The sequence below is a fragment of the Haliotis asinina genome, chromosome 1 (genome assembly GCF_037392515.1).
Source record: "Haliotis asinina isolate JCU_RB_2024 chromosome 1, JCU_Hal_asi_v2, whole genome shotgun sequence".
Taxonomy (NCBI): Eukaryota; Metazoa; Mollusca; class Gastropoda; order Lepetellida; family Haliotidae; genus Haliotis; species Haliotis asinina.
In genome coordinates, this window is record NC_090280.1 from 1,656,235 (window position 1) to 1,800,413 (window position 144,179).

General features: G+C 40.2%; 2 protein-coding genes across 2 annotated transcripts; both read left to right on the plus strand.

The window, feature by feature from the left end:
• Positions 1–6,936: 6,936 nt before the first annotated feature.
• Positions 6,937–102,864, plus strand: LOC137273062 (putative ankyrin repeat protein RF_0381). Its single transcript, XM_067805917.1, has 3 exons — positions 6,937–6,958; positions 7,119–8,995; positions 102,820–102,864. Exons 1-3 carry the CDS (start codon positions 6,937–6,939, stop codon positions 102,862–102,864), a joined length of 1,944 nt encoding a protein of 647 aa, XP_067662018.1.
• A 282-nt stretch (positions 102,865–103,146) lies between these two features.
• Positions 103,147–103,854, plus strand: LOC137273849 (putative ankyrin repeat protein RF_0381). The gene has a single exon (XM_067807115.1). It carries the CDS (start codon positions 103,147–103,149, stop codon positions 103,852–103,854), a length of 708 nt encoding a protein of 235 aa, XP_067663216.1.
• Positions 103,855–144,179: the final 40,325 nt, after the last annotated feature.

Here is a 144,179-nt window from a genome sequence, read left to right on the forward strand (position 1 = left end):
GAATATAATTTAGTAATGTATTGTGATGACGTTGTGTAAGAGATGGTTCATCGGCCTCAACGTATAGACTATCAACAGGGGAGGTTCTAAAAGACCCAAGACAAGCTCTTAGACCTTGGTGGTGGATAGAACCAAGAAGGTTAAGGTTGCTTTTGCAGGCTCCGCCATATACGATGGAGCCATAATCAAGTTTTGAACGGACGAGTGATCGATATAAGTGTAAGAGGGTAGTTTGATCCCCTCCCCACTTTGAGTTGGAAACAACTTTCAACAAATCAAGTGCCTTCAGGCATTTAGCTTTAAGGGATTTAATGTGCGGTAAGAAGGTTAAATGAGAATTGAAAGTAAGTCCCAAGAACTTGGCCTCATGTACAACTTTGATGGGAGTGCCATTTAGAGATAGTTCAGGGTCCTTATGTGGCTTATACTTTCTACAAAAGTGTATACAATTAGTTTTAGACTGAGAAAATTTAAAGCCGTTTACAATAGTCTTTCAATAGCATGCATACTTTTACCACGACAAGAAATATTAAAATCACGCACAAAAAGCGATCCATCAATTGAATCGTTTAAAACCTTGGATAAACTATTTATCTTAATACTAAATAATGTGACAGAAAATATACTGCCTTGTGGAACACCCTGATCCTGATTATAATGGTCAGACAGGGTTGAATCCACTCGGACTTGAAACTGTCTGTCTTTCAAAAACTGTGATATAAAATGAGGTAAACGACCTCTCAACCCAAAATCATGTAAATCCTTTAAACTGCCATGCTTCCAGGTGGTATCATACGCTTTCTCGAGATCAAAGAATATCGATACAGCATGGTGTTTGTTTACTATAGCATTTTTGACAAAGGATTCTAAACGTACCAAATGATTAATGGTACTTCTATTCTTCCGAAAACCACACTGAATATTTGTAATAAGGTTATTGGTTTCAAGATACCAATTTAATCTGTTATTTACCATTCGTTCCATGGTTTTGTAGACACAGCTGGTTAAAGAAATCGGTCTGTAATTGGAAGGATCAGTATGATCCTTACCAGGTTTGGGTATAGGGATTACAATGGCATTACGCCAAGAAGGAGGAAAGTTTCCAGATGTCCATATTTTGTCAAATATATCTAAAAGTGTGACCAGACATGGTTCAGGCAAATGTTTCAGCAGCTGATAGTGAATATTGTCATCACCCGCTGCTGTGTCATGAGCTTGTTCAAGAGCAGTATATAGCTCATGTAATGAAAACATTTCATTATAGTCTTCACCGTTATCCGATTCAAAATGAATGCTTGTCTTCTCCTGTTGTTTCTGATATCTCTGAAACTCAGGGACATAATTTGCTCATGAAGAATTTTTGGCAAGAGTTTTGCCAATTTTATTTGCAATTTGACATTTGTCAGTAATTAAATTATCACCATCTTTGAGATGGCGTACGGCAGATTTTGAACCTTTACCTTTTATTCTTTGAACCATGTTCCATACTTTGGACACTGGCGTGCGTGAATTAAGTTTGGAGACATAATTTCTCCACGATTGTCGTTTGTTTTGTTTAAAGGTACGATGCGCCTTTGCATTCAGTATTTTGAATTTGTCTAGGTTATGGACAGTTGGATGATGGCGAAAATAATGTTCTGCCCTTTTCCTCGCTTTTCTGGCCTGTCTACAATCTGCATTGAACAACGGTTTTCGTACATGTTGAGTCGTAGAGGACTTAGGTATACACTCGTCAGCTATTTTATTTAGAATGTCAGCAAAAGTTTGAATCGGATCAGTTATATCACTGAAACATTCAGGTCGCAGGTTTGATTGACACATAGTTTGATATAAAGACCAGTTAGCCTTCGAAAAGTTCCATCTTGTAAACGATGGAGAATCGGATGGAGTAATTTCTGAGAGGATAGTTGGGAAGTGGTCACTTCCACAAAGGTCATTATGAACTGACCAATCAAATTCATTGAGGAGGTTAGAATCGGCAAGAGATAAATCCAGAGAAGAATAAGTGCCAGTTGCAGCATGCAGATAGGTGCTTGAACCATCGTGAAATATGCACAGGTCATTATTTGAAATGAAATCTTCAATTATTTTGCCTTTAGTGTTAGTGTTAGTACTGCCCTAGAGTGGGTTGTGACCGTTTAGGTCACCCATAATAACACATGGTTTTGGGAGTTGGTCATAGAGTGATTGAAGGTCAGTATGTTGAAGTGTTGAAGAAGGCGGAATATACAGAGAACATAGTGTAAATGCTACACCCAGAGTCAGTCGCACTGCAACAGCTTGGAGATTAGTGTTTAGTATAACAGGGCTATGAATAACATCTTGCCGTATAAGAATAGTAGAACCTCCAGTGGCCCTATCACCCGGAGGGGAACGAGAATGATAAGGCGTTAAACTGACGAAAGTTAAAATTATCTGTCTGTTTCAGATGTGTTTCATTCAAACAGAATGCGGATGGCGTGAGATCCTGGACTAAAAGCTGTAGTTCATTGAAATTAGTTCTTACACCTCTACAATTCCACTGTACGATATTAGTTAAATGACCTATCTTTTAGGTGGATGGATAGGGGATCTACCCCTTGCTTTATTGGGGGGCGACAAGCTATGTGCCCTGGGATGGATGTTTTCTGACACATCCCTGTCCTCCAATGAACCATATTTGTTAAAGAATTGAAGATGGTTCTCCGAACCCTTTGAAGCTCTGACACCTTTTTTCACTGTTTCTGCCGTAGTCTTGACTGTATTTTTAACTGTTTTCTTTGAACTTGTTTCTGGACGAGTCTTCTGAGAGGACTGAGGCAATGACTGTGATTCATCCTGAACTTGGATCTGACTGTTTATACATGTTTCCGAAGTCTGAGTAGACTGTTCTTCAGGTATAAGAAGGTGAGGGGTGTCAGCTGTTACCCAAGTCAAATCTGTTTGACACTCTATGGAAAAACTAGTGACTGCCGAATTTACTCTTGACAAACTTTCAGACGGTGTCTTCATGACTGATGCATATGAAACATTGGGTACTGTTGATTCAACAATCTTTTTAGCATCAGCGAAGCTAATATTTTGAGTAAATTTAACTTTGTTGATTTCCATTTGTTTTTTTTTTCCATACTGTACAGTCTTTGGAAAAGGATGAATGATTACCGGAACAGTTTGTGCATTTTTTAACGTACTTTCACAATCTTCAGTTACGCGTGAAGTCTCGCTACAGTGAGCACATGTTATTGGCTTTGTGCACGTGTTGACACCATGACCATATTTTTGGCATCTGAAACATCGCAAAGGATTTGGAATGTAAACATCAACTGACATAGTGCAGTAACCAACCTTGACACACTTAGAAGGATTTGGTGAAGAGAAGGAAAAGAGGTACTTATTCGATGGAATGACATCATTATTTTTGCGGGTGGTGAATCGCTTGACATTTGTGACTCCCTGAACTTTCATTTCAGAGACGATGTCCAGTTCTGACATTTCGGCCAACAAACGATCCCTGTCTCTAATGATACCTTTGCTGCTGTTCAGTGTTCTGTGTTCAGTAACTGAAACCTAGATTCCAGCAAACGTTTCTGTATTCATCAAGTTAGTGGCTTGTTGTTTCCTGCGGCATTCAATCAGAAAAGATCCTGAACGAAAACGTTTTATATTCTTCACCTCACCTGCAATGCCATATATGCCTTTAGAGATTACAAAAGGGTTTACTTTCAGTGGTGTCTTGTCTACAGTATTGAGAACCAGGAAACGTGGCCAATTGTCTTTTGAGTTGGATGACCTCTGTTCTTTATCATTGTCGAGCTGACGTTTGTTTTTTTTATGTAGGGGTTTGGTAGTCCATGGTAAGATTATTTTGATTCATCATCCGGGCTCCCCACCCACCACGGAGTATCACAAGGACAATGCTAATTGCAAGTGGGTTTCCTACTTGCAGCACCAAGGATACCCGGATGATATACTCCAGCAGAAAAATTATTAATTAATAATTCTACCAGATTGGCCCATGAGCCACCGCCTTCTGACACTGGCATCTAGGCAAATTTTCTCAATTCAAAAAAACAAAAAAACACATGTATCATAGCATATGTATATATGTATATTTAAATATTGTGTTGAAATTAATACCAAGCCAAACAATGATGGAGCAATGAAATTTAGTGCTCAGGGCTCGGCATGACCAGCCGATTGGTTGAACCGGGCCCATTCAACCACCCGTCTAGGCGAAGTCAGAGCCAAAGTGGTGTATTGAGCAACAGGAACACGGTTACAGGCCCCTATTGAACTCAACCACCAGGATCCCTTTCTCCGCCGACACAGGGCCGCAACCCACGGCAAACGGGTTGGTGGACCAAATATCCCCCCGGGTCCACTACCGGGGCGTCGGCGAGCTCTTAGCGTTACCCAGCACCCACCATGAGGAGGTGGCTCGCTACGGGTGTCGTTTAATTTTTGACTCCCACTTAACTTTTTTACTGCATATCAAATACCTAAAAACTAAATGCCAGAAGGCACTCGATTTACTGAAAGTCGCTTCTAACTCAAAGTGGGGAGGGGATCAAGCTACTCTCCTCTATACAGATCACTTATCTGCTCGAAGCTTGATTATGGCTCCATCGTATATGGTGGAGCCTGCATAAGCATCCTAAAACTACTTGAATCTGTCCACCACCAAGGCCTCAGACTTTGTCTTGGGTCGTTTAGAACTTCTCCTATTGACAGTCTGTATGTTGAGGCAGATGAGCCTTCTCTTACTCAACACCGCATAAAACTAACTTTACAGTATATTACGAAACTCTATTCTAACGAGTCTAATCCTGCATTTCATTGTGTTTTTATACCTCTTCATGAAGATTTGTACGTCAAGAAACCTTCTCTTGTTCCCCCTCTCATTACTGCTGCCGGCATTGAGCTGGATAACATGGCACCTTCTCTTCTTCTTTCTTCTCCTCCTTGGCAATTGGTTAGGCCACAAGTTGACCTAACATTGACTACATATAAAAAATCAGAAACATATGACTTGCAATATATACAAGAATATAATCAATTAAAAATTAAATATAGCAATTATAAACCCTTATTTACAGATGGTTCCAAGGACGGTGGTGCAGTAGCTTGTGCCACTGTCATTGGATCCAGAACAATATCTCCTAGATTGCCAAATAACACTTCTATTTTTACAGCTGAAGCAAACGCCATACTAACGCCTCTTAAATATATTGAAAGACACCCTAAACATAAACAGTATATAATCTATTCCGACTCACTTTCTTGCCTTCAGGTGATTAAAGATATTTCTTGTAAACATCCACTTTTAATTGACATTATTGAATTGTACAATGATCTTGCTACTGGCCAGTGCGACATCGTCCTTTGTTGGTTACCTAGTCACGTTGGCATTTCTGGTAACACAATGGCCGATCTTGCAGCTAATGCAGCACTCAACAAATCTGTGACACCACTTCTTATTCCATACTCAGGTTATAAAGCTACAATAAGATCTTATATCCGTGATCTGATGCAGAAGAAGTGGGACACCCAGGTAGGTGTGATTACACGATGCCATTTAGAAAGTGGTCAAATGCAACATATGTCATATGTCCCGGATGGGACTCAACCGAAAAAAAGTACTAGAATTTGTACTTTACTAAGAAAGTGAAATCCCAAATATGACATATGTTGCACCCAGGTAGGTATAAATAAATTACATGAAATAAAACCTTACATTGGTTATAATTACTTGGGTTGTCAGTCCAGATTTGAGGAGGTCATTATGCGACGATGTCGTATTGGCCATACGAGGTATACTCACGATTATCTATTAAAAGGTGAAGATCCTCCGTTTTGTATCCCTTGTCATGAAAGAATCACAGTCAAGCATGTCCTGCTTGACTGTGTTGAATATTCCATCACAAGGCATAAATATTTTACTTCTCGAACTTTGAAAGATCTTTTTATTAATGTTAGCTCTCATTTAATTATTGCATTTTTAAAAGATTAGATTTGCTGAATGAATTGTAAATTAGTAACTTAGTGTTAGTGTTAGTGTTAGTGTTAGTGGCTGTATCCTCGAGGGGGGTTAAAGCACTGTAAAATTATTGTCCTCCTGAGACGGTACGTAAGTCCCAAAACATTTGAAGTCAAATTTGATCTTCCATCTTTTTAGTCGTAGTATTTCTGTCATTTTAATTTGTGGCTAATCTTGCATACAATCACCAGCGGCTGAGGGGATGGTGTAAATCCATCTAGGGACCATGCAGGTAGCAGAAGTACTGTAAGTCCCGACGGCCTTGGGCCCGAGTATGGTGATCTACCTTCAGTTGTTGGTGATCTATATAGCCTGTTTTTATACTGTATTGTCTGAATAGGGATATTAGTTTTAACTTTTCATGCTAGTTTTATTTCTTATTGTGATGTTCTAGTTGCTTTACTGTCCTTTGTCGACAGTTTTTTATCATATACATAGATTCCTTTTTTAAGAATGCTCTCGTCACGATATGGCTGCAATACAGCCGATGTGAAGTTAAATATTAACTCACTCACTCACTCATTTCTATACCTACTATTAAGTTACGCAGATGCGTCGCTCTGATTGGTTGAAATTTCGTTTGCGGCTGAGAATTGTGCACGCTTGTCAAAAAGGTCGATTCAAGGTAATTACAGATGGAAATGAGCAGTTTTAATGGCGGGGTTTCATTTATAACGATGTGAGCAACTGATTTTGCATTTGTACCCTACTAGAGTATATGTGACCTTTAAATATGTTATTTTGATCAGGGACCAAAATAAGTAATTACCCTACGATTTATTGATCAAGGAATATAAACAATTTTGTCGCCTTATTCCACCCGTGCTTGGACAACATGACCCATTATCTATTAACAAGTTCATGAATGCTAGCAAACAGAACCTCACGGGTATAAACTGACAGTTTAATGATACACGCGAATGCACAAATGTCAACGCAGAGGTATGCAGACATTGTTTGCTGCGCTGGTCAATCTCACATCATTTCTAGTTTGTTATTTTGTACACAGGGTAAAACATAGCTATTCTCCAACAACTGAATATGTCAAAGATAAATACATGAAAACACTGGCATTTATTTCTCATGCTATTGTGCCTTTCAGAAAAAGAAAAAAGACAGCAACTACTGACCCCCAACACGATTTTAGTTAAAGCCTGTACAGAAGGAGACCAGTTCGGGATTAAACTACTCTTATCAGGGGGCCTGGCCGACATCAACACTAAAGATCGAAACGGGAAGCCACCAGTGATGATTGCAGCAATGAGTGGGTATGAAAATATATTCCACTTACTTGTAAAGGAAGGCGCCGATCTGACTCTAACCGATGAAAACCATAGCACGATTTTACATATCGCCTGTGAAACGGAAAACCTCAACATAGTAAAGTATATCCTCAACGAGAATATTGTGGATATCAACAGCAGAGACGATGACGACATGACGCCATTAATGACAGCAGCTCTTTGGGGGCATGCAGACGTGTTTTATGTTCTTGTCGGGAAAGGAGCTGACCTCTTACTTGTGACTGACGATAAACGCACTATGTTACATTTTGCTTGTTCAGGAGGCAGTACTACGATAGTTGATCATGTCCTCAGTGAAACTCGTCTGGATATAAACAGCAGAGACCATAAAGGCCTCACGCCGGTGATAAATGCAGCCTCCTACGGACATAAAGAAGTCTTTGATTTACTGTTAAGGAAAGGAGCCGATCTCACCCTGAAGAATGACAGTGGCACTATTCTGTGTGCTGCCAGTAGAGGTGGCAATGCTGAAATTGTTAAGTATATGCTTAGACAGGATGCTTCCTCCATCAACAGCAGACATTCTGACGGGCTGACACCAGTGCTACTGGCAGCATATGAAGGGCACTGGGAAGTCTTTAGTTTGCTTGTTTCCAACGAAGCCAATATTTCTCTGTTATGGCCCGAAAGAGGTGAAAATATCCTTCATGTGGCTTGTAGAGGAGGGAATATGAAGATAGTAAAGTATGTTCTCAAACAGAACATTCTGGATATCAATTGGAAGACAACGGATGGATACACTCCAGCAGTGTTAGCCGCAAGTGGGGAACACAACGATGTTTTTGACCTTCTGGTGGAGAAAGGAGCTGATCTGACACTGGTGGATAATGATGGCAACAACATTCTACACCTTGCCTGTTTATGGGGTAATATAGAGGTTGTTAAGTACGTCCTCACAAAGGACATTGTGGACATCAATGGCAGGTCAAAGTGTAGGTCCACACCTGTAACGGAAGCTGCCAGATATGGACACAAAGAAGTGTTATATATGCTAAGCATTAACGGAGCAGATATGACCACAACGGATGAAAGCGGATCCAACATTCTACATTTGGCTATTTCTGATGATCGTACAGAGTGTGCAAGATACATCATTGCAGAGGATTTTGTGAACATCAACGCTTCAGATGATGAAGGCATGACGCCATTAATACTCGCTGCACAAGAGGGATCTGGAGATGTGTTTGCTTTACTAGTGAGAAAAGGAGGTGATCTGACAAGTGTAGATGCCGATGGGTATAACATTCTTCTGAATGCCTGTGTTGGAGGAAATGCGGACATTGTGAAGTATCTTCTAACACTGAAGGACATTGTCAATGACATTAACAAGAGAGGAAAAAATAGCTTGACACCAGCGATGGTTGCAGCACGTAGGGGACACAAAACAGTGGTTGACTTACTTGTGAAGAATGGTGCCGATTTGACGCAAGTAGATGATAACAACGACACTATCCTCCATTTGGCCTGTGATGGCAATGTCCAGACATTGAAACGTCTCCTGTCCTATAACGCTGTGGATATCAACACAAGGGGGGCAAATGGCAGGACACCACTCCTGGCGGCAGCAGCCTGTGGGAATATACTTGTATTTGATGAACTGTTGAAGAAAGGAGCTAACGTGTCCATGACAGATAATGAAGATAACAACATCCTTCATTTGGCAGCTGACGGGGATGTGAATATGGGGAACCATGTCCTTTCAAAATCGATTGTAAATGAGAGCGTTAAAAACAAACATGGATTAAGTGGGGCGCACATCTTAAGGAGGCGCAAGCTTAGCCAAGTTATACGTTTAGTGGGAATATGATAGCCTTAAAAAATAGAATTTCAAAAATGAATGTGTTAATATACCTATAAGCTTCAGATATGAACAGATGTCACACCCGTCCGATTCTTACTCAGCAATAGTTATCTTTAATATTGATTGTTATATTGATCAGCTGGAGGGTGCAACCGCACTCCTAGTTACAATGAAATTTTGCAGAATACAGCCGCCAGAATGGCCACTCAGCCTCGCCAGACTCACCAGATCACATGTGTATTACACTACCTGCACTGGCATCACATGAACACACAGAAACCTTCAAGCTTTTCTGCTACGGCCTAAGGGAAAAAAAAAACATTTCATATTTTCTTTCACACCGTCAAAAAACACTTACGTGTTTTCTCAGGAACACGGGACACATCCACCCATTTCATACCCAGCATTCACAACTAATATTTTACTCAGCTTATTACAATGTGGAAGTTTTTTTATTGACTTCTCAGTTGCAATAAACAGTTAGAGAACGTAGCCGCCAGAATGGTGAGGTACTCTCGGACTACGCATCCAACCACAATCTCCATACATGTAAAAGAGTTGCAATAAAAAAGGTGACAATCAATTACGTCTGTTATTCTACATCTTACCAACTATTTGCCACCGTAAATTTGAACGTCAAGAAACCACAGCATTCAAGCGCCAGATATGCAGGGTGAATGTTAGCGAAAAAGACTAAACACTAAAGTCATAAGACACAGCGATAAATTACATGTGTGCTGGCAGCATAACATAAGGTACTGTGCATATTTAATCTGTATGGAGAATCTCAACCAAGTGTCTATTGATATCAAATAAATCACCACAAGTTGACAAAGTAACAAAGACTTGACGAGAATCTTTTACCTTTATCAACGAGTGTTGATGTAATTAATATCACTGGACACGGGGGTCAGATTCTATTTATCACGCCAAATCATTCTTCCTCAGTTTTCAATGAAACATGTACATCTCTTAACACAGCACTGCCATTAGATTTGCTTTGCACCGATGTCGTTGCATTGTGATGTGATCAAGTTCTTGACATCACCAAGGAGATATCGTCTGATCTTACACAAGTGATATCTCCTCTAGAACACATTTCTCGATTTAAAAATCTGTTTTTTGCCTATGTCATCTTGTGTTGTTCCTTATCAATCACACAATTCACCCATGTACGTAAAATGTCCTAGTTTAATCTTTAGTTTTAATTTTAGTTTGGAAACAACGCTTATGGCGTACAGGGTGACATCAATATTCGAAGCCCCATACTATGTTGCTGTAGCTCATTTTATAGTAGACTTTATAGTTCCTGCAGTGATATTTCATGAAAACCTATTTGTTGCAAATCAGGATGTACCACATGTTTGTCCTGATTGTGTTTTCCTGATTCTACATTGTTGTTCACCTGTTCCTGTGATCTCATCTTACTGCTAAGATATCTATGCCCCGATGCCTGGTGTAAAGCACACACGAGATTACTCAGTACATTCACAACGCCTTTTCCCGTTACTTCGAATCTGTACTCCTTGTCCCGCGATCCCATTTCCTGTCACTATGTTTTATTTTTCATATTGCTCCAGTAACATTATCCTCTTTTCCTACGATCTTCAGTATGCAGGAGATCAATCACAACGCTCCATAACAATTTACATGCAGATCATTCTTGCATATTACTATCAAGTAAGTAGTGGTGTGGAAGATATTGTTTGTGCGTGTTGTTTTGATATAATCTGGTCTCTTCCACAACGAGTATTGTGTACTAGGGTGAAACAGACTATTTTACGATTAGACTAGCAGCTGCTTGCCAGCCCTTTCACCCCTTACAGCAAGATTCATTGTTACTGAATTGTATGACAAAACGTACAAAACAAATATTCATTCTCACGCTATTTAGGCCAGATTAGGATTACGTTATATCCCAAATGACAAGACTATTAAGAGCCAACCAAAATAATCTCTGTTGGATCAAAACGAGTTGTCGTTGTTGAACAATCAACTTTAGACACCGCGGTACTTGGCAGCTTCACTGGTGAGTGATGTTTGTTTGGGGAATACATAAATACTTTTCGTTACACTCCACTACTGAGTCTAACAAAACGTTATGGGAGGTCGCGTAAGGTAACCTTTCAGACTGACCAATCAGAACACAGCTTACCATATCACGAAAGTGGACATTCCCACATACCTTCTTAACCTTTTATCTCGAAAAGATTTCGTACCCGAACGATTCTGAAAGCGATTCAGCGTACGCTCGCTTCCGGGTGTTGCACACGGCTTACGTACAACCATGACAACGGTGAGTAACCAGTCGCTGAAAATGGTGTTTTTGGCAATATTCAAGGATGTCATCTTGCGGAAATATTAGCTAATGGTAACCGTGTCAACACAAACCCGCTAATGGTAACCGTGTCAACACAAACCCGCAGGTCAAATAATTGTGTTACTTGCGGATTTTTGTTTGTGGAGAGATGTGTGTCAGGGACGTGACTATTTTGAAAGTCCCTCCGATCCCTAAATAGTAGCCGTTGTCTGATTGGTTATATCTGTTTAACTGTCTCGCGTTTGATTGGACGCTCAAATGTTACCTGACGCGACCTTCTGCTAGGTTTTGTTAGACTCAGTGGTGGAGTGTAACGAAATACACTGAGATTAAGTTTGCTTAGACTGGTCACCTTGATAAGAAGAGCTGCGTTCGTGTTAGCTCAGGATCAGCAACTGGGAAGTGTACAGTATCACTCGGAACCAAGATGACCTCTGCTTTGAAGGAATCATAACCCAGACAAACATTCCGTCGATGTAAGTACAGTGGCAGTTAACACCAGTAAAAGCCATGGTTGTTCAGTGACAATAAAAGTATGAAACAACATACTGATGGTAAGAGCAACCTAACCAGTCACTTTCAAAATAGACCAATGCGAGATAACCACAATCTGAATGACGAAAATAATGACACAGGAAAGATCGGTAGATACTTAGCATAGAATTGTTAAAATCTTCCAGGTATAATCTGTACAATGATAAATTAAACAATGCTATTGGAGAAGATTCCCAACCGAAGACAGGAACAAACCGAAGACAGGACGAAAATAATGACACAGAAAAAATTGGTAGATACTTAGTATAGAATTGTTAAAATCTTCCAGGTATAATCTATACAATGATAAATTAAACAATGATGTTGGAGAAGATTCCCAACCGAAGACAGGAACAAGTTTAAAGGCACTACACTGTGCCGAATCTTAACATAAACAATATATACACCACTGTTTTAACATACATTGCATTGAAACTGTATAATCAACTGGGTATGAGAAGCCTGGAAGAAGAATATTCATCACTAAGATATTTTAAAGCAGTATCATTAGAGGTGGCCAAGGACTCGTAACACTGCTGACAATTCCTTGTTAAGTGTCTGGAAGTGAAAGTGAAATATCCTTTGTTTTGTTTAACGAATTTGTTTTACCTGGTGCCCACAAATTGTGATATTTAATCTATTGACTCTTGCATACTTGAAGAATTCCATCAAACTATTCAGGGGTGTACATACATATATAATATGGATCTTTTTATTGTCTCCTCAGTGCTATTAATAAACAATGCTTTGTTTAATTGCAACCGTCCATGTTTGTTTCGGTTAAGATCTTTCAAAACAAATATATATATATATGTAATTTCATTCTGGTCTTGCAAATGTGAATAACAATGCCAAATGAAGAAGAAATAATTTATGAATGCATATTTTAATGTAACCATACCCGAACAACGGATCCGTCTGGAAATCATCCAAGTAGTGTCCACTTTTCAGCAGTTGTCAAATACTCAAATGTAAACGGTTTTGTGGTAAGTAAAGACAACCAGTCCTTAGCACTACAGATGCTAGAATTGTGGCAAATGAAATAATAATAATAACAATCAAACGACCAAAGACAATTCAGTTTCTTGTAACACTTACTGTAACGAGAAGAAACATTTCCTGGGTGGAGCTGTACTGTAAAATAAGATCGTCAGGGAATACCATTTCTGAAAGACAAACGTCAATTTTGAGGAAATTACAAATACAAAACAAAACAACAAAAAAAAGGCACGTCTTGTCGATTCCAATTAGCCAAACGTAAAGGTTTGCTCTGAAAGAAAGAAATTGTGGGAAAAGAAGAACAAATGTATTAAAGAAAATAAACATGAAAAACGGCCTCCTGGATATGCGAATTTGTTTTGGAAACAGTTGTGGTGTGTACCCGGCTACCGTAACCTTGAGGCACCATGCGTCCATGAATATAAAAAAAAAGCAGATGTGACTGTTATTGAGCATCCTGTCGAAGATCAGACGTGCACCTATTTCACAATGCAAGTTCGAGACAAGCTCCAGAATGTTCAGATTCAAGAAAAAACTTCGGGCAGGTAAAAATCTTGCTTGAGGAAAATCTGGAGGTCCTGAGCTAAATCCTTGAAACAAGATCAAAGCTACCAATACTATTTTCTCTTCCAGTCCTTTCCTATCCTTTTGGAGTTGTTGATTAGACAAAATAAGATATCATGTCTGATAACAGCGTTTTCAGTAGCTGTCACAGGCGCAAAATGTAAACGTTTTTGTGGTGAACAAAGGCATTCAATCCTTTTACATTACATATGTTGGAATCATGGCAAATGAAATGTCAGACGTCTGACGATACCAAACACCTCTCCCCATACAAGATAATCCTTAGAAATGAGTAACATCATATTATCGGGTTCAGAAGTAAGGCCACTGTCTTGCATGATGTACATCTTCCATGGACCAAAATGGGTTGGGATAGGATGGAAAGACACACCGTTACATGCCTGGGTTCAGTCTTGATGAAACGTTTGCGCATCGTGATGGGAAAAGGTTCTATTTCCCCAAAACATACAGAATTATTGAGGCTTTGTAAACATCACTATTGAAAGTAGGTTGCTGATTGTACAACTAAATGTGATTCCAACCAATCACGAATCCAGAACACCCGCATAATGAAAGAACCGTACTAGAACAGAGGTCTGACAAGAATAGCCACAGTGGGAACAGATACATTAAAAAGTAACAGAGATCAAATCCACTGACCTTGAATTTTAACAGAAACGTTGTGATATCATTCACTGTAACATGTTCCTCGCAGGCGTTTCTTGCGCTGCTGACCTTGCATTTTACGGCTTATTCTTACAGAGAAAGCTGCAACAAGAAATCATACAGACTGGATTACTTTTTTCCAGACATATATATTCTTGCACAGGGTATGTCTCGTCGATAGGTGTCTTGGTTTTAATTACATTTGGCAATAACTTTGCTTACTATGATCCCAAACAAGTGTATTTCAATCCGGTAATATGCCTCTCTTTTAAACAGACTTAGCCATGTTCCTGAACAAATAAGATGACTCTTATGACTAATTAATTTTTCAAACAATCGAAGTACGTCACATATTTTTTAATCGTTCAGTAGAATATTCGCGCCTGATTACATATGCACCTTCATTGACACCTCACGCCACGAAGTAGTAATGTAAAATATATTATGTGTCTCTTAAAGGAGAATATGAACATAAGCTACAGGAGAACACGATCATTTAGCATTAAAAGTGAGAACTGTCTTGGTAGAAGAGACACTGTACAAGTGTTCTATGTTTTAAGGTTCTGGTAGATTGTAGAAAGACAACAAAGTAGGTATATGAGACAAGCCATGTGCCTCGTAATATTGTGTCTCCCGTGGTGCCTCACGACCAAGGTTGGACACAATCAACCCTCGGACATACCTGCTGAAATATTAGAAATGCATGCACTAGACATATATGCACCAATTGGTGTCAAAATGTGCAATCAAAAGTGCACTGACAGACCACTTTGCAAAAGCTTTGGTTATGATTCTGAGAGTCTTCTATGTTACTTGTTAAGACTGCAAGTGGACAAAAGAGAAGAATATGGAACATATGTTATCGTACCAAAAACAATGAAAAGGTAAGTTGTCCAATTTACTTACGTCTTTAATTCCACTTGCTTCAAATGTGTGTTTGTCACAGGAAGATATCAACAGGTAACAAGTAACGTTATGTTACAACAATATGTTGTGTGTGTCTTTTTTATGAACGTGTCTGGGTGATGAACGTGCCTGGGTCCGTTGGTACAACGGGGTATTTTAATGTTTGGTTCATATATCGTCAGGGTCATTCTATGCCATTAACTTTGTTTAAATTGTGATGTTCATTTAGACAGCTAAGTATGCAATTCCGGAGCAGATTACAAATGGCAGGTTATTTAAGAACACTAAGTACTGTTTTCGATGGTAAGTAATAGTTTGGACATCCTGGAATAATATTGCTTTTATCCTATTGCATAATTTCTATTTACAAATTTACTATTTGAATAATATCTCATCTGAAGAGGTTTTGTTGTCTAAACCCAGCCTTTCGTCTCTAGATTACGCTAAATGGTTACAATACATATTGAATGATTCAGGCCAAACTAATGGTAACATGGTACGACCTTATAGGTTACTTGGAGATTATTTATCTGTTGAAACGTATGTTTATATGTTGTTCAACAGATCCCATCGCAGTGTATTAGGTAAATGTCATTATGGTTCATCACCCCTGGAAGTAGATTTAGGTAGATTCAGTCACTCCAAAACCCCACTTGAAAAACGGATCTGTGAGCTATGCAAAAGCAATGTTGAAGATGAGGTACATTTTTCAGCTTGTCTATACTCTGAATAAAGAGAGGAGTTTATCATCTCTGTTTGAGTTCAACGTAGTGTCGATGATTTGGGAACAGCCGATTTCATTTCGATGACTTCGAATTGTTTCTTGTCCACGAGTCTAATAACTTTGTTGTTGATGACCGAAACTGCAGAGTCGTGATGCAGACGTGCAACCCATTCCTTTGATTGACTTTCGAGACACATCGGATCTTATGCATGTTGGTGTTGGAACAAACGTTCAGCTAAAGTGTGATTGAATCTCTCCATTATGGCTTGGCTTCGACACATTCTCGCTATGTGTCTTCTTATCTGGACTTGGCCAGAAGCTGAAACATTGCTCTCATGAACTCACGTCCAGGATCCATTGGCAAGGTGACATGTCATCTGAAGCGACTGCATTAACAGATCCGTTCGAGTGCTTTGGCGACTTCATTCGAATGTTTCTTGGTCAACCATTCAGCTTCTTTGACATCTACGACCATTAAGGCATTCTTATGCAGTTTAAGTCTCATCTTGTCATGCGATAGAAACAAGAGCTCCGCGTGGCGCTGTCGATTTGGTACTGATATGTTAGATGTTCTTCCCGAGATATACTGGGGTGCTGACAAGTGAATTTTCAGAGAAACTCTTTTAAGCCAAGATTTACTAATTTTCTGACACCCAGGTGACTTTGGTGAGTGTGGTGAGTCCACACCCTTTCAGTATCCATGTGGGCTGTCGTATATTATGCATATTATATTTTTGTTTTTTTTATTAAATACGTGTGTGTATATATATTCATAACGCCATCATCGGCAATCCATCTTTTCATATCCCTGGGTAAGTCCCACAGCATTCGATGTAAATTTAAGTCTAATAGTAATATTCTCCCAGTCTAATAGTAATATTAGTAATAGTAATAGTAATAGTCTTGTGATTTTAATTTTGGTTTTCTTAATTTAACTGGACAGCGACTGAAGGGATGATGTAAATCCAGCTAGGGTCCATGGCGGTAGCAAAGGTACTGTAAGTCCCCATGGCCCTTAGTATGGTGATCTACCTTCAGTTGTTGTGATCTGTAGCTCGTGTTTTTTTTTATTGTATTGTCTGCTTTAATTACTAGAATGTTTTACTTTTCCATGCTAGTTTTATACCCATATCTGTGATACCCTGGTGTTTTTACTATCCATTGTGAAAGGTTAAAGTTTCAAAAATGTTTCCATTTTTTTTCATATAAATTGTTTTTGTCATGATATGAAATTCTTCGAAGGCATTTAGAAGTTGATGAGGTAATACAAGACATGATATGGCTGAGATATTGCCGACGTGACGTTAAATATTAACTCACTCACTCTCTTATGTCGCTGGGAGACAACGGCGACTGTATATCATGTGATTGTCGCTTCTCAGCATGCTCAATTGGTGTTTGAAAGTCTTGATCTTGAATCGATTGTGCTTGAGGTCTCTTTCTCGACTTTCATGCCTCTCATCTGTCTCATCATTGATTTGGTCAGGTGCATTCTTGGTCTCAGGCCGACATATTCTCCAATTGGCGTGTCTGCACATTCGTCCTTCATCTTTCAGAGCACCTTTCTGTTTACCTGGTTATTTTGATAATCTTTCATGTTGTACAGGTATTTTGACATGTTGGCGGACATGGCCTCGATTTCTATCATCAGGGAATCTCTTTTCCGCGTAAAATACTTTGCATCAATCCCGTACTTATCTTCAGGTCATTGTAATAAAAGTCGTACACGAGAAGTTGGATAACTGCATCCCCACGTAAATGGACTGGTTGGATTTCATGTGGCATTTGGTCATGTGCAGCGCTGCCAGGTGGCCATCAAATATCTTCATTGAATGTCAGACTGGCTATCAATTTATTCGTTGTGAGTTCAGGCTGCCGTCATGCCAACTCACTCTTGCAGATTGTCCATCCTTTACTGAACACCGAGTTGTTCCTCAGTTCGTACAGATGTTTTAGAAATCAGGGTGCATTCAGACGTACGGCTCCATCCACAGCTGTTGGATCACAGTGTAGTGCACAGTGTACTGTTTCTTGTCCACCCAGTTCGACATGATGTTGGCGAGTTTACATTGTTGCCCAGCATCTTTCGCTGGTAGCCAGTCAGTCTTGATTCACCACCAACCTCATAGGAGCCAGTGGGTAGCTGTTGTGCGATCAATGCAACTTATTGGGATAGTTCACTCTGAGTATATAACCAATGTTAGAATCCGGACCAATGCTTATGACATCGATAACGTCTCTGTCAGTCCACTCAAATACAGGTTGTTAGCTTGGAGGTAGAGTATGTGTTTAATTGGTTTCCTAGAGTCGTGGCTGTCAATGTGATTGTTGGCTTTGGATAATGCCTGGCGGACATGAAAATCACGCTTTTCAAACCGTTCATGATGAATGGTTGCATGTGAATATCATGTCATGTTTTTTTTCAAACCTGGACAAGTCGTCCATATACGTATACAGATTACCGCCTTTTCTGAGCCACAGAAAGTGAGTTGACTGGTCGGTGTATTGAACAGTTATGTAAAAGGTTTCAAGGTCGTTGGCTTGCCATCCACTGTATGTGATTTTAGGCATACTCGGAGATAAATCAAGACGATTTTGTTCCAGAAAACGACAGGGTGTTGACAAACACCCCGTGGACGAGAATCGCGATCGTGGCTATATTCTCTCTATATAAGGTACAATTATTTTAATATGATATTGCTTGCCTTTGTCATCGACCATGTGTGTCGCTTAGACGTTTTTGCTAAATTTCTGCTAGTAGATTTCTAAATTTGTGTTGGTAGTAGTAGTAGTAGTAGTAGTTTTTCAAAGCTTTGCTAGTAGTTTGCTGTGTGTGTGTGTGTATGGGGGGGGGGGGCATGTTTTGTCACAGCCAGCAGTTGTTTTCACACAGTCACGATCCTGTTTGGTTTGGATCACTTCGGTTTCCGGCAGGCATTCCCTGAGACAAATCCTGTACATGAAGTAAGAAAGGCAATCCATCGATTAGATTGTTTGTGTTATAATCCACACTCAATGTTTACAATACAAAACAATATATACAGACAATACAATATAAAAACAGGCTATAGACCACCAACAACTAAAGGGAGATAACCATACTAGAGGCCATGGGTACTCCTGCATGGTCCCTAGTTGGATTTACACCATTCCCGTAGCTGCTGGTGATTGTATGCAAAATTAGCCACAAATTAAAATGAGAGAAATACTACGGTTAAACAAAATGGAAGATGTAATTTGACTTCAAATGTTTTGGGACTTACGTACCCTTTCAGGAGGACAATAATTCTAAGGTACTTGAGCGCCCCTCGAGGGTACAGCCACTAACAATCTCAGCTACTAATTCTGACTAATTCGAATTCCAATCATAAAATGCCTATGTATTTACAAGCCAGACAACAAATCTAATTCTTTTAAAAATGCAATAATTAAATGAGAACTTACGTTACTAAAAAGGTCATTCATAGTTCTTGATATGAAATCATTGTCCCTTGTGATGGAATATTCAACACAGTAAAGCAAGACATGCTTGACTGTGATTATTTCATGACAAGGGATGCAGAACGGAGGGTCCTCGCCTTTCAAAATATATTCATGCGCATACCTGCTGGGGCCAATACGACACCGACGTATAATGACCTCTTCATATCTGGACCGACAACCCGAGTAGGTGTAACCGCCATATGTTTTTATTGCATGTAATTTATTGATACCTACTTGGGTGTCCCACTTCTGCATCAGATCACGGATGTAAGATCTAATGCTAGCTTTATAATCAGTGTAGGGAATAAGACATGGTGTCACAGATTTGTTGAGAGCTGCTTTAGCAAGCAAGGTAAGCCCAAATGTTACCAGAGGTACCAACAGGGCTTGGTAACTAACAAAAGACGATGTCGTATTGGCCAGTAGCATGATCATTATATAGTTCAATAATTTCTATTAAAATTGGATGTTTACACGATAAGTTTTCAATAGCCTGAAGGCAAGAGAGTCTGAATAAATTATATATTGTTTATGTTTAGAGTGTCTTTCAATATGTTTAAGAGCCGTTAATATGGCATTTGCTTCAGCTGTGAAAATACAGAGCTGTTGTCCGGTATTCTAGTAGATATTGTTCTAAACCAATCAAAGGGGCACAGGCTACATCCCCACCGTCCTTTGAATAATGGTTTGTAATTGCTATATTACGTTTTAACTGAGTATATTGTTGTTGGTATTGTAATTCATTTGTTTCTGATTTCTTAAACATTGTCATTGTGAGGAGGTCAACCTCTGGCCTAACCATTTGCCAAGGAGGAGAAGACAGAAGGCTGGAAGGAGCTATATTTTGCAGCTTAATGGAAGAAGCAGAAAGGAACGATTCAATTCGTATTCCACGAGGCGGAGTAAGCGAAGGTTTTTTTCCCATACACATCCTCGTACAGAGGTTTAAAAAGGCAGTTGGCAGGGTTGGAGTCAAAACAGTTTTGTAACATTCTGTAAAGAGAGCTTAATACGCTGATGGTTCAAAGAAGGCTCATTCTTCAACATAAAGACTGTCAACGGTTGAAGTTCGAAAGGATCCAAGACAAAATCTTAGACCTTGGTGATGGATAGAATCTAAAAGTTTAAGATTGCTTTTGCAGGCTCCACCATATACAACGGAACCGTAATCAAGTTTGCATCGTATAAGAGCTCGGTATAGTTGGGGGAGGGTTTTCTCATCCCCTCCCCACTTTGTATTAGAGACAACCTTCAGCAAATTGAGGGTCTTCAGGCATTTATTCTTTAAATATTTAGTGTGTGGTGGAAATGTTAATAGCTCATCAAAACTTATACCCAAGAATTTTGCTTTAACAACTGTAATAGGTGTGTGTTATCTAGATATAGTTCTGGATCTTTATGAGGTTTATACTTTCTGCAAAAGTGGATGCAATTAGTTTTGGATTTTGAAAATTTAAACCCATTTTCCATACACCATCTCTCAATCTTATTTAAGCAAAGCTGTAGTTGATTTTCAATTGTGTGCATGTCTTTCAGGACAAGAAATATTTTCAGGACAAGAAATATTAAAATCATCCACGAAAAGTGAAACAGGAGCTTCAAAAAGTGCGCAGGCCATGACTTGAATGAACGATTTCTGACAATGTGTTGTGTCAAATAATATCAGCACAAGTGCCGTGATGCTCGTATCTGACTGCTAAGTATATATAGCCTGGGTCATTGATAAGTGTTTGTACTGAGCTCTGCATTGAACTCACAGGATCAATCGTTCATGGATTAAGACCTGTTGTTAGTTTAAGCCTGACATGACTCACTCATCTCGTTCAGTTATGGGATAAAACAACGAATCAATGATTGGTGCTTTCAGTCGTAATTGCCGCCACTGTGGTTGGCTTCCATGTCTGACTCAGAAACTCACGGATTAGGCATTACTATCAAAGCATCAGAGCCAAGCTTGTGTGTCCCACCCCGACAAGTGCTTCTGCAAACATGACACCAATTACGGCACAATTCCAGACAATGTAGTGATGTGATTGTGTTTGTCTTGTGTGAGGGTGACCTTTAGTAACACTAAGAATCACAAAGGCAGTGTCTTCGCTTTCTCTCCAGCTGGAATTAAAGTCAATACCAAGGCTACATTTCCATGCAACATCAAACAACTTCCATACAACATTAAACTATCGGCAAACATGGAAACACGGAGTGGAATTAAAGACAATACCAAGGCTACATTTCCATGCAACATCAAACTATCGGCAAACATGGAAACCCGGTATTAAGGATCACACCAGCTGGAATTACAGACAATTCTTCCGGGTCAGTTTGTAGGCATTGAAAATATGTCACCTTCACCTGGTAACATATTATCAACGCCTCGGCCGACCGACTGACTTTGTAGACCTTGATGCAAGTATAGCATTTCACTTGGGTCAAGGGTTACATCACCTACCCTTTTCCACCTACTTCGTTTATTTCGCGCTTTTAGTTTTTATTAGTGGTGTTAGGTGTTTTTGTTTTGAGTTGGTAATGTTTGAGTTTCGTAGTCACCTTCTCTCTGTTGGTAATTTTTTCACGTGAATTTAATGTTTTTGGTTTGGGGTTAGTGTTTTAGGCGGTGTTACTTTTGTACTTTTAGTTTGGCATTTATCTCCAGTTTTACGTTCTGTCATTGTCACTGTTTATTATTCAATTATACGCACCGCGGTATTCATGGGTTTAGATTTAAATTTATGTCATTCAGGTTTGGGTTAGCGGTTTAGTTTCAACATTGTCGGTATTGATGATTTTAGCTTTACGGTCATGTCATTTAGGTTAATTCGGAATGGGTTAGTGATTTAGTGTAGAGAGAAGGACGTTTTCCGTTTTAATTTTATGTTACTTTGATTGGAGGTTAATGGTTTGGATTAGAAGGGAACAGCGTTAGGTTGTTCTTTTAATTTAGCATGCACCATGATAACCATAGCTCACGGATTATTGAATACCCATACAATTGCCGTACATAATGGACAGATACCTGAAATATGTTAACACAAATGTATCATACAAATCATGAAACCTGGAAGGATACAACTTTCATTCCAAAGTCTGATTGCTGTGAAGGCACACTTGAGTCGACGTAGGAAGGAGGTCGTGGTTCTTCAAGTACTGTTGGCAGTTGAGCTACTACACGTGAACAACACATACTACACTTTACATCAACATGCATAAAAAAGGTCACAAAACGTCAATGTCCGTCCGTCTGGCATGTCATGCCGTCGCATCTATCCATCAAGTAGATATGATTACACGATGCCATTTAGAAAGTGGTCAAATGCAACATATGTCATATTTGGGATTTCACTTTCTTAGTAAAGTACAAATTCTAGTACTTTTTTCGGTTGAGTCCCATCCGAGATTCGAACCCGCACCCTCAGAGTCAGGCACCTAATCGCCAGCACACAAAGTCAGCCGCCTAGCCTGCTCAGCCACCGCGACTTCCACAAAAATGAAAGTCGGACAACTGGTAGTCTAGATTGCGTACTTTGTGTACCCCTCTGATAAGTGTAGTAGTATAGGGAATGACAGTTCTAAAACACTTTCAAGAAATGTCTCTACAAAGCCTTATTTAGTAAATAAGGCTTTGGTTGGGGCCTTAGATCTTGCTACTATTACCCCTACTACAAAAAGGTTGGGTGTCTATGAAACAGTTTACCGTGTATTGGTTGGAGGTAACACTGTGCCGTACGGTACGATCAATAATTCTTCTCTTACAAAACCCCTACCCGGCCCATCCCTCAAGTAGTATAAGTTAGGTTCGTCGGCTTTCATATCCACTTTATCTATGTTGTAAGTTTTGACTGACCATATAGGATCGGTGGCCCGCTTACGGCTATCACCCTCGTGTTCCCCCGGCTGGTATAGATACCTCACTAGGGCCCTATCTGGTATCTGTTTCTCCTTCCCACGCAATGGAGCGGCCGACTCTGCAACTATTGATTTTAGTTTGATAGCGTCTGCCGGTTTCTTACCGGTGAGACGGGTGACTTCATGGTTGATTGCCGACACCACCTTGGGTAACCTCGTGACCCATTCAGTCGATCGTTTTCCAGGGGTGGCCATCTCCCTAGCATACTGATAGCCGAACAAGCGCTCAGCCAAAGTCCTATTAAATCTCTCAACTATGGCTTGGCTGCGATGGGCTCCGGCCGTGCCACGTCTGACCTTTGTATCGTGTTTGGCTAGCAGTTGTGACACGGCACCCATGAACTCCCGTCCGGGGTCAACTTGCAGCTCTGTTGGCCACGTCAGCGGACTGCGTTTGTATATGCGTTCGAATCCTCTGGCTACCTGGGCTGAATCTTTCGTGGTCAAGGGTTCGGCTTCCTTGTAACGACTGGCTACATCCACTACGGTTAAGGCATACTTGTACCTCTTGTCGTGGGGCAGGAACAGTAGGTCTGCCTGGTGAATGCTATTAGGTATGTTAATACCGAACCTCCTTCTAGGCACGTAGCGTGGTGCCGGCAAATAGATCTGCCACAGGGCTTGTTTTTCAAGCCACGCTTTGGCTTCCTCCGGGGGTACTCGCGTTATTTTAGCTAGCTTATCTACTGCGCTAGCTCCTTTCCAGTACCCACGTGGGCTGTAGTAAATAGCCTCAAATTTTTTCATGTCCATACGCGTATGTGTTTAACCCATCAATAGCTATCCAACGTTTAGTGTCCATAGGCGACAGGGACGTCTTGTTTATAGTCAGTCCGTATATCTTATGTCCATCACTTCTAAGTGTGTTCATTTTATGCCTAAAGGTACGGGTCTTGAACAGGGCTTCCTTGAATCTGGCGTGTTTGATGTGTTGTTTCACCACATACTTCTTAACCCCCTTAGCCTTCCGGATCTCACTATTGTCGGCTTTCAGTATGGAGTACATCTTAGGTCTCAAACCTATGTACTCGGCTATGGGCGTGCCAGCACACTCGTCCTTCATCTTACCTAGGACCTTTTTATTTACCGTACTGTGTATGGCATGGGTCTTAGGGTAGTCGCTGGTGTCGTATAAATCGAGGTGTTTTTTTCATGTCCTCGTACACGTCCTCGGTTCGAATCTCCATCAGCAGGGAATCCGTGTCAGTGTACAGCACTTCACACCTGTCACCGTACTGTTTCTTGAGCTCGTTGTAGTAAAAGTCGTACATCAGGTGTTTGGATAAATCGAGGATGCTCATCCCCACGTAAACAGGCCGGTTGAATTTTATGTGGCTTTTCTTCATGTGTAAGGCAACTAGGTTGTCTGTGAATATCTTACTACGGTTGAATGCCGGACTGGCTATCAATCTCCTGAGCTTGTCTTCCTCACTCGACCGAACCAGCTTCACGGTCACGCGTTTCCTCAGGTTCTCCATAGTCTTACCAAACACCGAGTTGTTCATGAGCTTGTAGAGATTTTTCTCAAAATCACTGGTGTCTTTTTTTCGTAGGTCTGTGTTCATTCTGATGTAGGGTTCCATCCATGGGCTCTGGTCGAACATGAGCACCCTGTGTATTTTGGTCAGCCTCATACCCAACGACAGGTACAGCTGTAGGTTGCGATAGTGAACGATGTACTTGGTCTTATTCATTAAGTTAGGCACGAGTTTTTCAACGTCTGTCACACGCCCACCTAACAAGTTATGTTGGTACTCAGACATCCAGTCTGGGTTAACCCTCATACGTTCGGGGGCCAGGGGGTAGCTGTTGTGTGATGTGTGTAATTCCTTGGTATACTCTAAGTCAACCTCGAGGATATAACCTTTGTTCGAATCTGGTGCAACCCCCATAACATCAATGTGGGGTACCCATTCGAATCCCCCTGTAGGTAGATACTGGCTCATGGCCCAGCCGTACAGGTTGTTTGCGTCGACGTAGAGAATGTGATTGGTTGGCTTGTTAGGATCGTAACCTTTCACGTATTGATTATTTGCTTTCGCGTATCGTTTGGATGCCATGGAAATCCCACCTCGCAAGCCTTTCTCAATGAATAGGTGCATGTTGTAATCTGTGAGCAATTCCAAATTAACTCCGGTCTTTTTAAGCAAGGCGTCCCACGACAGACCTGGGCTGGTGTAATACCATGCGGGGTCGAGTTTATACTGCTTGAAACACGTCCGCCTAAACGTTTCAAACACGTCGGCTAACAGCAGTACATCTGTCCTGAAGTACAGGTCGTGATAATCACCCAGGTTCTTACAACCCAGTTTATTCCATACGTTGGTTGCGTGCGAGTAATCATCTCGTGAGACGGACGCCTCATTCAGCTTGCTATAAAAGCAGTCAATAGGGGGTAGTCTGGTCTCGGTGAACTTGGCCCAACTATCCATGTACTCATAGGGGTACACACCCTTCCTCATAAGCAGGTGTCTAGTCTCGGCGTCTGTGTATCGATCGGTGATAGGGAAGGTATTGTTGGCCTTGACCAGACTGTCGAGTGACGACAGGAGGAACTGAAACGAGTCAATGAACCTAAGTCCGTTTAAGCTGAAGGAGATGTATCTCTCCATGTTGTTGGGGATGCACGTTATATTACCATCGATTTTCGCGATGGCCTGCATGATCAAGTGTGAGTCGTACCCTCTCAAGTTGTGAAAGACAACGGGGATGTTTATTGTCTTAGGGTTGATTTTAAGCTTGAGGTTGCACGCGTTGTGAGCGGCGCCTCTATACTTACCAGTTATGTGACAGTGATCTCTCACCGAATCACCGTTAAGTGGTGATTCACACACGTGACAGTTAGTGCTACTAGCGTGGGCTAGCCTGTCGACTCGGGTCAGACGCATGGGAGCGATTTTATACAATGCATTCCTAATAATTTTTTCTTCCTCCTGCAAACACTTTAGAAACCTTTCAGCCGCGTCAGGCCCCCTATATACTACCGGAGCTTTCGTTTCCCCGTCACAACGGACGACAATGTATCCAAACGAACAGGCTTTATGCTCTTGTGTCTTGTGGGTGAAGCTACCACTGGGGGGTGTGGGGGATTCCCCCACAACTAAGGCTTCGAAGTCGGCGTATATGATATAAGGCACAGACATTTGGTTCTTGTGGTTACTGAATTTTAGGATATTATCACCTTCCTTAGGCATGTCGACTCGTATGGCCGTCTGCCCCACACCTTGACAATCATCCCGGTGGGATTCTAATAAATCAGCTCGACTGAAACCGTGTAGGCATCGTACACAAAAGTGTTTTTCCCCATCGTGTTTCGACTGGTCGTGCAACAACCGGCTGAGATGTTTTATCCACGTGTAGTGATACTTTTCACCTCGTTGGATCATGAATATATTGATAACTTGGCGATCCTTCACCGGGCTGACCCTGTGTACTATTGTTTTGTTACCTTCGTGCCCAAAGACATTTATAGCCAGATTATTCTGTTTTTCTACTTTAGTGATCTGGGATATGGGGGTGGGTTCATCTATACCATCCCAGTTGAGCCCATCATCCTGAGGATAATTAGAAGGCCTGTTCGGATTAGTGTCAGCTGGAAATAAGGCTGACCTGATAGCTAACCTCAGGCAATCGTTTCCTCTATTCTTAACGTTTACTATGGCATGTTTGTTCCTATAGTAGGGAGGCAAGGCTAGGTATGACCCGCCTCTGAACGGCACGTAGTTAGCTATGTCTAGATAGACATTATCGATTTTATCTACAGCCCACCCGGACCCTAAGTGTGTGTAGCGTTCTAGGTATTCTCGTATCTGCTGAAAACTGGTATCGATTGATGTGTCAATGGTCTCTGTATGTGTGGCGACCTCTTGTTGACCTCGGAAGTAAGGCTGAACATACTCAGTGAGGTCCCCAACCTGCTTATTGAGCGACATTTTCACTGTGATCTGAAACTTGATACTTCCTAGGTTATTTAGTTCCTGGTTGACCTTATCAGCTATCAGAGGCTTGATATCTATAATGTCTATATTTCTATCAACGTGCATGCGCCAACCTCTCAAATAGTTGCCTACAGCGCGCTCAGTGCGCACGAACTGTAGGTCAATAGCTCTATTCTGTCGTAATAATTCTACAAGCTGTGGTTTTCTCATACGGGAATACCCGCCTAAACCCAAATCCTGTGCCTCGGCTTTCAGTTGTTTTACAGTGGGAGGTTTTGCTACGGGGGCATGTGATAACAATGCGGTTAACCCGGCTCTCCCCAGGTTTGAATAACCCGTGTATCCAAGCTGTTTTGCTTGAGCTTTTAATTGTGTTACCGTAGGAGGGGCTTCTAAACCTAGTAATCTCAACAATGCTGACTTCCGCATTCGAGAATACCCGATCACACCTCTCTGTTTTGCGACCCTCTTCAGCTCGCGCACAGTAGACATCGTGTTTACACCTAAGAGAACCAATGTCTAATTGCTTCACAGTAAAGGGAGGTAACCCTTTCACGCACTGGAGTCTATCTTGAGCAGTCGCCTACGTTCTTTTATGTAGCCTTTTTTATTCTCGTAGATGAGTTGATGTCTGACTACGTTCGCTCCGTGAGCTTTACATAGACAGTAATGTCCTTTAACCCCGATACCACACACAGAACACGTGTAGTTAGGACTTCCCATATGGAAACAGCAGAACCCCTGATTCCTGCATTTCCTACCACAGGCCTCGGTCTTCCCCATAAGTATGTATTCGCATCGGTATGGAGCGGGTCTCATGTTTACTTATATAGGTATTTTAATTTAATTGCTTCGCAACCAACGCAGTAGCTGCTATACCCAACACTATGAAGCCCAGTTCACGATTCATTTGTCCCTTGGATGGTGTATAGTACTGAGCGAGTGTGGGTTTATTGAGCGGTTCCAATTGTTTACCAGTTAGTAGATAGTATTCTTTCATTGCTTCATCGACATCGTAGAATGTTTTAATGGCATGGTTTTCACGCTTGAGTTGTTCGTTAATAAAATCGATCCTCTGGAGGCGTTTTTTAACGTACTCGTCCTGTGCTCTTTGTAATTTCTCAGTAGCGAGATCGTGTCGCTTCCTTTCTTCCTGTATTTCAGCCGCGTGATCATCTCGTAGTTTCGAGAAGAGGAAATTACTCCCGGAAAATGCCAGGGCATTCACTAACGCCCCACCGACCATCATAGCTATCGTGGCCATCCCTATATTTATTTCATTATATTATCAGGTATTATTCCTTGTTTTACTAGGATGTCTTTTGTGGCCATCGCCATACCAAGGTTCATTATGAGCATACCCATATCCTGCAGGTTGAAATCTAGCTTGATAGTTGGTTGTTTAAGCACCATTTTAGTCAACCGAGCGTACCCTACGGCTAGACTGGCTACCACTGTGGCGTGGTATGCGTCGTTGACGAACGTTTTCCCCTCAGACATTATGTATATGATATAAAATATTAAAATTATAACATGATATGCGGGTCGACAGTGGGGCCTGCCGGCGGCGTAGGGGGTACCCCCACACCCCCAGGGTTTCCCTCAGTTCCCTCACGTGTATATAACCATGTTATAACCACGGCAGCAGTTACACCTACAGCCAACAACAGTCGGGGGTTTGTCACTTTATGTTGGTTACACCACCGTTTTTTACCGGCAGCTACTCTCTTAGGATTCTTCTGTCTGGTTACTGTTGAAGTGGTCTCCACCGTCACCTCGGGACTCACTGTTGGGGGTGGGGTCTCCTCCATCACTGTGTCCACTGGGGTTTCCTGTGCAGCATCCATCTATACTATTATTATTATTCTTTCTCTCAAATTGACAATGTTTTGCCGTGATAATCGCCGCCGTCACTGGAGCCAACAACATACCATATTTGTGGTACAGCCCGCAGCTGATAGAGCTCACGGCGTGTTCGATAAAAGGGTCTTTCTCGAGGTCTTCCCACAGGTAAAGTCGGTGCTCTGGTGGAATGGGAAAGAAGTATGATACAATACCGGTGTATATCTGGGTCATAGCCGATCCTATTGTCTTTGTCATTTCTGCTCCGAGCCGGGACTCGTATCTAGCGTACAGCTTATCGATTTCTTCGGCTGACATTTTGTGAATTTTATCCGGAGTGTAGTCTCCAAAGTAATGTTTGGCTTTGCCGCCAACAGCCAACGCCACCAGTTTCTCTCGCTTGGGGGAATCCCCCACACCCCCAGTGGGGCCTGCCGGCGGCGTGGGGGAACCCTCCACAGACAATTGTTCGAGCAATTCCTCACACTCCATCTTATAATATAACAAGTAAGATTTAGTTTTAACTATATAATACCCGATACAGACAAAACACAGAGAAATGAAGGTTAAGTTGCACACGACAAATATACACCTGGAAATTAATCAAGCAACACCCCAATTTTTTCTATTGGAGCAACTTTGAAGTGTTCTGACAATCAAAATATGCCGGGTTGATATAGTTTGACACTTTTTTATTCAACAGACGATCTCTGACAAACAACTTAAAGGGAAAAAGTATCAAGACTTTGCTTTATTGCAACGAAATCCAAATTCTTAAAACTGTCTTAAATTCATGAAAAAATGGACACAATTTACTATTCATCCACAGACGTTGTTGTCAGGTGTATTAACACAAATGTCACATGGAAAGAAAGAACAGTCATCTGAGAGTCTGCACACCGACTTTCATCAATATCTAGTGTGTCCTCCCTGCGCACGCACCACCGATTCCAGACGCCTCCTCATTCCTTGGATGAGTCTCCGGATCTGATTCTGGGGGATCCTGTTCCACTCCTCATGCAGGGCAGCCGTCAATTCGTTGAGATTATGGACTGGTGGGTCTCTCTGCCTCACACGACGGCCAATAAAGTCCCACAAATGTTCAATGGGGTTGAGGTCAGGGCTCATGGCAGGCCATGGAATTCTGTCAATTGCATTTTGCCGCAAAAAATCATTTACAGCATGCGCCCTGTGAGGTCTAGCATTGTCGTCCATAAATATGGGTCTCGTTGCCAGAGGATGGTTCTCAAAATGAGGTACCACAGCCCTGTCAAGAACCTCCTGTTGGTAACGAACACCGTTAAGGTTGCCACGGATGGTAATGATATCCAACTTGCAGTTCATGGAAATGCACCCCCATACCATAACGGAACCTCCCCCAAAGGCCACAGTCTCCTGGATGTTCCGTGGAGCCATTGCTGTGTTCCTCTGCCTCCAGACCCGAGTACGACCGTCCACCATGTGCAGCAAGAACCGGCTCTCATCTGAGAAATGGACCTTCCTCCAAGAGGCAATGTTCCAGTGCAAACGGTCATTACACCAGGCCAGTCGGGCTGCCTTATGGGCTGGAGACAGTCTGGGTCGCTTGATTGGCCTCCTTGCCCGGTATCCTGCAGCTTTCAGACGATTCCGAACAGTCCTGTTCGAGATGGGTCTCCCTGGAAGCCACTCCTGTCTCAACCGAGAGCTCGAGTCGAAGGACCTGCGCCGTACAAGTCTCAGTAAAGCTCTGTCCTCCCGGACTGTGGTCTTCCTGGGTCTTCCTGGTCTAGGCAGGTCTTTAACTTCATTAGTGGCCCGGTATTTTTTCAAAAGTTTTGAAATTATGGAATGATGTCGTCCGATTTGAGTCCCGATTTGTCTTAGAGACATACCAGCATTCCTCATGCCGATTATTTGCCAACGAGTGGCCTCTGATAATTTCCTACGTGCCATGACATTGAAATGAATGAAAAACCGAATGCAATCGACAACCTGCGCTTGTAAACACCCCAGGGAAAAAGTGCATTTTTCGAAAGTTGAGGTTAAAGCAATGCACGTGCGCTGTGCAAGCTTCACGCGCGTCATATCAACCCATGAAAAGCTCATGCTGTATGTCAATACATCAAAATTGAATAATCAATCATCAAAATTACTTCGTTAAACTTTGTTAAGTTTTTATGTGTCTTTGAATTTGGTGTTGCTTAATTAATTTCCATATGTATACTTCAAATATCATAGCTATATGCTTAGCTTTGCTTAGCTTTGCTTAGCTTTGCTTAGCTTTGCTTAGCTTTGCTTAGCATACTCTATATGCTACTGGTTGGTCGGTCTTTAGCACGAGCTTAGCGTGTTTAGTTTCAGCGAGCTGTTTCTTCACCCGCTCCCGTTCTAATTTGCTCATGACATCGTTCTCTCTCAAACACTCCTCGAACGAATCCCTGTCCTTGCAGTGAAATAAGGCCACCCATCGCGTCTGCTCCCTGAGGTCTTTCAACACCGAGTTGAACTTCTGCGTTAGCACCCAGACGCTGTGATTTGCATGCCGGCCGGAGAAGGCCAGGTACGATAGCATGTCTCTCTTTTTTGTTATCTCGCGATTAGCGCTGCAGTCGTCCAGTATAAACAGCGTCGGTTCCCTTTTAAATTTCTCGTGAAGAGCTTTCAACCAGTCCTGCAGGCGTGTTCCAGGGTCGATTTTGTGTACGTCCGGGTCCGTCATCACCCAAGGTCGCGCGTACGTTTTATTCATGCTCAGAGTAGGGCACATGATAACGAGGCACCCGTGGCGAGCCACCTCCTCGTGGTGGGTGCTGGGTAACGCCAAGAGCTCGCCAACACCCCCGTAGTGGACCCGGGGGGATATTTGGTCCACCAACCCGTTTGCCGTGGGTTGCGGCCCTGTGTCGGCGGAGGAGGGGATCCTGGTGGTTGAGGGCAATAGGGGCCTGCAATCGTGCTCCTGTTGCTCAATACACCACTTTGGCCCTGACTTCGCCTAGACGGGTGGTCGAATGGGCCCGGTTCGACCAATCGGCTGGTCATGCCAAGCCCTGTGCATGGAGTATTGTTATATTTTTCAATGCACACTTTAGAATTGTTATAACTTTGGACTTGGCTATATTATCTAAAACATTTTTGATTTTGACATATGTTGTTCTGAAATTTGCCTAGAGTCCTATGCCAGAAGGCGGTGGCTCATGGGCCAATCTGGTGGAACTATTAATCTTTTAATTTTTCTGCTGGAGTATATCATCCGGGTATCCTTGGTGCTGCAAGCTGGAGATCCGCTTGTTTTTAGCATTGTCCTTGTGATACTCGGTGGTGGGTGGGGAGCTCGGATGATGAAATCTCAACACTAAATATGGCTTATGAAATCCCCACAAAAAAAACCAAACGTCCTCTTGAAAATGATGTTGATGATAATGACCTTCGACCGTCCAGATCAATTGAGTTTTGGCCACGCTTTCTTGTTATTGAATCTGCTGATAAAACGCCTCTAAAATTGAACCCGTTCGCAGTTGCCAAAGGTATTCAAGGTATTGCCGGGGAAGTTAAGAGCATTAAACGGTTACGTTCAGGTGCACTGCAGGTTGAGTGTGGGAAACGGCAGCAGTCAGTCAATTTGATGAGCATAGAATCGTTTGTTGGAATTCCGGTTACTGTATCTGCTCATAAGACGTTAAACACGAGCAAAGGGATCATCAGAGACCGTGATCGGTTGTTTTCTGACATGACAGAACTTGACATCATGACTGAAATGAAAGATCAAGGTGTGCTCGACGTCAAACGCTTTTCAGTCCGTAAGAACAATGAAAGTGTTCCAACCAATACGTATCTGTTCTCCTTTTCATCTCCGACAGCTCCAAAATCATTGAAGGCTGGTTACTGCAACATCAAGGTTGACGTGTACATTCCGAACCCACTGAGATGTTTTAAATGTCAGAAGTACGGCCATGGTGTAAATACTTGTACATTGTCCGTTGTGTGTGCCCACTGTGGTGAGAAGACACACACAACAGAAGATTGTACCAGTGACTTCAAAAAATGCACCAACTGCTCAGGCGACCATTCCTCATTTTCTAAACAATGTCCTGTTTGGAAAGAACAAATGGAAATAAATAAAATCAAATTCACTCAAAATATCTCTTTTTCTGAGGCCAAAAATATAGTAAAAAGAACTGATCTTCCAGAAAGTTATGCTGCGGTGGCAAAAACAACATTGGAGTCACGCTCCAAAATAACAAAATCATCCACAGGCTGCCAAACTACTTTGACTTGGGTCAACTGCGATTCTCCACAGCTTTTGTACCCTGCTATATCATCACAGACTGAGGAACCACTCCCTAGTACCTCAAAGCCGTCTTCTGATCACAAATCATCATCATCTCAGTCACATTCAAGGTCTCAATCAACATCTGATAGTCAGCAAACGGTGAAAAGTAAACCAAAGCCAAAGCCTGATGCTTTAAAACAACACAGTAGCAGAGCTCCTAAGGGGTCACAAAATAAAATTCAATTGTACAATAAATATGGGTCTCTTGAAGATATGGACGTTTCTGAAAACGTCCATTCTAGGGCACATAGCTTGTCGCCCTCCAAAAGAGTGCGGGGTAGATCCCCAATAAATCCCCCCAAAAGATAGTTTATACCAATAATATTGTACAGTGGAACTGCAGAGGATTGAGGACTAATTTACATGAACTACAGCTATTAGTCCAAGATTTTATACCTTCAGCGATATGTCTCCAAGAGACATATTTAAAACAAACAGATACATTTAATTTTCGTCAGTTTAATGCATATCATTGTTTTGCACCTCCGGGTGATAGAGCCACTGGCGGATCATCCATTCTTGTCAGACAAAATGTTATTCAAAGCCCTGTTTCTCTTGTTACTAATATGCAGGCTGTTGCAGTAAGAATTACTTTACATGTAGCGTTTACACTTTGCTCTCTTTATATTTCGCCGTCTTCGGCGTTTGCCAAAACCGATCTTCAAGCTCTATATGATCAACTCCCGAAGCCCTGTATTATAATGGGAGATTTAAATGGGCACAACCCACTCTGGGGTAGTGTAAATACAAACACTAAAGGTAAATTGTTGGAGGACTTTTGTTCTGACAATGATTTATGTATTTATAATGATGGTTCCAACACATATTTACACCCTGGTACAGGGACTTATTCTGCTCTCGACTTGTCACTCACAAATTCAGAACTACTTAATGAATTCGAATGGTCAGTCCACGATGATCTCTGTGGAAGTGACCATTTTCCTACTATATTAAAAGCTGTTACTCCATCTGATGTTCCTCCATCATCAAGGCGGAATTTTAAAAAGGCTAACTGGGCTTTATATGAAACACTGTGTTCTGAAAAACTTAAACCCGAACGTTTTATTGACGTTCCCGATGCTATTAAATGTTTTTCTGATGAATTGAACTCCATAGCTGATGAGTGTATACCAAAGTCCTCTGCAGTTCCACATATTCGAAAACCATGGTTCAACGATGACTGCAAACAAGCTAGGAAGGCAAGGAAAAAAGCAGAACATTATTTCCGTCGCCATCCAATGGTGCATAATTTAAATAAATTTAAAATTTTAAATGCTAAAGCGCGGCGTACGTTTAAACAGAACAAACGCCAATCTTGGCAAAATTATGTATCTAAAATAAATTCTCGGACACCCATGTCCAAGGTATGGAACATGGTCCAGAAAATTAAAGGTAAAGGTACTAAATCTACTGTCCATCATCTTAAACATGGAGATCAGTTACTTACGGATAAATCAGATATTGCAAATAGACTGGGCGAAACCCTCGCTAAACACTCTTCCTCCTCTAATTATTTACCTAAATTCCAGCAGTATCAAAAACAACAAGAAAAGAAAACTATTAATTTCAATTCTGATAACGGGGAAGATTATAATGAAACTTTTTCTATTCATGAACTCCATACCGCTCTTGATCAGGCTCATGACACTGCTACAGGAGCTGATAACATACATTATCAACTCCTGAAGCACTTACCAGAATCCTGTTTAGAGACGCTGTTATCAATATTTGATGATATTTGGACTTCCGGGAAATTTCCTTCTTCATGGCGTGATGCCATAGTAGTACCAATACCTAAACCTGGACGTGATCATACCGATCCATCTAATTATCGTCCGATTTCATTAACTAGCTGTGTTTGCAAGACCATGGAACGCATGATAAATAATCGACTTGTTTGGTACTTGGAAACAAATAACCTTATAACAGATATACAATGTGGTTTCCGTAAAAACAGAAGTACTGTCGATCACTTAGTGCGTTTAGAATCATTTGTGAAAAATGCACTAGTCAATAAACAACATGCTGTGTCTATCTTTTTTGATCTTGAGAAGGCATATGACACAACCTGGAAGTATGGCATTCTGAGAGATTTACATGATTTCGGTTTGCGAGGTCGTTTGCCTGAATTCATAGGCAAATTTTCAAATAATAGACAATTTCAAGTCCGAGTGGGTTCTACCCTGTCTGATCATTACAATCAGGATCAGGGAGTTCCACAAGGCAGTATTTTGTCAGTCACACTTTTTAGTATAAAGATAAACAGTTTATCAAAAGTTTTAAACGATTCAATTGATGGATCGTTATTTGTGGATGATTTTAATATTTCTTGTCGTGGTACAAATATGCATACCATTGAACGACAACTACAGTTGTGTTTAAACAAAATTAATAAATGGTGTCTTGAAAACGGCTTCAAATTTTCAAAATCGAAAACTAACTGTATACACTTTTGTCGTAAATATAAACCACATAAAGACCCTGAACTATCTCTAGATGGCACACCAATTAAAGTTGTGAAGGAAGCTAAGTTCTTGGGTCTCATTTTTGACTCACACTTAACGTTTTTACCGCATATTAAATCACTTAAGACTAAATGCCTGAAAGCACTTGACTTGTTGAAAGTGGTTTCTAATTCAAAATGGGGAGGGGATCAAGCTACCCTTCTACATCTATATCGATCTCTCGTGCGTTCGAAACTCGATTATGGCTCCATCGTCTATGGTGGAGCCTGCAAAAGCAACTTAAAACTATTAGATTCAGTCCATCATCAAGGTCTAAGACTTTGTCTTGGCTCCTTTCGAACTTCCCCTGTTGACAGCCTGTATGTCGAGGCTGACGAACCATCTCTTGAGCAGCGACGTATAAAATTAGCTTTACAGTATGTAACAAAATTATATTCCAGTGAGTCAAACCCTGCATATAACTGTGTTTTCAGTCCTCTGTGTGAGGATTTATACAATATGAAATCTTCACTTGTACCGCCTCTTGGTTTAAGAATTAAACCATTCCTTGCTGCTGCGGGCATTGAGCTGGAAAATATAGCTCCTTCCCGTCTTCTTTCTTCTCCTCCTTGGCAGTTGGTTAGGCCCCAAGTGGACCTAACATTGACCACATTTAAAAAATCAGAAACTAATGAATTACAGTATAAACAAGAATATAATGAATTGAAACATAAATATAGCAGTTATAAATCCTTATTTACAGATGGGTCCAAGGACGGTGGTGCAGTAGCTTGTGCCACTGTCATTGGATCCAGAACAATATCTTCTAGATTACCAGATAACAGTTCTATTTTTACAGCAGAAGCTAACGCCATATTAACAGCTCTTAAATATATTCAAAGACGCCATAAACATAAACAATATATTATCTATTCCGACTCTCTTTCTTGCCTTCAGGCGATTAAAAATCTTTCTTGTAAACATCCACTTTTAATTGAAATATTTGAATTATATAATGATCTTGCTACTGGCCAGTACGACATCGTCTTCTGTTGGTTACCCAGCCACGTAGGCATTTCCGGTAACGCAATGGCCGATCTTGCTGCTAAGGCAGCACTCAACAAATCTGTGACACCACTTCTTATTCCTTATTCTGACTACAAAGCTAGCATTAGAGCTTACACTCGTAATCTGATGCAGAAGAAGTGGGACACCCAAGTAGGTATAAATAAACTACATGAAGTAAAACCCTACATTGGTTATACATACTTGGGTTGTCAGTCCAGATTTGAGGAAGTCATTTTGCGACGATGTCGTATTGGCCATACACGATACACTCATGCATACCTTTTAAAAGGTGAGGATCCTCCATTTTGTATCCCTTGTGATGAGAGAGTCACGGTCAAACATATTCTGCTTGACTGTGTTGAATTCTCCATCACAAGGGATAAGTATTTTACAGTAAAAACAATGAAGGATCTTTTTACAAACATTAATTCTCATTTAATTATTGGTTTTTTAAAAGAACTTGATTTTTTGGTTGAATTTTGAATAACATGTTCTGTAAATAGATGTATTTTAATTATTGGTTGTTTAGATTTGTAACTAGAATTGTTAGTGGCTGTACCCTCAAAGGGGGTTGAAGTATTGTAAAATTATTGTCCTCCTGAGAGGGTACGTAAGTCCACAAACAGTGAAAGTAAATTCTAAATTTCCAGGTTTTTAATCGTAGAATAAATGTCTTTTTATTGTATGGCTAGATTTCACAAATTGCTGATGGCTGAGGGAATGATGTAAATCCAGCTAGGGTCCATGCAGGTAGCAAAAGTACTGTAGGTCCCCATGGTCCCTAGTATGGTGATCTACCTTCAGCTGTTAGCAATATATAGCCCATTTTTACATTGTATTGTCCTGTATAGATAAATTGTTTTAGGTATAGTTACTAGTTTTATATTCTACTCTGTGATATCCTAGTTGTTTTACTGTCCTTCGCTGACAGATTTTGTATAGATATATATTTCATTTTAGTATTAAATGTTCTCGTCACGATATGGCTGAGATATTGCCGATGTGACGTTAAATATTAACTCACTCACTCACTCACATGATAACGATGTTATCGAACACATCCTTGTAGTAACCCTCCAACATATCCAACACGAAAACGGTCTTCCCACAGCCAGTCTGCCCGCACACTATGGCGCAGTGTGGGTCAGTGGGTAGTTGTGGGTACCCCTGGGGGGTGTGGGGGGACTGTTTATTGTTGGGGGGTGTGGGGGGGTACCCCCCATCAGTAGATGGCTTGCACGAATCTCCCATTGTCTATATTAAGTTGCGCGTCCATAATAACGTACAGATATAATTTCAACTTACCAGCAGTTTGAGCCTTCTTAGTAATCTGGATGGTTATCCCTTTGCTGCCGTTATCTATACGGCGCCCGCTACCGTGCAGTTTATCATCATCCGTGGATCGCATGTCCAACCATAGGGCGTACTTGGTGGTCAGGTATTCACCGATCTGCACGGAGCCTAGGTCCAGGTCCTTTGTTATATAATCCCCAACTGGTAGCTTTTTTATCTCATCCCACTGCTGGTGTGGTCTCATACCATGACTGAACAGCTGGTTGGGCACGCCCTCGATGGTCACTTCCACCTTTTCAATCTCGGGGTTGAAAAACTTCTCGCTGTCCCTCCGGAATGGATCGTAATCCTCCACGGGGACGACCAGGATACCTTTCATCGATCGCGCCGGCACGTTCAGGTTGATATTCCACACAGTGTCGCTCTTATCTCGCACGACTGATCTATGCCTCAGTACGCGATCGTACAGGATAGCCATCTTCCCAGAGTACTGGCTTCGAACCTGCCTGGCCAGCTCAGGGCTAGTGACCATGTCGAACTCCAGAGAGATGTTGTCTATGGCATAACTGGCCTCGTCACCGTTCGGCGTACGCACTACTTTGCTATAGTCGTTAAACGTGAGCTCGTATTCGAGCCTATCACCCAGCGCGGCCTGGTAAAACGGCGCGTGTCCCGTGAGCAACTCGAAGTCGAGCGGCACGCAGAATCGATTCCCGTATGCTCGAGCGATGGCCTTTTCACCGTCCGATAGCTTGTCTTGCTGGTCTGGCGTGAAGGCATACCCTATACGCGCCCGGGTTGATTTGCTGATACCGTGGTACACATCATTGACTCGTTCTCCCTCGCTTTTCCAGAGATCCCTGTAGCAGTGAAACACGTCGCTGTCGTCGATGCTCAGCACCTCGTTACCGCTGATCTTGACGGTCATTTTCTTGATGATAGCTCGACCCACGTTACGCACTAGCTCGCGTTTGTCGTTGTCGGAGGTCAACGTGATATTGAACGCCAGTCGAACAGTGCCTGGTACAATGAGGTCATTCTCACCAAGGTTTGGAAATCTAACCAGCAGAGTTTGATTCTGGTCTATCTTGCTGGGATTGTTGGTGATGGTCACCGACTGTCGCACGGCTCTGGCTCCTAATGGCTCTCTCAATCTTCTGAAAGGATCTAATTTTCTGCCGTACATTGTTATATAAAAGAAATATATTTTTAATACTAATGGATGAAGACATAGATATGACGGAGATGCCGGGCGCTAGTGCCCAGGCATTCGATGATGAGCAGGAGACCTCATTTACTAGTTCACCATTGAACCAAGAACTCTTGGAAACAACGGTAAATGATTATTACGAAAATTTAAGAAGAGATAAAAACTACGTTGAACCACAGGGTCGATACCATAAGAATTTTTTTATTGATGCAAAGGGTGTTCTACGCCTTAAGTCTGACCCAGGGGTTGACCTCTTTAACAAGAGCAATAAAAAACCACTGGCCTTGTCAACTCTAGCCAGCCGCCATGGTGTCGAATTTATCCGTAAAAATCTAAACATGAATGATTACGGTGGTGCAATACCTAAGGCCGTTAAAGAAGATCTGCAAGCTATCGGATCCCACCTCACCATTAGAGATGAAATGACACCACAGCGTGCTACAGAAGCCTCGGACAGCATAGAAAAACTGTTGAGCACCTACTGGGACAAACCGTTACCGGGGTTTGACTTTCCGGTAAGGGAACTGCACGGCTTAGACGAAGCCGTGAAACGCGTGCGTGGAGAACTCGTGAACAACATGGGGAAACTGAACGAAATCGACGAGCACATCGCTAAGGAAAAAACCAAACTCAACGAAACTGAAAACGATGATATGAAGCGTCGTATCAATGAACGACTACGTGATTTAGAAGACGAGAGACGTACACGATTGGAAGCCGCTTCCTCGAATCGTGAACAGCTTCGATCCCAGATCAGTCGCATTCGGGAAACAATCGAACGAGGATACAACTTTAGCCAACAGGATTCGGATATTGTTCCAGGAGCAAGGGATCACCATCGCCAGCATTCTGACTGCATTGGGTTTCATCATATCAACCCTGGTGGTGTCACTGACAGGGGGAACCCCCACACCTGCCGGCGGGGGAACTCCCACTCCCACAGGCGGTGGTGTTAAAGACTGGATAAAAAAACTCGGGGAAGGCCTAGCTAAACTGGCTGGTAAAGCCGCCGAAGCCCTTCCCGGCATCCTGGGTAGCATCGTCTCGTGGTTGTTGAGCGCTCTGTCTAAAACTGCCATGTGGCTCAGTCAAAACCTGTGGGCAGCCATCGTCGCCGTGGCGGGTCTGGTGTACGTAGCGGCTAAGAAATCTTTAACCAAATAAGTCCCAAAGTTACCCCACCAACCACTAGGGCTGTTTTATTATCAATATGCTGCTGATAGGGGGGTACCCCCACATGAATATGGGGGTGTGGTGTTGGTTGAACTTTAGGCTCCGGGGGTGGCGTCACTATACCCTTTTCACGTGGTGGGATGTGTGGGATATAGGGGGTGTTAATATCGGGGTTGATACCCAACTTTTGGTCCGCCGTGGCTATGACTATTTTGTTGTTATAACCCACCACTTTTTTTACTCTCAGTTGCATATCACTCGGAGCCATGTACAACCCCACGCCGAACACGTAATTGACTTTCGATCTGGCGTATTCTAACACGTTTTGGTAACGGTCGATGGCCCTCGGGAGATCAACTGGAGAATTGATAGCATCCTCAACGTTGGAAACGAACTGTTTCTGAGCGTCGTAAGCAGTTCCCTTACCGAGGATGTTGGAACGCGTCATAGACTGCGCACCCAACAGCGCCCACACATACGTTCGAATCGAGTCGTTCAACCTGACTACCCCGGCACGAGTGAATCCTTTCGACGTGTCCAGCATGAACATTTTCCACCCGTCTGCGGTTGACTGCTCCACTTTCTGGACTGTGAAAGCAACACCACCTTTAAAGTTCATACGATCATCCCTCCATTCATTACTCGACAAAGCAAAGTCCTGGCGTAGTATATCTCGTTTCAGTAAATCATCACTGACTTCTTTCACTGATCGCGCGCCATCATAAGGAATACCCAACCCGTGGTTCGGCCCCGGCAAACGCCAATCCGTCTTCGGGTTTATTTCGAATTCATTGCAAATACGTTCGTAGGCCCGTCTATCGTACGGGTTGTTTGTTGCGTCCAACGCTTTGTCCTGTGGGAGGGGGGCGCTGATCTCTTTAAGGATACGTCTGACCTGGTAGCACACGTGGAACTTGAACACAGACTGACTCAGCGGTCCACGCCGAGTGTCGGCCAATGTCACACCACACCCCGTTGTAGCGCACCACACGGCAAAGTTGAATTGATTCTGCCAGAACTGCATAGGGTTGTTGAACCAAGCGTGGACTGCCTTGATGTTAGTCACCGAAAGCTTATACTTATCGAACACATCTAAAAGCTGGGCATTGAAATACAACTCAGGAGCAACCACGATCTTCATGGGGGAGAAATCTACGTCCAGTTTAGGGTAAAACACACCAGGGGAATACATTTTAAAACTATTATATAATGAGCATATATACTCTAACATGTACATAACACTCCCAGGAATAACGAGCGGTGAGGCCGTTCAGCTGACGCACGCGATCGATAACACGTCAGGTCAACTCGAAGTCGCACTCTGCGATATCACCTACCTACCTCAATGGACTAACATCAACGCCAGCAACAATAAGCTGTTCGTCAGCGGAACTCGCAGTCAGATAACTGACGGCTACTACAGCGTGTGCTCTCTAAACGACGAGGTCTTCAAACCCCTGGGAGACGAACTCAAGATGAACGACTCAAACGGTACAGTGGTGTTAATCAACAACGGAAGAAACCCCTTGAGGCTCGGCCGACCATTAGCGAGGATACTCGGTATGTCTCCTGACGAGATAAAACCAACAACAACCGTCACAGGCACGAAGTTACCCGACCTAGTACCGTACCGAGAGCTGTACATTCATCTCGGTCAGGTGAGCACAACGTACAACATTCAAGGAGGTCACCCTTCCACTATACTGAGAGCAGTGCCGGTGAAAACTGAGAAATACAACGACGGAAGAACCGAGTCGTTTTCACCACGGCAGTATAAGAGATTAACCCAGGGCAACATACCTGAGCTGACAATATCGGTGTTAGATATAAATCATAATCCTGTAAATATAGGATACCTCAGCTTAACGCTTCATGTAAAATGACCAGCGCACAAGGGCCCGGAGTGAAAAAATGCGTCAATATCGGGATCTCCGACCTCGGAGACACGCGCGGTTTCGACGCTCCCGGAGTAGATGGTAAATCGTACGCCTTGCAACTGAAAAACAACATTATAAACGCGTTGAAATCCCCTCCGGTGGAACCCTAAGTGTTATAGTAGATACCACAAGAGCAACAGTCAACACTAAGTACGCCCTTGTCAACACCGGTGATAATAATTGGATAATATACCCATCTTTCGGGGGTAAACTGTTCGACTTAGACGATGTTGAGAGCACTACCGTCGCCCGAAACAAGCCATATATGCTCGTCTTCACCGAAGATGACAAGTGGGTGTTGTTACCCGATAACGACTGGTTTCTCAATATTAGACTCGTCTCCCCTTACGTGTTTACTGATAACAAAGACAACCACCTAAACAAAGTCGTGAACAATGGAACCCTGCTCGTGGCTTACGTCCCAACTCAGAGACGTAGCGTAGTCGTCAGCCCACTCAACACTATGGCAGCCCACATGCTATCGAGTAAACCAGCCATACAAAACGTGAAATTGCAGTTGGTGTCTGAATTCGAAGGTGTGGTCACTATACTAGAGAGTCTACCGGCAAACTCAACACTGATCATCAAAGTCTACTTAGGGGAACCATCGGGGAATGATATCGAGATCGTGAAGGGGATCAAACTCGGGTGGGTGAAACGACACCAGTATCAAGTTTGCAACGTTTACGTGCGGGTGGGTGTCGGCTCCAAGACCAGTCTGCAGGGGGTCAACGTGATCGTGGAAAACAAGATATCACTAATCAATATCTTCCTGCCTGACAACATACACTTCATGGGTATGAAGTTCACCCCTGAATTATTATCAGAAAACCAGTTGGAAATTATATCGTAATAGTATAATAATGACCAATCATCATCCCAACACTACACTTAACGACCTGGGAGATACGGAGGGATTCGATCAGCCTGGTGAGGAAGATGAATTATATATCCTGCACTTCAAAGACAACGTGTACAGACGGGTGCCGTTATCAGATTTTAAAGAGCCAAAATGGCTGCTCAACTTAACACTCGCCTCACCTTATATCACAATGGATACATATACAAAATATGTCACTAAGATTAGGAACAACGGTATCTGGACCGGGGATTTCATTCCGGATAGGGTATTCATAGCAACTTCTGAGACCGAAAAAAATAGGTTAATGCCTGGAGAAGACAATAAATTAGCATTTATCAATTATAATCCTAACGTAAGTCTTAATACATCCTCCCCTTTCACACTCATCATAGAAGTCTTCTTTGTATTTTTAGGTAATGAAAACACCTCAAAAGTACACCAAATTTTACCCGGGGTGTCAAAACACTGGTTTGACGAACACACAAGAAAATATTGTCGTATTGTTATACAACGGGATACCTACGGGGGTCCTATAAACCGCTTAATAAATCTCAGTGGGGTTTTTATTACAACAGAAAATTCTATTAGACTCTCACCTATTACCCTGAATACTAGTATACAACTTGTAGACTTCAAATACATTGAAGGACTATTAAATGAAACCCAATTAAAATATCTTTCAAAATATATATTATAGGATGGGTCTGTACCCAGTCGTAGAGGAAGTAGCGAAGACGTTGGAAACCGTAGATGGGTTCCGCTTGAGGCAGTTATGTGATGTGAAACGTCAACTAGAACAAGACCGTGACACGCGGAAAGCACTATGTAAAAAGTACAATAGAGCTTTCAATATCGTGGACGGGGCTGACACTACCCTTATGGCAACCAGCATGGGACTAGGGGCGGCAGGTGTTGGGTTGTTGGCTACCATCGTGGCCGCACCTATAGTGCTAGGTATTGAAATAACGGCAGGGGTGGCAGGGTTAGCAGGATTGGCGCTTAAGTTAGTATCACGCAGACTTCATCGTAAGGCATTGAAACACGACGAGATCAGGGTTCTGGCCGAAGCAAAGCTGAACACAGTGAGTGAGCGTATTTCCACGGCACTCTCTGATAGTAAGATCTCAGAAGAGGAGTTTCGTTCAATCCTCTCTGAACTCAAAAAATATAACGGAATGAAACAAGATATTCGATCCAAGTCTCGTAAGTCTGCTATCAGCGAGGACGAGAAAAAAAAGTACATAGAACAGGGGATACAAAAAGCCCAGCAAGCCTTTATTATGAACACCAAAGAGATCGTAGGCGGTTCACGTTAAACTGTTTCATCGACATAAACATGACATAGGCCGCCAAAGTGAGGTATCTATACCAGCCGGGGGAACACGAGGGTGATAGCCGTAAGCGGGCCACCGATCCTATATGGTCGGTCAAAACTTACAACATAGATAAAGTGGATATGAAAGCCGACGAACCTAACTTGTACTACTTGAGGGATGGGCCGGGTAGGGGTTTTGTAAGAGAAGAATTATTAATCGTACCGTACGGCACAGTGTTACCTCCAACCAATACACGGTAAACTGTTTCATAGACACCCAACCTTTTTGTAGTAGGGGTAATAGTAGCAAGATCTAAGGCCCCAACCAAAGCCTTATTTACTAAATAAGGCTTTGTAGAGACATTTCTTGAAAGTGTTTTAGAACTGTCATTCCCTATACTACTAGTGTACATTGGCACGGCTCCCACGGCCGAAAGCTATGATTACACGATGCCATTTAGAAAGTGGTCAAATGCAACATATGTCATATTTGGGATTTCACTTTCTTAGTAAAGTACAAATTCTAGTACTTTTTTCGGTTGAGTCCCATTCGGGATTCGAACCCGCACCCTCAGAGTCAGGCACCTAATCGCCAGCACACAAAATCAGCCGCCTAGCCTGCTCAGCCACCGCGACTTCCACAAAAATGAAAGTCGGACAACTGGTAGTCTAGATTGCGTACTTTGTGTACCCCTCTGATAAGTGTACATTGGCACGGCTCCCACGGCCGAAAGCTATGATTACACGATGCCATTTAGAAAGTGGTCAAATGCAACATATGTCATATTTGGGATTTCACTTTCTTAGTAAAGTACAAATTCTAGTACTTTTTTCGGTTGAGTCCCATTCGGGATTCGAACCCGCACCCTCAGAGTCAGGCACCTAATCGCCAGCACACAAAATCAGCCGCCTAGCCTGCTCAGCCACCGCGACTTCCACAAAAATGAAAGTCGGACAACTGGTAGTCTAGATTGCGTACTTTGTGTACCCCTCTGATAAGTGTACATTGGCACGGCTCCCACGGCCGAAAGCTATGATTACACGATGCCATTTAGAAAGTGGTCAAATGCAACATATGTCATATTTGGGATTTCACTTTCTTAGTAAAGTACAAATTCTAGTACTTTTTTCGGTTGAGTCCCATTCGGGATTCGAACCCGCACCCTCAGAGTCAGGCACCTAATCGCCAGCACACAAAATCAGCCGCCTAGCCTGCTCAGCCACCGCGACTTCCACAAAAATGAAAGTCGGACAACTGGTAGTCTAGATTGCGTACTTTGTGTACCCCTCTGATAAGTGTACATTGGCACGGCTCCCACGGCCGAAAGCTATGATTACACGATGCCATTTAGAAAGTGGTCAAATGCAACATATGTCATATTTGGGATTTCACTTTCTTAGTAAAGTACAAATTCTAGTACTTTTTTCGGTTGAGTCCCATCCGGGATTCGAACCCGCACCCTCAGAGTCAGGCACCTAATCGCCAGCACACAAAGTCAGCCGCCTAGCCTGCTCAGCCACCGCGACTTCCACAAAAATGAAAGTCGGACAACTGGTAGTCTAGATTGCGTACTTTGTGTACCCCTCTGATAAGTGTACATTGGCACGGCTCCCACGGCCGAAAGCTATGATTACACGATGCCATTTAGAAAGTGGTCAAATGCAACATATGTCATATTTGGGATTTCACTTTCTTAGTAAAGTACAAATTCTAGTACTTTTTTCGGTTGAGTCCCATTCGGGATTCGAACCCGCACCCTCAGAGTCAGGCACCTAATCGCCAGCACACAAAATCAGCCGCCTAGCCTGCTCAGCCACCGCGACTTCCACAAAAATGAAAGTCGGACAACTGGTAGTCTAGATTGCGTACTTTGTGTACCCCTCTGATAAGTGTACATTGGCACGGCTCCCACGGCCGAAAGCTATGATTACACGATGCCATTTAGAAAGTGGTCAAATGCAACATATGTCATATTTGGGATTTCACTTTCTTAGTAAAGTACAAATTCTAGTACTTTTTTCGGTTGAGTCCCATTCGGGATTCGAACCCGCACCCTCAGAGTCAGGCACCTAATCGCCAGCACACAAAATCAGCCGCCTAGCCTGCTCAGCCACCGCGACTTCCACAAAAATGAAAGTCGGACAACTGGTAGTCTAGATTGCGTACTTTGTGTACCCCTCTGATAAGTGTACATTGGCACGGCTCCCACGGCCGAAAGCTATGATTACACGATGCCATTTAGAAAGTGGTCAAATGCAACATATGTCATATTTGGGATTTCACTTTCTTAGTAAAGTACAAATTCTAGTACTTTTTTCGGTTGAGTCCCATTCGGGATTCGAACCCGCACCCTCAGAGTCAGGCACCTAATCGCCAGCACACAAAATCAGCCGCCTAGCCTGCTCAGCCACCGCGACTTCCACAAAAATGAAAGTCGGACAACTGGTAGTCTAGATTGCGTACTTTGTGTACCCCTCTGATAAGTGTACATTGGCACGGCTCCCACGGCCGAAAGCTATGATTACACGATGCCATTTAGAAAGTGGTCAAATGCAACATATGTCATATTTGGGATTTCACTTTCTTAGTAAAGTACAAATTCTAGTACTTTTTTCGGTTGAGTCCCATCCGGGATTCGAACCCGCACCCTCAGAGTCAGGCACCTAATCGCCAGCACACAAAGTCAGCCGCCTAGCCTGCTCAGCCACCGCGACTTCCACAAAAATGAAAGTCGGACAACTGGTAGTCTAGATTGCGTACTTTGTGTACCCCTCTGATAAGTGTACATTGGCACGGCTCCCACGGCCGAAAGCTATGATTACACGATGCCATTTAGAAAGTGGTCAAATGCAACATATGTCATATTTGGGATTTCACTTTCTTAGTAAAGTACAAATTCTAGTACTTTTTTCGGTTGAGTCCCATCCGGGATTCGAACCCGCACCCTCAGAGTCAGGCACCTAATCGCCAGCACACAAAGTCAGCCGCCTAGCCTGCTCAGCCACCGCGACTTCCACAAAAATGAAAGTCGGACAACTGGTAGTCTAGATTGCGTACTTTGTGTACCCCTCTGATAAGTGTACATTGGCACGGCTCCCACGGCCGAAAGCTATGATTACACGATGCCATTTAGAAAGTGGTCAAATGCAACATATGTCATATTTGGGATTTCACTTTCTTAGTAAAGTACAAATTCTAGTACTTTTTTCGGTTGAGTCCCATTCGGGATTCGAACCCGCACCCTCAGAGTCAGGCACCTAATCGCCAGCACACAAAATCAGCCGCCTAGCCTGCTCAGCCACCGCGACTTCCACAAAAATGAAAGTCGGACAACTGGTAGTCTAGATTGCGTACTTTGTGTACCCCTCTGATAAGTGTACATTGGCACGGCTCCCACGGCCGAAAGCTATGATTACACGATGCCATTTAGAAAGTGGTCAAATGCAACATATGTCATATTTGGGATTTCACTTTCTTAGTAAAGTACAAATTCTAGTACTTTTTTCGGTTGAGTCCCATTCGGGATTCGAACCCGCACCCTCAGAGTCAGGCACCTAATCGCCAGCACACAAAATCAGCCGCCTAGCCTGCTCAGCCACCGCGACTTCCACAAAAATGAAAGTCGGACAACTGGTAGTCTAGATTGCGTACTTTGTGTACCCCTCTGATAAGTGTACATTGGCACGGCTCCCACGGCCGAAAGCTATGATTACACGATGCCATTTAGAAAGTGGTCAAATGCAACATATGTCATATTTGGGATTTCACTTTCTTAGTAAAGTACAAATTCTAGTACTTTTTTCGGTTGAGTCCCATTCGGGATTCGAACCCGCACCCTCAGAGTCAGGCACCTAATCGCCAGCACACAAAATCAGCCGCCTAGCCTGCTCAGCCACCGCGACTTCCACAAAAATGAAAGTCGGACAACTGGTAGTCTAGATTGCGTACTTTGTGTACCCCTCTGATAAGTGTACATTGGCACGGCTCCCACGGCCGAAAGCTATGATTACACGATGCCATTTAGAAAGTGGTCAAATGCAACATATGTCATATTTGGGATTTCACTTTCTTAGTAAAGTACAAATTCTAGTACTTTTTTCGGTTGAGTCCCATCCGGGATTCGAACCCGCACCCTCAGAGTCAGGCACCTAATCGCCAGCACACAAAGTCAGCCGCCTAGCCTGCTCAGCCACCGCGACTTCCACAAAAATGAAAGTCGGACAACTGGTAGTCTAGATTGCGTACTTTGTGTACCCCTCTGATAAGTGTACATTGGCACGGCTCCCACGGCCGAAAGCTATGATTACACGATGCCATTTAGAAAGTGGTCAAATGCAACATATGTCATATTTGGGATTTCACTTTCTTAGTAAAGTACAAATTCTAGTACTTTTTTCGGTTGAGTCCCATCCGGGATTCGAACCCGAGTTTACAGGGAGGTAGAGAAGAACGTGTATATACAATCAGTCCATGCGGACAGATCTGAAAGAAGTTATGAAAATAATGATGATAAGGAATTGCGACCGCAACGGAGTAATTAAGTGGCCAGACAGAGGCGGCCTTTGTGATAAGTTACAGTTGTAAGAGCATGGCGGCATCTTGTCTGTTTGATGCGCGTCGTTATATAATGGAACGTTTATTCGAATACACAGTATACCTTTGCACATCCACATTTTCAAGGTATTACCGACCCCTTTAACACCTTTGATTTCTGATGCTGAAGTAACAGCTGAGGAAAGATGCGCGCCAGATCCCCACGCACAAGTACAGTTACATAATGCCGCGCATTCCTTGATTAAAAGACGTTCCTTGAATGCATATTATAACCTGGCATAGACGCACTTTCAAGGGCTTTCAGGTGCATTTGAAACATTTTGGATAATGGATCGTGAAATTATAGGTGCCGTAACACTGACGGGAGATGTGAGCCAGACCCGCCATTAGCAGTTGCATAATGACACGCATGGCTTGACTGTCTGAGGTGACACGAATGCACGTCACACCTTGGTAGAGAGGTTTTAACACAAGCTTCTAGCTTGTTTGCCAATCCTTTCGACTTCACGTTTAAATATGTATGTATGTATGTATGTATGTATGTATGTATGTATGTATGTATGTATGTATGTATGTATGTATGTATGTATGTATGTATGTATGTATGTATGTATGTATGTATGTATGTATGTATGTATGTATGTATGTATGTATGCATGCATGCATGCATGCATGCATGCATGGATGGATGGATGGATGGATGGATGGATGGATGGATGGATGGATGCATGGATGGATGCATGCATGCATGCATGTATGTATGACTTCCCCTTCTAAGGATTCCATACATACAAACTAATTGTATCAATATAGAGTATTTATGAGAATGTTATTGGTAAGATAATTATTTTTGGTGTCTTGAAGGTACAATTGTTGATGTTCACCTAAGTAACCATAGGCTTAAGACAAAAAAACATCTTCAAGCAGAAAGGAAGACCATGACAGAGTATGGAAAAGTTTTTTCCCATCTTGTTGAGTCAGGTGTGTATGAAATGAACTATCGCTGTTGACACTGATGATGTATGATTGTGTAGCACTTTAAGAATTTCTTATATTTACGCTGTTACCAAATGCAAAGCAGAGTGTACAGTAATGTAAATTATGTTTTATGTATGAATGATACATAAAAATTTTATGTACGCTGAACATAAAGCAAGGAATGACAGGCACAAGTGTTTTGTATATAGACCAATGCTGGCCGTACACATCAACTTTCATGTTGTCACGCACCAGACGCAGTTGCATTGATATAAAACATAAATGGACTATACAAAATATGGCTTATTCCTTCTGTTTTCATGCATAAATATGTCACATGCAAGATCCATTATGCATATCAACAGTAAGAACAAAAGAAATAATAAAATAGTAAGTTTACAGTGTCATGTGGGATTCTTGAGAAATGGCAAAATTGAAAGAAGTAGTGGGACAATCCTTCCTAAATTTAGGCTTGTACATATCACCTTTACAATTGTTGTAAATGTTTGTAAATATGACATTTGCATTTTGTATTTTTTTGTAAATCATCATTTTTTTTCTTATGTATCATGTAATGTATTTTTACCAATTTTTATGTACTCTGCGCAAGAGTGCGGTGCTGAGTTTCCAATAGCCACGGCCGCTTTCATTACTTAGTTTATTTGATTGTGATAATATAACAGGAGAGTGGTCTGATTTGTAACCAGCAACAATATCAATTTCATAAGATATGTTAAAAAGGTCTCCAGTGACTAGGAGAAAGTCAAGTCCTGCTTGCTGTTTAGGTTTTTGTCCACCAAGTATATATTTTTATATCCACTATTTTGTTCTCTCCAAATGTCTACGAGTTCTAATTCCTCATTTCCTCATATTTCTTGCATTGGAGTTGTTGTAGGTTCCGGAGATGCATTTAGAAGTCATCACTCTGGCTCCATGTACATTACTAGTATAATGAAAGAACATTAACTCATTCATTATACTAGTAATGTGCATGATGCCATAGTGATGATTTTAAGCATGTATATACAATTAAAACATAGCAGATGAAAAGAATTAAAATATACAAAAGCCGGTATGGCGTTGTTACAATGGATTAAGCAATAGAAACCAATGTATTTGATTGGTGTACAATAGTGGGATGATGATAGTCTAACAATATACAAAAGCTAAGATAAGATACTAAGGGTGGGATGATGCTCTAACAGTGGATTACCCGGTGATTGGTGAAGACTTGCGTCTAATTGATTTCCTAGGCATTGGGTGGGTAAACCCCTTGGTCTCTGTTCATCTGTGGGGCTAATCTCTTGATTTTGATAGCTTTTGAAATTTTGTGTCGTTGCCAATCATGGATGTTCGATGCTATGATGGTTGTTGCTTGCCAGTCAATAGAGTGTGACGGATTGTTCAATTAGAGGCAGGCATTCACCAGTCACAGGCTAATCCACTGTTACATGATAGTCACGTGTTTGTATATAGGTTAAAACAACGGATGAATCATAAAGTGCTGAACATGCACATGATATCTTAGTGGTCAAGATTTGGACAGCTCTCGAAATACATTGAATACCATGAAAGTCACGGTGTGTGCCTTGTTTACGGCCAATACAAATGCACGGAAAAAGGAAAAACATAGAGCTACGTACATTAAAGCAACATAGAGACTTGTGTACAAGTCGTATGATAGTCATGGGTCATATAATCAAGTATGCAATAATATGTGTTTCATGGGCATTCTAGAAGTTGGTGAGTCAACAATGAAACATAAAGCTTTATGGATTACAACTTCTTGTTTATTACGTTGAGCGACGTTTCTGTACATGCAGATTCTTACATTGTTTTCACGCTAAACGTGAATACAACCAAATGGTGAGAAGCTTATATACATGGTATGTTGTCACAAACAGCGGAATGACATTAACAACAGCCTGTCATAGAGTAAACAAGTGGTTCATAACTGGTAGGGAACTAAACCAACAAAGAGCACTAGTAATGAAGCACATGAGTGGGATAAGTAGTGACAACAAACAGACGCAATGCTTAGATAGTCTATGGTTTGATTAGTTCTTCATAGGCAGATGGTATGTAGTATCCTTGGTCTCTATTGGTTACAGGCGGATTTCGATGGCGTCTAACAGTTTCCTTATTGTGAAGTCCTGTTTTGGGTTGAGTGGACTTCGAATTTGTTGAACTTGACTCGATGAGTGGGGAAGTTTTGTTGATGGTCTGAGAGGGCTGATTTGCAGTCTCTCTTGGCTGTAGAGGGTTTGTGTTCTTTTATGAGGGGGTCAACGGAGCGTGGTGGAGATTGTCGTCTTGACTAGGTTAGATGGATACTAGCTGAAGTTGGTGAAGACATGTTGTAAGTGGCTGAATTCGCTTCTGGAGCAAATATTCTTGGCATGTCTTGTCAAGGTTGAGATGACACCAGACTTGGTTTTAGGTGGTGGGTTAAGTTGAAGTGGATGTACTGGTCAGAGTGGGTACGTCCCCTGTAGACTGTGGTTTTTGATCTTCTTGTTGCAGGGGTCTCAGGGGTCTCTAAAACACTACTTCGGCTATGCTTCACATAGACGGGCGGTTGAATGGACCCGATTCAACCAGTCGGCTGGTCATGTCAAGCCCTGTTCGGGCTGGGCCTAATTGTTCGTTGACATATTCTGATTTTGAAATGCATTTCCGACAATCTGCACTTTGAGTCTTAAGCCCAGACAACGGTGGCTCATGGGTCAACCTCGTACATTACTTATTTATAATTCTTCTGCTGGAGTATATTATCCGGGTATCCTTGGTGCTGCAAGTTGGAGACCCACTTGCTTTTAGCATTGTCCTTGTGATACTCCGTGGTTTGTGGGTAGCTCGGATGATGAACTGTAGTATGTTTTATGTCAAGCGTTTTCAACCCGGAAAAATAATGAAGCTACCCAAAGAAACATGTATCTGTTTTCCTTCTCGTGTCCAAATGCTCCCAAGTCAGTAAAGGCAGGCTACTGTAACATCCAAGTTGAAACATACATCCCCAACCCGCTCAGGTGTTTTAAATGCCAGAAATGTGGACACGGTGTATATATCTGTTGATTGTCTGTTGTGTGTGCTGACTGTGGTGAGAAGACACACACAACAGAAGATTGTGAGAGCGATTTTAAACAATGCTGAGGCGACCATTCATCTTCTTCAAAACAGTGTCCACTTTGGAAAAAGCAAATGACAATAAACAGAATAAAGATATTACTCAAAATATCTCTTTTTTTGAGACAAACAGACTGGTGAAGAGATCTGACCTTACCGCAAGTTATGTTACAGTAGCAAACGCATCACCTGTGTACAGCTCTAAAATAACAAAATCGTCCCCAAGCTGCTGAACAATGTTGACTTGGGTAAATTGCGAATTGCTTCTGTACCCTGCTATATCATCTCAGACTGAGGAATCACTTCCTAGTACGTGAAAGTCTTCTTCTGATCACAAATCATCATCTCAGTCACACTCAAAGTCTCAATCAAAAGCCGATAGTCAACAAACAGTTAAAACTAAACCAAAGTCTGATACTTCAAAACAACAATGTGGCACAGCCCCAAAAGGGGCACAAAGTAGAATTCAGTTGTTCAACAAGTATGGGTCTCTTGAAGACATGGACGTATCTGAAAACGTCCATTTTAGGGCACATAGCTTTTCGCCCTCCAAAAGAGTGCGGGGTAGATCCCCAATAAGTCCCCCATAAAGAAAATTTATTCCAATAATATTGTACAGTGGAACTGCAGAGAACTGAGGACTAATTTACATAAATTACAGCTATTAGTCCAAGATTTTACAACTTCGGCGGTTTGTCTCCAAGAGAAAACACAGATACATTTGACCTTCGTCATTTTAATGCATATCATTGTTTTTCAACTCCGGGTGATAGGGCCACTGGCAGATCATCCATTCCAGTCAAGCAATGTTATCCATAGCCCTGTTTCACTTATTACTAATATGCAGGCTGTTGAAGTGAGAATTACTTTACATGCAGCGTTCACACTATGCTCTCTCCATATCTTTCCGCCTTCGATGTCTCACAAAAGTGATCTTCAACCTCTATATGACCAACGCCCGCAGCCCTGAATTATAATGGGAGATTTAAATGGTCACAACCCACTGTGGGCCAGTTTAACAACAAACGCTAAGGTAAAGTGTTGGGGGACTTTTCTTATGACAATGATTTATGTATTTATAATCATTATTCCAGCACATAGTTTCACCCTGGTACAGGGACCTATTCTGCTCTCGACTTGTCACTCACAAATTCAGAACTACTAAATGAATATGAATGGTCAGTCCACGATGACCTCTGTGGAAGTGACCATTTTCCTACTATACTAAAACCTCTAACTCATTCAGATGTTCCTCCATCATCAAGGCGGATTTGTAAAAAGGCTCACTGGGCTTTATATGAAACACTGTGTGTTGAAAAACGGAAACCTGAACGTTTTATTGACGTTCCTAATGCTATTAAATGTTTTTTCTGATGAACTGAATTCCATAGCTGATGAGTGTATAATTTATATAAATTTCAAAGTTTAAAAGGTAAAGCGCTTCGTACTTTTAAAGAGAACAAACGCCAATCTTGGCAAAATTATGTATCCAAAATATATTCTGAGACACCCATGTACAAAGTATGGAACATGGTCCAGAAAATTAAAGGTAAAGGTACTAAATCTAGTGTCCATCATCTTAAACATGGAGATAAATTACTTACGGATCAATCAGATATTGCTAATAAACTGGGCGAAACCCTTGCTAAATACTCTTCCTCTTCTAGTTATGTACCTAAATTCAGCAATATAAAAAACAACAAGAAAAGAAAACTATTAATTTCAATTCTAATAATGGGGAAGATTAAAATGAAACATTTTCTATTCATAAACTTCATACTGCTCTTGATCAAGCTCATGATACTGCTACAGGCGTGGATAACATACATTATGAACTCCTGAAGCACTTACCAGATTCCTGTTTAGAGAAGCTCTTACATATATTTGATGACATTAGGACTTCCGGGAAATTTCCTTCTTCAAGGCGTGACGCTATAGTAGTAACAATACCTAAACCTGGACGTGATCTTACTGATCCATCCAATTATCGTCCGATTTCATTAACTAGCTGTGTTTGCATGACCATGGAAGGCATGATAAATAATCGACTTGTTTGGTACTTGGAAACAAATAATCATAACAGATATACAGTGTGGTTTCCGTAAAAACAGAAGTACTGTCGACCACTTGGTGCGACTGGAATCATTTGATAAGAACGCACTAATTAATAAACAGAACGCTGTGTCTATCTTTTTATTTCTCCAAAAAGCATATGACACGACCTGGAAATATGGCATTTTAAGACATTTACATGACTTCGGCTTGCGAGGTCGTTTGCCTCAATTTATAGCCAACTTTTTAACTGACAGACAATTTCAGGCCCGTGTGGGTTCTACCCTGTCTGATCATTACAATCAGGATCAGGGTGTTCCACAAGGCAGTACTTTATCTGTCACTCTTTCTAGCATCAAGGTCAACAGTTGTAAACGATCAAATAGATGGATCGTTATTTGTGGATGATTTTAGTATTTCTTGTCATGGGAAATGTAATTTCTTTCGTTTGAAGGATGAACAAGAAGGAAATTTATTTCTCCTAATGGTGTGGAGCTTTGTAAGTAGAGTAGTCTGCGCCAGTAGGTGGCGTTAAACAGGGGTATTTAAAGGGATTTAGATTTGAATTGTTCATTCTCGCTCTAGTGCAAGCACGGCCAACACGTCATATTCTTATGTAACTATGTAGTTTTCAGTATTTAACATTGTTTTGTATGTTTCAGATTTGTGAGAGTGAGACTAAGAGCTGTTGTATTCACTGGCGTGTTGCTAGGTTACAGAGTGAGATTGTAATGTAAGCTGCAGTATTTGCAGACATACAGTGTATCTTGCTTAGGGGTGAAGAGCAGTAAAGTAAATTGTCTGGGCTGAAGAGCCGTTATAGTACTAATGTAAACTGCTGTGTGTGCAGTCATTCGATGATGTATATCGTCTGGGCTGAAGAGCCGTTATAGTACTAATGTAAACTGCTGTGTGTGCAGTCATTCGATGATGTATATTGTCTGGGCTGAAGAGCCGTTATAGTACTAATGTAAACTGCTGTGTGTGCAGTCATTCGGTGAAGTATATCGTCTGGGCTGAAGAGCCGTTATAGTACTAATGTAAACTGCTGTGTGTGCAGTCATTCGATGATGTATATCGTCTGGGCTGAAGAGCCGTAATAATACTAATGTAAACTGCCGTATGTACAGTCATTTGATGATGTATATTGTCGGGGTGGAAGAGCCATTATAATACGAATGTAAACTGCTGTGTGTGCAGTCATTCGGTGAAGTATATCGTCTGGGCTGAAGAGCCGTTATAGTACTAATGCATACTGCTGTATGTGCAGTCATTCGATGATGTATATCGTCTGGGCTGAAGAGCCGTTATAGTACTAATGTAAAGTGCTGTGTGTGCAGTCATTCGATGATGTATATCGTCTGGGCTGAAGAGCCGTTATAGTACTAATGTAAACTGCTGTGTGTGCAGTCATTCGATGATGTATATTGTCTGGGCTGAAGAGCCGTTATAGTACTAATGTAATCTGCTGTGTGTGCAGTCATTCGGTGAAGTATGTCGTCTGGGCTGAAGAGCCGTTATAGTACTAATGTAAACTGCTGTGTGTGCAGTCATTCGGTGAAGTATATCGTCTGGGCTGAAGAGCCGTTATAGTACTAATGTAAACTGCTGTGTGTGCAGTCATTCGATGATGTATATCGTCCGGGCTGAAGAGCCGTAATAATACTAATGTAAACTGCCGTATGTACAGTCATTTGATGATGTATATTGTCGGGGTGGAAGAGCCGTTATAATACGAATGTAAACTGCTGTGTGTGCAGTCATTCGGTGAAGTATATCGTCTGGGCTGAAGAGCCGTTATAGTACTAATGCATACTGCTGTATGTGCAGTCATTCGATGATGTATATCGTCTGGGCTGAAGAGCCGTTATAGTACTAATGTAAACTGCTGTGTGTGCAGTCATTCGATGATGTATATCGTCTGGGCTGAAGAGCCGTTATAGTACTAATGTAAACTGCTGTGTGTGCAGTCATTCGATGATGTATATTGTCTGGGCTGAAGAGCCGTTATAGTACTAATGTAAACTGCTGTGTGTGCAGTCATTCGGTGAAGTATATCGTCTGGGCTGAAGAGCCGTTATAGTACTAATGTAAACTGCTGTGTGTGCAGTCATTCGATGATGTATATCGTCCGGGCTGAAGAGCCGTAATAATACTAATGTAAACTGCCGTATGTACAGTCATTTGATGATGTATATTGTCGGGGTGGAAGAGCCGTTATAATACGAATGTAAACTGCTGTGTGTGCAGTCATTCGATGATGTATATCGTCCGGGCTGAAGAGCCGTAATAATACTAATGCAAACTGCTGTATGTGCAGTCATTTGATGATGTATATTGTCTGGGTGGAAGAGCCGTTATAATACGAATGTAAAGTGCTTTGTGTGCAGTCATTCGATGATGTATATCGTCCGGGCTGAAGAGCTGTAATAATACTAATGTAAACTGCCGTAGGTGCAGTCGGTATATATTGTTTGGACTGGAGGCTGTTAAATAAGGATGTTGTTGTCAGTTCAAACAGTGATGTGATTAAGTGATGTAGCTTTTTAAATATACCTGTTTAGTACACTATGATAGTCACTTGTGTAATGTGCATAAAACATTGGTGTGTAGAATGTGTTTTTTAGATCACATGTATACTGTAAACCCTCCGGTAGTTGCTGTTTGCATTCGTTGAGGGAACACGGTTTGCGAGTATTTTCTCCAAGAGAGTTGTTTTCCTCTGGCTTTACGTGGCGGGCAGCAGCAAGATATTGTGATCAGACGTATGTAACGAATACATGATGCAGTTGACTGAATAAATTCTCTGCCGTGCAACGCACAGCGTGTCCCACTGTCACATGTGTTGTTATGTTGCGTAACGGTTGGGTACAGGAGAAAAATATGTATGCTATTGGACGGCAACTGCAGTTGTGTTTAACCAAAATAGATAAATAGTGTCTTGAAAACGGATTTAAATTTTCTAAATCCAAAACTTATTGTATACACTTCTGTCGTAAATACAAAGCCCGTAAAGACCCAGAACTATTTCTATGCGGTATCCCAATCAAAGTGGTCAAGGAGGCCAAGTTCTTGGGACTTATTTTCGATTCACATTTGACTGTTTTGCCGCATATTAAATCCCTAAAAGGAAAACGCCTGAAGACACTCGATTTGTGGAAAGTTGTGTCTAATTCAAAATGGAGAGAGGGTCAGACTACCCTCTTTCACTTATATAGATCACTCATGCGATCTAAACTTGATTATGGTTCCATCGCATATGGCAAAGACTGTCAAAGCAACCTGAAACTACTTGATTCTCTCCATCACCAAGGCCTAAGACTTTGTCTTGGTTCTTTTAGAACCTCCCCTGTCGACAGTCTTTACGTGAAAGCTGATGAACCTTCTCCCAGCCGATGCCGTATAAAACTGTCTTTACAATACATTACAAAATTAGTTTCTGATGAGTCTAATCATGTACCAATTGTTTCTTTAATCCTCTGTATGAATATTTGTGTTACAAAAAGTCTTCTCTTATTCCACCTCTTGGGCTCAGAAGTAAGCCATTTCTTGATGCTTCTAGCACTGAGCTCGAAAATTAAGCTTCTTCCCAGCTCCTTTCTCCTCCTCCTTGGCAGTTGGTTAGGCCCCAAGTGGACCTAACATTAACTACATTTAAAACATCAGAAACTAATGAATTACAATATAAACAAGAATATAATCAATTAAGACATAAATATAGCAATTATTGTATCCTTATTTACAGATGGGACCAAGGACGGTGGCGCAGTAGCTTGTGCCACTGTCATTGGATCCAGAACAATATCTTCTAGATTACCAGACAACAGTTCTACTTTTACAGCAGAAGCTAACGCTAACGGCTCTTAAACATATATTGAAAGAAACCCCAAACACAAACAGTATATAATGTCTTCCAACTCTCTTTCTTGCCTTCAGGCTATTAAAATATGTCTTGTAAACATCCACTTTTAATTGAAATTATTGAATTGTATAAGAATCTTGCTACTGGCCAATGCGACATCGTCTTTTGTTGGTTACCCAACCACATGGGCATTTCTGGTAAAGCAATGGCCGTTTTTGCTGCTAAGGCAGCACTCACCAAATCTGTGACACCACTTCTTATTCCATACACTGATTACAAAGCCAGCATTAGAATCTACATCAGTGATCTGATGCAGAAGAAGTGGGACACCCAAGTAGGTATAAATAAATTACATCAAGTAAAAGCGTTTACTGGTTACACCTACTTGGTCCAGATTTGAAGGGGTTATTTTGCGACGATGTCGTATTGGCCAAACACGATGTACTCATGCATACGTTTTGAAAGGTAAGGATCCTCCGTTTTGTATCCCTTGTGATAAAAGAATCACACGCATGCATGTCCTGCTTGACTGTGTTGAGTATTCCATCACAAGGGATCAGTAATTAAATTCACGAACTATGAAGGATCTTTCCAATAACACAAGTTCTCATGTAATCATTGCATTTATAGAAGAACTAGATTTATAAACGTAAAAGAAAATTCTAAATGTCCAGGTTTTCAATCGTAGAATAAGTGTCCTTTTGTTGTATTGGTAGATTTCCCAAATTGCTGACGGCTGAGGGGATGATGTAAATCCAGCTAGGGTCCATGCAGGTAGCAAACTACTGTAAGTCCCCATGGTCCCTAGTATGGTGATCTACCCGCTGTTGTTGGCGATCTATGGCCCATTTTTATCTTGTATTGTCCTCTATAGATAAATTGTTTTAGCTATAGTTACTAGTTTTACATTCTTTTCTGTGATATTCTGCTTGTTTTACTTTCCATTGTTAACAGGTTTTATAATACACATGTATTCCATTTGAGTGTTCTGTTCCCGTCACGATATGGCTGAAATATTGCCGATGTGACATTAAATAAATAAACTCACCAACTCACTCACTCACTCACTCTAATTCAATATATCCTTATTGTGCTGAATGTGATCTCAGTGATCAAAATTTGAAAACCTCAAGTTACAAAAAGATATTGACTCATGACAGCCACATGTTTGAGTAATTAAGGAGACAATTACTTTGCTGACCTACAAGTCGATATAGTCATAGAATGCCGTATGTGCACGTTGTCTTGGTGGTAAACATTTAACCAGTTCTCGGAATAAATACAGATTGGTATACGGTAATAATCCCGGGGTCTATCCTGTTTATGACAAATACAAATATGTGAAGAGACGAGAAATTCGCAGAAATAAATACTGTTGCCCTGTATTTAACATAATTCCATTCACGTTTAACGTAGGTAATGACCAAAACAGACAATTTATTCATTCTCAGTGGGCACCCGTGGCGAACCACCTCCTCGTGGTGGGTGCTGGGTAAAGCTAAGTGCTCGCCACCCCAACGTGTGGATCCGGGGCATATTTGGTCCACCCACCCGTTTGCCGTGGGTTGCGGCCTGTGTCGGTGGAGGACGGGAGTCTGGGGGTTGAGGGCACTGGGAGCCTGTGAACGCGTTCCCTTTGCTCAACACACCCCTTCGACCCTTACTTCTCCTAGACGTGATGTTGAATGGGCCCGGTTCACCCAATCGGCTGGTCATGCCAAGCCCCGTGCATAGATTATAAATATATTTATCAATGCACAAGTATGATTTGGAACTGATTTTGATTGATTTTGGTCTTGGCTTTATTGTCTAAAACATGTTTGATGTTGAATTATGTTGCTGTGAACTTCGCCTAGAGTCTTATGCCCAGAAGGCGGTGGCTCATGAGCCAATCTGGTGGAGTAATTATTTATAATTCTTCTACTGGAATATATCATCCGGGTATCCTTGGTGCTGCAAGCTGGAGGCCCGCTTGCTTTAGCATAGTCCTTGTGATACTTCGTGGTGGGTGGGGAGCTCGGATGATGAAATCTACATAAGTAACCATGGCTTACGAAACCCTGGCTAAGAAGAGTAAACTCTCAAAAGTGATCCCGTTGACGACCTCAGACCTTCCAAACAGATTGATTACTGGCCACGTTTCATTGTCATTGAGACCAAAGATAAGACACCTTTGAAGCTGAACCCGTTTGCTGTGTCAAAGGGTATCCAAGGCATTGCTGGCGAAGTAAAGAACATTAGAAGATTACGTTCTGGTGCGCTGTTGATTGAGTGCACCAGAAAGCAACAGTCAACCACCCTTTGAATATCGACACTTTTGTTGGTACTCGGGTTACTGTCACGGCCCACAAAACACTGAACACGAGTAAGGGAATCGTGCGCGATCGACATCGCCTGCTGGCAGACATGTGTGAACTTGATATCGCTTCCAAAATGAAAGATCAGGGTGTATTATATGTCAAACGTTTCACAACCCGTAAAAACAACACAACTATTGAAACTAATACCCATCTGTTTTTTTCTCATCACCTACTGTGCCAACATCACTTAAAGCTGGATGCTGAAATATCAGTGTGGAAAAGTGCATTCCGAATCCCCTTCGGTGTTTGAAAAGCCAAAAGTTCGGAAACGGTTTCAATACTTGCACATTGTCTGTTGTGTGTGATCACTGCAGTGAAAAGACACACACAACAGGAGATTGTGACAGTAATGTCAAAAAATGCACCAACTGTTCTGGCGACCATTCCTCATTTTCTAAACAATGTCCTATTTGGAAAGAGCAAATGGAGATAAACAGAATAAAGTTTACTCAGAATATCTCCTTTTCTGAGGCAAAAAAACTAGTAAAGAGATCTGATCTTCCAGAACGTAATGCTACAGTAGCAAAAGCATCATCGGAGTCTACCTCTAAAATAACAAAATCATCCACAGGCTGCCAGACTACCTTGACTTGGGTAAATCGCGATTCTCCACAGCTTTTATACCCTGCTATATCATCTCAGACTAAGGAATCACTTCCTAGTCCATCAAATCATCATCCTCTCAGTCACACTCAAAGTCTCAGTCGACAGCTGATAGACAACAAACTGTGAAAAGTAAACCGAAGCCAAAGCCTCATGCTTCAAAACAACAAAGTGGCAGAGCTCCTAAAGGGTCACAAAATAAAATTCAGTTGTTTAATAAATATGGCTCTCTGGAAGACATGGACGTTTCTGAAAACGTCCATTCTAGGGCACATAGCTTGTCGCCCTCCAAAAGAGTGCGGGGTAGATCCCCAATAAATCCCCCCAAAAGATAGTTTATTCCAATAATATTGTACAGTGGAACTGCAGAGGAGTGAGGACTAATTTACATGAATTACAGCTATTAGTCCAAATTTTTACACCTTCAGCGATATGGCTTCAAGAGACATATTTAAAACAGATACATTTGACCTTCATCATTTTAATGCATATCATTGTTTTTCACCTCCGGGTGATAGGGCCACTGGCGGGTCATCCGTTCTATTCACAGCCCTGTTTCACTTAATACTAATATGCAGGCTGTTGCTGTGTGAAGTACTTAACATGTGGTGTATAGGCTAAGCTCACTCTATATTTCGCCATCTTCGACGTTTGCCAAAACTGATCTTCAGGCTCTGTATGACCAAGTCCCGAAACCCTGAATTATAATGGGAGATATAAATGGGCACATCCCACTCTGGGGTAGTGTAACTATAAACACTAAAGGTAAGTTGTTGGATGTCTTTTGTTCTGACAACGATTTATGTATTTATAATGATAGTTCAAACACATATTTTCACCCTGGTACAGGGATCTATTCTGCTCTTGACTTGTCATTGACAAATTCAGAACTACTAAATGAATTTGAATGGTCAGTCCACGATGACCTCTGTGGAAGTGACCATTTTACTACTATTCTAAAATCTGTAACTCCATCTGATATTCCTCCATCATCAAGGTGGAATTTTAAAAAGGCTAACTGGGCTTTATATGAAACACTGTGTGCTGAGAAACGTAATCTTGAACGTTTTATTGACGTTCCTGATGCTATTAAATGTTTTTCTGATGAACTGAATTCTATATCTAATGAGTGTATGCCAAAGTCCTCTGCAGTTCCACACATAAGAAAACCATGGTTCAGCGATGAATGCAAACAAGCTAGGAAGGCAAGGAAAAAAGCAGAACATTATTTCCGTCAACATCCAATGGTGGATGATTTAAATAAATGTACATTTTTAAATGCTAAAGCACGGCGTACTTTTAAACAGAACAAACGCCAATCTTGGCAAAATTATGTATCTAAAATAAATTCCTGGACCCCCATGTCCAAGGTATGGAACATGGTCCAGAATATTAAAGGTAAAGGTACTAAATCTACAGTCAATCATCTTAAACATGGAGATCAGTTACTTACGGATAAATCAGATAATGCAAATAAACTGGGGGAAACCTTCGCTAAACATTCTTCCTCTTCTAATTATAAACCTAAATTTCAATAGTATCAAAGACAACAAGACAAGAAAACTATTAATTTCAATTCAGATAATGGGGAAGATTATAATGAAACTTTTTTTCTGTTCATGAACTCCATACTGCTCTTGACCAAGCACATGACACTGCTACAGAAACTGATAACATACATCAAGTCCAGAAACATTTACCAGAATCCTGTCTGGAAAGTCTCCTCAATATTTTTGATATTTGGACATCGGGTAACTTTGCTTCTTCATGCGGTGACGCCATAGTAGTTCCAATACCAAAACCTGGATGTGATCATACGGATCCATTCAATTATCGACCTATTTCATTAACTAGCTCTGTTTGCAAGACCACGGAACGCATGATAAAAAAAATCGACTTGTTTGGTACTTGGAAACAAATGATCTCATAACAGATATACAGTGTGGTGTCAGGAAAAACAGAAGTACTGTTGATCACTTAGTGCGACTGGAATCATTTGTTAAAAACACACTAATTAACAAACAACACGCTGTGTCTTTTTTGATCTTGAAAAAGCATATCACACTACTTGGAAATATAGCATTTCAAGAGATTTACATGATTTCGGTTTGCGAGTTCGTGTGCCTGAATTTATAGCCAACTTTTTAAATAACAGACAATTCCAGGTCCGTGTGGGTGATCATTGTCTACCATGTCTGATCATTACAATCAGGATGTTCCACAAGGCAGTATTTTCTCTGTTACTCTTTTTAGCATCAAGATCAACAGTCTATCTAAAGTTTTAAGCGATTCAATTGATGGATCGTTATTTGTGGATGATTTTAATATTTCTTGTCGTGGTAAACATATGCATACCATTGAAGGGCAATTGCAGTTGTGTTTAAACAAGATAAATAAATGGTGTCTTGGAAACGACTTTAAGAATAGAAGAGGAAGTGTGTTTAGCGAAGGTTTCCCCCAGTTTATTTGCAATATCTGATTTATCCGTAAGTAACTGATCTCCATGTTTAAGATGATGGACAGTAGATTTAGTACCTTTACGTTTTATTTTCTGGACCATGTTCCATACCTTGGAAATGTATTTTGGATACATAATTTCACCAAGATTGGTGTTTGTTCGCTTTAAAAGTACGCCGTGCTTTAGCATTTAAAAATGTACATTTATTTAAATTATGCACCATAGGATGGCGACGGAAATATTGTTCTGCTTTTTTCCTTGCCTTCCTAGCTTGTTTGTACTCATTGTTGAACCATGGTTTTCTTATGTGTGGAACTGCCGAGGACTTTGGTATACACTTATCAGCTATGGAATTCAATTCATCAAAACGTTTCAAGTTTTTCAGCACACAGTTTTTCTTATAAACCCAGTTAGCCTTTTTAACATTTCGTTTTGATGATGGAGGAACAGCTTTTAATACAGTAGACAAATTGTCACTTCCAAAGAGGTCATCGTGGACTGACCATTCAAATTCATTTAGTAGTTCTGAATTTGTCAATGACAAGTCAAGAGCAGAATAGATCCCTGTACCAGGGTGAAAATATGTGTTGGAACCATCATTATAAATACATAACTCATTGTCAGAACAAAAGTCCTCCAACAATTTGCCTTTAGAGTTTGTAGTTACACTAAGCCAAAGTGGGTTGTGCTCATTTAAATCTCCCATTATAGTACAGGGCTTCGGGACTTGGTCATACAGAGCCTGAAGATCAGTTTTGGCAAACGTCGAAGATGGCGAAATATAGAGTGCGCATAGGGTAAACGCTACATGTAAAGTACTTTACACAGCAACAGCCTGCATATTAGTATGAAGTGAAACAGGGCTTTGAATAACGATTTGTCTGACTAGAACGGATGACCCGCCAATGGCTCTATCACCCGGAAGGTCAAATGTATCTGTTTTAAATATGTCTCTTGGAGACATATCGCTAAAGATGTAAAATGTTGGACTAATTGCTGTAATTCATGTAAATTAGTCCTCACTCCTCTGCAGTTCCACTGTACAATACTATTGGAATAAATTTTCTTTTGGGGGGATTTATTGGGGATCTACCCCACACTCATTTGGAAAGTGACAATCTATGTGCCATAGAATGGACGTTTTCAGAAACGTCCATGTCTTCAAGAGACCCATATTTATTAAACAACTGAATTTTATTTTGTGACCCTTTAGGAGCTCTGCCACTTTGTTGTTTTGAAGCATGAGGCTTTGGCTTCGGTTTACTTTTCACAGTTTGTTGTCTATCAGCTGTCGATTGAGACTTTGAATTTGACTGAGAGGATGATGATTTGTGATCAGAAGACAACTTTGATGTACTAGGAAGTGATTCCTTAGTCTGAGATGATATAGCAGCAGGGTACAAAAGCTGTGGAGAATCGCGATTTACCCAAGTCAAGGTAGCCTGACAGCCTGTGGATGATTTTGTTATTTTAGAGGTAGACTCCATGATGTTTTTGCTACTGTAGCATAACTTTCTGGATGATCAGATCTGTTTACCAGTTTTTTTTGCCTCAGAAAAGGAGATATTCTGAGTAAACTTTATTCTGTTTATCTCCATTTGTTCTTTCCAAATAGGACACTGTTTCGAAGAAGATGAATGGTCGCCTGAACAGTTGGTGCATTTTTTTAAGTCACTGTCACAATCTTCTGTTGTGTGTGTTTTCTAACAACAGTGATCACACGCAACAGCCAATGTGCAAGCGTTCACGCCATGTCCATATTTCTGGCATTTAAAACATCTGAGCGGTTTGGGGATGTAGGTATCAACTTGTATGTTACAATAGCCTGCCTTCACTGATTTAGGATCATTTGGACATGAAAAAGTAAGCAGATGTGTATTAGTTTGGAATGTTTTATTGGTTTTTCGAGTTGGAAATCGCTTCACATACAGCACACCTTGATATTTCATTTCACATGCTATATCAATGTCAGCAAACAATCGATCACGATCTCTGAAGATACCTTTACTAGTTTTCAAGGTCTTGTGAGCAGAGACCGTGACCGGAATGCCCACAAAAGATTCAATACTCATCAGATTGGATGCTTTCTGTTTCTTGCTGCACTCAACTAGTAGTGCACCCGAACGTAAGCGCCTAATGGTTTTAACATCCCCAGCAATACCTTGAATGCCTTTAGATACTGCGAAAGGGTTCAGCTTTAATGGTGTCTTGTCCGGAGTCTCAATAACAAGGAAACGAGGCCAATACTCAATCAATAGAGACGGTCTGTGGATAGTATCAACAGGATGAATTTCAAGTGGACGCTTTGTTTTTTTGTAGGGGAACTTCATTAACCATGCTTGGTGTCATATGGTTCATCATCCGAGCTCCCCACCCACCACGGAGTATCACAAGGACAAAGCTAAAGCAAGCAGGCCTCCAGCTTGCAGTACCAAGATACCTTAATGATCTACTTCAGTAGAAGAATTATAATTAATTAAACTACCAGACTGGCTTATGAGCCATCGCCTTCTGGTATAAGACTCTAGGCAAAGTTCATATTAGAATTCACAATAAAAAAACATACAGATCACAAGTCGTGCCAAAGCCGAAATTCAAAACAATTCCAAATCAAATCTGTGCAATGACATATATACAGTCCATGCACAGCCAATTGGTCAAATCGGGCCCATTCAACCACCCGTCTAGGTGAAGTAAGGGCCGAAGTGGTGTGTTGGACAAATGAAACGCAGGTAAAAGCCCATCTGCCCTCAGCCACCAGGATCCCGTCCTCCACCGACACGGGATGCAACCCACGGCAAACAGATTGCCCAATTTAGTTGCCTCTTACGACAAGCAATGGTGTGCTGTAAACACATTCTGTGGGGTGCTGGGGTGCTGTGAACACACGGGAGAAGAGCGCTTAGCGTTACCCAGCACCCATCACGATGAGGTGGCTCTTCATGGGTGCCTCGTAAATACAAACCACATAAAGACCCTGAACGGTCTCTAGATGGCACGCCGAGTAAACTTGTGAAGGAAGCCAAGTTCGTGGGTCTAATCTTTGATTTACACTTCACGTTTTTTACCGCATATTAAATCACTTAAAACTAAATGCCTGAAAGCACTTGACGTATTGAAGCTGGTGTCAAATTCTAAATGGGGAGGGGATCAAGATACCCTTATCTATCTATATCGATCACTAGTACGTTGTAAACCTGATTATGGCTCCATCGTATATGGTGGAGCCTGCAAAAGCAATCCTAAACTTCTTGATTCTGTCTACCACCAAGGTTTAAGACTTTGTCTTGGGTCTTTCCGAACGTCACCTATTGACAGTCTTTACGTTGAGGCCGATGAAGCATCTCTTGCACAACGCCGTATTAAATTATCTTTACAATATATCACAAAACTCTAACGAATCTAACCCTGCATATAACTGTGTCTATAATCCTCTTTATGAGGATTTATATCACAAAAAGCCATCTCTTGTTCCACCTCTTGAACTCAGAATAAAGCCGTTTATTGCTGCTGCTGTTATTAAGCTGGACAATATAGTTTCTTTCCGTCTGCTTTCCTCTCCCCCTTGGCAGTTGGTTAGACCACAGATTGACCTAACATTAACGAGATTTAAAAAATCAGAACCTAATGAATTACAGTATAAACAAGAACATAATCAATTGAAACATACATATAACAATTACAAAGCCTTATTTACAGATGGGTCCAAGGACGGTGGCGCAGCTGCTTGTGCTATTGTCATTTGATCCAGAACAATATCTTCTAGATTACCAGACAATAGTTCTATTTTTACAGCAGAAGCTAACGCCATATTAACTGCTCTTAAATATATTCAAAGACACGCTAAACGTAAACAGTATATAATATATTTCGACTCTCTTTCTTGTCTTCAGGCTATTAAAAATATTTCTTGTAAACATCCACTTTTAATTGAAATTATTGAACTGTATAATACTCTTGCTACTGGCCAACACGACATCGTCTTTTGTTGGCTACCCAGTCACGTAGGTATTTCTGGGAATGTGATGGCCGATCTTGCTGCAAAAGCAGCACTCAACAAATCTGTGACACCACTTCTTATTCAATACTCAGATTACAAAGCCATCATTAGATCTTATATCCATGATCTGATGCAGACGAAGTGGGACACCCAAGTGGGTATCAAGAAATTACATAAAATAAAACCTTATGTTGGTTATACCCACTTGGGTTGTCAGTCCAGATTTGAAAAGGTCATACTACGACGATGTCGTATTGTCCACACAAGATATACTCATAACTACCTGTTAAAAGGTGAAGATCCGCCATTTTGTATGCCTTGTGATGAGAGAGTCATATCCTGCTTGACTTTCTTGAATTCTCCATCACAGGGGATGGATATTTTAATGTTAGCACCATCAAGGACCTTTTTACCACTGTTGCTTCTCATATAGTTATTGGTTTTCTGAAAGAAATTGATTTTTTGGTTGAATGTTGAGTAATATGTTCTGTAAATACATGTACCAATCATTGGTAGCTTAGATTAGTAATTTGTATTGTTAGTGGCTGTACCCTCAAAGGGGTTGAAGAATTGTAAAATTATTGTCCTTCTGAGAGTGTATGTAAGTCCCAAAACATTCGATGTAAATTTAAGTCTACCAGGTTTTTAATCATAGTATTCTTGTCATTGTAAATTTGGGTAGCATTTCGTACACTCGCCAGCAGCTGAAGGGATGGTGTAAATCCAGCTAGGGTCCATGCAGGTAGCAAAGGTACTGTAAGTCCCCATGGTCCCTAGTATGGTGATCTACCTTCGGTTGTTGGCAATCTATAGCATAGATTTTATGTTGTATTGTCTTTTTTAATTACAATTTTAGTTTTTCATATCTGTGATATTCTAGTGTTTTTACTGTCCGTTGTCGACAGGTTTTTATATTACACATATTTTCCATTTCAGTGTTAAGTTCCCATCACGATATGGCTGAAATATTGCCGATGTGACATATTGCCTCACTCACTAATCCTCAGTTAGCATATCAATCAACAAGACACCTAGTTCATGGGTTGTACATTACGTGTTTGATTAAGCCGAGAATGCTCATGCTAACCTAGACGGGTCTGTTAACTTAATGTGACTTTTGACCATGTGCAAGGCCACAGAACTAAGGTCCACAAGATGACTCATGTACGTGATAGTCACGGGATCATAAAATCAAGTATCGAGTAATTCAATGAAAGCATATCATGCCAAACGTGCCTGGGTGATCGAGATTGGGAAAGCTCGAATTACAACTTACTCCTGCACGGGTTAAAAGTAATAATCACGTGGTGGGGAAACACAGCAACATAGTGTAGGGCACATGGTAGTCGTCCCAAGATCGTATAATCAAGTACACAATGCAGCCATATCATGCAGAACGAGCATGCTTGATCTCAATGATCGTAATTTGGATTGTTGCCAAGTTACTTAGCCTACGAATGAGACTGTGTAAATTATGGAGAATAGCACCGAAACATTCTCCAACAGAAGACTGTACACTATGAATGGAAATAGCTCTGCTCAGATCAACATACCTTTCTGACATGTTTTTGACAGTACAAGTCCACCGGAGAAAAATCAAGCGGAATCACAATAATATGTTGTCGATGACGTATCTGGAATCGGTGCCGTACAATTTATTCATCCTCAGTGAGGATGTCAGACAACCAGACACCTCGTTCATGGGTTGTACATCACGTGTTTGATTAAGTCGAGAATGCTCATGCCTACCTAGACGGGTCTGTTGAACTCGATGTGACTCTTGACTCCAAGGACTTGTCAAACCTGAGTATTTTATGCTGAGTAACGTGATGCCCAGCAACAGCAGCAGATTATGATTTCGAACGATGAACAAGTTTTACTCATCAATTTTTCCATGTAAGAAAGTTTATGTCAGATCCCTTTTGTGTTCGCCATATCCAAATACCTGGTGTTGATACATTCTATTGTTTCCTAAACAGGTTTTGTTGATAATCGGACATACAGCCCTTGTCAACCATTAATCATTCAGGAGAGAGTGGATAAGTTTTATGTGACTTGCATAATTCTCTTGATTATTTCAGATCAGCTTTGAATATGTAGCCTTTGCTCAAGCCTTGCGTAATACTAATGACATTGTCGGGGAAATCCATCCTAATGCCCCAGTGGGTGAAGGCTGACTTAGAGCAACGCCATATAGATTATTAGTATCAAGAAACTATAACACAAACAACTGACGGTTTCTCTATTGTGGTCTGATTTTCACCAGACTGTGCATACCAGACTGTTGATGAATCCTTAAGGTGTATTAAAGCAATAGTCACAAACAATAGTCGAACAAACCTGCAGTTCTGTAAAGGTACATAATTTAAGTCTTTAACTCATTAAGCCCGAGAGTCACTTCACTGCTCAACACCTGGAACCCCGTGCTGATTGCCTGGCCGGCTGTGGCGAGACTAATTAGGGCTAATCACGCCTGATATCCCTGGCTGCTTTCGTAGATTACAGGAAACTGTCCCGTCATACGAGCAAGTCCTGATTGTTTAATTGTTTAATTGCGTTGTAAAGGTACATGTTGAAAGAAAGCAGGAGTGAATACATGTCATATATGTAACGTTTTACGTAATTTTATTACACTTTCTCTTGTAGACTTTTGGTGGCGTGTGTATTTTCTTAACACATGTTTGTAGTCATTGTATGTAAGACACACTTAAACAAATAATCCCTCTCATATCATTGTGTGGGGTTAAATTGTTCAAAATATCTATGTCAATGGCAGTAAAGAAGAACTGACGCACGTGCCTAATAATCTTCTATGACAGAAGCATTTTCCCTGATGCGTTGCTAGTATATACTGAATATTTTAAGGTAAGTACTTATAAGCTATTGTGTGACTTACATGGAACAGATTCACAGTTTGTCACTTTGGTTCAGGCACCCGTGGCGAGCCACCTCCTCGTGGTGGGTGCTGGGTAACGCCAAGAGCTCGCCGACACCCCCGTAGAGGACCCGGGGGGATATTTGGTCCACCAACCCGTTGGCCGTGGGTTGCGGCCCTGTGTCGGTGAAGGACGGGAGTCTGGGGGTTGAGGGCACTGGGGACCTGTGACTGCGTTCCCTTTGCTCAACACACCCCTTCGACCCTTACTTCACCTAGACGGGAGGTTGAATGGGCCCGGTTCAACCAATCGGCTGGTCATGCCAAGCCCTGTGCATAGATTATAAATATATCATTGCACAAATATGATTTGAAATTGAAATTTTGGTCTTGGATTTATTGGCTTCTGAAACATCGTTGATTTTGAATTATGTTGTTTTGTAATTTGCCTAGAGTCGTATGCCCAGAAGGCGGTGGCTCATGGGCCAATCTGGTAGAGTAACTACTTTAAGATTATTCTACTTGAGTATATCATCCGAGTATCCTTGGTGTTGCAAGCTGGAGGCCCGCTTGCTTTAGCATTGTCCTTTGTGATACTCCGTGGTGGGTGGGGAGCTCGGATGATGAACCAATTTAAATTACCCATGGCTTATGAAATCCCCCCCAAGAAATCAAAACGTCAACTTGAAATTGATCCTGTTGATACTGAACGTAGACCGTCTTTATCGATTGAGTACTGGCCACGTTTCCTTGTAATTGAAACTCCTGACAAGACACCGTTAAAATTGAACCCTTTTGCAGTATCTAAGGGTATTCAAGGTATCGCTGGAGATATGAAGAATCTTAGACGCTTACGTTCGGGTGCCCTGCTCGTTGAGTGTGGGAAAAAGCAGCAAGCAACCAATCTGATGGGTATTGATTCTTTTGTGGGCATTCCGGTCACGGTCTCTGCTCACAAGACCCTGAACACAAGTAAAGGTATTGTCAGAGATCGTGATCGGTTGCTGGCTGATATGTCAGAACTTGACATAGCATCCGAAATGAAAGATCAGGGTGTGCTTTATGTAAAGCGTTTTTCAACACGGAAAAGTAATGAAACAATCCAAACAAATACCTATCTGTTTTCCTTTTCTTCTCCAAATGCTCCCAAGTCAGTGAAGGCAGGTTACTGTAACATCCAAGTTGAGACATACATCCCCAACCCTCTAAGGTGTTTTAAATGCCAGAAATATGGACACGGTGTATCTACCTGTACATTGTCTGTTGTGTGTGCTCACTGTGGTGAGAAGACACACACAACAGAAGATTGTGACAGTGATTTTAAAAAATGCACCAACCGCTCAGGCGACCATTCCTCTTCATCGAAACAGTGTCCAATCTGGAGAGAGCAAATGGAAATAAACAGAATAAAGTATACACAAAATATCTCTTTTTCTGAAGCAAAAAAACTGGTGAAGAGATCTGACCTTACAGAAAGTTATGCTACAGTAGCAAACGCATCTGTGCGTAGCCCTAAAATAACAAAATCATCGACAAGCTGCCAAACTACCTTGACTTGGGTCAACAGCGACTCTCCACAACTTCTATACCCAGCTATGTCATCCCAGACTAAGGAATCACTTCCTGGAACATCAAAGTCTTCGTCTGATCATAAATCTTCGCGGTCACGCACTGAGTCTCAATCTTCAGCCGACAGACAACAAACTGCTAAAGGTAAATCTAAGCCAAAGCCTGATGCTTCAAAACAACAAAGTGGCAGAGCTCCTAAAGGGTCACAAAATAAAATTCAATTGCTTAATAAATATGGGTCTCTTGAAGACATGGACGTTTCTGAAAACGTCCATTCTAGGGCACATAGCTTGTCGGCCTCCAAAAGAGTGCGGGGTAGATCCCCAATAAATCCCTCCAAAAGATAGTTTATTCCAGTAATATTGTACAGTGGAACTGCAGAGGATTGAGGACTAATTTACATGAATTACAGCTATTAGTCCAAGAGTTTACACCTTCAGCGATATGTCTCCAAGAGACATATTTAAAACAAACAGATACATTTGACCTTCGTCATTTTAATGCATATCATTCTTTTTCACCTCCGGGTGATAGAGCCACTGGCGGGTCATCCGTTCTAGTCAGACAAAACGTTATTCAAAGCCCTGTATCACTTAATACTAATATGCTGGCTGTTGCTATGAGAACTACTTTACATGTAGCGTTTACGCTATACTCGCTGTATATTTCGCCGTCTTCGACGTTTGCCAAAAGTGATCTGCAAGCTCTCTATGAGCAACTCCCGAAGCCCTGAATTATAATGGGAGATTTAAATGGGCACAACCCTCTCTGGGGTAGTGTAAATATAAACGCTAAAGGTAAGTTGTTGGAGGACTTTTGTTCTGACAACGATTTATGTATTTATAATGATGGCTCCAATACGTATTTACACCCTGGGACAGGGACCTATTCTGCTCTTGACCTGTCACTCACAAATTCAGAACTACTTAATGAATTCGAATGGTCAGTCCACGATGACCTCTGTGGAAGTGACCATTTTCCTACTATATTAAAAGCTGTAACTCCATACGATGTTCCTCCATCATCAAGACGGAATTTTAAAAAGGCTAACTGGACTTTATATGAAACACTGTGTGCTGAAAAGCTTAAACCTGAACGTTTTATTGACGTTCCTGATGCTATTAAATGTTTTTCTGATGAATTGAACTCCATAGCTGATGAGTGTATACCAAAGTCCTCTGCAGTTCCACAGATAAGAAAACCATGGTTCAACGATGAATGCAAACAAGCTAGGAAGGCAAGGAAAAAAGCAGAACATTATTTCCGTCGTCATCCTATGGTGCATAATTTGAATAAATTTAAAATTTTAAATGCTAAAGCACGGCGTACTTTTAAACAGAACAAACGCCAATCTTGGCAAAACTATGTATCTAAAATAAATTCTCGGACACCCATGTCCAAGGTAGGGAATATGGTCCAGAAAATTAAAGGTAAAGGTACTAAATCTACTGTCAATCATCTTAAACATGGAGATCAAGTACTTACCGATAAGTCAGATATCGCAAATACACTGGGTGAAACCCTTGCTAAACACTCTTCCTCTTCTAATTATTTACCTAAATTCCAGCAGTATCAAAAACAACAAGAAAAGAAAACAATTAATTTCAACTCAGATAATGGGGAAGATTATAATGAAACTTTTTCTATTCATGAGCTCCATACTGCTCTTGATCAAGGTCTTGATACTGCTACAGGAGCTGATAATATACATTATCAACTCCTGAAGCACTTACCAGAATCCTGCCTAGAAACTCTCCTAAATATTTTTGATGATATTTGGACATCGGGTAACTTTCCTCCATCATGGCGTGACGCCATAGTAGTACCCATACCTAAACCTGGACGTGATCATACCGATCCGTCCAATTATCGTCCGATTTCATTAACTAGCTGTGTTTGCAAGACCATGGAACGCATGATAAATAATCGACTTGTTTGGTACTTGGAAACAAATAACCTTATAACTGATATACAGTGTGGTTTCCGTAAAAACAGAAGTGCTGTCGATCACTTAGTGCGACTGGAATCATTTGTTAAAAATGCACTGATTATTAATCAACATGCTGTGTCTATCTTTTTTGATCTTGAGAAGGCATATGACACAGCCTGGAAATATGGTGTTTTAAGAGATTTACATGACTTCGCCTTGCGAGGTCGTTTGCCTCAATTTATTGCCAAGTTTTTAAATAACAGACAGTTTCAAGTTCGAGTGGGTTCTACCCTGTCTGATCATTACAATCAGGATCAGGGTGTTCCACAAGGCAGTATTCTGTCAGTCACACTTTTTAGCATCAAGATAAATAGTTTATCAAAAGTTTTAAACGATTCAATTGGTGGATCGTTGTTTGTGGATGATTTTAATATTTCTTGTCGTGGTAAAAATATGCATACTATTGAACGGCAACTGCAGCTGTGCTTAAATAAAATAAATAAATGGTGTCTTGAAAACGGCTTTAAATTTTCTAAATCCAAAACTAATTGTATACACTTTTGTCGAAAATATAAACCGCATAAAGATCCTGAACTGTTTCTAAATGGATCTCCCATAAAAGTTGTAAAGGAGGCCAAGTTCCTGGGTTTAATTTTCGACTCGCATTTAACGTTTCTACCACATATCAAATCCCTCAAAACTAAATGCCTGAAGGCACTTGACTTGTTGAAAGTCGTTTCAAATTCTAGGTGGGGAGGGGATCAAGCTACCCTCCTGCAGCTCTATCGATCACTGATCCGGTCAAAACTTGATTATGGTTCCATTGTGTATGGTGGAGCCTGTAGAAGCAACCTAAAACTTTTAGATTCTGTTCATCACCAAGGTCTAAGACTTTGTCTTGGCTCATTTAGAACTTCACCTGTTGACAGCCTGTACGTTGAGGCTGATGAGCCATCTCTTGAGCAGCGACGTGTAAAACTAGCTTTAGAGTATGTAACAAAATTATATTCTAGTGAGTCAAACCCTGCATATAACTGTGTTTTCAGTTCTCTGTATGAGGATGTATACAAAGAGAAATCTTCTCTTGTTCCGCCTCTTGGTTTAAGAATTAAACCATTTCTTTCTTCAGCCGGCATTGAGCTGGAATATATAGCTCCTTCCCGTCTTCTTTCTTCTCCTCCTTGGCAATTGGTTCGACCACAGGTCGACCTAACATTAACCACATTTAAAAAAATCAGAAACGAATGAATTACAGTATAAACAAGAATATAATGAATTGAAACATAAATATAGCAGTTATAAATCCTTATTTACAGATGGGTCCAAGGACGGTGGCGCAGTAGCTTGTGCCACTGTCATTGGATCCAGAACAATATCTTCTAGATTACCAGACAACAGTTCTATTTTTACCGCTGAGGGTAACGCCATATTAACAGCTCTTAAATATATTCAAAGACGCCATAAACATAAACAATATATACTCTATTCCGACTCTCTTTCTTGCCTTCAGGCGATTAAAAATTTTTCTTGTAAACATCCACTTTTAATTGAAATCATTGAATTATATAATGATCTTGCTACTGGCCAGTACGACAGCGTCTTTTGTTGGCTACCCAGTCACGTAGGTATTTCTGGGAATGTGATGGCTGATCTTGCTGCCAAGGCAGCACTCAACAAATCTGTGACACCACTTCTTCTTCCATATTCAGATTACAAAGCTTGCATTAGAACGTATATCCGTGATCTGATGCAGAAGAAGTGGGACACTCAAGTAGGTATCAATAAATTACATGAAATAAAACCGTATATTGGCTACACCTACTTGGGTTGTCAGTCCAGATTTGAGGAGGTCATTATGCGACGATGTCGCATTGGCCATACGAGGTATACTCACGAGTATCTATTAAAAGGTGAAGATCCTTCGTTTTGTATCCCTTGTGATGAAAGAATCACAGTCAAGCATGTCTTGCTTGACTGTGTTGAATATTCCATCACAAGGGATAAATATTTTAATTCACGAACTTTGAAGGATCTGTTTAAATCTGTTAGCTCTCATTTAATTATTGCATTTTTAAAAGAATTAGATTTGCTAAATGAATTGTAAATAGAAAAATATTTTATGCTTGGAAGTTTGAATTAGTAACTTAGAGTGTTAGTGGCTGTATCCTCGAGGGGGGTTAAAGCACTGTAAAATTATTGTCCTCCTGAGAGGGTACGTAAGTCCCAAAACATTTGTAGTCAAATTTGATCTTCCATTTTGTATTAGCCGTAGAATATGTGTCATTTTAATTTGTTGGCTAATCTTGCATACAATCACCAGCAGCTGAGGGGATGATGTAAATCCAGCTAGGGACCATGCAGGTAGCAGAAGTACTGTAAGTCCCCATGGCCCCTAGTATGGTGATCTACCTTCAGTTGTCGGTGATCTATATAGCCTGTTTTTATATTGTTTTGTCTGAATAGGAATATTAGTTTTAACTTTTCACGCTAGTTTTATTTCTTATTGTGATATTCTAGTTGTTTTACTGTCCTTCGTTGACAGGTTTTTATGATATACATAGAATCCCTTATGAATGCTCTCGTCACGATATGGCTGCAATACTGCCGATGTGACGTTAAATGTTAACTCACTCACTCACTCATTCACTTTGGTTCATCTAGATTTAACACAGAAAATATACGTTATCACACGAACATACATGTATGCATATTGTATAATGCTATTCCTTGCACATACATAAGAAAAAGGGTCATGGGATGGGCGTCATCAAAGTTCCCTAATAGGACGTTTTGTATCTCAACTGTTCAATATAGTGGCTGATTTCTTTTCTATGATCAATCGTATCATGAGACACCTGTCACAGAGGAAATGACAGGTGATGGGGCGTGGGCTAAATTTGTGAAGAGCACGTTCGGTCACTAGACAGCTTGGATACAGATTGACTATTGGTTTGATCGTTGACCAATCGATATGCTGGATTTCGGTTTTATCAGCTCTAGCTATCATGAAAAAGTTTGTGTATCGTGAACATGCACAATCGTAAAGATGCCTGAAATGTACACGTAGGACTAAGAAGCACTTTGAGTTTATTTTTCTTTAAAGCGCTCAAATCGCTACAGTCCAGTTGTTTTTACCCCGGATAACCCAATACAACCATTGAGTAGGGATAGTTTTTATTTGCTTATGCATTTTGCCCACACTACTTGTACATCAAACATAATGGTTTGCTGAACATTTCAATATAATCTGCACATTGTTACGAATAAATATCACAATTCAAGTACATGCATTACAGAATTAAAATAAGTTACACGATACTGATTTATTGTGATGTATACACTTGCAGTTGATTCTCCCCAAATATTTATGAAGATGGGCATACTTATATTTGTTTTGAAAGGAAACGAATTTTAGAAGATTGACAATGGACTCCTCAAAATGAATGAATGAATGAATGATTTGATTTAGAAGAAGGTTTTGTAACCTTGTCACCGTTAATTCAATCAATTTGCAAACAGAGTATCTTAGTATTCATCCGAGTGACGAGTAAGAAACACTTACCTCCTGTAACAACATCTCATAATCCCCTTTCTTGCAGACGTGTTCATTTGCCTGTATAAGCCCCCGACATTGCAAGCAACTGTTATCAAAACACATTAATAGTTCTTCTGATTAACACAGAACGTAACCTCTCTCGTACGAAAAACTAATCTTTGATCATTACTGCTAAATTGATTGAAATAATAGGTACAATACGAATTTAAAATTTAGAACCCCCAAATTGCGGCTCTCGCTGAATGAGGGTTGCTTTTTATCACCCCCAATATGCGGCTCTCGCTGAATAAGAGGTGCTTTTTGTAACCCCCAATAAGCGGCTCTCGCTGTGAGAAGCTAAATAATTAGCCCCACATATGCGTCTCTCGGCCTTAATGAGTTAATATGAAAACATTGTGAATATCACAACATTCGGAGCGTTTGCTTGATCCTTCTTCAGGAAAATTCAGGTCACAATAAAGAGCTAAGCATCCATAAATCTTGCTTTTGACAAACAGTCCAGTTCGAAGTGCCCATCACAGATTTAACCTGCCGTCAGAGGTTTCTAAACTAGGTATATAATCTCTGGAGTCTGTTTTCCTTCTAGAGGCTGTCTTAACTAACTATAGTCACTCATCGATAAACAGCGGAGTAGGTCTTGTGGCTTACAAAGAACAATCACTTACCATCACCCACCAGCTATCTCTCCTTGTTGACAAATCCAAAGTTGTTTTTTTTTAAATCACATAATTCTAAAATTGTAAATGTCTTGGAAACACCATTTTTCCTAGAGAACGAGAGCAGAAATTGAATGCTATCTATGAATTTCAATCTGCCCAACAAGAACCTAATTTTCCATGTTGTTTGGAATACACGTGAACTTACCATTCATGTTTTAGATAGCATGCATGGTTCAGTGAGAATAATAACCACGAAGATAATAAAAAGCACCATTGGGATTTGTATTGTTGTGGATTTATTTCTAAGTTTCAAGTTGGAATCCTTGAAGGTGGCACCTCTGTACTCATCCATCGCGTGACAGTGAACTCTTACCAAATAGCTGTTAAGGGTAGATCACAGATGTGACAACTGTTACGAGATTGCATTTTCTGTAAACTGTATTATTGATTAAGTGATAGTTATTATTGGGTCACATTTCGTATCGAAAATGTTCAGTACTAATATTATTTCAGCTGCCGGCCTTTCAGGTAGCACTTTACAGTTACTTCACTTTGGTGTGTTTGACGTGTCGTTCGCAAAACATTGTGAAAGTTCTATGCTTCGCTACGACATTCAGGAATCAGTGACTGTGTATATGAAGGCTGGTTGTGTTGGCATACGCGGATTAACTGGATTAAATCAATCTGTATTCCTTGTAGTGTTAGGAGAGTTAATTTTCTGTAAATTGTATTATTGATTAAGTGATAATTATTATTACTTTACAATGTTTGGAGTTTTGAGTGATAGTTAATATGGGTCACATTTCGCATCATAAATGTTCAGTACTAATAATATTTTAGCTACAGGCCTTTTAGGTAACGCTTTAAAGTTATGAGTTTTGATTAATGGTTGGCTTCCGGGAGACTACGAGAAGGTTCTAAGTTGGTGGCAATGTGGTCGCATAGTGTGTTAGGGTTAAGAATTTCCCATGTCAAAAGGTGTAAGAAATCCCTTGTGAACCAGCAAAACAGAACAAAGACAAGTCTAAAACATTCAAATATTCACAGCAAAAATAACTTCGTTTCCTGACACCGGAAACCTAATTGAAAGAAAATGGAAACTTAAGTTTCATGTAGGTTTCCGGGTCGTTTCTTTACATTTCCATCAAGGTGCCCACAATCCGGTAGGGCTCCAGTGAGTTTCTGTTACCCACATTCCTGTAAGGTTCCATTTGGTTTCCGTTACCTAGATTCCGATACGTTTCCACTGGGTTTTCACAATCCTCTACTTTCATTTAGTTTCCGTTACCTAGATTCTGATACGTTTCCACTGGGTTTTCACTATCTTCTACTTTCATTTGGTTTCCGTTACCTAGATTCCGATACGTTTCCACTGGGTTTTCACTATCCTCTACTTTCATTTGGTTTCCGTTACCTAGATTCCGATACGTTTCCACTGGGTTTTCAGTTACTCACATTCCAGAGAGATTGCATTGGGTTTCCACTATCCTCTACTTTCATTTGGTTTCAGTTACTTAATTCAATTAGGTTCCCCACTGATTTCCGTTTCTATTAAATACATTAACCGTATACCTTAAGTTTCAGTAAATCAGAATCAGTGTGGCTATATTTTTTTATATACTTTTTGGGATTTCTTGGAAAAAGGATATTTCCAAAACTGTAAATGTCTTGGAAACATCCTTTTTTCAAGAGACCGTGAGCAGAAATTGAATGCTATCTATGAAGTTTGAGTATGTGTTTTGATAGTCGGCTGCCAGGAGACTACGAGAAGGATCTAAGTTGATGGCGATGTGGTCACTAAGTGCCCGAATGTCCCATCAACAATATCTCAATATATATCTCAATATATATATATATATATATATATATATATATATATATATCTATCTCAATATATATATCTCAATATATATATATATCTATCTCAATATATATATATATATATATATATATATATATATATATATGTATATATATATATATATATATATATATACACACACACACACACATATATTGATATATATATATATTTAGACTGGTTGTTGTGTTGACAGACGGACAATGACACATATATCTGGAGTACATTAATCAGCCTAACTTTGTCAACGCTTGACCTACATGATCACTGCCTTACCATAGGCTGTGTCACATTCAGTATTACTGTTTCTCACTCTCAAATCAACACTTTGGTGAGTTGATGTTATATTTGTGCCCCATTACTTTAGATTTGACTCAGTTGCATTGTACACAAAACCTCTATTGTGAATGTTTGTACCTTGGTCTGTGCTCAATACCAAATGTTGATTATTTTAGAGTTGTCTGTGTTACGACAATCTTTTAACTGTAACACAATTCTTCACCTTTTTGATATATGCAGTTGTTCATGGTCGTACACATAGGCATATCTACTTTCCATATTTTTAAAAATCATTTCCTCTTGTTTTGTAAACAGATGAGAAATGATGTGAGACTTTGATTTATCGATCGTATGGGACTGCTATGTAAGCAAAATCTATGACATAGGGCAGGAATGGATGTTTGATTTTCATGTTTGATGAATTCGAGAATGTTGTTTTTCTCAGGTATAGCGATCCTGTCTGCCCAGCACCTTGACAGTCTCTTCTATGCATTTCTAAAAGGTCTGCTTGACCGTAAATGTGCAGACGTCACTCAGAGAATTTTTTTTCAATGTATATTATTTGGTCACAGAAACTTTTACTTGTTGTATAGTGAAAACAACCCTCTTTCTCGACCAGGAAAGTGTTGATCATGGGAATGTGTTTGGGTATTGCCTATTCTGAGCACAATCGTTTGATTACCCTCTTGCTGTTGATACCTCACACCTTCAACTGGCACCCCTGTGTGTTCTTCATTTCATTGATTCCTGTATTGTTCGCACTGACACATGGACGGTCGAATCGATCGAGTTAAGTTGGGCTTTGAAATCTTGCTTGAAGTTTTACATTATTTTAGTCATTAAGAGATATCTTATACATTTAAATTCACTAAACTCCTTATAGATCTCGCTGGTTACGATGTGTTTAGTGCTTTTTACATCAATATTAGAATTGACTACTATCCACAAACCTCTCACATGTTCTGTGGGAACAAATCTTACTTTTAGTTTTCAGTTTATATATAACGTCAAAATTTACTTCTGGAGATATATAGGAATTATGAAAGAAAACTACCATGCCACCAATAAGATATTTGTCTTCAGACCAGATCCAAGAAATCCACTCCCTTTGGATATGCAGATGCTGGGAGTGTTTCACAAGGTTGTATGTCCCCACGGACAAAATTGGTCAAAACACTCGAAGGCTTGGACAGATTTTGTTTGGAGCAAATATGTGTAGTGAGGGACTAGAATTGCATGAAAAACATCACAGACGAACAAAAATGCACTCTATGGCATAGACACTTCACTCGTGGTAGCCAGCATTGGCTTATTGTCCACCAACGTAGCCACACCCGTCATACTCTGGGAATACTCTTAAATTTGTTTCACGTCGTGAGTGAGTGAATATGTTTAGTTTTACACCGCACTCAGCAATATTCGAACTATATGGCGCGGATCTGTAAATAATCGTGTCTGGATCAGACAATCCAGTGATCAACAACATGAGCATCAATCTGTTTAATTGTGAACCGAAGACATGTGTCAACCGAGTCAGCGAGTCTGACCACCCAATCCCGTTAGTCACCTCTTACGACAAGCATAGTCGCCTTTGATGGTAAGCATGGTTTCCTGAAGGCCTATTCTACCCCGGGACCTTCATGGGTCTGTTTCACATCAGCTTCATTGAATCAGATTAGGGATTTAGCTGAAGCCAAGTTGAACACGATCGATGATCTTACATGAAGTGCAAAACCATGGTGGAAGTGTTCCTTCTGGTGTTTCAAGTGATGAAATAAGACATTGAAACCAATGGCTGTGAAATGAGAGACATTGACACAACATGAAAATAACCTCATGGAACAACAGGCCTGTAATATTTCTTCAAAACCAAAGAGATTATAGGAGATTGATCCTGAACTGTTATATCCTTAAACGGTTTGACCGATTGTTGTGCAATATGGCATCTACCGCCCCTATACATCAATGGAGGCTCGTCATTGAGGGCTCGTAATTCGCAAAAAATATTGGGTACCTGTCATCGTGCCACCATTCCCTATACTACTATATGTCTCCTGTTAACCAGACCCAATACCTCTTGCTTGACAGTAGCTTTGTCAGAACCTCAGCTACACTGTATTCTATGTTCTTTAATTTGCCGGTATCTCCATCCATGATGCAGGTGTTCTCAAATATACACACATCTTGTTCTTACTTAGGAACTGACTGACAATGAATTGCACTGAGGAAAGTCACAAACTTTCTCTGAAGATGAATTCATAATGTCCACAGACTTTGAAAGGAAGTAACTGATTCACTAGCTACTAATGCCATATTGCTGTACCCATAGATATTCTTGATCGTATGCCCTCTACTTTATGTATGCTTGCATAACTACGACAGGAAACATGAATATCATCCAGGGAATTCCATACAATCAATATAAACTGTAATACAAATATACTGTTTTGCTGTCTTTGTACAGATACTTTTGGTATTAATAAAATAAAATTACTGTTCTCGTTCTTTGACATGACTGTAATATTGGAGGTGAGAAGTTTGCACCAATGCATCCATCCACCCATCCATCCATCCATCCATCCATCCTCCCTCCCTCTCTCACTCACGGGCAAGAGGGGACAACACTTTTCGTAGGTTAGCATCAGTAGACTGGCTTTGCCTTACCAGCAGATTGATAGAATTGTACCCATCTACCAACCGTCTTGGTGAAATCTGGGTTGAAGAGGTTTGTTTGACAAAATAGACGCGGTCATTTGCTTTTTTTTTTGTGCCAATCCACTAGAAACTGGTCCTTCACAAACACGGGTTCAGCCCACGGCAAACAGTTTGTCCAATTTGGTCGCCCATTACTACCAGCAATGAGGTACTGTGGACCTATTTTGCACCATCCAACCAGGCAAAGACCAGAAAAAAAACCCAAAGAAAAACAGTACTCACCTTCACGACAATAAACAGTTGTTTATTTCAAAGTATTTATGTCATGCTTTCATATTTGTTGATCAGCGTTAAAACTCATACCTACTTGATTGTTGCGTTCCAGAAAAGTACATTTCTTCTGTTACATTAAGGCACCCGTGGCGAGCCACCTCCTCGTGGTGGGTGCTGGGTAACGCTAAGAGCTCGCCGACACCCCCCTAGTGGACCCGGGGGGATATTTGGTCCACCAACCCGTTTGCCGTGGGTTGCGGCCTGTGTCGGCAGAGGAGGGGATCCTGGTGGTTGAGGGCAATAGGGGCCTGCAGTCGTGTTCCTGTTGCTCAATACACCACTTTGGCCCTGACTTCGCCTAGACGGGTGGTCGAATAGGCCCGGTTCGACCAATCGGCTGGTCATGCCAAGCCCTGTGCTACATTTGTTTACTGTTGTGAGAAAATTACGAAATTATAACATGTCTAAAGACTTGGCGAATATTTGGATCTTATTGTTGTTTGTTTTTGCCTAGAGTCGTATGCCAGAAGGCGGTGGCTCATGGGCAGAACTATTAATGTTTTAATTTTTCTGCTCTAGTATATCATCCGGGTATCCTTGGTGCTGCAAGCTGGAGATCCGCTTGTTTTTAGCATTGTCCTTGTGATACTCCGTGGTGGGTGGGGAGCTCGGATGATGAAATCTCAACCCTAAATATGGCTTATGAAATCCCCACAAAAAAACCCAAACGTCCTCTTGAGAATGATGTTGATGATGATAACCTTCGACCGTCCAGATCAATTGAGTTTTGGCCACGCTTTCTTGTGATTGAATCTGTTGATAAAACACCTCTCAAATTGAACCCGTTCGCAGTTGCCAAAGGTATTCAAGGTATTGCCGGGGAAGTTAAGAACATCAAACGGTTACGTTCAGGTGCACTGCAGATTGAGTGCGGTAAACGGCAACAGTCAGTTAATTTGATGAGCATAGAATCGTTTGTTGAAATTCCGGTTACTGTATCTGCTCACAAGACGTTAAACACGAGCAAAGGGATCATCAGAGACCGTGATCGGTTGTTTTCTGACATGACAGAACTTGACAACATGACTGAAATGAAAGATCAAGGTGTGCTCGACGTCAAACGCTTTTCAATCCGTAAAAACAATGAAAGTGTTCCCACCAATACCTATCTGTTCTCATTTTCATCTCCGACAGCTCCAAAACCAGTGAAGGCTGGTTACTGCAACATCAAGGTTGACGTGTATATTCCGAACCCGCTGAGATGTTTTAAATGTCAGAAGAACGGCCATGGTGTAAATACTTGTACATTGTCCGTTGTGTGTGCTCACTGTGGTGAGAAGACACACACAACAGAAGATTGTACTAGTGACTTCAAAAAATGCACAAACTGCTCAGGCGACCATTCCTCATTTTCTAAACAATGTCCTGTTTGGAAAGAGCAAGTGGAAATAAACAAAATCAAATTCACTCAAAATATCTCTTTTTCTGAGGCCAAAAATCTGCTATAAAGATCTGATCTTCTAGAAAGTTATGCTGCAGTAGCAAAATCAGCATCGGAGTCAAGCTCTAAAATAACAAAATCCTCCACAGGCTGCTAAACTACCTTGACTTGGGTCAATTGCGATTCTCCACAGCTTTTGTACCCAGCTATATCATTACAGACTGAGGAATCACTTCCTAGTACCTCAAAGTCGTCTTCTGATCACAAATCATCATAATCTCAGTCACATTCAAAGTCTCAATCGACAGCTGATAGTCAACAAACGGTGAAAAGTAAACCGAAGCCAAAGCCTGATGCTTCAAAACAACAAAGTGGCAGAACTCCTAAAGGGTCACAAAATAAAATTCAATTGTACAATAAGTATGGGTCTCTTGAAGACATAGACGTTTCTGAAAACGTCCATTCTAGGACACATAGCTTGTCGCCCTCCAAAAGAGTGCGGGGCAGCTCCCCAATAAATCCCCCTAAAAGATAGTTTATTCCAATAATATTGTACAGTGGAACTGCAGAGGATTGAGGACTAATGTACATGAATTACAGCTATTAGTCCAAGAATTACACCTTCAGCGATATGTCTCCAAGAGACATATTTAAAACAAACAGATACATTTGGCCTTCGTCATTTTAATGCATATAATTCTTTTTCACCTCCGGGTGATAGGGCCACTGGCGGATCATCCATTCTAGTCAGACAAAACGTTATTCAAAACCCTGTTCCACTTAATACTAATATGCAGGCTGTTGCTGTGAGAATTACCTTACATGTAGCGTTTACACTAAGCTCTCTTTATATTTCACCGTCTTCGGTGTTTGTCAAAACCGATCTTCAAGCTCTATATGACCAACTCCCGAAGCCCTGTATTATAATGGGAGATTTAAATGGACACAACCCACTATGGGGTAGTGTAACTACAAACGCTAAAGGTAAATTGTTAGAGGACTTTTGTTCTGACAATGATTTATGTATTTATAATGATGGTGCCAACACATATTTACATCCTGGTACAGGGACCTATTCTGCTCTTGACTTGTCATTGACAAATTCCGAACTACTAAATAAATTCGAATGGTCCAAGGTATGGAACATGGTCCAGAAAATCAAAGGTAAAGGTACTAAATCTACTGTCCATCATCTTAAACATGGAGATCAATTGCTTACTGATAAATCAGATATTGCTAATAAACTAGGTGAAACCCTTGCTAACCACTCGTCCTCTTCAAATTATGTACCAAAATTCCAGCAATCTCAAAAACAACAAGAAAAGAAAACTATTATTTTCAATTCTGATAATGGGGAAGATTATAATGAAACATTTTCTATTCATGAACTCCATACTGCTCTTGATCAAGCTCATGACACTGCTACTGGAGCTGATAACATACATTATCAACTCCTGAAGCACTTACCAGAATCCTGTTTAGAAACTCTTCTCAATATTTTTGATGATATTTGGACACCGGGTAACTTTGCTCCTTCATGGCGTGACGCCATAGTAGTACTTATACCTAAACCTGGACGTGATCATACGGATCCGTCCAATTATCGTCCGATTTCATTAACTAGCTGTGTTTGCAAGACCATGGAACGTATGATAAATAATCGACTTGTTTGGTACTTGGAAACAAATAACCTTATCACAGATATACAGTGTGGTTTCCGTAAAAATAGAAGTACTGTCGATCACTTCGTGCGACTGGAATCATTTGTAAAAAACGCACTAATTAACAAACAACATGCTGTGTCTATCTTTTTTGATCTTGAAAAAGCTTATGACACAACCTCGAAACATGGCATTTTGAGGGATTTACATGACTTCGGTTTGCGAGGTCGTTTGCCTGAATTCATTGCTAAATTTTTAAATAACAGGCAATTTCAAGTCCGCGTGGGTTTTACCCTGTCTGATCATTATAATCAGGATCAGGGTGTTCCACAAGGCAGTATTTTGTCTGTCACTCTTTTTAGCGTCAAGATCAACAGTTTATCTAAAGTTTTAAACGATTTAATAGATGGATATTTATTTGTGGATGATTTTAATATTTCTTGCCGCGGTAAGAATATGCATACTATTGAACGGCAACTGCAGCTGTGTTCAAACAAAATTGATAAATGGTGTCTTGACAACGGCTTTAAATTTTCTAAATCAAAAACCAATTGTATACACTTCTGTCGTAAATACAAACCCCATAAAGAACCAGAACTATTTCTCAGTGGTACCCCAATCAAAGTCGTCAAGGAGGCCAGGTTCTTGGGACTTATTTTCGACTCACATTTGACCTTTTTGCCGCATAATTAATCCCTTAAAGCCAAATGCCTGAAGGCACTCGATTTATTAAAAGTTGTTTCAAATTCAAAATGGGGAGGGGATCAATCTACCCTTCTTCACTTATATAAATCACTAATCCGATCTAAACTTGATTACGGCACCATCGTATATGGTGGCGCTTGTCAAAGCAACCTAAAACTACTTGATCCTGTGCACCACCAAGGCCTAAGACTTTGTCTTGGTTCTTTTAGAACCTCTCCTATCGACAGTCTATACGTCGAAGCTGATGAGCCTTCTCTCAACTTACGTCGTATCAAACTGTCTTTACAATACATTACAAAATTAGGTTCTAATGAGTCTAAACCCACATTTAATTGTGTTTTTAATCCTCTCTATGAGGATTTGTATAACAAAAAGTCTTCCCTTGTTCCGCCTCTTGGGCTCAGAATTAAGCCAATTCTTGCTGCTTCTAGCATTGAGCTGGACCATATAGCTCCTTCCCGTCTTCTTTCTTCTCCTCCTTGGCAGTTGGTTAGGCCACAAGTTGACCTAACATTAACATCACTTAAAAAATCAGAAACGAATGAATTACAGTATAAACAAGAATATAATGAATTGAAACATAAATATAGCAATTATAAATCCTTATTTACAGATGGGTCCAAGGACGGTGGCGCAGTGGCTTGTGCCACTGTCATTGGATCCAGAACAATATCTTCTAGATTACCAGATAACAGTTCTATTTTTTACAGCAGAAGCTAACGCCATATTAACAACTCTTAAATATATTCAAAGACACCAGAAACGTAAACAATATATAATCTATTGTGATTCTCTTTCTTGCCTTCAGGCTATTAAAAATTTATCATGTAATCATCCACTTTTAATTGATATTATTGAATTGTATAATAGTCTTGCTACTGGCCAGTACGACATCGTCTTCTGTTGGTTACCAAGCCACGTTGGCATTTCTGGTAACACAATGGCTGATCTTGCTGCCAAGGCAGCACTCAACAAATCTGTGACACCACTTCTTATTCCTTACACTGATTGCAAAGCCACCATTAGATCTTATATCCGTGATCTGATGCAAAAGAAGTGGGACACTCAAGTAGGTACAAATAAATTACATGAAATAAAACCGTATTTTGGTTACACTTACTTGGGTTGTCAGTCCAGATTTGAAGAGGTTATTTTAATACGATGTCGTATTGGCCACACAAGATATACCCATAAATATTTACTTAAAGGTGGGGATCCTCCATTTTGCATCCCATGTGATGAGGGAACCACGGTGAAGCATATCCTGCTCGACTGTGTTGAATTCTCCATCACAAGGGATAAATATTTTACTGTAAAAACAATGTCAGATATTTTTAACACAGTTAGTGCTCATTTAATTATTGAATTTTTAAAAGAAGTTGATTTCATCAATGAATTCTGATTATCATGGTCTGTAGATAGTTGCATGTTAATTATTGGTAGTTTAGATTAGTAACTTGAATCGTTGATGGCTGTACCCTCAAAGGGGGTTGAAGTATTGTAAAATTATTGTTCTCCAGAGGGTACGTAAGTCCACAAACATTCACAGTAAATTTAAGTCTACCAGGTTTTTAATCGTAGTATTCATGTTCTTTTAATTTGGGCTAAATTTTCGTACAATCGCCAGCAGCTGAAGGGATGGTGCAAATCCAACTAGGGTCCATGTAGGAAGCAAAGGTACTGTAAGTCCCCATGGTCCCTAGTGTGGTGATCTACCTTCTGTTGTTGGCGATCTATAGTCTGTTTTTATATTGTATTGTCTAAATAGTGCTATTAGTTTTAACTTTCCATGCTAGTTTTAATTGAAATTGTGATATTCTAGTTGTTTTACTGTCCTTCGTTGACAGGTTTTATAATAGATATATATATTTCATTTCAGTATTAAATGTTCTCGTCAGGATATGGCTGAGATATTGCCGATGTGACGTTAAATATTAACTCACTCACTCACTCACTGTTACATTAAACGAGGTGCTGCTCAAACACTTCCGTTTCAGGTTCCAGCTGAATCCTGCTCTGTGAAGACCTGTCATGATGGCAGATGCCTGGAGACCAACAGTAGAAAGATTATCTGTGTGGAAGGTAGATTCCGTAGTATGTAATTCTCAATTATAGACTACATGTACTGTGATACTATGTTCACCGCACACTGATGTTTTTATTAAAGAACCAAGAAGAGGGAGATAAATCCGGCATCTTTTCAGCAAAGAGTGTAGCTTTAATGGCCATAACACTGAATGTTACATTCACGGCAACATCAAAGCTAATTCTAATGTTAAATAGAAACGTCAGAATGTGAAGGCACTCGAACTCGAAAATGTTTTATCAATGAATGGATCTACAGGTTGATGCAATTCTGTAAGAATGCTCAGTCATAAACCAAAACACCTCTGAAGGTTAGTGTTATGTTTGACCTTCAGTAACCCATGCTTGTCGTAAGAGGTAACTTAAATTACGTTGACACATATTATCATATTCCAGTTGCGGAGATCGATTATAATGCTGTTGAACATTGAACTGTCTAGTCCAGACGCGATTGCTTACAGACCACCGTCATATAGGTTGAATATTGCTGAGTGCATCGGAAAACTAAACTCACTCACAGACTCAATAAATTTAAAATATCCTGCAGTAGTATAAATAATGGTGGTTCTGGACCACCCTATATAACCTATGATATAAAGACCTATCCTTCCCTTATTCATCTTAATTTATAAACCCAATAACATGGCCACTTTTCATCTCCCATGTGAAAGTTTACAATTATTGATGAAAATGCACTATGAGTGGTTCTGGACCAACCCATATAAGCCATGATATAGTAACCTTCCCACAGTAACTGCAGTTTCAAATTTAACTCCAAATCAACCATCCTTGAATATTTTGATCCTTTAACAAGAAGTCTATAAATATTATTCTGATCAGGATCATTATCATTATCCCTGAATGAATAATAACCAGATATCTTACCATTGATAATAATAATCAGCAAATTGAGAAGAGTTAGGTAATTCATGTATTTTAATTCTTAGAATAGGATTGTCTAAAGGGGTGCCATTTTTTACAAATTTTACAGTTGTTTGAATTTGTATGAAAAGATGACCATTATAAATTTTATTCCATTCTGTGTTAAAACAATATATATATTTCCTTTGCGTGACAAATATAAAGTTTTATCTCGTAATCTGTTTGCAATTTCTTTATTGAGTACCCTAGAAATATATGAAATAGCTTTAAATAATGAAGACTCTCATGAACTTTCATCTGAATCTGGAATAGTGTGTGTTTTTGTTATTGAAATACACAGCCAAATTTACTTGGTGTCAGCAACACAGAAACCTGATGGAAACTGGACTGAAACTAAAGTTTCCACTTAGAATCCAGTGAGTTTCCATTCGTTTACACTGAGTTTCCACAATAACGGAATCTTACAAATACCCTTTTTCTAACGGTTTCATTACCAACTTTCCAACAGGATTCCATTGAGTTTCAGTTAACTTAGAGTGAGTGAGTGAGTGAGTTAATATTTAACGTCACATCGGCAATATCTCAGCCATATTGTGACGAGAACATTTAACAAAGAAAAGGACTATATGTACATTATAAACTCTGTCGGCGAAGGACAGTAAAACAACTAGGATATCACAAGTTGAATTAAAACTAGCATGGAAAGTTAAAACTAATATCAGTATTCGGACAATACAACATAAAATCAGGCTATAGATTGCCAACACCTGAAGGTAGATCACCATACTAGGGATCATGGGGACTTACAGTACCTTTGCTACCTGCATGGACCCTAGTTTACACCGTCCCCTCAGCTGTTAGCAATTTAGTCCCATCTAGCCAAAAATTAAAAATACACATATGCTACGATTAAAAACAGTGGAAGTCTAAACGTACAGGAAAGGTTTGGGGACTTACGTACCCTCTCAGGAGGACAATAATTTTATGGTACTTCAACCTCCTTTGAGGGTACAGCCACTAACATTTCAAGTTACTAATCTAAACTACCATGAATTAAAATGCAGCTATCTACACAACATACTAATAAAAATTCAACGATGAAATCAGTTTCTTTTAAAAATCCAAGAATTAAATGAGAACTTACGGTGTTAAAAAGGTCCTTCATTGTTTTCACATTGAAATATTTATCCCTTATGATGGAGAATTCAACACAGTCAAGCAGGATATGCTTGACCGTGGTTCTCTCATCACAAGGGATGCAAAACGGAGGATCCTCACCTTTCAATAGGTATGAATGAGTATATCTAGTATGGCCAATAAGACATCGTCGTATAATGACCTCTTCAAACCTGGACTGACAGCCCAAGTGAGTGTAACCAATATAAGGTTTTATGGCATATAATTTATTTATTCCCACTTGGGTGTCCCACTTCTTTTGCATCAGATCACGAATGTAAGTTCTAATGCTAGCTTTATAGTCACTGTATGGAATAAGAAGTGGTGTCACAGATTTGTTGAGTGCAGCCTTAGCAGCAAGATCAGCCATTGCATTCCCAGAAATACCTACATGGCTGGGTAACCAACAAAAGACAATGTCGTATTGGCCAGTAGCAAGATCATTGTACAATTCAATAATTTCTATTAAAAGTGGATGTTTACAAGCAATATTTTTAATAACCTGAAGACAAGAAAGAGAGTCTGAATAGATTATATATTGTTTACGTTTAGGGGGTCTTTGAATATATTTGAGAGCTGTTAGTATAGCGTTAGCCTCTGCTGTAAAAATAGAACTATTATCAGGTAATCTAGAAGATATTGTTCTGGATCCAATGACAGTGGCACAAGCCACTCCGCCACCGTTCTTGGACCCATCTGTAAATAAGGATTTATAATTGCTATATTTATGTTTCAATTGATTATACTCTTATTTATACTGTAATTCATTCGTTTCTGACTTTTTAAATGAAGTTAATGTTAGGTCCACTTGTGGCCAAACCAACTGCCAAGGAGGAGAAGAAAGAAGACGGGAGGGAGCTATGTTTTCCAGCTCAATGCCAGCAGCAGAAAGAAAGGGTTTAATTCTATGTCCTAGAGGCGGGACAAGAGAAGACTTTTTGTTGTATAAATCCTCATAAAGGGGATTGAAGACACAGCTATATGCAGGGTTAGATTCATTAGAGTGTAATTTAGTTATGTATTGTAAGGATAATTTAATACGACGTTGTGTAAGAGATGGTTCATCGGCCTCAACGTAAAGACTGTCAATAGGTGAAGTTCTGAAGGAACCAAGACAAAGTCTTAGACCTTGATGGTGGACAGAATCAAGAAGTTTCAGGTGGCTTTTGCAGGCTCCGCCATATACGATGGAGCCATAATCACGTTTGGAACGGACAAGTGATCTGTATAAGTGTAGGAGAGTAGCTTGATCCCCTCCCCACTTTGAGTTCGAAACAACTTTAAGTAAATCGAGTGCCTTCATGCATTTAGTTTTTAGGGATTTGATATGTGGCAAAAAAGTTAAATGGGAGTCGAAAATAGGACCCAAGAACTTGGCCTCCTTCACAACTTTGATGAGAGTGCCATTTAGAAATAGTTCCGGATCCTTATGATGCTTATATTTTCTACAAAAGTGAAGGCAATTAGTTTTAGACTTTGAGAATTTAAAGCCGTTTTGTAGACACCAGGTATTTATTTTATTTAAACACAACTGCAATTGCCGTTCAATAGTGTGCATATTTTTACCACGAGAAGAAATATTAAAATCATCCACAAAAAGTGATCCGTCTATTGAATCATTTAAAACCTTGGATAAACTATTGATTTTAATACTAAACAATGTGACCGACAAAATACTGCCTTGCGGAACACCCTGATCCTTATTATAATGGTCAGACAGGGTAGAACCCACTCGGACTTGAAATTGTCTGTCACTCAAAAAACGTGAAATAAAAAGAGCCAGACGACCCCTCAAACCAAAATCATGTAAATCCTTTAAAATACCATGCTTTCAGGTGGTATCGTATGCTTTCTCAAGATCAAAGAATATCGATACTGCATGTTGTTTATTAACTACTGCATTTTTAACGAAGGATTCTAGTCGTACCAAATGATCAATGGTACTACGGTTTTTCCTAAAACCACACTGAATATTTGTTATAAGTTTATTGGTTTCAAGATACCACGTTAACCTATTGTTTACCATTCGTTCCATGGTTTTACAAACACAACTCGTTAAAGAGATTGGTCTGTAATTAGACGGATCAGTATGGTCCCGGCCAGGCTTTGGAATAGGGACAACAATGGCATTACGCCACGAAGGTGGAAACTCTCCTGAAGTCCATATGTGATCAAATATTTCTAAAAGGATTTCTAAACATGAGTCGGGCAAATGCTTTAGAAGCTGGTAGTGAATATTATCAGCTCCTGTTGCAGTATTATGAGCTTGTTCAAGGGCAGTATGGAGCTCATGTAATGAAAATAATTCGTTATAATCTTCACCATTGTCTGAATTAAAATTGATTTTTTTCTTCTCCTGTTCTTTCTGATATTGTTGAAACTCAGGGACATAATTTGATGAAGATGAATTCTTGGCTAAGGTTGCACCAAGTTTATTTGCAATGTCAGTTTTGTTAGTTAATATAGTCTCATCGTCCTTCAGATGATGAATAGTAGATTTGGAGCCTTTGCCCTTTATTCTTTGGATCATGTTCCACACCTTTGACATTGGTGTACGTGAATTTTCTGGAAACATAATCTCGCCAAGACTGACGTTTGTTTTGTTTAAATGCACGTCTAGCCTTAGCGTTAGTAATTCTGACTTTGTCTAGATTATGGACAGTAGGATGTTTGCGAAAATATTTTTCAGCTTTCTTCCTACACTTTCTAGCCTGTTTACATTCATTAGTAAACCAAGGTTTACGAATGTGCGGAATTGGAGAGGACTGTGGAATTGTTTTGTCAGCAATGTCGTTTAGGATGCTCGAAAACGACTGTATATGATCTTCACTGTTCTTAAAAAGATCACGCTTTAAGTGTTCAACACACAGAGTCTGATATAAAGACCAATCAGCCCTGGCAAAGTTCCTTCTTAATACAGGTGGATCATCAGCAGGGTTTATGTTTTTGAGAATGGTGGGGAAGTGATCACTGCCACATAGGTCATCATGGACCATCCATTCAAATTCATTATATAAGGTGGAATCAGCTAGTGATAGATCCAGGGAAGAATATGTTCCCGTGGCCGGATGTAAATAAGTGACTGAGTCGTCATTTAAAATACATAACTTATTATCGGAAATGAATTCCTCTAAAATTTTACCTTTATTATTTGTATTTTCACTTCCCCAAAGCGGATTGTGTCCATTAAGGTCCCCCATAATAATGCATGGTTTTGGAAGCTGATCATATAGACTTTGAAGATCGGATTGGCGAACATCTGAAGATGGAGGAATATACAAACTGCATGTCAAAACAATGTGTAAAGTCAGGCGAACTGCAACTGTTTGAAGATTCGTATTTAGAGTAACAGGGCTATGTGCCACACTCTGGTGAACCAAAATAGAAGCACCTCCAGTTGCTCGATCTCCCGGAGGAGAAAAAGAATGATAATTGTTGAACTGTCGTAAAGTAAAGGTATCAGTAGTTTTTAAATACGTCTCTTGGAGACATAGCGCTGATGGCTGAAAGTCCTGTATCAGCAATTGCACTTCGCTGAAATTGTTTTTCAGTCCTCTACAATTCCACTGCAGTATATGTGACAACTGTGCCATGGTGCCTCAATGGGCGATCTTTCACGTGAATGTGAAGAAGAACTATTCCTCCGCTTGTCCTGTTGGGACAGAGTTACGTCCATGTCTAGAGGTCCAAATGAATTTTGGAGAGGAACCTCTGAAGGTGAAGAGTCAGTAAGTGAGAGATTTCTATTTAATTTTTTCCCTTTCTTTCGTTTTGATTGATCTGTGGCTGGTTGTGAACTGACACGTTGCAAGGTAGGCGTTTGTGATGACTCAGTCTGAACATCAGTCTGAGACCCAGACGTCGACAGGATAACTTGGGCAGTAGCTTGTTTGGGTGAAAGGACGGAATTTTCTGACTTGACCCATGTCAAGTCCGTCTGACACAATACAGTCGATGTTACCACAGATCGGGAGACTGCAGCGGAATAAGTTTTAGTCAATGGATGTGTTGTCTGAGTTTGAAACAGTTTCTTTGCCTCCAGGTAAGAAATATTATTTTGACACTTGAGTTTCATGATATGTGATTCTGTTTGCCACACTGGTGGTTGAGGACAGTGGGAGTTCGAACATTGTTCCCTTTGCTCAACACACCACTTTGGCCCCTACTTCACCTAGACGGGTGGTAGAACCGGCCCGGTTCTATCAGTCGGCTGGTCATGCCGAGCCCTGAGCACCTAATTGTTATTGCTCTGTGATTATTTGGCTTGGTTGTTTTAGCAATATTACTGACTTGTGTGTTTTTGTATACATTGTGTTACATGAATTTTAAATTTGAACACATTTGCCTTGATGCTGGTGCCAGAAGGCGATGGCTCATGGGCCAAACTGGTAGAACTTACTACTGGTGTATATCATCCTTATATCTCTGATATCTGTCTGTTGGACATCCACAGGCGTTAGATATCGCCCTTGTTGGCACTCGGTGGCGGGTGGGGAGTAAAGATGATGACACGTTATCCATATAAACATGACTTTTCAAACTCCCATTAAAAAATCCAAACGTACGCTTGAAAATGATTCTGAGACGTATGATGTTGATCTCATTTCAAAACCTGTTGAAAACTGGCCACGATTCTTGGTGATGGAAACACCTGACAAAACCCCAATTAAACTTAACCCTTTTGCTGTTGCAAAGGGCATTCATGGAATAGCGGGTGATATAAAAAATATCAAACGGTTGAGAAGTGGATCAACTCTCATTGAGTGTTGCAAACGACAAAAAACAACAAACTTGATGTCAACTGATGAACTTGTCGGAGTCCCAGTCAGTGTGTCTCCTCACAGATCTCTCAATACCAGCAGAGGCATTATTAGAGATCGTGATAGACTCTTCAGTGATATGACAGAATTGGATATTGCTTACGAAATGAGGGATCAAGGTGTTACATTTGTGAAAAGATTCACCAGGCGTGCTGAAACAATCAACACAAATACGTACCTGTTTAGCTTTTCATCTCCCACTGCACCAAAATCAGTCAGAGCAGCGGTGTTTTAAATGTCAGAAATTTGGGCATGGTGTCAATTTCTGTAGAAACAATAAAACCTGTGCACATTGCAGTGAAACTACCCATGTGACTGAAGACTGCATCAGTGAGGTAAAAAAATGTACGAACTGTTCTGGGTCTCATTCATCTTCCAGTAAATCTTGTCCAGTTTGGAAAAGAGAGATGGAAATCAGCAAAATAAAATCCACCAAAAACATCACGTATGCAGAGGCAAAGAAACTTGTACCAAATAATGAGCAGATTCATACGTATGCAAATGTGACCAAAGGACACGCAGTGTCGAAAATGACCATCAACTCAATGTCAGACAGATATAACGTGGGTGGATTCTGTCAACCGAAAGCCCATCGTAACATCTGGATCTACTACACAAACTGCTGATCAAGTTCCAGCCACAGAGGCCACTGACGTTTTACCTTCTATGACAATTACATCAAAATCACAGTCAGGTTTACACCATGAACTATCACAAAAGGCACATTTTGGAAAAGACCAAAACGTTAAAGCGTCACGTAAATCGGACAACACATCTTCTCGTACAAATCAAACTGGTAGACAGTCTAAAGGTTCAGACGATCCCATCAAACTGTACAATAAGTATGGATCATTAGAAGAGATGGATGTCTCAGAAACTATCCACCGTAGCACTGAAAGTTCTTCACCTAAAAGAAATGGGCGAGGTAGGTCCCCAATCAAACCGCCCAAGAGAAGAATCATTCCCAAATACTAATGCAGTGGAATTGTAGAGGACTTAGGACAAACTTAAATGAATTAGAGCTACTGAACCAGGAACTGAAACCTTCAGCTCTTTGCCTTCAAGAAACGTATTTGAAGGCGTCAGATACAATTGATATACGACACTTTAGCTCGTATCATTGTTTTTCTCCTCCTGGGGTACGAGCTGCTGGAGGCTCTATTTTAGTAAGGGAGGGAGTGATCCACAGCCCTGTCTTGCTGAATGTCAATCTTCAAGCTGTTGCTGTGCGAATTACACCGCACGTTGTGTTTACGTTGTGCTCTTTGTATATTCCACCTTCTTGTGTGCTTCAACAGTCTGATCTCCAGACATTGTATGATCAGTTACCTAAACCATGTATCATCATGGGTGACCTAAATGGCCACAACCCACTCTGGGGTGGTAATGTTACAAACACCAAAGGTAAATTACTGGAGGATTTCATTTCAAATAATGACTTGTGTATCTATAATAACGGTGCAAATACTCATTTACATCCTGGCACAGGAACATATTCAGCGCTTGATTTATCTATTATGGACTCCAACCTTTTGAGTGAATTTGAATGGTCAGTCCACGACGACCACGACGAAGTGACCATTTCCCAACCATACTAAACCCTGTGAATCCATCTGACGTTCCTCCATCATCAAGATGGAATTTTAAAAAAGCTAACTGGCCTTTATATGAAAGTCTCTGTGCTGACCAACTCAAAACTGCACTTTTTTAATGATATTCCTGATGCCATAAAATGTTTCTCAGATACACTAAATGAAATAGCCGACGAATGTATTCCAAAGTCCTCTACAGTTTCTTCACATACGAAAACCATGGTTTACAGATGAGTGCAAACAGGCTAGGAAGGCACGGAAGAAAGCTGAACAGTACTTCCGTCGCCATCCTGTGGTCCACAAATTAGATAAATTAAAACTCATTAATGCTAAAACACGGCGTACTTTCAAGCAAAGTAAACGCCAGTCTTGGCGCAACTATGTATCAAGAATCAATTCGCGCACGCCCTTATCAAAGGTGTGGAATATGATACGGAAGATCAAGGGTAAGGGATCAAAATCTAGCATCCACCATCTAAAAGATGGGAACAACTTATTGACTAATCAATCAGATATTGTAAACAAACTTGGTAGTACGTTGGCCAAACATTCTTCCTCATCTAATTATGTAGTGAGTGATTAATAAACAACATGCTGTGTCTATCTTTTTTTATCTAGAAAAAGCATATGACACAACCTGGAAATATGGTATTTTACGAGACTTACATGACTTTGGCTTGCGAGGTCGTTTGCCTCAATTTATAGCCAACTTTTTAAATGACAGACAGTTTCAAGTTCGAGTGGGTTCTACCCTGTCTGATCATTACAATCAGGATCAGGGTGTTCCACAAGGCAGTATTCTGTCTGTCACACTTTTTAGCATCAAGATAAATAGTTTATCAAAAGTGTTTAACGATTCAATTGATGGATCGTTATTTGTGGATGATTTTAATATTTCTTGTCGTGGTAAAAATATGCCTGCCATTGAACGGCAACTGCAGCTTTGTTTAAACAAAATAAGTAAATGGTGTCTTGAAAACGGCTTTAAATTTTCTAAATCCAAAACTAATTGTATACATTTTTGCAGAAAATATAAGCCACATAAGGACCCGAACTATCTCTAGATGGCACTCCCATCAAAGTTGTAAAGGAGGCCAAGTTCTTGGGCCTAATCTTTGACTCCCACTTAACATTTCTGCCACATATTAAATCTCTTAAAACTAAATGCCTGAAGGCTCTTGACTTGTTGAAAGTTGTTTCCAACTCAAAGTGGGGAGGGGATCAGGCTACCCTCTTACACCTATATCGATCACTGGTCCGTTCGAAACTCGATTATGGCTCCATCGTATATGGTGGAGCCTGCAAAAGCAACCTTAAACTTCTTGATTCTGTCCACCATCAAGGTCTAAGACTTTGTCTTGGGTCTTTCAGAACGTCACCTATTGATAGTCTTTACGTTGAGGCCGATGAACCATCTCTTACTCAACGTCGTATAAAATTGTCTTTACAATACATTACTAAATTATATTCTAACGAATCTAACCCTGCCTATAACTGTGTGTACAATCCGCTTTATGAGGATTTGTATAACAAAAAGTCGTCTCTTGTCCCTCCTCTTGGGCACAGAATTAAACCATTTATTTCTTCTGCTGGCATTGAGCTGGAAAGTATATCGCCTTCCCGTCTTCTTTCTTCTCCTCCTTGGCAATTGGTTAGGCCACAAGTTGACCTAACCTTAACATCATTACAAAAATCAGAAACAAATGACTTACAATATAAACAGGAATATCATCAATTAAAACATCAATATAGCAATTACAAACCCTTATTTACAGATGGATCCAAGGACGGTGGCGCAGTGGCTTGTGCCACTGTCATTGGATCCAGAACAATATCTTCTAGATTACCAGATAATAGTTCTATTTTTACCGCAGAAGCTAACGCCATATTAACAGCTCTTAAATATATTCAAAGACACCCGAAACGTAAACAGTATATAATCTATTCAGACTCTCTTTCTTGCCTTCAGGCTATTAAAAATCTTTCTTGTAAACATCCACTTTTAATAGAAATTATTGAACTGTATAATAATCTTGCTACTGGCCAATGCGACATCGTCTTCTGTTGGATACCCAGCCATGTAGGCATTTCTGGTAACGCAATGGCCGATCTTGCTGCGAAGGCAGCACTCAACAAATCTGTGACACCACTTCTTATTCCCTACACTGATTATAAAGCTACCATTAGATCTTATATCCGTGATCTGATGCAGAAGAAGTGGGACACCCAAGTTGGTATAAATAAATTACATGAGATAAAACCTTACATTGGTTATACCCACTTGGGTTGTCAGTCCAGATTTGAAGAGGTCATACTACGACGATGTCGTATTGGTCATACAAGGTATACCCATGCATACCTGTTAAAAGGTGAGGATCCTCCATTTTGTATCCCTTGTGATGAGAGAGTCACGGTCAAGCATATTCTGCTTGACTGTGTCGAATTCTCCATCACAAGGGATATGTATTTTACAGTTAAAACGATGAAGGATCTTTTTACCAGCGTTAGTTTTCAATTATTGTTTTTTTAAAATAAATTGATTTTTTGATTGAATTGTGAGCAATATGTTTCTGTAAAAAGATGTATTTTAATAATTGGTAGTTTGGATTTGTAACTTGAATTGTTGGTGGCTGTACCCTCAAAGGGGGTTGAAGTATTGTAAATTATTGTCCTCCTGAGAGGGTACGTAAGTCCAAAAACATTCATAGTAAATTTAAGTCTACCAGGCTTTTAATCGTAGTATTCCTGTTGTTTTAATTTGGGCTAGCATATTGTACACTCGCCAGCGGCTGAAGGGGTGGTGTAAATCTAACTAGGGTCCATGCAGGTAGCAAAGGTACTGTAAGTCCCCATGGTTCCTAGTATGGTGATCTACCTTCTGTTGCTGGCGATCTATAGCCTGTTTTTATATTGTATTGTCTGAATATTGATATTAGTTTTAACTTTCCAAGCTAGTTTTAATTCAAATTGTGATACTGTAGTTGTTTTACTGTCCTTTGTCGACAGGTTTTATAACACACATATAGTCCTTTTCAGTGGTTTGTTCCCGTCACGATATGGCTGAAATATTGCCGATGTGACGTTAAATATTAACTCACTCACTCACCCAAGTGATGTGTCTTTTAACAGTCTAATATACGAAAACGTGATTATCGTTCCAGGTTTTTCACTTTGCTGTATAGTCTCACTGGTCACCCAAGATAGCACACCTGGCAACTAATTGCATAATGTGCGTCATTCTTGTTAAAAAGTTATTTACTTAGCCAATAATGAACAATCAATCAATGTATTGGCGGTTAATCCTATGAAAAAAAGGGTGTTGTTTTACATAGAAATAGACACGATAGAGTGTATTCAGTATAAATTAGTAAATGTACATACATAAACATGACAAATCCCCCATTTAAATCCCCATAAAACTATGATTACACGATCCCTTAATTATATCTGTTATAAATTCATTATCTGAGGACAGTGATACTAAATGATAGTAGATTGTGAGAACATATAGCTTTCATTCTTCTCAACAGCTTTCGCGATTTCAGCTTTGTACAAACTTGTAAACGAAATAGTTTAACCCCTGAAATGTAGATGAATACTACACAGACCCTCATTTCTATGCCTACTATTAAGTTACGGAGATGCGCCGCTCTGATTGGTTTCGTTTGCGGCTGAGAATTGTGCACTGCTGTCAAAAAGGTCGATTCAAGGCAATTACAGATGGAAATGAGCAGTTTTAATGGCGGGACTTCATTTATAACGATGTCAGCAATTGATTTTGCATTTGTACCCTATTAGAGTATATATGACCTTTAAATAATTAATTACCCTACGATTTATTGAACAAGGAATATAAACACTTTTGTCGCCTTATTCCACCCGTGCTTGGACAACATGACCCATTATCTATTAACAAGTTCATGAATGCTAGCAAACAGAACCTCACGGGCATAAACTGACAGTTTAATGATACACGCGAATGCACAAATGTCAACGCAGAGGTATGCAAACATTGTTTGTTGCGCTGGTCAATCTCACATCATTTCTAGTTTTGTTATGTTGTGCACAGGGTAAAACATAACTATTCCCTAAATCGATTTCAACTGCCATTGTGCCAACAACTGAATATGTAAAAGATGACTAGAATGAAAATACTGGCATACATTGCTCATGCTATTGTGCCTTTCAGAAAAAGAAAAAAGATAACAACTACGGACCCCCAACACGATTTTAGTTAAAGCCTGTACAGAAGGAGACCAGTTCGGGGTTAAACTACTCTTATCAGGGGGCCTGGCCGACGTCAACACTAAAGATCTAAAAGGGAAGCCACCAGTGATGATTGCAGCAATGAATGGGTATGAAAATATATTCACCTTACGTGTAAAGGAAGGCGCCGATCTGACTCTAATCTGACTCTAAAGTGTTCAGTTTGCTTGTTTCCAACGAAGCCAATATTTCTCTGTTATGGCCCGAAACAGGTGACAATATCCTTCATGTGGCTTGTAAAGGAGGTAATATGACGATAGTACAGTATGTTCTCAAACAGAACATTCTGGATATCAATTGGAAGACAGCGGACGGATTCACTCCAGCAATGATAGCCGCAAGTGGGGAACACAACGATGTTTTTAACCTTCTGGTAGAGAAAGGAGCTGATCTGACACTGATGGAAAATGATGGCAACAACATTCTACACCTTGACTGTTTATGGGGTAACATAGAGGTTGTTAAGTATGTCCTCACAAAGGACATTGTGGACATCAACGGTAGGTCCGTGTATGGGACCACTCCTGTCATACAAGCTGCTAAAGAGGGGCACAAAGAGGTGCTATATATGCTAAGCATTAACGGAGCAGATATGACCACAACGGATGAAAGCGGATCCAACATTCTACATTTGGCTGTTTCTAATGATCGTACAGAGTGTGCAAGATACATCATCACACAGGACTTTGTGAACATCAACGCTTCAGATGATGAAGGCATGACGCCATTATTACTTGCTGCATTTGAGGGAAATGGAGATGTGTTTGCTTTACTAGTGAGAAAAGGAGCTGATCTGACAAGTGTAGATGCCGATGGGGATAACATTCTTCTGAATGCCTGTGTTGGAGGAAATGTGGACATAGTGAAGTATCTTCTAACATTGAAGGACATTGTCAACGACATTAACAAGAGGGGAAAAAATGGCTTGACACCAGCGATGGTTGTAGCACGACACTAACAACGACACTATCCTCCATTTGGCCTGTGATGGCAATGTCCAGACATTTGAACATCTCCTGTCCTATAACGCTGTGGATATCAACACAAGGGGGGCAAATGGCAGGACACCACTCCTGGCGGCGGCAGCCTGTGGGAATATACTTGTAGTTGATGAACTGTTGAAGAAAGGAGCTAACGCGTCCATGACAGATAATGAAGATAACAACATCCTTCATTTGGGAGCTGAATGGAGTGTGGATATGGGGAATCATATCCTTTCAAAATCGATTGTAAATGAGAGCGTTAAAAACAAACATGGATTAAGTGGGGCGCAAATTTTAGAGAGAAGCATACCTATCCAATTTGTAGGTTTAGAAGGAATATGAAAAGTCAGCGATAATCTGTTCTCTGATAGCTTTAGAAAATAGACTTTCAAAAATGAATGTGTTAATATACCTAGAAGCTCAGATATGAACAGATGGCACTTCCGTCAATTTCGTACTCAGCATTTATGAAATATGTATCTTTAATGCAAGGTGGAGCTGTTAGTATGGACCAGCTGGAGGTTGCAACCACACTCCTAGTTACAATGAAGTACAGCCGCCAGAATGGTCACTCAGCCTCGCCAGACTGTCCAGATCACGCCTATATTACACTACCTGCACTGGCATCACATATCACATGAGAAACCTTCAAGCCTTTCTCTTACGGCCTAAGGGACAAAAAACATTTCATATTTTCTATCATTCTGTCCAAAAGCACTTATATGTTTTCTCAGGAACATCCACCCATTTCATACCCAGCTTTCACAACTAATATTTTACTCAGCTTATGACAGTGTGGAACTTTTTTATTGACTTCTTAGTTGCAATAAACAGTTACAGAACGCAGCCGCCAATAACGCCAGAACGCGGCCGCCAGAATGGTGAGGTATTCTCGGAATACGGATCCAACCACAAACTCCATACATATAAAACAGTTGCAATAAAAAAGGTGACAATTAATAACGTCTGTTCTTCTTCATCTTACCAACTATTTGCCACCGTAAGTTTGAACGTCAAGAAACCACAGCATTCAAGTGGCAGACATGCAGGCTGAATGTTAGCGAAAAAGAAATGATAAATACTCAAGTCATAAGACACAGCGATAAATTACATGTGTGCTGGCAGCATAACATAAGGTACCGTGCATATTTAATTTGTATGGAGAATCTCAACCAAGTCTTTATTGATATCAGATAGATCACCACGAGTAACGACAAAGTAACAAAGACTTGACCAGAATATTTTGAGTCTTTGAAGGGCATTTAGAAGTGAGATGCATAAGAATGAAGATTTTATGGATATCAACTTCTTTATATGAGAACACAACGTTTCGGAGTTAATGCTTACTCCTTCATCAGGTGATTGAGAATGGGGTACAGAGCTATATTTATATGTGCAGGTAAAACAATTACAAAGTAACAAGTGGAATGAATTAACGAAAGCTGGAAGCCAGTATAAACAAGCGCTGATTGGAACCCGACAGTTATGATAACACAATGATAGAAGCCAATGGTAATACATTACAGATGATGGGATATGTTTACATAACACAGGTAGGGGGTAAGGACGATGTACATGATTGGGGATAAGGATGGAAGCCAATGGTGGATGATGTTTACATAACATATGATTGGGGATTAAGGATGATGTACATGTCTGCATGAGGGTTGATGGGCATGTTTACATGGGGGTTGATGATGTACAAACACAAGTAGATAAGGATGTACTCGGGTAGATTAGCTATACATGAATTACATAGATAGAATGTACACAGATAGATGAGATTAATTTATTAATAAGTCCCAGGCACTTGGTAGGTACACTCCTTGGTCACGGTTGATGGCTGGTTTCTGTCTCCGGATCTCGATGGCTTCTTGCAGTTTCCTTTGGCGCCAGTTGTTGTTGTTGGTAGATAGTATCCTAGTGTCCTCCCATCGGATTGAATGTCTAGGGTTCTTGAGAATGTGTTCAGAGATGGCCGATTTCTGGTCGAGTTTGCTGACAGAGGTCTGGTGTTCCTTCATTCTGGTGTTGATTGGTCTCAGCGTCTCTCCAATTGGCCACGATTTCTCGTTATGGAAACTCTTGACAAATCACCTATTAAATTAAATCCTTTTACAGTATCAAAAGGTATATATGGTATTGCGGGTGAGGTCAGAAATGTCAGGCAATTACGTTCAGGCCCTCTCCTTATAGAGTGTAATCGGAAACAACAATCCACCAACCTGATGTCTACCGTTGGAGTTCCGGTCTCAATTTCCCCTCACAGGACGCTGAATACGAGCAAAGGGATTGTCAGAGACAGAGATCGACTGTTTTCTGATATGTCAGAACTTGATATAGCGGCAGATATGAAAGAGCAAGGAGTGATTTTGATCAAAAGATTTACAACACGAATAAACTCTGAAACAAAACCTACTAATACTTATCTTTTCCATTTTTCGTCACCAACCATTCCAAAATCAGTTAGAGCAGGATATTGCAATCTCAGTGTTGATACCTATATTCCCAATCCACTGAGATGTTTCAAATGTCAAAAGTATGGACACGGTGTCACTACATGTACTAACTCGGTAACATGCGCTCATTGCAGTGAGAAAACTCATGTTACTGAGGATTACAATAACAACATTAAAAATGTGCAAACTGCTCTGGGACACATTCATCTTTCTCGAAACAATGTCCCATCTGGATTCAACAAATGGAAATAAACAAAATTAAGTTCACGCAAAATGTTAGTTTTGCTGATGCCAAGAAACTTGTTCTTTCCCCAACAGACCAGACCACTTCTTATGCCTCAGTTGCGAGAATACCCTCTGCCGCAAGTCACAAAGCAACTGTATCCACTTCGTCAATGGAGTGCCAAACTGATCTGACAGTGGTGGATACAGAGAAACCTGAAATATACACACCAAACCAGTCGACCCAGACCGCTAAATCACTTCCAAAAACACTTGCTCCATTTCAATCACGGTCATCGTCTCAAGAACAATCCTCCTCATCATCACTGCCTATGCCTAAGCCTCAATCACAAAATAATGGGAAAGATATTACCAACAATAAAATCAAAACCAAAAATGACATACAAAAATGTCAAAGTAGCAGAACCTCCAAAGGTTCAAATGACACCATCAAACTTTTTAATAAGTTTGGATCCTTAGAAGACATGGATGTGTCCGAAAACGTCCAAAGCAGGGCGCATAGATTGTCGCCCTCTAGGAAATCAAGGGGTAGATCCCAATAAATCCCCCAAAGAAATAGTTTCTTCATATATTATTCAGTGGAATTGCAGGGGCCTAACGACTAATCTTAATGAGCTTCACCTATTAGTCCAAGACTTTACACCATCAGCATTCTGCTTGCAAGAAACGTATCTAAAGCAGACAAATACTTTTAACTTGCGTCAATATAATGCATATCATCACTTTTCCCCACCTGGTGATAGAGCCACTGGAGGATCTTCAATCCTTGTAAGACATGATGTTATTCACAGTCCTGTAAAACTCAAAACTAATCTTCAAGCCGTTGCAGTGCGAATGACTTTGAACATTACGCTTACGCTATGTTCATTGTACATTCCGCCTTCATCAACTCTTATGCAGGCTGATCTACAAACTCTCTACGATCAATTACCCAAACCATGTATACTCATGGGTAATTTAAATGGGCAAAACCCACTTTGGGGTGGTGTAATCACGACCACTGAAGGTCAGCTTCTGGAGGATTTCATTTCAAATAATAATTTATGTATATATAATGATGGTACCAATACATATTTACATCCTGGCACAGGGATATATACAGGTCTTTATTTGTCATTAACTGACCCCAACTTACTAAATGATTTCGAATGGTCAGTCCACAATGACCTCTGTGGAAGTGACCATTTTCCTACTATACTGAAATCTGAAACACCATCTGATGTTCCTCCATCATCAAGATGGAATTTTAAAAAGGCTGACTGGCCTTTTTATGAAACGTTGTGTGCTGCCAGGCTTCAACCTGAATATTTTATTGATGTTCCTGACGCTAACAAAAGGTTTTCTGATGAACTAAAATCTATAGCTGATGAATGTATACCAAAGTCCTATGCAGTTCCACACATAAGAAAACCATGCAACATATGTCATATTTGGGATTTCACTTTCTTAGTAAAGTACAAATTCTAGTACTTTTTTCGGTTGAGTCCCATCCGGGATTCCAACCCGCACCTTCAGAGTCAGGTACCTAATCGACAGCACAGAAAGTCAGCCGCCTAGCCCGCTCAGCCACCGCGACTTCCACAAAAATGAAAGTCGGACAACTGGTAGTTTAGACTGCGTACTTTGTGTACCCATCTGATGAGTGTAAATTGGCACGGCTCCCACGGTCGAAAGCTATGATTACACGATGCCATTTAGAAAGTGGTCAAATGCAACATATGTCATATTTGGGATTTCACTTTCTTAGTAAAGTACAAATTCTAGTACTTTTTTCGGTTGGCACCCGTGGCGAGCCACCTCCTCGTGGTGGGTGCTGGGTAACGCGAAGAGCTCGCCGACACCCCCGTAGTGGACCCGGGGGGATATTTGGTCCACCAACCCGTTTGCCGTGGGTTGCCGCCCTGTGTCGGTGGAGGACGGGATCCTGGTGGTTGAGAGCATGGGAGCAGGACTATTGCTCCTATTGCTCAACACACCACTTTGGCCCTGACTTCACCTAGACGGGTGGTTGAATGGGCCCGGTTCAACCAATCGGCTGGTCATGCTAAGCCCTGTACATGTAAATGTTGTTCACAAATTTGAGAAAATATTTAATTTTTTGTCTTGGCTTCATGATGATTCATTTGTATTTCGATTGTACAATTCAAATTTCGTAACTTGTCCTATGTCCAGAAGGCAGTGGCTCATGGGCCAATCAAGTGGAATAAATACTTTTGTGTTATTCTGCTTGAGTATATCATCCGGGTATCCTTGGTGCTGCAGGCAGGAAACCCGCCTGCTTTTGGATGATGAAACAATATAAACTTACAATGGCTTACGAAACTCCCCTCAAAAAAACAAAACGTCCTCTTGATACTACTGATCCTGATGTTGAAGACCAAGGACTGTCCACATCCATTGACTACTGGCCACGGTTTATTGTAATTGAGACCACTGACAACACTCCATTAAAGCTGAACCCTTTTGCGGTATCAAAAGGCATACAGGGCATTGCAGGTGATGTTAGAAACGTTAGACATTTACGAACAGGTTCTTTGCTTGTTGAGAGTAATAGGAGGGAACAGGCAACCAATCTCCTTTCAACAAAATCATTTGTAGGCATTCCAGTGTCAGTCTCTCCTCACCGTACTCTTAACACTAGTAAGGGTATTGTGAGAGACCGTGATAGACTATTTGCTGATATGCTGGAAACTGACATTGCTGCAGAGATGAGGGACCAAGGTGTGTTATTTGTCAAACGTTTCACAACCCGAAGAAACAACCAGATCCAACAAACCAACACCTATTTATTTTCATTTTCCACTCCAACGGCTCCAACGGCTCTCAATAAACGCCGGCTACTGTCAGATCAAAGTGGAAACGTTTATTCCTAATCCACTCAGATGTTTCAAGTGTCAAAAGTATGGTCACGGTGTAAATTCCTGCACATTGTCTGTTGTGTGTGCTCACTGCGGTGAGAAGACCCACACAATAGAAGATTGTGACAGTAATTACAAGAAATGCACCAATTGTTCAGGAGACCATTCGTCTTTTTCAAAAGAGTGTCCGATTTTGAAGTGCCAGATGGAAATAAACAAACTAAAATTTACTCAAAATATCAGCTTTGCCGAGCGAAACAACTTGTTTGCCGTGGGTTGCCGCCCTGTGTCGGTGGAGGACGGGATCCTGGTGGTTGAGAGCATGGGAGCAGGACTATTGCTCCTATTGCTCAACACACCACTTTGGCCCTGACTTCACCTAGACGGGTGGTTGAATGGGCCCGGTTCAACCAATCGGCTGGTCATGCTAAGCCCTGTACATGTAAATGTTGTTCACAAATTTGAGAAAATATTTAATTTTTTGTCTTGGCTTCATGATGATTCATTTGTATTTCGATTGTACAATTCAAATTTCGTAACTTGTCCTATGTCCAGAAGGCAGTGGCTCATGGGCCAATCAAGTGGAATAAATACTTTTGTGTTATTCTGCTTGAGTATATCATCCGGGTATCCTTGGTGCTGCAGGCAGGAAACCCGCCTGCTTTTGGATGATGAAACAATATAAACTTACAATGGCTTACGAAACTCCCCTCAAAAAAACAAAACGTCCTCTTGATACTACTGATCCTGATGTTGAAGACCAAGGACTGTCCACATCCATTGACTACTGGCCACGGTTTATTGTAATTGAGACCACTGACAACACTCCATTAAAACTGAACCCTTTTGCGGTATCAAAAGGCATACAGGGCATTGCAGGTGATGTTAGAAACGTTAGACATTTACGAACAGGTTCTTTGCTTGTTGAGAGTAATAGGAGGGAACAGGCAACCAATCTCCTTTCAACAAAATCATTTGTAGGCATTCCAGTGTCAGTCTCTCCTCACCGTACTCTTAACACTAGTAAGGGTATTGTGAGAGACCGTGATAGACTATTTGCTGATATGCTGGAAACTGACATTGCTGCAGAGATGAGGGACCAAGGTGTGTTATTTGTCAAACGTTTCACAACCCGAAGAAACAACCAGATCCAACAAACCAACACCTATTTATTTTCATTTTCCACTCCAACGGCTCCAACGGCTCTCAATAAACGCCGGCTACTGTCAGATCAAAGTGGAAACGTTTATTCCTAATCCACTCAGATGTTTCAAGTGTCAAAAGTATGGTCACGGTGTAAATTCCTGCACATTGTCTGTTGTGTGTGCTCACTGCGGTGAGAAGACCCACACAATAGAAGATTGTGACAGTAATTACAAGAAATGCACCAATTGTTCAGGAGACCATTCGTCTTTTTCAAAAGAGTGTCCGATTTGGAAGTGCCAGATGGAAATAAACAAACTAAAATTTACTCAAAATATCAGCTTTGCCGAGCGAAACAACTTGTTCAAAGACGCGATCCACACGAAACATATGCTTCTAAAGCAAAACAATCATCTGAACCATCCTCTAAGGCTTCTAAGTCTTCTTCAGCTGCTCAAACAAACTTGACTTGGGTGCACACTGATTCCCCAGAGGTTTTTTCACCCGCTATTTCCACTCAGACCGCTGAGCTACTTCCTCGCATGTCGCAAAGTCAATCAGGGCCAGCTTCGGATTCATCATCACAGCCACCTGCAAGGTCTCAATCTTTGTCAAATGTCCAACACATTCCTAAAGGAAAAACTAAACCTATGCCTGATTCTTCAAAAAAGCAAAGTGGCAGAGCCCCAAAAGGGTCTGAAAACAGAATTAAGCTTTATAATAAATACGGATCACTTGAGGACATGGACGTGTCCGAAAACGTCCAATCAAGGGCACACAGCTTGTCGCCCTCAAAAAAGTACAGGGTAGATCCCCAATCAACCCGCCCAAACGATAATCCATAGCAAAAATATTGTACAGTGGAACTGTAGAGGCCTAAGGACCAATTTCAACGAGTTACAGCTACTTGTCCAGGATTTTGCACCATTCGCTTTCTGTCTCCAGGAAACCTATCTGAAGGAGACAGACGCTTTTGATCTACGTCAGTTCACTTTATATAATTGTTTTTCACCTCCAGGTGATAGGGCCACTGGAGGGTCTTCAATTCTTGTAAAACAGGATGTTATCCATAGTCCTGTAACACTCACAACTAGTCTCCAAGCTGTTGCAGTGAGACTAACTCTTCACGTTACCTTTACACTATGCTCTTTATATATTTCACCTTCTTCAGCACTCGAGCAGTCTGATCTTCAAGCTCTCTATGACCAACTTCCTAAACCTTGTATCTTTATGGGTGATCTCAATGGACATAACCCGATTTGGGGTGGTACAAACACAAACTCTAAAGGTAAAATACTGGAAGATTTTATAGCCAATAATGACTTGTGTATATACAATGATGATTCAAGCACTTATCTGCACCCTGCAACTGGCACCTACTCTTCTCTGGATCTGTCTCTTGCAGACCCTTCTCTACTAAATGAATTTGAGTGGTCAGTCCACAATGACCTCTGTGGAAGTGACCACTTTCCAACTATCTTAACAGCAACTAATCCATCTGATTCTCCATCTTATACACGATGGATTTTTTCCAAGGCAGACTGGTCGTTATTTAAAACGTTATGCACATCTAAACTACGGCCGCAGTGTTTCAGTGAAGTAACTGATCCTATTCGGCTTTTTTCTGACACTTTAAATGAAATAGCTGATGAGTGTATACCAAGGTCTTCTACTGGTCCACATGTACGGAAACCATGGTTCAATTCCGATTGTAAGCAAACCAGAAAAGCGAGGAAAAAGGCGGAAAATTATTTCCGCTATGATCCAACTGTCCACAACTTGAATAAGTTTAAAATCCTCAATGCGAAAGCCCGTCGTACCTTCAAACAAAACAAACGGCAATCTTGGAGGAACTACGTTTCCAGGATTAATTCGCGCACGCCAATGTCCAAGGTATGGAACATGGTTCAAAGAATTAAAGGTAAAGGTTCTAAATCTTCAGTTCACCATCTCAAAGATGATGATAATTTAATTACTGACAAGTCTCATATTGCAAATAAAATTGGCGAAACACTTGCCAAAAATTCTTCATCGGTAAATTATGTCCCTGAGTTTCAGAGATATCAGAAACAACAGGAAAAGAAAAAACTTAATTTCGAATCAAATAATGGTGAAGATTATAATGAAGTTTTCTCATTACATGAGTTATATACAGCTCTTGACCAAGCTCATGACACTGCAGCAGGTGATGACAATATTCATTATCAGCTACTGAAACATTTGCCTGAACCATGTCTGGTCACACTTTTAGATATATTTGACAAAATATGGACGTCTGGAGCATTTCCTCCTTCGTGGCGTAATGCCATTGTAGTCCCAATACCAAAACCTGGCAGGGATCATACTGATCCGTCGAATTACAGACCGATATCTCTCACTAGCTGTGTCTGTAAAACCATGGAACGTATGGTGAATAATAGATTAGTTTGGTATCTTGAAACCAATAATCTCATTACAAATATTCAGTGTGGTTTCAGGAAAAATCGCAGTACCATTGATCATTTGGTACGCTTAGAATCCTTCGTGAAAAATGCAATCGTAAATAAACAACATGCTGTATCAATTTTCTTTGATCTTGAGAAAGCTTATGAAACGACCTGGAAGCATGGTATTTTGAGGGATTTACATGAATTTGGATTGAGAGGTCGTTTGCCTCTTTTTATATCAGAGTTTTTAAAAGACAGGCAATTTCAAGTCCGAGTAGGTTCTACCCTGTCTGATCATTACAATCAGGATCAGGGTGTCCCTCAAGGTAGTATTTTGTCTGTCACTTTGTTTAGTATTAAGATCAACAGTTTATCCAAGGTTTTAAATGATTCAATTGATGGATCATTATTTGTGGATGATTTTAACATTTCTTGTCGTGGTAAAAATATGCACACTATTGAAAGACAACTGCAGTTATGTTTGAACAAAATAAATAAATGGTGTCTTGAAAATGGCTTCACAAATTTTCTAAATCCAAAACTAATTGCATACATTTTTGTAGAAAATATAAGCCGCATAAGGACCCTGAACTATCTTTAAATGGCACTCCCATCAAGGTTGTAAAGGAGGCCAAGTTCCTGGGTTTAATTTTCGATTCTCATTTAACCTTCTTGCCACACATTAAATCCCTTAAAGCTAAATGTCTGAAGGCACTAGATTTGTTAAAGGTTGTTTCAAATTCAAAGTGGGGAGGGGATCAAGTTACCCTCCTTCACTTATACAGATCATTGGTGCGATCTAAACTTGACTATGGCTCCATTGTGTATGGTGGAGCCTGTAAAAGCAACCTCAAACTATTAGATTCTATTCATCACCAAGGTCTAAGACATTGTCTTGGATCTTTTAGAACCTCACCTGTTGCCAGTCTCTATGTTGAGGTCGATGAATCATCTCTTTCACAACGTCGTATAAACTGTCTTTACAATACATTACTAAACTATATTCTAATAAATCTAACCCAGCCTATAACTGTGTGTTCAATCCGCTTTATGAAAATTTGTATGACAAGAGGTCTTCTCTTGTTCCACCTCTAGGACACAGAATTAAACCCTTTCTTTCTTCGGCCAGAATTGAGCTGGAAAACATAGCTCCCTTCCGTCTCCTTTCTTCTCCTCCTTGGCAGTTGGTTAGGCCACAAGCTGACCTAACATTAACTTCATTTAAAAAATCAGAAACTAATGAAGTACAATATAAACAAGAATATAATCAATTAAAACATAAATATAGCAATTACAAACCCTTATTTACAGATGGATCCAAGGCGATGGTGCAGTAGCTTGTGCCACTGTCAATGGATCGAGAACAATATCTTCTAGACTTCCCGATAACAGCTCTATTCTTACTGCAGAAGGAAACGCCATATTAACTGCTCTTCAATATATTCAAAGACACCCTAAACATAAACAGTATATAATCTGTTCAAACTCTCTCTCTCTCTTGCCTTCAGGCTATTGAACATATTTCTTTTAAACATCCACTTTTAACAGAAATTATTGAATTGTACAATAATCTTGCTACTGGCCAGTGCGACATTGTTCTTTGTTGGTTACCTAGTCACGTTGGCATTTCTGGTAACACAATGGCCGATCTTGCTGCTAAAGCAGCACTCAGCAAATCTGTGACACCACTTCTTATTCCATACTCAGATTATAAAGCTGCAATAAGATCTTATATCCGTGATCTGATGCAGAAGAAGTGGGACACCCAAGTGGGTATAAATAAATTACATGAAATAAAACCTTATATCGGTAATACTTACTTGGGTTGTCAGTCCAGATTTGAGGAGGTCATACTACGACGATGTCGTATTGGCAACACTACATATACTCATGCATACCTGTTGAAAGGTGAGGATCCTGGATTTTGCATCCCTTGTGATGAGAGAGTCACGGTCAAGCATATTCTGCTTGACTATGTTGAATTCTCCATCACAAGGGATAGATATTTTACAGTTAAAACAATACGAGGTATACTCACGAGTATTTATTAAAAGATGAAGATCCTCCGTTTTGTATCCCTTGTGATGAAAGAATCACAGTCAAGCATGTCGTGCTTGACTGTGTTGAATACTCCATCACAAGGGATAAATATTTTAATTCACGAACTTTGAAGGATCTTTTTAATTCTGTTAGCTCTCATTTAATTATTGCATTTTAAAAAGAATTAGATTTGCTAAATGAATTGTAAATATTTTATGCTTGGAAGTTTGAATTAGTAACTTAGAGTGTTAGTGGCTGTATCCTCGAGGGGGGTTAAAGCACTGTGAAATTATTGTCCTCCTGAGAGGGTACGTAAATCCCAAAACATATGAAGTCAAATTTGATCTTCCATTTTGTCTTAGCCGTAGAATATGTGTCATTTTAATTTGTGGCTAATCTTGTTTACAATCACCATCAACTGAGGGGATGATGTAAATCCAGCTAGGGACCATGCAGGTAGCAGAAGTACTGTAAGTCCCCATGGCCCCTAGTATGGTGATCTACCTTCAGTTGTTGGTGATCTATATAGCCTGTTTTTATATTGTATTGTCTGAATAGGAATATTAGTTTTAACTTTTCACACTAGTTTTATTTCTTATTGTGATATTCTAGTTGTTTTACTGTCCGTCGTCGACAGGTTTTTATCAAAAACATAGATTCCTTTTTAAAGAATGCTCTCGTCACGATATGGCTGCAATACTGCCGATGTGACGTTAAATGTTAACTCACTCACTCACTCACTCACCTGTTGACAGCCTGTATGTCAAGGCCGATGAACCATCTCTTGAGCAGCGACGTATAAAATTAGCTTTACAGTATGTAACAAAACTATATTCAAATGAGTCAAACCCGGCATATAACTGTGTTTTCAATCCTCTGTATGAGGATTTATACAATAAAAAATCTTCTCTTGTTCCGCCTCTTGGATTAAGAATAAAACCACTTATTTCTGCTGTCAGCATTGAGCTGGAAAAAATAGCTCCTTCCCGTCTTCTTTCTTCTCCTCCTACAACTACAGTTGTGTTTAAACAAGATTAATAAAACGGCTTTAGATTTTCTAAATCGAAAACTAACTGCATACATTTTTGTCGTAAATATAAACCCCATAAAGACCCTGAACTGTCTCTAGATGGGACGCCCATTAAAGTTGTGAAGGAAGCCAAGTTCTTGGGTCTAATCTTTGATTCACATTTAACTTTTTTACCACATATTAAATCACTCAAAACTAAATGCCTGAAAGCACTTGATTTGTTGAAAGTTGTTTCAAATTCAAAATGGGGAGGGGATCAAGCTACCTTCTCCGTCTCTATCGATCACTAGTTCGTTCTAAATTTGATTATGGCTAAATCGTTTACGGTGGAGCCTGCAAAAGCAATCTTAAACTTCTTGACCCTGTCCATCATCAAGGTCTGAGACTTTGTCTTGGATCTTTTAGAACTTCACCTATTGACAGTCTCTATGTTGAGGCTGATGGACCTTCTCTTGAGCAGAACCGTATAAAGTTAGCTTTACAATACTTTACTAAATTATACTCTAATCATTCGAACCGTGCATATAACTGTGTTTTCAATCCCTTTTATGAGGATTTATACAACAAAAAGTCTTCTCTTGTCCCGCCTCTGGGACATAGAATTAAACCCTTTCTTTCGGCTGCTGGGATTCAGCTGGAAAACATAGCTCCCTCCCGTCTTCTTTCTTCTCCTCCCTGGCAGTTGGTCAGGCCTCAAGTAGACCTAACATTGACCACATTTAAAAAATCAGAGACTAATGAATTACAATATAAGCAAGAATATAATCAATTAAAACATAAATATAGCAATTACAAACCCTTATTTACAGATGGATCCAAGGCGATGGTGCAGTAGCTTGTGCCACTGTCAATGGATCGAGAACAATATCTTCTAGACTTCCCGATAACAGCTCTATTCTTACTGCAGAAGGAAACGCCATATTAACTGCTCTTCAATATATTCAAAGACACCCTAAACATAAACAGTATATAATCTGTTCAAACTCTCTCTCTCTCTTGCCTTCAGGCTATTGAACATATTTCTTTTAAACATCCACTTTTAACAGAAATTATTGAATTGTACAATAATCTTGCTACTGGCCAGTGCGACATTGTTCTTTGTTGGTTACCTAGTCACGTTGGCATTTCTGGTAACACAATGGCCGATCTTGCTGCTAAAGCAGCACTCAGCAAATCTGTGACACCACTTCTTATTCCATACTCAGATTATAAAGCTGCAATAAGATCTTATATCCGTGATCTGATGCAGAAGAAGTGGGACACCCAAGTGGGTATAAATAAATTACATGAAATAAAACCTTATATCGGTAATACTTACTTGGGTTGTCAGTCCAGATTTGAGGAGGTCATACTACGACGATGTCGTATTGGCAACACTACATATACTCATGCATACCTGTTGAAAGGTGAGGATCCTGGATTTTGCATCCCTTGTGATGAGAGAGTCACGGTCAAGCATATTCTGCTTGACTATGTTGAATTCTCCATCACAAGGGATAGATATTTTACAGTTAAAACAATACGAGGTATACTCACGAGTATTTATTAAAAGATGAAGATCCTCCGTTTTGTATCCCTTGTGATGAAAGAATCACAGTCAAGCATGTCGTGCTTGACTGTGTTGAATACTCCATCACAAGGGATAAATATTTTAATTCACGAACTTTGAAGGATCTTTTTAATTCTGTTAGCTCTCATTTAATTATTGCATTTTAAAAAGAATTAGATTTGCTAAATGAATTGTAAATATTTTATGCTTGGAAGTTTGAATTAGTAACTTAGAGTGTTAGTGGCTGTATCCTCGAGGGGGGTTAAAGCACTGTGAAATTATTGTCCTCCTGAGAGGGTACGTAAATCCCAAAACATATGAAGTCAAATTTGATCTTCCATTTTGTCTTAGCCGTAGAATATGTGTCATTTTAATTTGTGGCTAATCTTGTTTACAATCACCATCAACTGAGGGGATGATGTAAATCCAGCTAGGGACCATGCAGGTAGCAGAAGTACTGTAAGTCCCCATGGCCCCTAGTATGGTGATCTACCTTCAGTTGTTGGTGATCTATATAGCCTGTTTTTATATTGTATTGTCTGAATAGGAATATTAGTTTTAACTTTTCACACTAGTTTTATTTCTTATTGTGATATTCTAGTTGTTTTACTGTCCGTCGTCGACAGGTTTTTATCAAAAACATAGATTCCTTTTTAAAGAATGCTCTCGTCACGATATGGCTGCAATACTGCCGATGTGACGTTAAATGTTAACTCACTCACTCACTCACTCACCTGTTGACAGCCTGTATGTCAAGGCCGATGAACCATCTCTTGAGCAGCGACGTATAAAATTAGCTTTACAGTATGTAACAAAACTATATTCAAATGAGTCAAACCCGGCATATAACTGTGTTTTCAATCCTCTGTATGAGGATTTATACAATAAAAAATCTTCTCTTGTTCCGCCTCTTGGATTAAGAATAAAACCACTTATTTCTGCTGTCAGCATTGAGCTGGAAAAAATAGCTCCTTCCCGTCTTCTTTCTTCTCCTCCTACAACTACAGTTGTGTTTAAACAAGATTAATAAAACGGCTTTAGATTTTCTAAATCGAAAACTAACTGCATACATTTTTGTCGTAAATATAAACCCCATAAAGACCCTGAACTGTCTCTAGATGGGACGCCCATTAAAGTTGTGAAGGAAGCCAAGTTCTTGGGTCTAATCTTTGATTCACATTTAACTTTTTTACCACATATTAAATCACTCAAAACTAAATGCCTGAAAGCACTTGATTTGTTGAAAGTTGTTTCAAATTCAAAATGGGGAGGGGATCAAGCTACCTTCTCCGTCTCTATCGATCACTAGTTCGTTCTAAATTTGATTATGGCTAAATCGTTTACGGTGGAGCCTGCAAAAGCAATCTTAAACTTCTTGACCCTGTCCATCATCAAGGTCTGAGACTTTGTCTTGGATCTTTTAGAACTTCACCTATTGACAGTCTCTATGTTGAGGCTGATGGACCTTCTCTTGAGCAGAACCGTATAAAGTTAGCTTTACAATACTTTACTAAATTATACTCTAATCATTCGAACCGTGCATATAACTGTGTTTTCAATCCCTTTTATGAGGATTTATACAACAAAAAGTCTTCTCTTGTCCCGCCTCTGGGACATAGAATTAAACCCTTTCTTTCGGCTGCTGGGATTCAGCTGGAAAACATAGCTCCCTCCCGTCTTCTTTCTTCTCCTCCCTGGCAGTTGGTCAGGCCTCAAGTAGACCTAACATTGACCACATTTAAAAAATCAGAGACTAATGAATTACAATATAAGCAAGAATATAATCAATTAAAACATAAATATAGCAATTACAAACCCTTATTTACAGATGGATCCAAGGCGATGGTGCAGTAGCTTGTGCCACTGTCAATGGATCGAGAACAATATCTTCTAGACTTCCCGATAACAGCTCTATTCTTACTGCAGAAGGAAACGCCATATTAACTGCTCTTCAATATATTCAAAGACACCCTAAACATAAACAGTATATAATCTGTTCAAACTCTCTCTCTCTCTTGCCTTCAGGCTATTGAACATATTTCTTTTAAACATCCACTTTTAACAGAAATTATTGAATTGTACAATAATCTTGCTACTGGCCAGTGCGACATTGTTCTTTGTTGGTTACCTAGTCACGTTGGCATTTCTGGTAACACAATGGCCGATCTTGCTGCTAAAGCAGCACTCAGCAAATCTGTGACACCACTTCTTATTCCATACTCAGATTATAAAGCTGCAATAAGATCTTATATCCGTGATCTGATGCAGAAGAAGTGGGACACCCAAGTGGGTATAAATAAATTACATGAAATAAAACCTTATATCGGTAATACTTACTTGGGTTGTCAGTCCAGATTTGAGGAGGTCATACTACGACGATGTCGTATTGGCAACACTACATATACTCATGCATACCTGTTGAAAGGTGAGGATCCTGGATTTTGCATCCCTTGTGATGAGAGAGTCACGGTCAAGCATATTCTGCTTGACTATGTTGAATTCTCCATCACAAGGGATAGATATTTTACAGTTAAAACAATACGAGGTATACTCACGAGTATTTATTAAAAGATGAAGATCCTCCGTTTTGTATCCCTTGTGATGAAAGAATCACAGTCAAGCATGTCGTGCTTGACTGTGTTGAATACTCCATCACAAGGGATAAATATTTTAATTCACGAACTTTGAAGGATCTTTTTAATTCTGTTAGCTCTCATTTAATTATTGCATTTTAAAAAGAATTAGATTTGCTAAATGAATTGTAAATATTTTATGCTTGGAAGTTTGAATTAGTAACTTAGAGTGTTAGTGGCTGTATCCTCGAGGGGGGTTAAAGCACTGTGAAATTATTGTCCTCCTGAGAGGGTACGTAAATCCCAAAACATATGAAGTCAAATTTGATCTTCCATTTTGTCTTAGCCGTAGAATATGTGTCATTTTAATTTGTGGCTAATCTTGTTTACAATCACCATCAACTGAGGGGATGATGTAAATCCAGCTAGGGACCATGCAGGTAGCAGAAGTACTGTAAGTCCCCATGGCCCCTAGTATGGTGATCTACCTTCAGTTGTTGGTGATCTATATAGCCTGTTTTTATATTGTATTGTCTGAATAGGAATATTAGTTTTAACTTTTCACACTAGTTTTATTTCTTATTGTGATATTCTAGTTGTTTTACTGTCCGTCGTCGACAGGTTTTTATCAAAAACATAGATTCCTTTTTAAAGAATGCTCTCGTCACGATATGGCTGCAATACTGCCGATGTGACGTTAAATGTTAACTCACTCACTCACTCACTCACCTGTTGACAGCCTGTATGTCAAGGCCGATGAACCATCTCTTGAGCAGCGACGTATAAAATTAGCTTTACAGTATGTAACAAAACTATATTCAAATGAGTCAAACCCGGCATATAACTGTGTTTTCAATCCTCTGTATGAGGATTTATACAATAAAAAATCTTCTCTTGTTCCGCCTCTTGGATTAAGAATAAAACCACTTATTTCTGCTGTCAGCATTGAGCTGGAAAAAATAGCTCCTTCCCGTCTTCTTTCTTCTCCTCCTACAACTACAGTTGTGTTTAAACAAGATTAATAAAACGGCTTTAGATTTTCTAAATCGAAAACTAACTGCATACATTTTTGTCGTAAATATAAACCCCATAAAGACCCTGAACTGTCTCTAGATGGGACGCCCATTAAAGTTGTGAAGGAAGCCAAGTTCTTGGGTCTAATCTTTGATTCACATTTAACTTTTTTACCACATATTAAATCACTCAAAACTAAATGCCTGAAAGCACTTGATTTGTTGAAAGTTGTTTCAAATTCAAAATGGGGAGGGGATCAAGCTACCTTCTCCGTCTCTATCGATCACTAGTTCGTTCTAAATTTGATTATGGCTAAATCGTTTACGGTGGAGCCTGCAAAAGCAATCTTAAACTTCTTGACCCTGTCCATCATCAAGGTCTGAGACTTTGTCTTGGATCTTTTAGAACTTCACCTATTGACAGTCTCTATGTTGAGGCTGATGGACCTTCTCTTGAGCAGAACCGTATAAAGTTAGCTTTACAATACTTTACTAAATTATACTCTAATCATTCGAACCGTGCATATAACTGTGTTTTCAATCCCTTTTATGAGGATTTATACAACAAAAAGTCTTCTCTTGTCCCGCCTCTGGGACATAGAATTAAACCCTTTCTTTCGGCTGCTGGGATTCAGCTGGAAAACATAGCTCCCTCCCGTCTTCTTTCTTCTCCTCCCTGGCAGTTGGTCAGGCCTCAAGTAGACCTAACATTGACCACATTTAAAAAATCAGAGACTAATGAATTACAATATAAGCAAGAATATAATCAATTAAAACATAAATATAGCAATTATAAATCCTTATTTACAGATGGATCCAAGGCGATGGTGCAGTAGCTTGTGCCACTGTCAATGGATCGAGAACAATATCTTCTAGACTTCCCGATAACAGCTCTATTCTTACTGCAGAAGGAAACGCCATATTAACTGCTCTTCAATATATTCAAAGACACCCTAAACATAAACAGTATATAATCTGTTCAAACTCTCTCTCTCTCTTGCCTTCAGGCTATTGAACATATTTCTTTTAAACATCCACTTTTAACAGAAATTATTGAATTGTACAATAATCTTGCTACTGGCCAGTGCGACATTGTTCTTTGTTGGTTACCTAGTCACGTTGGCATTTCTGGTAACACAATGGCCGATCTTGCTGCTAAAGCAGCACTCAGCAAATCTGTGACACCACTTCTTATTCCATACTCAGATTATAAAGCTGCAATAAGATCTTATATCCGTGATCTGATGCAGAAGAAGTGGGACACCCAAGTGGGTATAAATAAATTACATGAAATAAAACCTTATATCGGTAATACTTACTTGGGTTGTCAGTCCAGATTTGAGGAGGTCATACTACGACGATGTCGTATTGGCAACACTACATATACTCATGCATACCTGTTGAAAGGTGAGGATCCTGGATTTTGCATCCCTTGTGATGAGAGAGTCACGGTCAAGCATATTCTGCTTGACTATGTTGAATTCTCCATCACAAGGGATAGATATTTTACAGTTAAAACAATACGAGGTATACTCACGAGTATTTATTAAAAGATGAAGATCCTCCGTTTTGTATCCCTTGTGATGAAAGAATCACAGTCAAGCATGTCGTGCTTGACTGTGTTGAATACTCCATCACAAGGGATAAATATTTTAATTCACGAACTTTGAAGGATCTTTTTAATTCTGTTAGCTCTCATTTAATTATTGCATTTTAAAAAGAATTAGATTTGCTAAATGAATTGTAAATATTTTATGCTTGGAAGTTTGAATTAGTAACTTAGAGTGTTAGTGGCTGTATCCTCGAGGGGGGTTAAAGCACTGTGAAATTATTGTCCTCCTGAGAGGGTACGTAAATCCCAAAACATATGAAGTCAAATTTGATCTTCCATTTTGTCTTAGCCGTAGAATATGTGTCATTTTAATTTGTGGCTAATCTTGTTTACAATCACCATCAACTGAGGGGATGATGTAAATCCAGCTAGGGACCATGCAGGTAGCAGAAGTACTGTAAGTCCCCATGGCCCCTAGTATGGTGATCTACCTTCAGTTGTTGGTGATCTATATAGCCTGTTTTTATATTGTATTGTCTGAATAGGAATATTAGTTTTAACTTTTCACACTAGTTTTATTTCTTATTGTGATATTCTAGTTGTTTTACTGTCCGTCGTCGACAGGTTTTTATCAAAAACATAGATTCCTTTTTAAAGAATGCTCTCGTCACGATATGGCTGCAATACTGCCGATGTGACGTTAAATGTTAACTCACTCACTCACTCACTCACCTGTTGACAGCCTGTATGTCAAGGCCGATGAACCATCTCTTGAGCAGCGACGTATAAAATTAGCTTTACAGTATGTAACAAAACTATATTCAAATGAGTCAAACCCGGCATATAACTGTGTTTTCAATCCTCTGTATGAGGATTTATACAATAAAAAATCTTCTCTTGTTCCGCCTCTTGGATTAAGAATAAAACCACTTATTTCTGCTGTCAGCATTGAGCTGGAAAAAATAGCTCCTTCCCGTCTTCTTTCTTCTCCTCCTACAACTACAGTTGTGTTTAAACAAGATTAATAAAACGGCTTTAGATTTTCTAAATCGAAAACTAACTGCATACATTTTTGTCGTAAATATAAACCCCATAAAGACCCTGAACTGTCTCTAGATGGGACGCCCATTAAAGTTGTGAAGGAAGCCAAGTTCTTGGGTCTAATCTTTGATTCACATTTAACTTTTTTACCACATATTAAATCACTCAAAACTAAATGCCTGAAAGCACTTGATTTGTTGAAAGTTGTTTCAAATTCAAAATGGGGAGGGGATCAAGCTACCTTCTCCGTCTCTATCGATCACTAGTTCGTTCTAAATTTGATTATGGCTAAATCGTTTACGGTGGAGCCTGCAAAAGCAATCTTAAACTTCTTGACCCTGTCCATCATCAAGGTCTGAGACTTTGTCTTGGATCTTTTAGAACTTCACCTATTGACAGTCTCTATGTTGAGGCTGATGGACCTTCTCTTGAGCAGAACCGTATAAAGTTAGCTTTACAATACTTTACTAAATTATACTCTAATCATTCGAACCGTGCATATAACTGTGTTTTCAATCCCTTTTATGAGGATTTATACAACAAAAAGTCTTCTCTTGTCCCGCCTCTGGGACATAGAATTAAACCCTTTCTTTCGGCTGCTGGGATTCAGCTGGAAAACATAGCTCCCTCCCGTCTTCTTTCTTCTCCTCCCTGGCAGTTGGTCAGGCCTCAAGTAGACCTAACATTGACCACATTTAAAAAATCAGAGACTAATGAATTACAATATAAGCAAGAATATAATCAATTAAAACATAAATATAGCAATTATAAATCCTTATTTACAGATGGATCCAAGGATGGTTTCGCTGTGGCTTGTGCCACTGTCATTGGATCAAGAACAATATCTTCTAGATTACCAGATAGTAGGTCTATTTTTACAGCTGAAGCTAACGCCATATTAACAGCCCTTAAATATATTCAAAGACACCCTAAACGTAAACAATATATAATCTATTCAGACTCTCTTTCTTGTCTCCAGGCGATTAAAAATGTATCATGTAAACATCCACTTTTAATTGACATTATTGAATTGTGTAATAATCTTGCTACTGGCCAATACGACATCGTCTTCTGTTGGTTACCCAGCCATGTAGGCATTTCAGGGAACACAATGGCCGATCTTGCTGCCAAGGCAGCACTAAACAAATCTGTGACACCGCTTCTTATTCCCTACAGTGATTACAAAGCCACCATTAGATCTTATATCCGTGATCTGATGCAAAAGAAGTGGGACACCCAAGTGGGTATAAATAATTACATGAGATAAAACCTTACATTGGTTATACCCACTTGGGGTGTCAGTCCAGATTTGAAGAGGTCATACTACGACGATGTCGTATTGGCCACACTAGATATACTCATGCATACCTGTTGAAAGGTGAGGATCCTCGATTTTGCATCCCTTGTCAAGGGCATATTCTGCTTGACTGTGTTGAATTCTCCATCACAAGTGATAAATATTTTACAGTTAAAACAATGAAGGATCTTTTTACCAACGTTAATTCTCATTTTATTATAGGTTTTTTAAAAGAAATTGATTTTTTGGGTGAATTTTGAATAGTATGTTTCTGTAAATAGATGTATTTTAATGATTGGTAGTTTGAATTAGTAACTTGAATTGTTGGTGGCTGTACCCTCAAAGGGGGTTGAAGTATTGTAAAATTATTGTCCTCCTGAGAGGGTACGTAAGTCCACAAACATTCAGAGTAAATTTAAGTCTACCAGGTTTTTAATCGTAGTATTCATGTTATTTTAATTTTGGCTAACCTTTCGTACAATCGCCAGCAGCTGAGGGGATGATGTAAATCCAACTAGGGTCCATGTAGGTAGCAAATGTACTGTAAGTCCCCATGGTCCCTAGTATGGTGGTCTGCCTTCACTTGTTGGCGATCTATAGTCTGTTTTTATTATGTATTGTCTAAATTGTGCTATTAGTTTTAACTTTCCATACTAGTTTTAATTGAAATTGTGATATTCTAGTTGTTTTACTGTCCTTCGTTGACAGATTTTTCCATATGCATATATTTAATTTAAATGTTCTCGTCACGATATGGCTGAGATATTGCCGATGTGACGTTAAACATTAACTCACTCACTCAGAACAAGAAATTCAATTTGAATTAGCAGATCAAGGTGTAACATCCATTACACGTTTCACCAAAAAAGTTGATGGCATTATTAAAAACACAAACACATACCTTGTTACATTTGCATGTGCGTCAGTCCCACGATCAATTAAGGCTGGTTATTTGAATATCGGAGTGGAGGTGTATATCCCCACTCCACTCAGATGCTATAACTGTTAAAAATTTGGCCATGGCTCAAAGTCTTGCCACAATCTTGTTGCGTGTCATCGGTGTGGTGAACATCATGACCATTCTGATTGTGTCAAAGACATGAAATGTGCAAACTGCGGAGGAAGTCATGTTGCTTCTTCAAAGCCATGTCCTGAGTGGCAAAAACAGTCCGAAATAATCAAAATCAAATGCAAAAATAATCTTTCTTTTTTTTTTAAGCCAAAAAACTGTACGCAAGCCAAACACAAAATCCTACCACCTTGTCTTACTCTGCTGCAGTTACCCGATCTGCACCGACTTCCTCTATCATGTGTCAGACTGACTTAACTTGGGTACATTCTGATCAACCTCTCAGTCTTAGTACAAACATTCAACCAAAAATTGCATCCTCAGAAACACAAACTACTCAGACTGTCGTTCAAACAGAGCAAAATGTTGGCAAATCAGACATTCAGAAAGCCACGAAAGACAAGAAAAAGCAGAACAAACTGTTGAAAGTTGGAATTCTTCCTTCTGTGGACATCACTACTGACAACATATTTGCTCCTTTGGATATGGAGGTGACTCCATCTCAGGAGAGAGGAAGAAACGTTTCTTCCTCACGTTCCCGAAACAGGTCCCCAATTGAGCCTCCATGACTCAATCTGTAAATCTCATCCAGTGGAATTGCAGAGGACTTAGAAATAATACCAGCGAAGTACAGTTATTAATTCAAGATTATAAACCATCAGCACTATGTCTCCAAGAGACGTATCTTAAACCTACTGATAGACTTGACTTAAGACAATACAACTGTCATCATTTCTTTTCTCCACCAGGAAGTAAGGCGTCTGGAGGAGCTTCTATTTTTATACGACAGGGAATCATTAACAGCCCTGCTCCTCTTAATACAAATCTTCAAGCTGTTGCTGTCCGGTTAACTCTGCATATTGTATTTACTTTGTGTTCATTGTATATCCCTCCCTCTACCTCCCTAAGGCAATCTGATCTTCAACAGTTATATGATCAGCTCCCTAAACCATGCATTATCATGGGAGACCTGAATGGTCACAATTCTATATGGGGAAGCGTAAACACAAACAGTAAAGGAACGATAATTGAGGAATTCATTAACAACAATAATCTATGCATATATAATGACGAGTCTCACACTTATTTACATCCTGCTACTGGAATGTATTCCGCGCTTGACCTCTCTCTTACAGATGCCACCTTATTAAATGAATTTGAATGGTCAGTCCATGACGACCTTTGTGGCAGTGATCACTTTCCCGCCATTCTGAAAACCATCAGCCCAAGTGCTGATTCATCATCATCTAGGTGGAATTTTAAAAAAGCGAACTGGCAACTGTATGAGGTATTGTGTACTTCAAACCTAACACCTGACCGATTTGAAAATACCGAAGATCCGATTAAGCTATTTTCTGATCAGCTCACTGCTATAGCTGATCAAACAATACCAAAGTCCTCTGCAAATCCCCACATTCGCAAACCGTGGTTCAATAATGATTGTAAACAGGCCAGAAAGAATAGGAAGAAAGCTGAAAAGGATTTTCGTAAACATCCAACGGTCCATAATTTAGACAAAGTAAAAATTTTAAATGCTAAAGCCCGACGCACGTTTAAACAGTATAAACGTCAGTCTTGGAGAAACTATGTTTCTAAGATAAATTCACGAACACCTATTTCAAAGGTATGGAACATGGTTCAAAGAATAAAGGGAAAAGGTTCAAAATCGACTGTTCACCATCTGAAGGAAGGTGACAATTTATTAACCGATACATATCACATTGCCAATAAGCTTGGTGACACTCTCGCCGAACATTCATCTTCGTCAAATTACATACCTGAATTTCAACAGTATCAGAAACAACAGGAGAAGAAGAAAATCAACTTTAAATCAGACAATGGCGAAGACTATAATGAATTATTTTCATTACATGAGCTCCACATAGCCCTTGACCAAGTTCATGATACAGCAACAAGAGCTGATAATATTCATTATCAGCTCTTGAAGCATTTACCTGAATCATGTTTGGAAACACTTTTAAATATTTTTGATCAAATATGGACTTCAGGGAATTTCCCATCTTCGTGGCGTAATGCCATTGTTGTCCCTATTCCTAAGCCTGGCCGGGATCATACTGATCCTTCAAATTACAGACCAATCTCTTTGACGAGTTGTGTATGCAAGACCATGGAGCGAATGATAAATAACAGACTAATATGGTATCTTGAAACCAATAACCTTATATCAAATATTCAATGTGGTTTTAGGAAAAATCGTAGTGCCATGGACCACTTAGTACGATTGGAATCCTTTGTTAAAAATGCCATAGTACATAAACAACATGCAGTATCGATTTTCTTTGATCTTGAGAAAGCGTACGATACTACCTGGAAGCATGGCATTTTAAAGGATTTATATGATTTTGGTCTGAGGGGTCGTTTGCCTCTTTTCATATCACGGTTTTTGAGCGACAGACAGTTTTAGGTCCGAGTGGGTTCTACCCTGTCTGACCATTATGATCAGGATCAGGGTGTCCCTCAAGGCAGAATTTTGTCTGTCACCTTATTTAGTATCACAATCAACAGTTTATCCAAGGTTTTAAATGATTCAATCGATGGATCACTTTTTGTGGATGATTTTAATATTTCCTGTCGTGGTAAAAATATACATACCATTGAACGGCAACTACAATTGTGTCTAAACAAAATAGACAAATGGCGTCTTGAAAACGGCTTTAAGTTTTCTAAGTCTAAAACTAACTGTATACACTTCTATAGAAAATACAAACCACATACAGACCCAGAACTATTTTTAAATGGCACTCCCATCAAAGTTGTCAAGGAGGCTAAATTCTTGGGTTTAATTTTTGATTCTCATTTAACCTTCCTACCCCATATCAAATCCCTTAAAGCTAAATGCCTAAAGGCACTAGATTTGTTGAAGGTTGTTTCTAACCCAAAGTGGGGAGGGGATCAAACTACCCTCTTACACCTATATCGATCATTGGTCCGTTCAAAACTTGATTATGGCTCCATCGTATATGGTGGAGCCTGCAAAAGCAACCTTAAACTTCTTGATTCTGTCCACCATCAAGGTTTAAGACTTTGTCTTGGATCTTTTCGAACTTCACCTATTGACAGTCTTTATGTTGAGGCCCATGAACCATCTCTTACACAACGTCGTATAAAATTGTCTTTACAATACATTACTAAATTATACTCTAATAAATCTAACCCTGCCTATAACTGTGTGTTCAATCCCCTTCATGCGGATTTGTACGACAAGAAGTCTTCTCTGATTCCACCTCTAGGGCTCAGAATTAAACCTTTTCTTTCTTCTGCCGGCATTGAGCTTGAAAACATAGCTCCCTTCCGTCTCCTTTCTTCTCCTTGGCAGTTGGTTAGGCCCCAAGTCGACCTAACATTAACTTCATTTAAATACTCAGAAACTAATGATTTACAAAATAAACAAGAATATCATCAATTAAAAAGTACATATGGCAATTACAAACCCTTATTTACAGATGGTTCCAAGGACGGTGGCGCAGTGGCTTGTGCCACTGTCATTGGATCCAGAACAATATCTTCTAGAATTCCAGATAACAGCTCCATTTTTACTGCCGAAGCAAATGCAATATTAACAGCTCTTAAATATATTCAAAGACACCCTAAACGTAAACAATATATAATCTTTTCCGACTCTGTTTCTTGCGGCACCCATGAAGAGCCACCTCCTCGTGGTGGGTGCTGGGTAACGCTAAGTGCTCTTCTCCCGTGTGGACCCGTGACAGAATGTGTCCACAGCACCCCATTGCTTGTCGTAAGAGGCGACTAAATTGGGCAACCTGTTTGCCGTGGGTTGCGTCCCGTGTCGGTGGAGGACGGGATCCTTATGGTTGAGGGCAGCTGGGCTTTTAACTGCGTTCCATTTGTCCAACACACCACTTCGGCCCTTACTTCACCTAGACGGGTGGTTGAATTGACCCGATTCAACCAATCGGCTGGTCATGCCAAGCCCTGTGCATGAAATATATATATATATGTCATTGCACAATTTTGATTTGGATATTTAATTTCGGTCTTGGCCAAATTAATCATCGACTTTCCTGGTTTTGAAATGTATCTTTGTGTTCTGAATTTTGCCTAGAGTCTTATGCCCAGAAGGCGGTGGCTCATGGGCCAATCCGGTGGATTAATTATTTATAATTCTTCTACTGGAGTATATCATCCGGGTATCCTTGGTGCTGTAAGCTGGAGGCCCGCTTGCTCTAGCATTGTCCTTGTGATACTCCGTGGTGGGTGGGGAGCTCGGATGATGAACCATATTATACTAACTATGGCGTATGAAACCCCAACAATAAAAACCAAACGTCCACTTGATATTGACCCTGTTGATACTGACCATAGACCGGCTGTATCGATTGAGTATTGGCTGCGTTTCGTTGTCATTGAGACTCCTGACAAGACACCTTTAAAGTTGAACCCCTTTGCAGTATCGAAGGGTATTCAAGGTATTGCTGGGGATGTGAAAAATATAAGACGTTTACGTTCGGGTGCTTTGCTAGTTGAGTGCGGGAAAAAGCAGCAAGCAACCAACTTGATGAACATGACATCTTTCGTGGGCATGCCGGTCACGGTCTCTGCTCACAAGACCTTAAACACTAGTAAAGGTATCATTAGAGATCGAGATCGATTGTTTGCTGATATGTCCGAAATTGACATAGGATCGGAAATGAAAGATCAAGGTGTGCTGTATGTCAAGCGCTTTTCTACTCGAAGAAACAATGAAACGTTCCAAACAAATACATATCTGTTCACTTTCTCATGCCCAAATTCTCCCAAATCAGTGAAGGCAGGCTATTGTAACATACAAATTGACACCTACATTCCCAACCCGCTCAGGTGTTTTAAATGCCACAAATATGGACACGGTATAAATACGTGCACATTGTCTGTTGTCTGTGCTCACTGTGGTGAGAAGACACACACAACGGAAGATTGTGACAGGGATTATAAAAAATGCACCAATTGCTCAGGCGGCCATTCTTCATTTTCTAAACAGTGTCCAATTTGGAAAGAGCAAATGGAGATCAATAAAATAAAATTTACACAAAATATCCCCTTTTCTGAGGCCAAACAACTGGTAAAGAGATCTGAACTTACAGACAGTTATGCTGCAGTAGCAAAAACATCATCGGGGTCTAGTTCTAAAACAACATCAACCACAGGCTGTCAAACTACCACTGGCGGATCATCCATTCTAGTCAGACAAAACGTTATTCAGAGCCCTGTTTCACTTAATACTAATATGCAGGCTGTTGCAGTGAGAATTACTTTACATGCAGCGTTTACGATATGCTCTTTTTATATTTCACCGTCTTCGACGTTTGCCAAAACTGATCTTCAAACTCTATATGACCAGCTCCCGAAGCCCTGTATTATAATGGGAGATTTAAATGGGCACAACCCACTTTGGGGTAGTGTAACTACAAACACTAAAGGTAAATTGTTGGAGGACTTTTGTTCTGACAATGATTTATGTATTTATAATGATGGTTCCAACACATATTTACACCCTGGTAAAGGGACTTATTCTGCTCTTGACTTGTCATTGACAAATTCAGAACGACTAAATGAATTCGAATGGTCAGTCCACGATGACCTGTGTGGAAGTGACCATTTTCATACTATATTAAAAGCTGTAACTCCATCTGATGTTCCTCCATCATCAAGGCGAAATTTTAAAAAGGCTAACTGGGCTTTATATGAAACACTGTGTGCTGAAAAACTTAAACCCGAACGTTTTATTGACGTTTCTAATGCTATCAAATCTTTTTCTGATGAACTGAATTCCATAGCTGATGAGTGTATACCAAAGTCATCTGCAGTTCCACACATAAGAAAACCATGGTTCAACGATGAGTGCCAACAAGCTAGGAAGGCAAGGAAAAAAGCAGAACATCATTTCCGTCGCCATCCTATGGTGCATAATTTCAAAAAAATTAAGATTTTAAATGCTAAAGCAAGGCGTACTTTTAAACAGAATAAACGCCAATCTTGGCAAAATTATGTGTCCAAAATAAATTCTCGGACACCCATGTCCAAGGTATGGAACATGGTCCACACAATCAAAGGTAAAGGCACTAAATCTACTGTTCATCATCTTAAACATGGAGATCAATTGCTTACTGATAAATCAGATATTGCTAATAAACTGGGCGAAACCCTTGCTACACACCCTTCCTCTTCAAATTATGTACCTAAATTTCAGCAATATCAAAAACAACAAGAAAAGACAACTACTAATTTCAATTCTGATAATGGGGAAGATTATAATGAAACGTTTTCTATTCATGAACTCCATACTGCTCTTGATCAAGCTCATGACACTGCTACAGGAGCTGATAACATACATTATCAACTCCTGAAGCACTTGCCAGAATCCTGCCTAGAAACGCTTCTCAATATTTCTGATGATATTTGGACATCGGGTAACTTTCCTCCGTCATGGCGTGATGCCATAGTAGTACCAATACCTAAACCCGGACGTGATCATACGGATCCGTCCAATTATCGACCTATTTCACTAACTAGCTGTGTTTGCAAGACCATGGAACGCATGATAAATAATCGACTTGTTTGGTACTTGGAAACGAATATTCTTATCACAGATATACAGTGTGGTTTCCGTAAAAACAGAAGTACTGTCGATCACTTAGTGCGACTGGAGTCATTTGTTAAAAATGCACTAATTAATAAACAACATGCTGTGTCTATCTTTTTTGATCTTGAAAAAGCATATGACACAACCTGGAAACATGGTATTTTGAGGGATTTACATGACTTTGGTTTGCGAGATCGTTTGCCTCAATTTATTGCCAACTTTTTAAATGACAGACAATTCCAGGTCCGTGTCGGTTCTACCCTGTCTGATCATTACAATCAGGATCAGGGTGTTCCACAAGGCAGTATTTTATCTGTCACTCTTTTTAGCATCAAGATCAACAGTTTATCAAAAGTGTTTAACGATTCAATTGATGGATCGCTTTTCGTGGATGATTTTAATATTTCTTGCCGAGGTAAAAATATGCATACTATTGAACGGCAACTGCAGTTGTGTTTAAACAAAATAAATAAATGGCGTCTTGAAAACGGCTTTAAATTTTCGAAGTCCAAAACTAATTGTATACATTTTTGCAGAACATATAAGCCACATAAGGACCCTGAACTGTCTCTAGATGGCACTCCCATCAAAGTTGTAAAGGAGGCCAAGTTCTTGGGATTAATTGTTGACTCGCATTTAACGTTCCTACTACATATCAAATCCCTCAAAAACCATTTCTTGCTGCTGCCGGCATTGAGCTGGTAAATATAGCTCCTTCCCGTCTTCTTTCTTCTCCTCATTGGCAATTGGTGAGGCCACAAGTTGACCTAACATTAACGACATTTAAAAAATCAGAAACCAACGAATTACAGTATAAACAAGAGTATAATCAATTGAAACATAAATATAGCAATTATAAATCCTTATTTACAGATGGGTCCAAGGACGGTGGCTCTGTGGCTTGTGCCACTGTCATTGGATCCAGAACAATATCTTCTAGATTACCAGACAACAGTTCTATTTTTACCGCAGAGGCTAACGCCATATTAACAGCCCTTAAATATATTCAAAGACACCCTAAACGAAAACAATATATAATTTATTCCGACTCTCTTTCCTGCCTTCAGGCTATTAAAAATCTTTCTTGTAAACATCCACTTTTAATAGAAATTATTGAATTGTATAATGATCTTGCTACTGGCCAATACGACATCGTCTTCTGTTGGTTACCCAGCCATGTAGGGATCTCTGGTAACACATTGGCTGACCTTGCTGCTAAAGCAGCACTCAACAAATCTGTGACGTCACTGCTTATTCCTTACAGTGATTACAAAGCCACAATTAGATGTTATATCCGTGATCTGATGCAGAAGAAGTGGGACACCCAAGTGGGTATGAATAAATTACATGATATAAAACCTTACATTGGTTATACCCACTTGGGTTGTCAGTCCAGATTTGAAGAGGTTATTTTACGACGATGTCGTATTGGACACACTCGATATACACATGCGTACCTGTTAAAATTTGAGGATCCTCCTTTCTGTATCCCTTGTGATGAGAGAGTTACAGTCAAGCACATTCTGCTTGACTGTGTTGAATTCTCCATCACAAGGGATATGTATTTTTCAGTTATAACAATGAAGGATCTTTTTAGCAGCGTTAGTTTTCATTTAATTCTTGGTTTTTTAAAAGAAATTGATTTTTTGACTGAACTTTGAGCAATATGTTTCTGTAAAAAGATGTATTTTAATAATTGGTAGTTTGGATTATTAAATTAGAATTGTTAGTGGCTGTACCCTCAAAGGGGGTTGAAGTATTGTAAAATTATTGTCCTCCTGAGAGGGTACGTAAGTCCAAAAACATTGATAGTAAATTTAAGTCTACCACTGTTTTTAATCGTAGTATTCCTGTTGTTTTAATTGTGGCTAGCATACACTCGCCAGCAGCTGAAGGGATGGTGTAAATCCAACTAGGGTCCATGTAGGTAGCAAAGGTACTGTAAGTCCCCGTGGTCCTAGTATGGTGATCTACCTTCAGTTGTTGGCGATCCATAGCCTGATTTTATAGTGTATTGTGCAAATGGTGATGTTATGTTTAACTTCCCATGCTAGTTTTAATTCCATTTGTGATATTCTAGTTGTTTTACTGTCCGTCGTTGACAGGTTTTATAGTAGACATATAATTGATTTTGATATTAGTTGTTCTCGTCACGATATGGCTGAGATATTGCCGATGTGACGTAAAATATTAACTCACTCACTCACTCAAGAAAACCTATTTGTTGCAAATCAGGATGTACCACATGTTTGTCCTGATTGTGTTTTCCTGATTCTACATTGTTGTTCACCTGTTCCTATCATCTCATCTTACTGCTAAGATATCTATGCCCCTATGCCTGTCTAAAGCGCACACGAGATTACTAACGCCCTTTCCCGTTACTTCGAATCTGTACTCCTTGTCCCTCGATCCCATTTCCTGTCACTATGTTCTATTTTTCATATTGCTCCAGTCATATTGTCCTCTTTTCCTACGATATTCAGTATGCAGGAGATCAATCACAACCTAGAATTTCACATGCAGATCATCCTTGCATATTGCTATCTCAAGTAAGTAGTGGTGTGGAAGATATTATTTGTGCATGTTGTTTTCATATAATCTGGTCTCTTCCACAATAAGTATTGTGTACCAGGGTGAAACAGACTATTTTACGATTAGACTAGCAGCTGCTTGCCAGCCCTTTCACCCCTTACAGCAAGATTCCCTCTTACTGAATTGCATGACAAAACGTACAAAACAAATATTCATTCTCACGCTACTTAGGCCAGATTAGGATTACGTTATATCCCAAATGACAAGACTATTGACAGCCAACCAAAATAATCTCTGTTGGATCAAAATAGGACGAGTTGTCGTTGTTGAACAGACAACTGTAGACACCGAGGTAATTGGCAGCTTCACTGGTGAGTGATGTTTGTTTAGGGAATACATGAATTTCAAGATCGTCACCTTGCAGTCTGAGTAAACTTATCCTCAGTAGTTTTCGTTACACTCCACTACTGAGTCCAACAAAACCTGATGGGAGGTCGCGTCAGGTAACCTTTCAGTTTGACCAATCAGAACACAGCTTACCAAATCACGAAAGTGGACATTCGCACATACCGTTTGAAGTTTTTATCTCGAAATGGTTACGTTACCGAACGATTCCGAATGCGATTTAGCGTAAGCTCACTTCCGGGTGATGCACACGGCGTACGTACAACCATGACAACGGTGAGTAAACAGTCGCTGGAAATGGTGTTTTTGGTAATATTCAAGGATGTCATCTGGCGGAAATATTAGCTAATCGTGTCAACAGAAACCCCAAACCGTATATACTGCAGGTCAAATAATTGTGTTATGTGCGGATTTTTGTTTGTGGAGAGATCTGTGTGAGTGTCGTGACTATTTTGAAAGTCCCTCCGATCCCTAAATAATAGCCGTTGTCTGATTGGTCAAATCTGTTTCACCGTATCGCGTTGGATTGGACGGTCATTGGTCGCTCAAATGTTACCTGACGCGACCTTCTACTAGGTTTTGTTAGACTCAGTGGTGGAGTGTAACGAAATACACTGAGATTAAGTTTGCTTAGACTGGTCACCTTGATAAGAAGAGCTGCGTTCGTGTTAGCTCAGGATCAGCAACTGGGACGTGTACAGTATCACTCGGAACCAAGATGACCTCTGCTTTGAAGGAATCATAACCCAGACAAACATTCCGTCGATGTAAGTACAGTGGCAGTTAACACCAGTAAAAGCCATGGTTGTTCAGTGACAATAAAAGTATGAAACAACATACTGATGGTAAGAGCAACCTAACCAGTCACTTTCAAAATAGACCAATGCGAGATAACCACAATCTGAATGACGAAAATAATGACACAGGAAAGATCGGTAGATACTTAGTATAGAATGGTTAAAATCTTCCCGGTATAATCTGTACAATGATAAATTAAACAATCCTGTTGCAGAAGATTCCCAACCGAAGAAAGGAACAAGTTTAAAGCCACTACACTGTGCCGAATCTTAACATAAACAATATACACACCACTGTTATAACATACATTGCACTGAAACAGTATAACCAACTGGGTATTAAAAGCCTGGACGAAGAATATTCATCACTAAGATATTTTAAAGCAGTATCATTAGAGTAGCCAAGGATTCGTAACACTGCTGACAATGCCTTGTTAAGTGTCTGGAAGTGATAGTTAAATATTCTTTGTTTTGTTTAACGAATTTGTTTTACCTGGTGCCCACAAATTGTGATATTTAATTTACTGACTCTGGCATACTTGAAGAATTCCATCAAACTATTCAGGGGTGTACATACATATATAATATGGATCTTTTTATTGTCTCATCAATGGTATTAATAAACAATGCTTTGTTTAATTGCAACCGTCCATGTTTGTTTCGGTTAAGATCTTTCAAAACAAATAGACCTGTGAAGGTCCCGGGGCAGAATAGGCCTTCAGCAAACCATGCTTGCCATAAAAGGCGACTCAGCTTGTTGTAAGAGGCGACTAACGAGATCGGGTGGTCAGACTCGCTGACTTGGTTGACACATGTCATCGGTTCCCAATTGCGCAGATCGATGATCATGTTGTTGATCACTGGATTGTCTGGTTCAGACTCGATTATTTACAGACCGCAGCCATATAGCTGAAATATTGATGAGTGCGGCATAAAACTAAACTCACGCACTCAACACAAATATGTATATACACATGTAATTTCATTCTGGTCCCGCAAATGTGAAATAACAATGCCAAATAAAGAAGAAACAATTTATGAATGCATATTTTAATGTAACCATACCTGAACAGCTGATCCGTCTTGAAATCATCCAAGTAGTGTCCCCTTTTCAGCAGATGTCAAATGCTCAAATGTAAACGGTTTTGTGGTAAGTAAAGAGAACCAGTCCTTAGCACTACAGATGCTGGAATTGTGGCAAATGAAATAATAATAACAAACAAAAGACCCAAGAAAATCCAGTTTCTTGTAAAACTTACTGAAACGAGAAGAAACATTTCCTGGATAGAGCTGTGCCGTAAAATCGTTAGGGAATACCATTTCTGAAAGACAAACGTCAATTTTGAGGAAATTACAAATACAAAACAACAAAAGAAAAGGCACGTCTTGTCGATTCCCATTAGGCAAACTTAAAGGTTTGCTCTGAAAGAAAGAAATTGTGGGAAAAGAAGAACACATGTATTAAACAAAATAAACACTTAAATTATGAAAAACACCTCTGCAGGCAACTGGAAACAAAAGGTGACGATAAACATGAAAAACGACCTCCTGGATATGCGAATTTGTTTTGGAAACAGTTGTTGTCTGTACCCGGCTACTGTTACCTTGAGGCACCACGCGTCCATGAATATAAACATGCAATCCATGGGAAAATAACTGTTTGTCGGTTACATCTCACCAGATTGCCTGAAACGTGTTATCAAAAAGTGGAAATCTAACACAACTCCAGGACTAGATGGCATTCGTAACCAGTACTGGAAACTGTTCCACTATACTTCACTGCTTCAATTCTCTCATGGACACAGGCGATATTCTATCATGGTTCTGCATATGATCACAAAATACTCCTTCTCCCCAAAAAACAGATGTGACTGTTATTGAGCATCCTGTCGAAGATCAGACATACATCTATTTCGCAATGCAAGTTCGAGACAAGCTCCAGAATGTGCAGATTCAAGAAAAAATTTAGGTAAAGGTAAAAATGTTGCTTGAGGAAAATCTGGAGGTCCTGAGCTAAATGCTTGAAACAAGATCAAAGCTACCAATACTATTTTCTGTGCCAGTCCTTTCCTATCTCTTTGGAGTTGTTGATTAGACAAAATAAGATATCATGTCTGATAACAGCGTTTTCAGCAGCTGTCACAGGCGCAAATGTAAACGTTTTTATGGTGAACAAAGGTATTCAATCCTTTACATTACATATTTTGGAATCATGGCAAATGAAATATCAGACGTCTCACGATATCAAACACCGCTCCCCATACAAGATAATCCTTAGTAATGAGGAACATCATAATATCGGGTTCAGAAGTAAGGCCACAGTCTGAGAGATGTACATCTTCCATGGACCAAAATGGGTTGGGATGAGATGGAAAGGACATACCGTTACATGCCTAGGTTCAGTCTAGATGAAACGTTTGCGCATCGTGATGGGAAAAGGTTCTATTTCCTCGAAATATGCAGAATTATTGAAGTTTTGTAAACATCACTATTGAAAGTAGGCTGCTGACTGTACAACTAAATGTGATTGCAACCAATCACGAATGCAGAACACCCTCACAATGAAAGGGCCGTACTAGAACAGATGTCTGACAAGAATAGCCACAGTGGGAAGGGAATGCTGCGAGATGCATTAAAAAGTAACAGAAATCAAATCCACTGACCTTGAATTTTATCAGAAACGTTGTGATATCATTCACTGTAACATGTTCCTCGCAGCGTTTCTTGTGCTGCTGACCTTGCATTTTACCGCTTATTCTTACAGAGAAAACTGCATCAAGAAATCATGCAGACTGGATTACTTTTTGCAGACATATATATTCTTGCACAGGGTATGCCTCGTCGATAGTTGTCTTGGTTTTAATTAAACTTGGCAATAACTTTCCTTCCTATGATCCCAAACAAGCGAGTTTCGATCCGGTAATATGCCTCTCTTTTAAACAGACGTAGCCATGTTCCTGAACAAATAAGATGACTCTTACTGCGAATGAAATTTTCAAACAATCGAAGTACGTCACATATTTTTTTAATCGTTCAGTAGAATATTCGCGCCTGATTACATATGCACCTTCATTGACACCTCACGCCACAAAGTAGTAATGTAAAATATATTATGTGTCTCTTAAAGGAGTATATGAACATAAGCTACAGGAGAACACGATCATTTAGCATTAAAAGTGAGAGCTGCCTTGGTAGAAGAGACATTGCACACGTCTTCTATGTTTTAAGGTTCTGGTAGATTGTAGAAAGACAACAAAGTAGGTATATGAGACAGGCCATGTACCTCGTAATATTGTCTCTCCCGTGGTGCTTCACAACCACGGTTGGACACAATCAACCCTCGGACATTGCTGCTGAAATATTAGAAATGCATGCATTAGATATATATGCACCCATTGGTGTCAAAATGTGCAATCAAAAGTGCACTGACAGACCACCTTGCAAAAGCTTTGGTTATGATTCTGATAGCCTTCGATGTTACTTGTTAAGACTGCAAGTGGACAAAAGAGAAGAATATGGAACATATGTTATCGTACCAAAACACAATGAAAAGGTAAGTTGTCCATTTTACTTACGTCTTTAATTCCACCTGCTTGAAATTTGTGTTTGTCACAGGAAGGTATCAACAGGTAACAAGTAATGTTGCAATATGTTGGTTGTGTTTTTTCTATGAACGTGTCTGGGTGATGAACGTGTCTGGGTGCGTTGGTACCGCGGGATATTTTAATGTTTGATTCATATACCTTCAGGATCATTCTATGCCATTAACTTTGTTTAAATTGTGATGTTCATTTAAACAGCTAAGTATGCAATTCCGGAGCAGATTACAAATGACAGGCACCCATTAAGAGCCACCTCCTCGTGGTGGGTGCTGGGTAACGCTAAGTGCTCTTCTCCCGTGTGGACCCGGGACAGAATGTGTTCACAGCACCCCATAGCTCGTCGTAAGAGGCGACTAAATTGGGCAACCCGTTTGCCGTGGGTTGCGTCCCGTGTCGGTGGAGGACGGGATCCTGGTGGTTGAGGGCAGATGGGCTTTTAACTGCGTTTCATTTGCCCAACACACCACTTCAGCCCTAACTTCACCTAGACGGGTTGTTGAATTGGCCCGATTCAACCAATCGGCTGGTCATGCCAAGCCCTGTGCATGGACTAGATATATATGCCATTGCACAAATTTTATTTGGACATTTTAATTTCGGTCTTGGCTTTATTGTTGATCGATATTTTCTAATTTTGAAATGCATTTTTGACGTTCTGACCTTTGCCTAGAGTCTTATGCCCAGAAGGCGGTGGCTCATGGGCCAATCTGGTAGATTAATTATTTATAATTCTTCTGCTGGAGTATATCATCCGGGTATCCTTGGTGCTGCAAGTTGGAGACCCACTTGCTTCTAGCATTGTCCTTGTGATACTCCGTGGTGGGTGGGGAGCTCGGATGATAAACCGTATTACACTGACCATGGCTTACGAAATCCCACCAAAAAAAACACAAAACGTCCACTTGATATTGATCCTGTTGATACTGAGCACAGACCGTCTGCATCGATTGAATACTGGCCACGTTTCCTTGTAATTGAAACTCCGGACAAGAAACCATTACAGTTGAACCCTTTTGCAGTATCTAAGGGTATTCAAGGTATTGCTGGGGATGTTAAAAACATTAGACGCTTACGTTCGGGTGCACTGCTAGTTGAGTGCGGGAAAAAACAGCAAGCGACCAATCTCATGAGTATTAAATCTTTCGTGGGCATTCCGGTCACGGTCTCTGCTCACAAAGCCCTGAACACAAGTAAATGTATTGTCAGAGATCGTGATCGACTGTTTGCTGACATGTCAGAATTTGACATAGCCTGCGAAATGAAAGATCAAGGTGTGCTTTATGTCAAGCGTTTTTCAACCCGGAAAAATAATGAAACTATCCAAACAAACACGTATCTGTTTTCCTTCTCGTCTCCAAACACTCCTAAGTCAGTAAAGGCAGGCTACTGTAACATCCAAGTTGAAACATAGATCCCCAACCCGCTCAGGTGTTTTAAATGCCAGAAATACGGACACGGTGTATCTACCTGTACATTGTCTGTTGTGTGTGCTCACTGTGGTGAGAAGACACACACAACAGAAGATTGTGACAGTGATTTTAAAAAATGCACCAATTGCTCAGGCGATCACTCATCTTTTTTGAAACAGTGTCCAATTTGGAAAGAGCAAATGGCGATTAACAGAATAAAGTGTACTCAGAATATCTCCTTTTCTGAGGCATAAAACTGGTAAAGAGGTCTGATCTTCCAGAGAGTTATGCTACGGTGGCAAAAACATCATCGGAGTCTACCTCTAAAATACCAAAATCATCTACAGGATGCCAAACTACCTTGACCTGGGTAAATTGCTACTCTCCACAGATTTTCTACCCTGCTATATCATCCCAGACTGAGGAATTACTTCCTGGTACATCAACGTCTTCTTCTGCTGACAAATCATCATCATCTCAGTTACACTCAAAATCTCAGTCGACAGCTGATAGTCAACAAACGGTGAAAAGTAAACCGAAGCCAAAGCCTGATGCTTCAAAACAACAAAGTGGCAGAGCTCCTAAAGGATCACAAAATAAAATTCAATTGTTTAATAAGTATGGGTCTCTTGAAGATATGGACGTTTCTGAAAACGTCCATTCTAGGGCACATAGCTTGTCGCCCTCCAAAAGAGTGCGGGGTAGATCCCCAGTAAATCCCCCCAAAAGATAGTTTATTCCAATAATATTGTACAGTGGAACTGCAGAGGATTGAGGACTAATTTACATGAATTACAGCTATTAGTCCAAGATTTTACACCTTCAGCGATATGTCTCCAAGAGACATACTTAAATCAAACAGATACATTTGACCATCGTCATTTTAATGCATATCATTGTTTTTCACCTCCGGGTGATAGAGCGACTGGCGGGTCCTCCGTTCTAGTCAGAGAAAACGTTATTCAAAGCCCTGTTTCACTAAATACTAATATGCAGGCTGTTGCAGTGAGAATTACTTTACATGCAGCGTTTACGCTATGCTCTCTTTATATTTCACCGTCTTCGACATTTGCCAAAATTGATCTTCAAGCCCTGTATACACCAACTCCCGAAGCCCTGTATTATAATGGGAGATTTAAATGGGCACAACCCACTCTGGGGTAGTGTAACTATAAACACTAAAGGTAAGTTGTTGGAGGACTTTTGTTCTGACAATGATTTATGTATTTATAATGATGGTTCGAGCACATATTTACACCCTGGGACAGGGACCTATTCTGCTCTTGACTTGTCATTGACAAATTCAGAACTACTGAATGAATTCGAATGGTCAGTCCACGATGATCTCTGTGGAAGTGACCATTTTCCTACAGTATTAAAAGCTGTAACTCCATCTGATGTTCCTCCATCATCAAGACGAAATTTTAAAAAGACTAACTGGGCTTTATATGAAACACGTTGCGTCCCGTGTCGGTGGAGGACGGGATCCTGGTGGTTGAGGGCTGTTGGGCTTTTAACTGTGTTCTATTTGCCCAACACACCACTTCGGCCCTTACTTCACCTAGACGGGTGGTTGAATGGACCCGATTCAACCAATCGGCTGGTCATGCCAAGCCCTGTGCATAGACTACATATGTGTCATTGCAGAAATCTGATTTGGAATTATTTTGAAGTTTGGTCTTGGCACTATTGTTAATCTGTAAATTTAAGTATTGTATATTATGATCATATTAACTTTGCCTAGAGTCTTGTGCCAGAAGGCGATGGCTCAAGGGCCAATCTGGTAGATTAATTTCCTAATTCTTCTACTAGAGTATATCATCCGGGTATCCTTGGTGCTGCAGACTGGAGGTCCGCTTGCCTTAGCATTGTCCTTGTGATACTCCGTGGTGGGTGGGGAGCTCGAGTGATGAACCAAATTAAACTCACCATGGCTTATGAAATTCCACCCAAGAAAACAAAACGTTTACTTGAAACTGACCCTTATGATACTGACCGTAGACCGTCTGCATTGACTGAGTATTGGCCACGTTTCGTAGTGATTGAGACTCCTGACAAGACACCTTTAAAGCTTAACCCCTTTGCTGTCTCCAAAGGTATTCAAGGTATTGCTGGAGATGTGAAAAACATTAAACGATTACGTTCGGGTGCACTGTTAGTTGAATGTAGTAAAAAACAACAATCCACCAACCTGATGAACATCAAATCTTTCGTGGGCATTCCCGTCACAGTGTCTGCTCACAAAACACTGAACACAAACAAAGGTATCGTTAGGGATCGAGACCGATTGTTTGACGATATGTCGGAACTTGATATAGGATCAGAAATGAAGGATCAAGGTGTACTCTACGTCAAGCGCTTTTCAACCCGGAGAAACAACGAAACCATCAAAACGAATACATACCTGTTTACTTTTTCCTCACCAAATGCACCAAAATCAGTGAAGGCAGGCTACTGTAATATTCAGGTTGATACATACATCCCCAATCCGCTCAGGTGTTTTAAATGCCAGAAATATGGACACGGTGTATCTACCTGCACATTGTCTGTTGTGTGTGCTCACTGTGGTGAGAAGACACACACAACAGAAGATTGTGACAGTGACTTTAGAAAATGCACCAACTGCTCAGGCGAGCATTCACATCTTCGTCAAAACAG

Bases quoted from the DNA above. Each gene is read 5' to 3' on its own strand.
- LOC137273062 (XM_067805917.1), top strand. From the start codon at position 6,937: ATGCACAAATGTCAACGCAGAG. The intron at 6,959-7,118 runs GTATGCAGACAT...TGTGCCTTTCAG, and splicing joins GCACAAATGTCAACGCAGAG to AAAAAGAAAAAAGACAGCAA. The intron at 8,996-102,819 runs GTGAATATGGGG...TGTGCCTTTCAG, and splicing joins ATTTGGCAGCTGACGGGGAT to AAAAAGAAAAAAGATAACAA.
- LOC137273849 (XM_067807115.1), top strand. From the start codon at position 103,147: ATGACGATAGTACAGTATGTTCTCAAACAGAACATTCTGGATATCAAT.